This window comes from Lathyrus oleraceus, chromosome 5 (genome assembly GCF_024323335.1).
Source record: "Lathyrus oleraceus cultivar Zhongwan6 chromosome 5, CAAS_Psat_ZW6_1.0, whole genome shotgun sequence".
Classification (NCBI taxonomy): domain Eukaryota; kingdom Viridiplantae; phylum Streptophyta; class Magnoliopsida; order Fabales; family Fabaceae; genus Lathyrus; species Lathyrus oleraceus.
Window position 1 is genome coordinate 454,859,612 of NC_066583.1, and position 144,179 is coordinate 455,003,790.

The following is a 144,179-nucleotide window of genomic DNA, read 5'->3' on the forward strand; positions in this document are numbered from 1 at the left end:
ACAAGATGTAGAGGAGTTGGAAGACGTACTCTCCAAGATGAAGCAAGAGAAAGATATGTGGGAAGAGTGTTTCCATGCTTTGAGCAGAAAGCATGAGGAGTTGTAGCTTGAGTCTAAGGGCAAAAATGCACTTATTGAGCTTCTTGAAGACCGAGTAGTGAAGAGACCGAGAGAACCACAGGTTTCGTCTTCGTTTGGTATGCCTCAGCCTTCTGTTGCTTGGAAGAAGATTGTTGATCAACTTGTCCTCGAGAAGACTCAGATGAAGACTTCTTTTGAGTGCGATATCCGACGCATCCAAAGGAAATACGCACCTGCAGCTAGATCTTCTAACATTGTTGTTAGGGATTCCTAGGATGATTAGTCTCCTTTTCTCTTGTATTTTATATTTTGGTTTCTGAAATTGTACTCAGTGTAATCCTTCCAATTATATAAATAAAAGAGATTTTATGGTCAAACAAAATTGTGCAATTGTTATTATTATATATTTGCAAATAAAATAGTATATTCCTTGAAAATAAAAATAATCAAGCATTTCATTTCATGCATCATTTGCATACATGTTTCTCTTCCGCCATATGTCTTATCAGTTGTTCTTCTATGCTTCAGCCAAGCTGACTCATCGATACAATACCTGCGCCAATCATCCATGAATCATGGAACATCTAGAGCAAGAGGACAGAGACTTGAAGGACGAGATTGCCCGCCTGACTGCCATCATGGAGTCAGTCCTAGCTGCTCAAAGTCAATCTTCTCCAACACCTGCAACTCCTCCTCCTCAGAGGACGGTCATATCAGAGGTTGTTACTTCAACTGTGCCTGTTACTCATTTGGCTCCTACCATGCCTGCCGGATTCCCATGGTGAATGCCGCCCAACTTTGTGTCCGAAGGTTTCACGCCTACTTTTGCTTCCATGCCGACATCTAGCCCGATCATGTCTGTTCCACCACCGATTGTTCACACTATGCCTCGTGTTGAGGACACCATCTATCATTCTAAACCTTCTGAGGGTTCAGATGTTTATGAGAAGATGGACGAGATGACAGACCAATTCCTTGAGCTGCGAAAGGAGTTGAAGACCTTGAGGGGAAAATATTTGTTCGGTAAGAGTGTTGCGGAACTTTGTTTTGTTCCCAATGTTAAGATCCCGATGAAGTTCAAAGTCCCTGACTTTGAAAAGTATAAGGGGAATACTTATCCACTCAATCATCTTGTCATGTATGCTAGAAAGATGTCAACGCAAACTGATAATGATCAGTTACTGATTCATTATTTCCAAGACAGTCTGACGGGTGCCGCTCTGAGGTGGTACATGGGTTTGGATAGTGTGAGTGTCCGCACGTTTAATGATTTGGGTGAGGCTTTCGTGAAGCAGTACAAGTATAATATGGATATGGTGCCAGATAGGGACCAGTTGAGGGAATTGTCTCAAAAGGACAAAGAAAAGTTTAAGGAATACGCTCAACAATGGAGAGATCTTGCCGCTCACATTACCCCTTCTTTGGAAGAAAAGGAGATGACCAGGATTTTTCTCAAGACCCTGAGCTCATTTTACTATGAGCGCATGATTTCCAGTGCCTCTAGTGATTTTACTGAAATGGTAAACATGGGGATTAGACTAGAAGAAGGTGTTTGAGAGGGATGGTTGTCTAAAGAGGAGGTTTCGTCTAGCAAGAAGTATGGAAATGGGTTTGCCAGAAAGAAAGAAGGCGAGACTAATGCAGTATCCGTTGGGAGGCAGAGGAGGCCTCATGTTAGAAGAAGTCCACAACCCCGTCAACACCACCATCAATTATCATTTGTTATTCCTGTATTTTCAAATAATCAATCAATGCTCTTTCAACAACAACGTCAACAACAGCCACCGTAAAGGACAAAAAACTACAACAACAACAATAACAACAATCATCAACAACAACAAAACTTCGAGAGAAAGAAGGTCTCTTTTGACCCGATTCCTATGTCTTATGCTGAATTGTATCCATCATTAGTTCTCAAGAACCTTTTGCAACTAAGAAATCCTCCACAGATTCCTGAACCACTTCCATGGTGGTACAAGCCAGAGCTTCATTGTGCCTTTCACCATGGGGCTCCTGGCCATGATATTGAGAACTGTTACCCCCTGAAGTACGAAATCCAGAAGTTGGTCAAAAGTGGGATGGTGTCCTTTGAGGACCGTGCTCCTAATGTCAAAGTTAACCCACTACCTGCTCATGGTAATCCTTCTGTCAATATGGTAGATGGTTGTCCTAGGGAGTTCAAGGTATATGATGTATGTTTCATTAGAAGATCTTTGGTGACAATGCACAAGGATATCTGTTTGGTAAGTGATTGTGAGCATGACCATGATGGTTGTGCAATCTGCAGTGTCAACCCCTGACGTTGTATGGTTGTGATGAGAGACATCTAGAGGTTGATGGATGAAGGTAGGATCCAGCTCTTTAGTCCTGTCATTTGGGTGACAATGTGAATGTAATAGTTCATGTGTTCAAGACACCCGAGAGAGTGGTAATCCAATTTGACAGTAACAACAGTAATAGTGTCAGCAATAGATCGGTATCGTTGTTGGTTATGCGGTTAGCGGGTCCAGTCCCGTATGCATCCGATAAGGTTGTTCCATACCAGTATAATGTGACTATGTTAGAGAATGGTCAAGAGGTTCCATTTCCTATGACCAGTTCTGTTGTAAGCATTGTTGATGTTACAAAGGTGACCCTTAACGGTCGTGTTTTGGGGCTGGTGCTCCCAAAGATTGTAGAAGATGTATCTGTCAGTAAGAGTGTTGAAGTGCGTGCAGTTAATCCGTTTAGAACTCCAAAGTGTCAATCTGGTGAGTCCAGCGGTTTGAAGCCTAGTGATGATGATGAGATACTCCGGTTGATTAAGAAAAGTGAATTTAATATGGTGGAGCAGTTGCTCCAAAACCCTTCCAAGATTTCAATGATGTCTCTGCTTATGAACTCTAAAGCGCACAGAGAGGCATTGCAAAAAGTATTGGAGCAAGCTTATGTAGAGCATTATGTAACGGTTGATCAGTTTGATCATGTTGTGGCTAACATCACCTCCTGTAACAATTTGAGCTTTTGTGATGAGGAACTTCCTGAGGAGGGTAGAAATCACAATTTTGCATTACACATTTCAATGAATTGCAAGGAGGATGCTCTATCGAACGTATTGGTTGATATCGGTTCTTCATTGAATGTTCTTCCCAAATCAACTCTTTCCAGATTGTCATATCAAGGAGCTCCAATGAGATATAGTGATGTGATCGTCAAAGCATTTGACAGTTCACGCAAGAGTGTTATTGGTGAGGTGGACCTTCCTGTGAAGATAGGTCTGAGTGATTTCCAAATTACTTTCCAAGAAATGGATATCCACCCGGCCTATAGCTGTTTGTTAGGAAGGCCATGGATACATTAGGCAGGAGCCGTTACGTTAACTTTGCACCAGAAATTGAAGTTTGTCAAGAATGGAAACTTGTTATTGTTGGTGGGGTGAAGGCTTTGTTGTTAAGCCACATGTCGTCTTTCTCTTATGTAGAAGCTAAGGATAAGGTTGGAACTCCATTCCAAGCTCTATCTATTTATGAGGAAAAGAGACTTGGGGCACCCATGTCCTCCTTCAAAGACGCTCAGAAGATTTTTGAAGACGATTTTTTTTATCTGTGGGGCCGGATGGTAGAGGTCACCAAGAACCAGAGCAGAGCTGGTTTAGGATTCCAATGAGGTTCATCTAAGAATATAGCTGAAGATGTGCAACCCAGTTTCCGTAGAGGAGAGTTCATTCATGGTAATGAACAACACTTAGCTGATGTTATCGAGGGTGATGAAGATGAAGACTGCACCAATTATGTGACGCATGGAAAAGCTTGCAACAATTGGACTGTTGTTGATGTTCTTGTTATTATGCATCGTTCTAAGTAATCGCTTTTATTATTTTTGAAAATCCTTCTCCTATGCCTAAGGGAAAAGTGGACATTGTTGGCATTTTCAAATTTGATCATTAATAAAATTCAATTCTATTCATCCATATTTACAATGTTTTATTTTTACTTTTTACTTTTTTCTGGAAAATGGTAATCAGAAAAAACATGAATAAATAAATATAATTGTCCATCTGCATAATATTTGGTCACCAAATCACTTTTCTAAAATCAAAATATCAAATCATTATGCAGGTTGGTTTCTAAAACCCATTGAATATAATAATCCTACTCCTTCGCCAAATTTTGAATTCCCTGTGTTTGAGGCTGAGGAAGGAAGTGATAAAGAAGTATATGATGAATTATCTCATCTCCTTGACAATGAGGAAGAAGCCATTTAGTCGTTGAAAAGCAGATTGAGTTAGTCAACTTGGGTTCCGAGGATGATGTGAAGGAAGTCTAGGTTGGGTCTGGACTGTGTCCAGAAGTGAATAAGGGGTTGATTGATCTTCTCCGAGAGTATTCAGATGTGTTTGCCTGGTCTTATCAAGACATGCCTGGGTTAGATTTTGAGATTGTGGAGCATAGATTGTCGTTGAAGCCAGAATGCCCGCTAATCAAGCAGAAGTTGAGGAGGACTCATCCTGATATGGCAGTAAAGATCAAAGAAGAGGTGCAAAATCAGATTGACGATGGTTTCCTTGTTACTGTTGAATCTCCGCAATGGGTGGCCAATATTGTGCCTGTTCCGAAGAAAGATGGAAAAGTCTGCATGTGTGTTGATTATAGAGATTTGAATAAAGCCAGTCCGAAAGATGATTTCCCTCTGCCACACATTGACTTTTTGGTAGACAACACAGCTAAATTCAAAGTCTTTTCGTTTATGGACGAATTTTCCAGATATAATCAGATAAAGATGGCACCCGAGGATATGGAGAAGACCACATTCATTACACCCTAGGGAACATTCTGTTATAGAGTGATGCCTTTCGGTTTAAAGAATGCTGGTGAAACTTACCAGAGAGCAATGACTACTATTTTTCATGATATGATGCATAAAAAGATCGAAGTCTATGTTGATGATATGATTGCCAAATCCATTGATGAAGAGGCACATGTTGAGCATTTTTTGAAGCAATTCCAACGTTTTAGGAAATACAAACTCCACTTGAACCCCCATAAGTGTACTTTTAGTGTTCGTTCTGGTAAGTTGTTGGGATTTATTGTCAGTGAGAAGGGTATTGAAGTTGATCCCGACAAGGTCAAAGCAATACAAGAGATGCATGCGTCCAAAACTGAGATGCAAGTCATAGGTTTTCTCAGCCACTTTAATTATATCTCAAGATTCATTTCACACATGACTACCACATGTGCGCCTATATTCAAGCTTCTTCAGAAACACCAGTCTTGTGATTGGACTGAAGACTGCCAGAAAGCTTTTGATAGTATCAAAGAGTATCTGCTTGAGCCTCTGATTCTGTCTCCGCCTATTGATGGAAGACCGTTGATCATGTACTTGACTGTGCTTGATCAGATTATGGGTTGTGTTCTTGGTCAGCAAAATGAGCCTGAAAAGAAAGAATTTGCTATTTACTACCTCAGTAAGAAGTTCACCAATTGTAAGACTCAGTGTTCTATGCTTGAGAAGACTTGTTGCGCATTGGCTTGGGTTGCTAAGCGTCTGCGTCGATATATGTTGAATCATACCACTTGGTTGATATACAAAATGGATCCAATCAAGTATATTTTTGAGAAGCCTGGTCTAACTAGGAGGATTTCCCGTTGGCATATGTTATTATCTGAGTATGATATTGAATACCGATCTCAGAAAAGCGATCAAAGGTAGTGTCTTGGATGACCATCTGGCTCACCAACCGATTGAAGATTATCAATCAGTGCAATATGATTTTCCCGATGAAGAGATTTTGTACTTGAAAATGAAAGATTGTGATGAACCATTGTTTGAAGAAGGTCCGGAACCTGGTTCACGTTGGGTCATGGTATTTGATGGAGCTGTTAATCAATATGGTAATGGCATTGGGGCAATAATCATTACTCCTCAAGGCATGCCTTTTCCATTTACAGCTAGATCGACTTTCAAGTGTACAAATAATATGGTTGAGTGTGAAGCTTGCATTATGGGGCTTGAAGAGGCCATTGATCTCCGAATCAAGTATTTGGACGTCTATGGAGATTCAGTTTTGGTTGTGAATTAGATCAAAGGTGAATGGGAGACGAATTAACCCGGTTTGATACCATATAGAGATTATGCGAGGAGGATTTCAACTTTCTTTACAAAGGTTGAGTTTCATCATATCCCTCGAGAAGAAAACCGGATGGCAGATGCTCTTGCAACATTGACTTCAATGATTGTGGTGAAGTATTGGAATGAAGTTCCTAATTTGACTGTGATGCATCTTGATAGGCTAGCTCATGTGTTTGTTGTTGAAGAAGCCAAAGATGAAAAGCCGTGGTATTTTGATATCAAGTGTTTCCTCCAAAGTAAGATTTACGCTCCTGGGGCATCTTTGAAAGATAAGAAGACTTTGAGAAGATTAGCCGGCAATTTCTACCTGAATGGTGATGTATTGTACAAGAGAAACTTCGATATGGTTCTGCTCAGATGCATAGATAGACCCGAAGCAGACCTATTGATGAATGAGGTCCATGAAGGTTCCTTTGGTACTCATTCCAATGGACATGTTATGGCAAAGAAGATGTTGCGAGCAAGTTACTATTGGCTGACAATGGAATCTAACTGTCGCAAGTTTGTGAAAAAATGCCATAAGTGTCAAATTTATGCAGATAAGATTCACGTTCCTCCAACACTGTTGAACGTCATTTCCTCCCCATGGCCCTTCTCCATGTGGGGAATTAATATGATTGGTATGATTGAGCCTAAATCTTCAAATGGAAATCGTTTCATTTTTGTGGCAGTTGACTACTTCACAAAGTGGGTTGAAGCGGCATCGTATGCGAATGTAACCAAGCAAGTTATTGTAAGGTTTATCAAGAATCAGATTATATGTCGGTATAGTGTGCCAAGTAAGATCATTACTGATAATGGATCGAACTTGAACAATAATATGGTGGAAGCTCTTTGCAAAGACTTCAAGATTGCACATCATAATTCTTCTCCCTACAGACCTGAGATGAATGGGGTTGTTGAAGCTGCAAAGAAGAACATTAAGAAGATTATCTAGAAGATGGTTGTGACGTATAAGGATTGGCATGAGATGCTCCCATTTGCTTTGCATGGGTATCGTACATCCATCCGCACTTCAATAGGGGAAACCCCTTTCTTACTTGTTTGTGGCATGGAAGTTGTGCTCCCAGTAGAGGTGGAAATCCCATCATTGTGTGTCTTTATGGAAGCCAAGTTGACTAAGGTTGAATGGTTTCAGACCAAATTTGACCAGCTAAATTTGATAGAAGAGAAGAGATCGACTGCCATGTGCCATGGTCAGTTATATCAGCAAAGAATGAAGAAAGCTTTTGACAAGAAGGTCAGACATCGTGTGTTCAGAGAAGGTGACCTTGTGCTCAAGAAGATTCTATCTTTCAAGCCAGATTCTAGTGGAAAATGGACTCCTAATTATGAAGGCCCATATGTTGTTAAGAGAGCCTTTTCAGGCGGTGCTTTGATTCTTATAACTATGGATGTTGAAGAGTTCACTCGTCCTGTGAACGCAGATGCAGTCAAGAAATACTTCGCCTAAAAAAAAGAACAACTCGCTAAGTTGAAAACCTGAAAGGGCGGCTTAGGCAAGAATGAGCGTCTCGGTGGATTAAAACCCGAAAGGGCAATCCAGGCAAAAATTAGAGACATAAAAACAAAAAGAATTATCCCGATAAATTAAGTACCCCACCTTGGGGCAATTTATGCAAAAATGAGGGATTATGGCAAGTAACTGCAGGCTGCTAATCTTCAGTTTTGAAGACTTTCTTGAGCAAATCGGTCAATTCTGATTCATCATCTCCAACCGACACCAAGAACGCAGTGAACATCAAAAGTTGGATAGAAGGATTAGTGATCATTGTATTCAATGTAGCCCTTTTCCATGTAAATTACCATTTTTCAACTTTCGTAAAGATCTATGGAGTTTTGTCATTTACAGACTACCATCCTATTAAATAAATTTGAGCTTTTTATCCAATTGTTTCTACTCTTGTTTAATTCAGCCAAATAGATTTAAATTTTATTGTGATCGTTTTTGAAATTAAATTTTTAAAATCCAAATCATGGAGCATTTGAAAAGCGGTAAGCCCTAAATATGGAGCATTATTGGTTCTCCCCAAGTAGTGGGCGTAATCCCCATTTTACCCCCTGGCAGCGTTTCAGTAGCCGAGTTCTGTTGGTCTCCCCAGTCGAGTTTGTTGGCCTCCCTTGAGTTGTAGGCGTGTTGTTTCGGAAGTTTGCATGGTTTCGGCAAATTTCGTTTCTCCGCAAGTCGCCAGAGTTACTCCTGATTTTGAACAACTATTATGTTAATCCCATGCAGGGTTGCCTCCCATTTGATATGGTGTTGACCTAAAATTCCCCGCAGAGTTTGTAGCAGTTTCCTCATCAGATCCTCTCATAGTGCTTTATCCAGCTAGAATTAAGCCTTTGAGACGTTTGTCCGTTTCTCTCCAACAGTTGTTTCCCTCCTGTGAGGATTGGCTAAGGGTTGTATCGATGATTCAAATCAGTGATATTTGTATCCTTTGTGATGGTTTTGTCAGCATAATCATCATATATACATAAACATATACATACACACTCATATAATTTCATTATTTCATTATTGCACTTTGTGATTCTTTCTGATCCTCTATTATGGCGGTATACTTTTTCCCCATGCAAATTTGGTTTGTATGTCCTCTTGCAATTGTAGAGTGTCATCCCATTAAGCAGGAAGACTTTAACTTTTCTCTTTCCCCACTGAGTTATTTCCTCGTGGATGGCCATTATTTCAGCTTCCTCCCCAGTTGATTATCTGGACGGAACCATTCCCCTTGAGTTATATCCTCATTGGGTTGAGTCCTTTAATTGACATTTTCCTTCTAGATCTTACCTAGATAGATGCTTTTGGTCCCCTGAGAGCCTATTACCCAGTAACCGGTAATATTCTTCTCATGTTTGTCACTTTTGCCCAATACCCGACAAAGGTAACCTTGTTTCTCCAGCGGATTCATTTCCACATCTCCCAGGAAGTGTATCCTTGATATGTTCATCCTAACCGTTGACGGATATTTTCTTCCCTTGTTTGAGTCTATCCTTGATATGTTCATCCTAATCGGTGACATATATTCTCTCCTTACGGTCTTCTGCCCAGTAGCTGGTAGTTGTAATCCCTATTTTGTTCCCTAGAGAGTTAATCCTTGATATGTTCATCCTAATCAGTGACATATTTCCTTCTCTTTGCGGTCTTCTTCCCAATAACCGGTAGTTATACATCCTGCTTTTTCCCCTTTGTAGAGTCTATCCTTGATATGTTCATCCTAACCAGTGACGGATATTCTCTTTTTGGTATTCTATCCAGTAACCGATAGATGTAATTCCTATTTCTCCCCTCTGAGTCTATCCTTGATATGTTCATCCTAACCGATGACAGATATTCTCTTTTCGATGTTATATCCAACATTCGATAGATGTAATCCCCACTTTTTCCGGCAGTTTATCCCTGATATGTTCATCCTAACCGATGACGGATACCCTTCCTAAATTCCCTAGGAAAGTTTATCCTTTATATGTTCATCCTAACTGATGACAAATTTTCTTTCCTTTGAGTCTATCCTTGATATGTTCACTTTAACCAGTGACTTAAATTCTCTCTCTTTGGTCTTCTACTTAGTAGCCGGTAGTTATAAATCCTATTTTGTGGCTTTTCCCCAGCAGTTTATTCTTACCCAATAACTAGTAACGAATACACCTCTTGGTTGCCCTCAGCGAGTCATGCTTGATATGTTTACCCTAATCGGTAACGGATGTCCTCCCTGTCAGACCTTGTTATTCCCTTACCCAATAACCGGTAATAGATAATACATTTCTGCTCCTCCTGTGTTGAAGATCGTTTCTTTCCCAGTTGAGTTTGAGTGCGCATTTCCTTAGTGAAATCGTTGTTTCCTGTTTGGTTTGAGTATTTCAGCTTTGTTTTGATCTACCCGCAAATGTTCCTCTTGTTCCCCGGTTGAGTCGTTTCATTGATTTATTTTCATGGAATCCCTCGAGTCCCCCAGTTGTTTTAAGTCGTAGCCTGGCCTATGCACAACCCTTTTTCCCCAGAGTCTCTGTCTCCCCAATGAGTTTTCGTTATGGAATGTATTACACTCCTGTGGACTTTCGGTCTCTCTAGATTATTTTCCTTTGTGGCAACATTTCCCCACATATATTATTTCAAAATTTCATATCATATGCATCATGCGGTCTCTTAGGGACCAAAATTTGTTTCTATATGTTGTTATTTAAGCTCATTCTACTAAGTCGATGCAAAGATTTTAACCTTCATATCTTCAGCTAGAACGTCCTTAAATAGGGGAAGCTGTAAGACCATAATTTTGACCCTAAGATCCCTCATGCTATCTCATCATATGCATTAGCATGGGGATCACATCTTGGCATCCTCCTTACCCCTCATTCATTGGGTTTGCATTGGAAGAGATCACCAAGCACCATTTGATTGTGTCATACTTTGTATTTTATCATTTTTACTAATTAAAATACCAAAAATATATCTTTGTATAATCTAACTCTTTTGTAGGTAGAGCACATGCTCACCTTTGATCTATCAAGCTCACATCTAGGGTTTAAGACCCTCAATGTAAGGAGTTCAATCAAGAATTAGTTTACTATGGCTCTAAGAATCATATATGAATCCCCATGGTCTTTATATGTTATTTTGATCAAGAATTCATCAAGAGTTTGGAGTTGGTTTTCCTTCGAAACCCTATTTCATTTGGGTATCTTGTGTAACTTCTTCAACAAGCTTCTTCACCAATTGATCAAATATTTTAAGGGATACTTCAAATTTCATCATATTATGCATATATGATCCTCCATGAGTCCCAAAAGTCAATATAACATCAAGCTAGCGAGTTGGTTCATGGTGGTTGACCAGAGGAATTCATCTGATCAAAACCGGGGTTCCCTAGACCCTAACTCCTACAATTTTTGTCATATGAAAATGATTCCAAGAGAAACGTTACTCTAAATGACATTCCAAACAACTTTCATGTTAAGGTCAAGAGCTAGTTTTTCTTGGAAAGTCATTTTTTATGGTGAAAGATTATAGGTCATTTTGTCTAAACCCTAATTAAGAGGTCAACTTCCCAAGGCCATAACTTGCTCATTTTTTATGATATGAAAGCTATTAAAGTTGAACAATCCATTTCAAGATGTCTACTTCAATTTTATGTTTGGAGAAAGAGAAAATTCAACTTTTATATGCATGTGATATGAGGAGACATTATTGGTCCTTTTGGACCAATGCCATTGAACAAGTGATTTTCCTCAACTTCAAAAATGCATAACTCCTTCATGCTAAATCTAAATGAGGTCATATTTGTGACTATTTTGAAGGAATTTGAGAGAGCTACAACTTTTATGAATTAATTATTCTCATTTGAAGCTCACATAAAAAGTTAGCCAAGATGGAATAAATAAACATATGGCTTGACACTTAGAAATTTTTTTGACATGTTTGATTTTCCCAACTTCCACCTCAAAATTCATCATGATCCAAGCTTCAAATGAACAAGTGTTCAACATGAATGTTGTTCCTCCTAGACATAATTGAACTTGCACATCGCTTGAACTTGGATCACCATTTGGCATAATTGAAGTTGCATTCCTCATAGACAATTGCATGGCTTACCAATGTGACTTCAGCAATGTTTGGAAGCAAGATCGGGTCCAGAGCGAGATCAATAGCAATTGGAAGCAAGATCGGGTTCATACAGACCTGCATTTAAGGTAATTTTCAGAATTTTTCATCTCTTCGATTCTCACTTAATTCTCCATAATTCCTTTTGATCTTTGGTTATCTGAAGTACTACCAATGTAGGCAACAAGATTGAGTTGCTTTGAGGTCAAATTGAAGCAACTCAGATCATGATCCTCAATTTTGAACTCCCTGTATCTTTCAATATACTTAGAGTTAGGAGAAATTGAGGCCAGATTCGAGCTCCTGAGCATTTTTACTTTTAAATCATGCCCTTCTTTTTTATTTTGGTGATGGTTGAGAGTGAACCAGTTCGATTAGGCTCACCGGAGAAGGAGACCGGAGCTTTGGCTCGATGGTGTGCTAGCGTTCGTCTGAGCCATAGGATCCTTTTAAATGTTCTAATCTCACGTGTTGGTTCTGATTAACTTTCCTACTACATATTGACTAAAGTATATTGTGGAACGCATGCTAGGATCCACTTGATCTGCCACCTCAATTAATGAGGGAGATCAAGTGGTCCACGTTTTTTACTATTTTCTTATTTTCATTTTATTTGGTTTATTTTCATTAATTCATATTAATTTTAATATTGATCCAAAAAATATGAGAGTTTCACCAAACATATTTAAATAAATTCATCTTCCATTTTCTGAATTAAAATTATTTTTGGATCATTATTAATATTTTGCATGATTTAATTTTTTTGGTGTATATTTTTAATTGCTTAAAAATAGTTTTAAGTTTCCAAAATTAATGAAATTTTTTCTCGAAGGTCCTTTGAAGTTGTTTGACCTATGATAAATCTCATGGTCATTTATTTGGTGTTTTGATGAGGTTTTAGGATTTTGATCAACCATAATTTAATTTTATGCATTTTTTAATTGATTTTAATTGTTTAATTGCAAAATAAATTGTGTTGAGCTTTTGGTATTGACTTGTTGAGTTTGACTTGTGTTGTTGGGCATTGGACAAGGTTGATTTCACATTGTTGACATAAAATCATTGGATTTAGGGGATTGATGAAATGTACATTTCATCTCCCAAAATGAATGAATGATTTTAATTTGATAAAAGTCCTCCCTTGACCAATTTGTGTTGATTCCAGTTCCCCTCCCTCTTCATCCCAAACCCATTGTCTTCTCATTAATTTCATGGACCTATGATATCTTTATATCCTAAGGCTAGTTGATTGCAAAATCAACATAAGTGTGGATAAGATTAGGTCCACCCCTTTGCAGATTCTTTTAAGTGTGGTATGTTTTAGAAGTATGGTTCATAATACCATATCTCTATCATGCATTAATACTAAAAAATTTATTGTCTGGCCTCAAATAGTTGTGACTTCTACATAAGTCCAATTACAATTGCTTAATATAGCGCTAAATTTTTGACACAAAAGGCATAGCATTCTAGTAAGTGAGATTGTAAATCTCCCCTCTTTCATGGTATTGTGTGGAAACTTGGCCTTTTTTCCTTCCTTTGTAAGATGTCTTGGTTCAAGGATCCATGCTTGTGAATAGTGGGTTGAGTGTTCTCCAAAGAATGGCTTAAACAAAACAAAAGAAAAAGCAATACTAACTTCTAATCAGCTAACAACTAACATTTAATTTCAGGGGCCATTTACTTTTATGCACTTTAATTTTTTAGTCTTTATTCATTTGCCATTATTCATACCATTTAACTTGTTTACCTTAATGCCATTTGCACTTTGCTCATTTGAGCCTTATCTTGTGATTATATTGTGATTGTATATACTTTCTTCTGTTTATGGTCTTTTGACCTTAATGTACATAATATTAACAAAAAACCCAAAAGACATTTGTGTGTACTGTTGAATTGGATCTGAGACATTGGACTTAGAATTAGGCAACACTCCCTATTCAAAAGGACTTGGCTGATGCCAACTTTCATGAAACCAAGTGCTTGTGAATTGAAACTTCATCTGAAGCAAGTATTGAAGATCCATTTGAGCTCATCTGCTACATGGTCTTATTGAAGCTATTACTTTGAACATGTGTCTAGTGCCTATCTTTGAGTTCATCTGATACATGGGAGATTATGAAGAAGATCATGGAGTTTCTAAGCTTGGATGTGGGTATCTTTTTTTTATGCCTTTCTCTTCATCTTGCTATTTGTGTATTGATATTGCTTGATTCTAAAGTCCAAGGGAAATCTGGGTTTCTATATGACATTCTTGTCTATTGGATTGCAGCCCATTGGTTAGATCTTTTCAACTCTTAACTTTTAATTTTTGTTTAGGATTAGTCTCTTCATCTCTACCCCACTTATTTAATTTTAAATCTCCCCCTCCTTTTAAAAATATTCTTTGCTTGTGTTTTTTATCTTAGACCATATTGCAAATTAGAAACTTTGGCCTTATGCCATTGCATTTTTAAACTCTTTTCTTAATCAAACTTGTAAATGAACCTAACTATATTTGACTTAAAATTTCAAAAGACAAAAAGAACTAACACTCATTCAAACCTTTTTAGGTCTTTTATGCCTTTGTTAAACTTTAATTTTAGTTTAAAGCAATACACCCATTTTGAAATTGTTACCACGAACTACGAGGTTTTGATCCCTCATTTTATGGTGGCACGTAGGCACAAGTTCGAAGGTCTTGTAAAACACAAAAATATAATTAATAAATTATTTTCTCATCTCCCCACTCTATTTATTGCAAACATATTTTTTGCCAAAACACATACACACAAAAAAGGGCTCCCTAGGAGTACCTAGGACACTTTGGGTGATAATACCTTCCCTCTGTGTAACTAACCCCCTTACTTGTAATCTCTGGCATTTTATTAGTTTTGATTTGAAAACTTCTTATCTTTTGAGTTTCATTCGTACTTTTCCCTTTTCCCTTGGAAACAATAAAAGCGTGGGGGCGACTCTGGTTTAATTGACGTCTAGCTTATCCACAGCTTGATGGTCATGAATTAACCGCTACAGAATGCCTTGTAACCAATCAATTTCTCACGTACCCTTGACATATGAGTTCTTATTTCATCTACTACCTAGATTACAATGTTGTCCTCTAGTCCCTCCACCGTATTGATGGTTGGACCAACATGTCGTGTCATTGGATTTCCCTTCACATTTGGGCCTTCTGGAGCGAGAGAGATAACCTTATGATCCAACAAGTCTTGTACTTTGAATTTGAGGGTCAGGAATTTCTCAGTAGTATGCCCAAGTGATCCTGCATGGAAGTCACACCTAACATTTTCATCGTAACCATGAGGAGGAGAATTTGGTGGAGGTGCTAGAGGTTTAGTCTCTACCAATCCCTTCGGAATCAAGTAGGGTAGGACTTGAGTATATGTTGTAGGTATGGGGTCAAAGTTCTTCCATGGTGTTTTGCTGATTTTGTTGAGGCGGTGCCCTATCCTGTTGTACTTGAGGCCTAGAGTATGCCTATTATGGATATTGATTAGAGACTATTGTAGCTACGTAAGGATTGTAGGGTACCTGAGGATGCCCCTCGATTATAACCGCGTTGGTTTCTCCTTTATTTGCATTACTATTACCGAAGTATCTCTTGGTATTGTTCTAATTAGAGTATGGTTTTCCAATGTTTCCACTCTTTAAGCCATTCTCAATCCTCTCCCCAATTATTACCAGGTCAGCAAATTTAGTAGACACCAAACCGATCATCTTTTTATAGTAAGGGCCTTACAGGGTGCCCATAAATATGTCAACTAACTCATTTTCCAAGAGTGGAGGTTGTACGTGAGAAGCTAGTTCCCTCCATCTTTGAGCATACTCTTTAAAGGATTCATTGCCTTTTTGAGATAGATTTTGGAGTTGCATGCGGTTAGGAGCCATATCCAATTTATACTTGTATTTATTTAGGAAGGTGTTGGCCAGGTCTTCCAAGGTCTTGATATGGATTATATCCAGTTGCATATACCAATCTAAGGATGCCCCACTTAAACTCTCTTGGAAATTGTGCATAACTAATTTCTCATTGTCCGTGTATGTGGCCATTTTCCTGACAAACATTTGGAGATGACCCCTAAGGCTACTAACACCTTTGTATTTTTCAAACTCCAGTGTTTTGAATTTCAGTGGTATAACCATGTTAGATACCAAGCACATTCCTACAACATAGACTCCAAAGATATTGAAGCCCTCAACAACCCTTAGCATTTCCTCCAAGATTTTATATTTGTCTTCATCTCTTGTTTCCCTAGTAGTGAAATCACGGTGGGAAGTTGGTTTACTTTCCTGGGCCATAAGCCTATGATCCTCATCCACGTACTGTTGGCTTAGATTCACATAGTTCTCTTGCAGAACGGGTATTTATTTAAGGTAGAGAAAAACAAGGAAGGGGGGTTTGAATTGTTTTGGAAAATAAAAACTTTTTAAGAACTTAGACACACGCAGAATAAAAAGAATTCAACATAAAATTTTATACTGGTTCGCTTGAAATTCAAAGCTACTCCATTCCACCTGGCCAAGGTGATTTCGCCTTCAAAAAGGACTTAATCCACTAATCTTGAAAGATTACACAAACAACCGTCTAAGAGAAATAATACCTTAACCCTCTCAAGTATTCAGACTTCACAGAGTCACTTGAGGAAATATCTTATCAATGATATGATTAGTAATGAACAGTGCTTCTAACAATAAGCAAATATTATAGAATATAAGAGCAAGAGATGTTCTCACATTAGAGCAGTAGCTCGTGAGAGAGTGAAAGAAAGTAATGGAAGAAGTGTATCTCAGGTCACTTTCTTGTGAAGTGATCCATCTTTTTTATAGGAGAATGAGAGGATCTTTGGGTGATGTTAATGACAAAATCTTGGTCATGGGAGAATGATTAATGTCATTACTCTCCTTGTTCTTTCCAAAGCAGTATGGAGCACAATAACTTTTTTCTAAAAATAGTTTCTTTCCATAAGCAATTTTCTTCAATGTTAAGTTTTTCTTGAGTCAGCGAATCCTATAGTCAGAGTCTTTATTTAGCAATGTTCGCCTTGTATCGGACTTTATCAGAGTTTCTCTTTATTTAACTTCTTCATAGTGTGCGTCTTCAGAGTCTGGATTCATTCTTCTCTATCAGAGTTTCTGACTTTAGTTTTGCTAGCGCTTGTGTTGGATCAGAGTCAGAGCCTTCTGGTTACTTATCTTCTGAGTAGTATCTTAGTGCTCAATTCTGTATCTGATGATTGTCTATCTGATTATTTTGATCAGAGTCCTGCACACTTAGAAAAATTTCGTTAGGGTACCATTTTTGTTTCATCCTTTGTTATCATCAAAATCTTAGTAATACATTGTAGAACTAAATTTGTTCTTACAATCTCCCCCTTTTTTATTATGACAAAACAAGTCAGAATAATGATGAAACAGTACTTAATATCTCAGAAACAGATAAAGGGAATGAACTCCCCCTTAGTTAGATCATCAGATTTAACAGAAGTTCTTACCGGACCTTCCTTGTGTGGAGTTGGTTTTGTACCTTAGCTCTTTTCCTGCATAACTTTAGTTGTCATAAGTCATTTAGGATTTATTAATATTCGCAGTGCCTTTAGAGGTTTTAGATATGTTTTCATCAGAGATGTTTTAGTTCTCCCCCTTTTTGTCAGAATCAAAAAGACTTAGAAAAAAATAGGCAAGAAATGGATATTCATATAACAGAGAAAAAACAGGTACAGATAGGCAGCAACCAAAGCATATATCAGAAGGGAGAAAGAAACATCAGAAGAAAAAGCAACAAACAAAGAGCCTAAGTTCCTAAGGGTTTGGGGGCGGAGGCATCCTTTGGAGCAGTTGAGTCAGCAGGTTCTGAATGTTGGTGTTGACAGAATCCTGGTGATCCAACCTAGCTCATACCACTTGTTGTTCCTTTTGCAATTCCTCCAGAGTCTTCAAGACCATAGGGGAAAAACCAGAGGTAGATTGCTCCCCCTAAGTCAAAGCATCAGCCCTGGTCTTGGCAGCTTCCTCTGCAGTAATATGTATTGCTTCTTCAGCGTCAGCTTTTTCTTTTACCTCGGCCTCAGTAGCAGCCGCAGCAACAGTAGCAGCAGCTTCGGTAGTAGCCTTTTCTTCAGCTTCTCTGATCCTTTCCTCTTCTTCCAGGTGAGCTTTCTCTTCTTCTTCCTTCCTGACCTTTTCCTCAGCCTCTCTGGCCAAGCGAGCTTGGAGCCTTATACCAGCATCTCTGATGAAGTCATTGCGGACTTGTTCAGAGAGGCCTTTCAGTTTGAAGGCTTCAGAGGTAATCCATCTGATCACTCTGTTCCAGTGGATCCTTACTGCAGAGGGATCATCACTGATGCCAGAGTTGATAGACAGAGACTTGATCTTCTCCACCAAAGACTCTGCAAAAACAGTTATTGCTTCTTCTAAGGTGGGGAAGGCAGTTTCTTGTTCAAAGTTAGAGGCTGGGGAGGATGGTGGAGTTTGGTTGGTGTCATCTGGATTTAACATAGGAGTGATGACTGCAACAGAGATTTGTGGTGGGGGAATATCAGAGGGAGATGGTGTTGTTTTTTCGGGTTGAAGATTTGGTTGAGGTTCAGATGGTGAGGGTATTGGTTGTTCAGGAGGTGGATTAGGTTGTGCAGGTAGTGGTGTTTAACGTTGATCAGATGAAGGTGGATTTTGTTATGCAGGGGGTGGGGAAGTGACTCCGGGTTCAGGTTCAGTTTGTGATGGCTGTTGAGAGGCCAGAGCAAGAGCTTGAAGCTGAGCTAGAGTGGGGGATTGGGAGTCAGAAGGTTTGTTGTCAGATGAGAGAATATAGTATGGTGGGGATGAAGGGGAGGATGATGATGGTGAGGATGATGATGGTGAGGTAGTTTCATTTAGCATTTCTGCTTCAAAAACGGGTAATGTAGTGGTTGCAAGGTTAAATTTGAGAGATGGTGGGTTAGAGGTTTTGGTGGTTAAGGGGGGTGTTTCGGATGAGGTGTAGATGGGAGTGGTTTGGGGAAGAGAAGAAGGAATAGGCTTAAGTTTTACAGAGCGGGAAGGAGGTATAGACTTACTTGGAGAGTCATCCAGAGGGACTGGAGGGCTTGACCCAGAAGTTTCTCCCAGCTTTGACTTCTTCGCCTTCTTGAACTTCCTAGAGGGCTCTCGCATCCTCTTCATGAATTTTGGTGGATGCTCAGGTAGCCAGTCCACTGAGAACTCAGAAATGTCCACCCCTTGGTTTGCAAGATCTTGTAGATAGTAAGTTACTACTTCAGAAGGGTCAATCTTGGAGAACAAATAGAGACCGTTGGGAATCTTCCTCTGATCCTTGAGTGCTTCCCAGGAAGTGTCTAGAGTTGGTTTAGCTCTGACTTTCTCAATTATCCCCGTACTCTTCAGATTCCGAGCATTCAGAGGTCTCTTAGTGTCAACAGTGACATCCACCATTAGATTGTGATGGATCAAATAATCCACTAAGCCACTCTTGATTAGAACATCCGAGATAAGTCTTCCTAGAGGAATGTAGTTTCTGGTCTTCATGTTATTTCTAGTATCTTTGACAGAGTCTCTGAGATAGTAGGGTTTATTTCCTAGGACAAGTATTTTGCCCTAGGGTTGATGTTGTAGATTCTTCTTCCTCCTGTATTTTTCATATTCAGAAGGGAGACAGTTGATTTCTCAATGATGACTATTTTGACTCCCAGAACATGAGAAACAATGTAGTGATCATCTGAGTCTGTGAAACGCCGGAATTCCTTCACCAGATATGTGTACACAGGTCCGTAGAGTCTTTGAAGATAGGTTTCCCACCCTTGTATTCTTAACTCTTCAGTTAGGTCTACACCATTTCTCTTCATATTTTCAAAATCCCCCAGCGATTCACACAGTACCTCAAGCTTCTCAAATGGTGTTGCTAGGTAGATGTGAGGTTCACGGTCAAGAATGTGGGGTTCCCTGTAGATGGGGGTTGAGACAATGTTAGTAGTTGCAGTTGATTGTTGAGTAGAAATGGGTGTTTGATTCGTTGAATCCATTTGTTGTGAGTACATATAGACATATTTTTATTGAGAATCCATGTAGAGCAATGTTGAAGATGAAGGATTGAACGACGAACTTGTTGAAGATGAAGAACCCTTGATGAAGATGATGAAGAACTGAGAGAGAGAGAGAGAGGGTTTGTGTAGGGCGTAAGTGTAAAGTGTGAACTTGTGATATGTAAAATGTATACATACATAGATATATGCATGCAAAACGACAGCAATAGAAGTAGTTTAGATGTAAAAAAAAATGAAGCATGTTATCCAAGTTTACACGCTTGGAGGAGAAATGCTTACAGCCCATGATGGAGGTCTAATACCTAAATCAACACACTGCTCGAGGAGATTTCAAGAGTCTGTCTCTTGATTTCTACTACACAGCTGTCTAGATGATTCAAAGTCAGCCGCATGATGCTCCACTTGTTGATTTATCTGATCTTCAGGAATACAAAAGGGTTGGGTCCTGAGGATTCTAATTCAGATGACTTCTAACTGTTAGAAGCATCAAAGTCAGATTCAGATACCAGATCTTTAATTCAGAGTCTTAGTTTGCTATTTCAGAGAAGCACAATTATTCTGGACAGATTTGAATGTTCAAATTTTTCAAAATAAAAGAGAATCTGTCTTGAGCGAGGGGTTTAGTAAAGTTGTCAGCCCACTGATGGTCTGTATCAATGAATTTTAAAGATATTATCCCTTTCTGAACATAGTCTCTAATGAACTAATGTTTGATTTCTATGTGCTTAGCTCTAGAATGCTATATAGGATTCTTACTTAAACAAAAGGCAAAAGTATTATCACAGAAGATAGGAACGTTACTCTCAAAGATCAGAAGGTCTTCAAGTTGATTTTTGATCTAGAGCATCTGAGTAGTGCAGAGTGAGGCTGATATATATTCTGCTTCTTCAGTGGATAGGGCTATGGTTGATTGTATTTTGTTTGCCCATGATATAAGATTATTTCCCAAGAACTGACAGTTCCCAGATATACTTTTATATTCCATTATGTCCCCTGCATAATCTACATCACAACAACCATAGAGCATATACTCTGATGTTTTCTCGAACATCGGGACAAGGTTAGGGGTTCCTTTCAGATACCTGAGGATTCTTTTAACAGCTGTTAAATGAGATTCCCTGGGATCTGATTGGAATCTGGAACAAAGACATACACTAAACAAAATATCAGAGCGTGTAGCCATCAGATAGAGAAGAGAGCCTATCATACCACGATAGAGCTTCTGACAAACCTTCTGGCTAGTCTCTTCCTTCTCTAGAATGCAGGTTGGATGCATTGGTGTCTTAGAAGGTTGGATTCATCCATTTCGAATTTCTTCAGAATTTCTTTTATGTACTTACATTGGTATACGTAGGTAGCTTCTGAAGCTTGATTGATTTGAATTCCCAGAAAGAATTTTAGTTCTTGCATTAAGCTCATTTCAAACTCTGTCTACATTAGCTCAGAGAATTCTTGACATACATAGGGGTTAGCTGAACCAAAAATAATGTCATCAACATATATCTGGTATATCATGAGATCATTTCTAATGTTTTTACAGAAGAGTGTAGAGTCAACCTTTCCTCCAATAAAATCATGTTCCAGAAGAAAATTACTTAATCTTTCATACCAAGCTCTAGGAGCTTGTTTTAGTCCATACATAGATTTCTTAAGTTTAAAAACGTGTTTTGGACATTTCGAGTTTTCAAAACCTGGAGGTTGATTGACATGACTTCTTCTGATATATAACCATTAAGGAATGCACTCTTGACGTCCATCTGATATAGTTTGATGGAATGATTTATAGCAAATGAAACAAGTAAACGAATAGATTCTAACCTGGCGACTGGGACAAAGGTTTCATTATAGTCAATGCCTTCTTGTTGACTGTAACCTTGTGCCACCAGTCATGCTTTGTTTCTGACTATTTCTCCCTTTTCGTTCAGTTTGTTTCCGAACACCCATCTAGTTCCAATAATGTGAGTTCCTTTAGGCTTTGGGACGAGATCCCAGACGTCATTCTTTGAGAATTGATATAGCTCTTCTTTCATAGCCAGAACCCAGTCATTGTCTTGAAGTGCCTCATCACAGAAAGTAGGTTCGATTAGAGATACTAATCCCAGAGGAGTTTCCTCAAATACTTTGAATGTTGACCTAGTTCTGACAGATTCATCCTTGTTTCCCAGAATCAAATCTTCAGAGATGTTGGGGTGACTTTTTGATCTTTTCTGGATAGTTGAGGCTTCAGTTGCATCTGGACTTTGTTTTTCAGATACTTCTGGTGCTTTAGTCTTTTCGTCAGAGCCTGCAAGAGTGGGCTCCAAATCTGCAAGTTTCTCAACTAGCTTTGACTTTTCAGGGTCAAGCTTATCATCAAATCTATCATGTATTGATTCTTCCACAATTTTGGTTTATGTGTTGTATACTCTGTAGCCTTTAGAGCGTTCTGAGTATCCTAACATAATACCTTTTTCTGCTTTTGAATCAAACTTGTTCAGATGTTCTTTAGTATTGAGAATAAAATAAGAGCATACAAAAGGATGGAAATAAAAAATGTTGGGTTTTCTTCCCTTACACAGTTCATAGGGAGTCTTTTCCAGAATGGATCTAATAGAGATTCTGTTCTGAATATAACACGTTGTATTTACTGCTTCATCCCAAAAGTGCTTAGCCATAGTTGTTTCATTGATCATGGTCATAGCCATCTCTCGGAGTGTCCAATTCTTCCTCTCTACAACTCCATTTTGTTGTGGAGTTCTAGGGCAAGAGAAATCATGGGATATTCCATTAGAATCAAATAGTTCCTCAAAAAATTTATTCTCGAATTCGCCACCATGATCACTTTTGACTCTGATGATTTTAGAGTCAAATTCATTTTGCACTTTGGAACAGAAGATAGTGAACACAGAGTGAGACTCACTCTTGTGCTTTAGGTATTTTACCCATGTCCATTGACAAAAATCATCAACAATAACTAGTCCATACTTCTTTCCATTGACTGACGCTGTCTTAATAGGCCCAAACAGGTTAATGTGAAGAAGTTCCAGAGGCTTAGAGGTGGAAACAATATTTTTGTTTTTAAAAGATGTTTTCGAAAATTTTCCTTTTTGGCATGCCTCACACAGAGCTTCTGAAGAATACTTCAGTTTAGGTAGGCCTCTGACTAACTCAAGTTTATTTAGCTGAGAGAGTTTTGTCATGCTAATGTGGCCCAAGCGTCTATGTCATACCCATTGATCTTCATGAACAGACATTTTACATTTTGATATTTTAGATCTGACAGATTTATTTTGTAAATATTGTTTTTCTTCTTGCCAGTGAATAAAATTGTTCCATTGTTCTGATTAATTGCTTTACATGTTTTTTTATTAAAGATTACATCATAACTATTATCACTTAATTGACTTATTGATAACAGGTTATGCATTAATCCTTTTACATAGAGAACATCAGATATAGAGGGAAGAGTTCCATTACCAATAGTTTTGGAGCCTCTGATTCTTCCTTTCTGATTTCCTTTAAAACCTACGAAGCCAGCATCTTTAAGTTCCAGGCTTTGGAACATATAATTTCTTCCCGTTATGTGTCGCGAGAATCCAGAGTCCAGGTACCATGATTGGTGTCTTAACTCTGCTGCATAAGATATCTGTAACATAAACAATCTTATCCTTTGGTACCCAGAATCTTTTGGGTCCTTTGTGATTAGTTTTCCTAGAGTTTCTTAGAACTTCGGGTTTTCTAGCATTATCAAAATTTTGTGCTTGTGTATGTGTGTAGTGATAAGAAAAAGGAGATTTTTGTTTGTCATATGTAGGAGATTTATCTTCACTGGGGACATACCTTATCCCTCTTTTATGATTCTGACTAACACCATAAATCACGGATGCCATTCTTCTTCTTTCTATCCCATTTTCAGAAACTTTTGAAAATATTTTTCATATTCATATATTATTGTGTTAGAAGTTTGTGGGGCTTGAGATAACGCTTATTCATGTTTTAAACATTGTTTATTTGTGGAGTCTCTTTCTTTTGTCAGAGTTAGGTTTTCATCTTTCAGTTCTGAAACTGTTATCTCAAGCTTATCACATTCTTCGATGGTTCCTTCAAGAACCCTTTTTAGTGATTTAAATTTTTGTTTAAGTTTCTGATATGAGTTTAAAGATTCAGAAAGGCATGATTCAAGGTCAGAGCGAGAAAGATCAGAAAATACCTCTTCAGGATCAGATTCTACATCTGATGTGTTTCCAGAGGTGGTAGCCATGAAAGCAACATTTGCCTATTCTTCAGAGTCTGATTCAGAGGAATCAGATCCACTGTCGTCCCAGGTGGCCATCAGTCCCTTCTTGTTCTTGAAGGAGTTTTTCTTGAAACTTTCTCTTCTAGAGCTTTCATTCTTCAGCTTTGGACATTCGTTTCTGTAATGACCTTTTCCTTACATTCATATCATGTTATTTCTTTGTTAGATTTACCGCTGGAAGTTGATTCTGAGCGATATCCCTTGGGTCTTGGTCTTCTGAAGTTGTTATTCCTTTTTTTCTAGAGTTGTTTTACCCTTCTGGTCAAAAGGGATATCTCTTCTTCATCGTCAGAGTCTTCATTTTCAGAGTCATCATTTTCTTCCTCTTCAGCTTGGAAGGCTTTGTTCCTTTCTGGTTTGTGTCTTTCTGATCTGGACTTCAGTGCTACAGAGTTTATCGTCTTTTGACGCTCATCTTCCTCAAGTTCTATCTCATGACTTCTGAGTGAACTGACGAGTTCCTCAAGGCTGATATTATTCATATATTTTGATAACTTTAATGTTGTGACCATTGGTCTCCACTTCTTTGGCACGCTTCTGACTCTCTTTTTGACATGATCTGCAGTTGTGTTGCCCTTGTTCATAACTTTGAGTCCTGCAATTAATGTTTGAAATCTAGAAAACATTAATTTCCTGGCCCATAACCCTATGATCCTCATCCTCGTACTGTTGGCTTAGATTCACATAGTTCTCTTGCGGAACGGGTCTTTATTGAAGGTAGAGAAAAACAAGGAAGGGGGGTTTGAATTGTTTTGGAAAATAAAAACCTTTTAAGAACTTAGACACACGCAGAATAAAAAGAAATCAACACAGAATTTTATACTGGTTCGCTTGAAATTCAAAGCTACTCCAGTCCACCCGGCCAAGGTGATTTCACCTTCAAAAAGGACTTAATCCACTAATCTTGAAAGATTACACAAACAACTGTCTAAGAGAAATAACCCCTTAACCCTCTCAAGTATTCAGACTTCACATAGTCACTTGAGGAAATATCTTATCAATGATATGATTAGTAATGAACACTGCTTCTAACAATAGGCAAATATTACAGAATATAAGAGCAAGAGATGTTCTCACATTAGAGCAGCAACTCGTGAGAGAGTGAAACAAAGTAATGGCAGAAATGTATTCTCGTGTATCTCAGGTCACTTTCTTGTGAAGCGTTCCATCCTATTTATAGGAGAATGAGAGGATCGTTGGGTGATGTTAATGACAGAATCTTGGTCATTGAAGAATGATTTATGTGATTACTCTCCTTATTCTTTCCATAGCAGTATGGAGCATAATAACTTCTTTCCAAAAATTGTTTCTTTCCATAAACAATTTTCTTCAACGTTAAGTTTTTCTTGAGTCAGCTAATCCTGTAGTCAGAGTCTTTATTTAGCAATGTTCTCCTTGTATTTGACTTTATCAGAGTTTCTCTTTATTTGACTTCTTCAGAGTGTGCGTCTTCAGAGTTTGGATTCATTCTTGTGTATCAGAGTTTCTAACTTCTTTAGTTTTGCTAGCGCTTGTGTTGGATAAGAGTCAGAGGGTTCTGGTTACGTATCTTCTGAGTAGTATCTTAGCGCTTGATTATGTATCTGATGATTGCCTATCTGATTGTTTTGATCAGAGTCCTGCACACTTAGAAAAATGTCGTTAGGGTACAAATTTTGTTTCATCCTTTGTTATCATTAAAATCTTAGAGATGCAATGTAGAACTAAATTTGTTCTTACATTTATATGGGATGACCATGAGTAATGGTTAGGATATACTTTTCAGGATGAAGGGTACTATTATTAGCTTCTCCCCTGGGATGTTAGAGATGAATCCTTGCAAAGGGTTACCATCCATGGATTGAGGGGTAGATATGGAAGCAACCTTTTCTTCTGTCAGCCTCAACCTCTTTTGCCATCATGTTGGTAATGACTCTCATGAGTTGATCAATCTTTTCTTTCATTTCATTCATGTTCCCTTTAACCGAGTCCACATTTTCTCTAAGTGCAACCTGATTTTGTTTAAATTAGGCAATGTCCTTCTTGTACTGAGCTCGAGTTTGGAGAGTCAGGTTGTCACGTTCGATGATACTGAGGAATTATGGGGGGGGGGGAAATGATTTTGTTTTATTTTTCATGTATGCAAGTGAAGTATGTATGAATGTATTAGGATGTATGTAAACATATTTTGTTTTTAAATTCCTTGGGGGAATTTTCAAAATCCGTTGTTGCACCATTAAGAATCTGAACAAAATAATAAAACCATACAATCGATATGACGAAAGAAAATACAACTTTTATTAATTCAAGATGAAAGGTTCAGGCAGGAACACATCTGTAATGGTAGAGTACTGAAATAAGAAAAAACTTAGAACATAACATAAACTTAAAGTGGTTCCTCCATAACTACTTTTAAGTGGGCCCTAAACTCCTTTATCATAACATCACATAGCCTAATAAACTCGAGGAATTCTTGAGGAGTATTATGGAAGTTGTCCATATTGTCATCTCTTATGAACATCCTTGGAACATCTCAGACCATCTTGTTGGTGAACTCAGCAAGGTTGGAATGTTCCATCCTCCATGCTTCAGCCTTATCACCTTGTTCTTGAACTATAATTTGAGCAGCATCAGTAAGATCCCTCGAGTATTAGACTTCTCTCTCCAATTGTGAAACTTGGGCTCTCAAGGCTTCATGGTCTTAATGTTAGAAATGCACTCGTTCATTGAGTTTTGGGATTTCTTTGTAAGTCCTCCCATAATTATTTGGTAATATTTTCTCAGCTTTGATCCTAAGTTGTTGTTGTCTAGCAACAACAGCCTTAGATTCCACAAGTGTCCTTTTGAGTCCATGAGTTTGAGTTGCTAAAGCATTCTCCCTTTCTTGTTGTTCCCACATAGACAACTCCCATGGTCTTTTCCACCTTTGACTTTCTGCTTGGGCTTCCTTTAACTTCTTGTTTAGTGTTTCAAGGTTAAACCAGCCGCCTAATAACCCTCCCAATGTTTTTTGTCTTTTACTTCTTTTAGTTTTAATCTCTTTTTCACTTTCAAAAAGTTGTTTCTCCTTATGTTCAAGGTCATAGCTCATCATATTCTTTTCATAAGTCATGTCATAAAGACTATACTTCAAGCTCTCTTTGTCTCACTCATGTTTTGCAATAGTCGCTTTAAGGCGGTCGACCTCTTAAATGGATATTGGTCTGAGACAGGGTCATCTTGAAGGTTGGTTGGATCAATCTTAAAGGGAAGCTTAATCAACTTTACTCTTTATTTGACCCATTAGGTGTAGGACTCCTTGACTTGAGGATCATTCCTTTTTCGCTTATTTTCTCTTACGTGCACTTTTTCGCATACACGCGTGATTTTTCCAAACAAGCTCTGGGGTATGGTATCCTCATTATGCAAGAGGAAGCCTTCTAAGTCACCTTCCCTAGGTTATTTCCACATACGGTGATCCAATTTCCTCATAGCCAGTATGAGGATATAGTTAATACACCCCTTGGAGCCAGTGAGGGGTACATTAGGAAAACATCTACAATTGACAATTATACCCTTAACATCTATCTTCTTAGGGTACCATAGGATTGATTTCTCATTGAGGGGCTATGTTTTTGCACCCATGCATGATTTCCTTTGGTCTCTACCATATAGATATCCTTGTAAAGGTGTGAGGAAAACCATTGGTATAACAACGGAATGCAACAGCGTATTGATCCTCTCTCTTTTCTATGGAAAACGGTCATGGTGTAGTATATGTCAGCTAGCAGAAAAGGTATTGGATCTACCTTCTGATTCTTTACAACCCAGAATACGCTAATAGCAGCGGCATCTACAAAGTCATACACATTTTGGAAAAGGACTATCCCAAAAATTAACAAAGTCAAGATATCAACAAAGGGTCTCCATCTTTATGCCCAAGTAATTGTTCGGGCTATTCCCTCCAAGTAACTTCTTTTGAGACCTTGGATGTCTCTGTCTTCCTTATAGTGTGGTGAAGCGGGGTATTCGTTACCCTTAGATTTATTGACTAAATCAAAAGTAAGCATACAATTTGAGTCGCCACCGCACTTTTATTTGTCCAAAGGAATAGCTAAAAAGCGAACAAAATCCAAGTAAGAAGTTTTATCAAATCAAAAACTAATAAAAATGTCAGAGATCTAGGTAAGGTGGTTGGTTATGAGATGGGAAGGTTATAAGCACCCAAAACATCCTTAGTACTCTAAGGGAACCACTTTTTGCAAATGTGTATTGTAGGTTGGTATTTGTGAAAATATGTGCAAAAGATTGGGGGGATGAGAAGAGAATATAGATTATATTTAAAATTTGTTGTTTGAATGGATGAACCCATTTCCTACGTACTATCACAAAGGTAGGATCAAAACCTCGTAGTTCGGGGTAAAAATCTCAAAATATTGGTGAATTGATTTGATCAAAAACCTTAAGGTCTTTTGTTATCAAAGGGAGAAAACTCAACCTAAACCAGCAATCCACCATGTGAGGAGAGCTTCAACATACTAGTGAGGCGTTAATCCTATAATAAGTATGGAAGACTTATAGTCCAATCACTAAGGATAAGGTGAGTTTTACATCAACCACTATGATAACTCAAACTTACGACTAGTGTTTATGAAAAAGGGTTTTAACAAAGGTGGGCATTGGAACCACAAAAACAACTTGAAGTAAGTTGTATTTACAATTTAGAAGTATTTACAAAAATGAAGTCAAAGTATGATTAAGATTCTTTCACAATGAGTATTAATGAAAAGATTTTTGAAAACTCAAAGGCCTAAGGCCTAGGTTTCTAGTTTGAAAGCAATGTCAAAGTTTGCACAAAATGAGTTTGGCTTGGGTTAGAGTGGAGAGAATAAGAGAAGGGTTAGTCCTCAAGCATACAGAGATAAGAGAAGAGATAAAACCCTTGGAGTTCCTTTTCTTGAGATCATAAAGATGATTCAAGATGCTCCTTTCCATTGGACTTAACAATCACTCAAGTAATCAATCAAATATTTAGATTCAAGCTCCTAGGATCTCCATTTGGCTTTGTCTCTCTTAACTTGGCTACTGATGATAATGGTCCTTCTTACTATCTCAAAATGGAATCCCTATCACACAAGAGCAAACATCAAAAAGTTCACAACACAATAAGAGGAATGAACAAAGAATGAGTTTAGATTAGAGGTCCTTTGAAGTCAACTTTAAGATTTAGCATTCTAAACGCATGAGGCCTAGTTGCTCTTCAACCAATTTAGCATTCTAAAGGCATGAGGCCTAGTTGCTCTTGAACTCCTTTAAGCATAGGTAAGGTCCTAATTCTAAGTCATTTCTCCTTTTTGCATTGGGTTCACACAAAACAAAGACAAAACAAACACAAAGCAATAATATATTTATATACAATAATGAGCTCAAATGAGCAAAAGGAAAATGGCATAAACATAAAATATGTGCTCAAGTGAGTAAAGGGAAAAACAATATGAATAAATGAGGAAGAAAAGTAAATTGCATTAAAGTAAATTATAAGAAATTAAATGCTCAAATTAAAGTTAGTAGTTAGTATGGTTAATATTAGTGTGTCATAATACAATTTAGCGCTATGTTAAGCAATCGTAAGTGGACTAATGTAGTAGTCACACCTATCTGAGGTCGGTCAATAAAACTATAGGAAGATAAACACAAGTTAGAGATCATGACTAGTAAGCCAAACTCCTACAACTTGCCATGCCAAAAGAAAAGAAGGAAAGCCTTGTATGGACTTTAGGTTTTTTGCTTGACCAAGAAGTAACCTATCTTGGACACAAAGCAACTCACTTGATCATGGATCAAGTTGAGTTTGATTTGGATTAAACAAGGTTAAGTCTGCCATATGTCAAGACTAACCACAAGACATTAACTCATTGGCCAAAATAAAAATAAATAAGATTCAAATTCTAGTTAACAGACTTTCGATGTCACACGGGTTGTTAGGACATCCAATTCTGCGCAGACAAGAATTATGCAGAACCTAAAAAGTAAGTGCAGTAAATAACACGAGGAATTGTTTACCCAGTTCAGTCCAACATGACCTACGTCTGGGGGCTTCCAAGCCAGGGAGAAAATCCACTATTAGTAGTATTAATTCAGACCTTAAACCAACTGTTTAACCCTATCACTTAATACCTACCCAATGCAATTTCAATCTTACACTAAGATCAGAGTTCCTACTCACTCCCCCTCAATCACCTCAGTGATTACAACCTTTAATAAAGATTAAAAACAATTTTGAAGTCACACTTCAAACAACTCTTGATTGTGCTTAATAGCTTTAATCAAGATACACAACAGTCACGCTTAAAAGCTTAGAGTGACACAACACTTACAACTCAATGAACACCCTATACCAATGCAATCATCTCAGTGACAATAGCTTGGCTTACAAGATACATCTAATACAAGACACACAAAAATACAGCAGTGAAGTATAATGGACAAATAAAATCTTCACGCCTAAAAAACCATAGTTCTGAATGAAGGATTGCCATCCTTTTATATTGCAGCACTTGGGCCTTGTACTTGTATTTTCCTGAAATTAAGGTCACGCGAGTTCCCCTAAATTCCACATCTAGGTTACTAACAAATAGGCTATTTGTTAGGTTCATTAATTGTAGCTTAGTTGTTGGTTTCCTGGATTTTAGCTCAGCTGTTGAATTCCTGAAGAATAGCCTGAGAAAAATGTTGAAACAGAAAAACTAAACAACCTACAATTTAGCATACACTGTCAGGAATGAATGTCACAACATTCAGTTTGACGTCCAAACCATAGACCATATGCTAAGTCTATTTTTCCTGAAAACAGACTGTACAAATTTGTTGTACTGTACAGAACCCATCTGTCCATACTTCAGTATCAGCGATCATTAATAAATGTCAAAACATCCAATTTGACATTTACACAATGAGCCTTACATCAGGTCTGTTATCCTCTTGATAAGCAGACTGAGCTGCATACTGAAATGTAGCAGAAAACCAATCTGCCTATTGTTCAGTATATGCTGTCAATGATGAATGTCATAACATCCAGTTTGACATTCAGACAATAGGCCTTATGCCAGGTCTGTTATCCCCTTGATAAACAGACTGGAAATAAATACTGAGTTATTACAGAACACTTACTGTTCTATTCCTCAGTATCTACTGACAGGAATGAATGTCATAACATCTGGTTTGACATTCAGTAGATCCTGTATTAGCTAAACCTGCAGCATACAACTCAAGTATGTCATTACATCAGTCAAAACATCAGAGTACAGTTAGATATTCTAACTTACAATGCAGTCAAACAATCATGTCCACAGCATGTCATGACATCAGTCAAGACATTCGGATCCAGCTAGTGTTTTACCATATAATGCAGCCAATCAAACATCTACAAACTCCCCCTTTGGCAAATTTTTGGCTAAAACACTTTGGTCTCACAACAGAGTCCATAGCAGCGGAAAACACACATCTAGCAGGAAATTAACCTAGCTAATACACTCAGAGTAGCAGCACACTCACAGATGGAAGTTAAATAAAAACTTCACATATCAGCACACATACAGAAGTTAAATAAAAACTTCTAATTGCAGCACACATACACACTCACACTCATAGAAGTGGAACATCAGCTGCAGCACAACCTCTGGATTAGAGGATCTTCAATATCTGTTTAGCAAAACAATCTGTTGTCCTGGGGCATCACAGGTGTTACTCCCCCTTTTTGTCAAAAATGTTGCCAAAGCAACACTTTAATTCCAGACCAACATAACATAAACAGAATTACACAAATGACAGAATTACAGTCTTGATTTTACTTCACAGTTTCAATCAAGAATGTCCCCTCTTGATCTTTCTTTACAGCTTTGATCAAGACAACACCCACTTGATCTTGCTTCACAGCTTTGATCAAGTAGTCACACACTCTTGCTTTATAGCAAGTACACCCATATCAGATGCCATGACTTTCAGTCTGACATCTTGAACCACTCCAGCATGAACACTTTCTGGAAGTCTAGCAGACACCTAGGCCGACCTATGTTAAGATATCCCCTTAACATCCTATTACTATACTTACAGTAAGTAACATAGCTGTGAACTGTTGTCCAGTCATAACACACTTTCAATTGTTTAATAGGTTGAGATATTAAACAATACATCCCAAACATCATTGGTTGCTATAAGTCCTCAAAGAGGAATATTCCCAGTTTGCCTCTTAAATTTTCAAACCGAGTAGCATCCAGAGCCTTTGTAAATATGTCAGCCAGTTGTAGTTCAGTGGCTACATGTTCCAAGGTAATCACTTTATCTTCCACCCGATCTCTGATGAAGTGATGTCTAATGTCAATATGTTTGGTCCTGCTGTGTTGAATGGGATTCTTGGAGATATTGATGGCACTGAGATTATCACAGAACAATGTCATGACATTTTGAGAGACATTGTACTCAGTAAGCATCTGTTTCAGCCACACCAGTTGGGAACAACTGCTTCCATCCGCTATGTATTCAGCCTCTGCTGTGGACAGAGATACACAGTTCTGCTTCTTGTTGAACCATGATATGAGATTGTTTCCCAAGAAGAAACATCCTTCTGATGTGCTTTTTCTGTCATCAACACTCCCAGCCGAATCAGCATCACAATACCCAGATAGGACAGGCTCAGAGCCATGAGTGTATAGCATACCATAGTCACACACTCCAACTGCATAGGGAATATCAAGTCTACTTGCAGTTAGATATAATAGACTACCTATCATGCTTCTATACAAGCATTGATCAATACTGGGACCTCCATCATCTTTGGTTAACTTTAAATGTGTAGGTGCAAGAGTTCTTTTGTGCCTAGCATTATCCATACCAAACTTCTTAACTATGTTTTTGGCATATTTGCTTTGGGAGAGAAACATAGAATCTTCCATTTGGTTAACTTGCATTCCAAGAAAATAAGTCAGTTCCCCAACCAAACTCATTTCAAACTCAGATTGCATCTAGTGAACAAAATGCTTCACCATTTGCTCTGACATTCCACCAAAGACAATGTCATCCACATAAATTTGGGCAATCATGATTTTGCCATCTTTCTCCTTCACAAACAAGGTCTTATCTATCCCACCCTTTATGGTACCCATGAGAGGTCAGAAATTCAGTCAACCTTTCATACCAAGCTCTAGGTGCTTGCTTCAACCCATACAAGGCTTTCCTTAACTTGTAGACATGTTTAGGTTGGTTAGGATCACAGAACCCTTTAGGTTGTTCCACATAGACTTCTTCATTTAAGTAGCCATTCAAAAATGCACTCTTCACATCCATTTGGAACAATTTGAACTTCAGAATGCAGGCCACACCTAACAGCAATCTGATTGACTCAAGTCTAGCAACAGGTGCAAACGTCTCATCAAAATCAACCCCTTCAACTTGAGTATATCCTTGAGCCACTAGTCTTGCTTTATTCCTAGTTATTACTCCTTTCTCATCAGACTTGTTCTTGTAAATCCACTTGGTACCAATGATGTTAGTCCCTTCAGGTCGTGGAACTAGCTCCCATACTTCATTCCTTTTAAACTGCTCCAGTTCATCTTGCATGGGATTGATCCAATATTCATCAGTCAGGGCTTCTTTCACATTTTTCGGTTCAACCTTGGATACAAAACAGGAATTTGAGCTAATTTCCCTTGACCTGGTAGTCACCCCACTATTGGGATCCTCTATGATAAGATCCTTATGATGGTCTTTCTGAATTCTGATAGATGGCATTTTGGTGGGTGCATCTACCTCACATTCAAGAGGAGTCTCCTGTACTTCTTCAGACTTGACTGGTATGTCTGTTGAAGTATCAAGGAATGTTCCAACATCCTCTATGACATCGATTCCTTCCTCTTTATCATCCATAATAACATTTATGGATTCCATCAGGACATTGGTCCTGTAGTTGAACACTCTGTAAGCTCTGCTGTTAGTTGAGTATCCTAGGAATATACCCTCATCACTTTTGGGATCCATTTTCCTTCTCTGTTCACGATCTGTGAGAATGTAACATTTACTTCCAAAGATGTGAAAGTACTTCACAGTGGGCTTTCTGCCTTTCCATATTTCATACAGAGTGGAGGAGGTTCCTTTTCTCAAGGTAACTCTATTGTGAACATAGCAAGCTGTATTCATCGCTTCGGCCCAAAAGTGCATAGGAAGCTTCTTTGCATGAATCATTGCCCTGGCAGATTCTTGAATAGTTCTGTTTTTCCTTTCAACTATCCCATTTTGCTGAGGAGTTATAGGAGAGGAAAACTCATGGCTTATTCGTTCAGACGAGCAAAACTCATCAAACTTGGAATTCTTAAACTTCGTCCCATGGTCACTCCTAATTCGGACAACACAACTGTCCTTTTCCCTTTGAAGTCTGATGCACAGTTCTTTGAAGACATCAAATGCATTTGAATTTTCTCTGATGAAACTTATCCAAGTGTATCTGGAATGGTCATCAACAACCACATAGGCATACCTCTTTCCACCCAGACTCTCAACCTGCATGGGTCCCATTAAGTCCATGTGCAGAAGTTCCAGAGTTTTGGAGGTTGTAGGATGTCCCAGCTTTGGGTGTGACATCTTGGTTTGCTTGCCGACCTGGCATTCTCCATAGACTCTTCCTTCATCAATAAGCAGCTTTGGGATTCCTCTGACTGCTTCCTTGGATATGATCTTCTTCATTCCCCGTAAGTGGAGATGAGCAAGGCGTCTATGCCACAGCTTCACCTCCTGTTCTTCCTTGGCTGAGGAGCAAATTGTGGATAAGTTTGAGACTTTAGGTTCCCACAGATAACAGTTATCTTTGGATCTGGATCTCTCATAACTTCCTGATTGTCTCCATTTGTCACAACACATAGCTCCTTAGTAAACTGAACATAGAACCCTTGATCACACAGCTGGCTTATGCTGATGAGGTTTGCAGTTAATCCTTTTACTAATAGCACATTATTCAAATCTGGAACTCCAGAGCAGTCCATCTTACCCACACCCTTTATTTTTCCTTTAGCACCATCTCCAAAGGTCACATAACTGGTAGTGTGAGGTTGTATATCCACCAATAAATTCTCCATACCAGTCATATGTCTTGAGCAGCCACTGTCAAAGTACCAGTCTTCTCTGGTAGATGCCCTTAGGGCTGTGTGAGCTAACCTAGCATACCATTATCGTTTCTTGATGGGGGCATTATGCCTATATGCCTTATGCTTAGGTCTGCCATGAGGGGCTTGGTTAGGATAGCCATGAAGCCTGTAGCAGAAGGCTTTTATATGGCCAAACCTACCACAGTGGTGACATCTCCATCGCTGAAATTTCTTCTTCTGATGATTACTCATCATGGTTCCCTGATGTTGAGACATTGGGTGTGACCTCCTCTTGAATTTCTGAACTTTAGCCTTTGAGCGTTTGAGTTCAGCTGAGGATTTTTTCACAAAGCCTAAACCAGACATGGTTCCAGACTTCTGTCCCACCTTTAGGATCTCTTCCAAGGAGTTTGTTCCTTTATTTAGCATTCTGATGGATTTCGTCATTTGATCCAGCTTGGAGGTCAGCAAGGTTATCTCACCATTTAGACCATCTATGACTTTCAGATGCTTCTGTTTCTCATCCTCCAGCTCTTTGATGAGCTTCTTCGTCTTTTCTCCTTGTACACGCACTTCTGCACTGGTGACACATAGCTCCTTATATGATGCAACAAGTTCATCAAAGGTCAGTTCATCTGCACTTGAGTCATCATCAGTGGCACAAACACTATTTAGTGCAGTGACATGTTTAGCAGATTCTCCTTCAGATTCACTCTCAGAATCTCCCTCAGACCATGTGACAGCAAGCCCCTTCTTTTGCATCTTGAGGTAAGTAGGGCATTCCGCTCTAATGTGTCCATAACCTTCACATCCATGACACTGGATTCCCTTTACTTGGTTGAACTTTTCTTCAGAGGTTGATCTTTTCCTGATGTCAGACGAGATGTTCTTGACATTTGGTCTACCTTTTTGATCAATCTTCTTCACGAACTTGTTGAACTGTCTCCCAAGCATGGCTATGGCTTCTGATATGCTTTCATCACCTCTAGTATATCCTGCTTCTGACTCCTCTTCAGTATTTGATACAAAAGCTATGTTTTGTTCTTCTTTTCAACATTCTCACACAAGCCTATTTCAAAGGTTTGGAGAGAACCAATGAGCTCATCCACCTTCATATTGCAGATCTCTTGAGCCTCTTCTATAGCAGTGACCTTCATAGCAAATCTCTTAGGTAAAGACCTGAGAATCTTTCTTACAAGTTTCTCTTCAGCCATTTTCTCACCTAAGCCACCAGAGGTGTTGGCAATTTCAAGAATATTCATGTGAAAGTCATGAATAGTCTCATCCTCTTTCATCCTCAGATTTTCAAACTTGGTGGTCAGCATATGAAGTTTAGACATCTTCACCTTGGAGGTACCTTCATGACTTATCTTGAGGGTATCCCAAACTTCCTTGGCTACCTCACAGTGGTGCACCAGTCTGAAGATGTTCTTACTTATTCCATTGAATAATGCATTCAAGGCCTTAGAATTTCCAAGGGCTAATGCCTCTTGCTCCTTATCCCACTCTTCTTCAGGAATTTGCATGCTGACTCCATCGTTACCTGTCTTCGTTGGATGTTCCCATCGTTTGTTGACAGCTCTCCAGACTTTTCTATCTAGAGACCTTAAGAAGGCTATCATACGAGGCTTCCAGTCATCATAGTTAGAACCATCCAGCATGGGTGGTCTATTTGAGTGTCATATATCCTTGTCCAGGGTACTAGAAAGTAACTTCCCTAGATCTCACCCAGAAATTAACAGGCAGGGTACCTGCTCTGATGCCATTAAAATTCTAGTTAACAGACTTTCGATGTCACACGGGTTGTTATGACATCCAATTCTGCGCAGATAAGAATTATGCCAAACTTAAAAAGTAAGTGCAGTAAATAACACGAGGAATTGTTTACCCAGTTCGGTCCAACATGACCTACGTCTGGGGGCTGCCAAGCCAGGGAGGAAATCCACTATTAGTAGTATTAATTCAGACCTTAAACCAACTGTTTGACCCTATCACTTAATACCTACCCAATGCAATTTCAATCTTACACTAAGATCAGAGTTCCTACACACTCCCCCTCAATCACCTCAGTGATTACAACCTTTAATAAAGATTAAAAACAATTTCGAAGTCACACTTCAAACAACTCTTGATTGTGCTTAACAACTTTAATCAAGATACACAGCACTCACGCTTAAAAGCTTAGAGTGACACAACACTTACATCTCAATGAACACCCTATACCAATGCAATCATCTCAGTGATAATAGCTTGGCTTACAAGATACGTCTAATACAAGACACACAAAAATACAACAGTGAAGTATAATGGACAAATAAAACACCTAAAAAACCCTAGTTCTGAATGAAGGATTGCAATCCTTTTATATTGCAACACTTGGGCCTTGTACTTGTATTTTCCTGAAATTAAGGTCACGCGAGTTCCCATAAATTCCACATCTAGGTTACTAACAAATAGGCTATTTGTTAGGTTCACTAATTGTAGTTTAGTTGTTGGTTTCCTGGATTTTAGCTCAGCTGTTGAATTCCTGAAGAATAGCCTGAGAAAAATGTTGAAACAGAAAAACTAAACAACCTACAATTTAGCATACGCTGTCAGGAATGAATGTCACAACATTCAGTTTGACGTCCAAACCATAGACCATATGCTAAGTGTGTTTTTCCTGAAAACAGACTGTACAAATTTGTTGTACTGTACATAACCAATTTGTCCATACTTCAGTATCAACGAACATTAATAAATGTCAAAACATCCAATTTGACATTTACACAATGAGCCTTACATCAGGTCTGTTATCCTCTTGATAAGCAGACTGAGCTGCATACTGAAATGTAGCAGAAAACCAATCTCCCTATTGTTCAGTATATGCTGTCAATGATGAATGTCATAACATCCAGTTTGACATTCAGACAGTAGGCCTTATGCCAGGTCTGTTATCCCCTTGATAAACAGACTGGAAATAAATATGGAGTTATTACAAAACACCTAATGTTCTATTCCTCAGTATCTACTGACAGGAATGAATGTCATAACATCTGGTTTGACATTCAGTAGATCCTGTATTAGCTAAACCTGCAGCATACAACTCAAGTATGTCATGACATCAGTCAAGACATCAGAGTACAGTTAGATATTCTAACTTACAATGCAGTCAAACAATCATGTCCATAGCATGTCATGACATCAGTCAAGACATTCGGATCCAGCTAGTGTTTTACCATATAATGCAGCCAATCAAACATCTACAAAGATGAAGATGAAATGAAATGGAAAGAACATTCAAATGTCAAACACAATTGGTCAAAAGTCAATCAAATCAACATCAACCAATGTAAAACAAAAGAGAAATGAAGATTAGAAGTCAACAAGTCAAACATATTTTTTTGGTATTTTTGGAATTAAATAAAATTCAAAATAAAAATGGACAAAATATAGTCAAACCTCAAATTCAATTCAAATCAACTTAGACAAGTCCAATTAAATTCTCATAGGTCTAACATGGTCAAACAAGGTTTGACAAAAAAACTCAATAATTTTTTAGATCAGAAACTATTTTAAATCAATTAAAAACAATAAAAAAATAACACAAATGAATTAAAATCTCAAATCAATTAAGAAATTGATGAGACTATTTTTCATTGACTTATCATGATCAATATGTGTTGAGAAAATATTTTTGGATTTTTCAAATATCAAAAAGTATTTTAAATGAATTTGACACCATCATCTTATCCGGCCAGAGAACAAACTCCGGCCACCATGCGTAGGGTTTTCAAACTTAACCAAAATCAACAAGCCAGGTACCAAAATGAAGTTGGGGTGATGTACATCACCCATGTAACCTTGGATCTTCCTCAATGTTTCTATTTAATGAGAAATCAGAGCTTGAATATCAAGGTGCACAAACTGAAATGTCTCAAATCATGAAATTAAGACCACCACTGGCCTGCCTCTTGCATTGAGTGATATACCTCTGAAATGTAGCATTGAACATCACGATCTCTTCAAGCTTTTGATTCCAATTTGATCTAGAGATGTGATGAGGATGCAAGGCTAAGGAATTAAGAGTTGAATATCAACTAAGGATGTTGAAATTCAAGCTTAAAATTGAGAAATGAAAATTGAAATTCCTTTGAGTGAGATTAGGTTTTGAATTCTGCAGAGCTTCAGATCACCTTGAGGTTGAAATTTGAAAGAGCAAGCACATGTATTTATAGCTGAGCTTGATGCAAGGTAGTGAAATGCTCGTGTGCATGAACTTTGGGTCCTCCATGCATGGGCTTGTACAGGCTCATGTGAGGCCCAAAAGTGAATGGAATTGTAAGCTGAGATCATTTTGGAGTGAATTGGACGTGCACAAGGCCTGACATTTACTTGCATATGAAGTTTCAATGTGAATTGCATAATTGATCATAAATATTAAGCCCTTCGAAAATCACACATGAAAAATTCAAACATGGTCATGTGAGTATTGGTTGGAAAGCTCTTGACATAAGGAACAAAAGCTATGTTGGGCAAAAATCCGTTTGGAGTTTGGAAATTTATGAAAACTGGCTTTGAAGTTTGAGGTACAAAACATGTCTAGGTTCCCTTTGAAATTTTTTGCCAAAACCAAGCAACTTCAGGCCCTTCTATTTCAATGATGCAAGCCTCAAATGTAAAAACCTAAAACATCCAAGTTGTAGATCTATTCAAGATGATCAATTGGGACTTAAATTTTGCATCATTTGGATTTTTGACGAGAAAGTTATGGGCACTTGAAGTTGGACATTTTTTAAATTCAATGGTTTTGGTCCAAAGTAACCTATAATGTTTTGTATTATCACATGTGTTTCTTTTAGGGTTATGAAATTTTGTCCAACATAACATTTGAAGTATATATCTTAAGCTTTCCAATGCAATTGGTCTCACCTCAAAAGCATAAACAATAAGGAAGTTAGGTCCTTGGGAAGTTAACCCAAAATTAGGGTTTCGGTCAAAATGACCTATAATGTTTTCAAATGAATGATGACCTTCCAAGTTTCAAATGGATTTTTATGAACATTAAAGTTGTTCACATGGTTCTTAAGAACATGTTTTATCTTGGGGTCATCTTCATTTGACAAACACGTCACAAGTTGTGTCTCAGTGATCTTCAAATTAGTTAGATGACTTAACTGGTCAACTTCTCAAGGCCAAACTTCAAATCTTGATGAATGAATGATTGAGGATACTCACTGTCGCAACCTGGAAAATGGAATGCGAAAAAAAACAACCGGTGAAGAAAGACAGGAGAGTCGCCACCGTGCGTTATTTATCCCAAAGAAAGGAAAGGAAACGCTCGAAGTAAACCTGAAAAAAGGAAAGGACAAGACAGGGTCTCGCAACCAAATCTTGGGTTCGGGAGTCGATTATGCAAAGGGAAGGTATTAGCACCCCTACGCATCCGTAGTACTCTACGGGATCCACTTTTGTAGTTCTTGTCTAGAGGGTGTGGGTTTATCTTGTGCTGTTTACTGAAAGAAGGGTCAAAAGAAAATGACTCGCACGGATGTCGCATCCACTGCATACGTATCTCATCTGAATATGAGAATCAGAGTCTTCGTAGCTCGGATGACCTAGGGGTTAGGGGTAATTATGCTCGCTAAGACATCACGTCTTATGCCTACGTATCTCATCTGGAATGAGAATCAGAGCAAGCCGTAGTTCGGCTAACTACGGGGTTATGGATTGGGTTTTAGAAGAACGACGTTACTACGCAATCTATCGGATGCTCGACCTTTGGAGACTTACTCGCCTGTAGTAGAAGGAGTTAACGTGTTCTTAGGAGAAGAAAAATCAATGAGTTGGTAGGGTTAAGGATGCTCATGCAAAAAGGGAGTCCTTGACGAAGGAACCGCGCTACCAGCGGGGATGCGAACATATACAAAACAAACATGTATAAAGTAAATGTGCCAACAAGGCAATCAGAATAAATCTCCCAAATGGTATCCCACAAGAAAAGTGGAATATCCAGCGAGCTATCCCTGCAAAAGTCATTTGAGCCTTCACAAAAACTCAACAAAAGGGTTAGAGTAACAAGATAGGGTAATCAAGGGTTACCCCCAAATCAAAATGTAACCACATGAATCATGCCTTCGCAAAAAGCTCACAAAAAGCAACCAATGGTAGGAGGCCTAAACCTCTTGTCAAACACATGCATCAAAAGGGTATCAAATTCACCCATAATACCTCATACATTTAGAGCTTTCAAATTAAAGGCATAAAGATGATGGATATAGGGGAAACCTGATTGGAGAGATCGAATGAAATTGAATTGCCCGGTTGGGTTTGCAGAACAATCTTAGGGTTTATATGAGAGGGAATTGGTTCTTTGCAGATGAGTTCCCTTCAGTCTCTGGAGGTTGCTCTGAACTCTGTTAGGTATTCTCTCACTATCTTTTTCCTCCAGCCAGGGTAATAGGGATAGAATGAAATTTTGTTTCACTGAAACTCTGAATTTATAACCTGATTTTTGTTGACCTGTGTGCTCAAATGAGAGAGGTCCAAGTCCAAGATTTTATTTATTTATTTATTTACTTATTTATTTTATTTTATTTTATTTTATTTTATTTTTTTTGTTTTCCATTTTTTTTTCCGAAACACGTGGGCTTCGCCTAGCGAGCATGACAGCTCATGAACAAACCTTTACTCCTTCAAGATTAACGTTTTGACTGACGAATAGACCCATATTGGAAGTAAGTCAAGTCTTTCCCTTGTGTTGACCGATCATCTAAATAGAACCCACAAAGTGTCCTGGATGATGTTCAAGCTTCTTGGAGCTAATCCCGATTTACATGATGAAATGCAATGTATCTAATGTTAAATGACCTAAAAATGAATGCGTGAATAAGGAGGGCAAATTTTGGGGTGTTACAGCTGCCCCTATTCAATCATCAGCTAACCCGAGCAGGATGAAAGCGAACAGCTTATCAGACAAACAGGGTGAGCTGTGATTGAATACCAAAGACAGACCGAAAATTTGCACTCCGAGAACACCACAAAAATGCTAAAATACACCGCGTTGTTTATTTCTCTTCCGATCCTGTGGCTGAATCTGAATCAGTCTTCTGACTTAATCTGGAGTTTCGATCTTCTGGCTGAATCTATACTCAATTTAGTCATCTGGTTGGATGTTAATTTTGATCCTCGGGCTGGATACGATTTTGTTTCGATTCTCTGGCTGAATCCATGATTTTGATCCTCGGGCTGGATACGATTCGATCTTCTGGCTAGATCTGATTTCTTCGATTCTCTGGCTGAATCTATTTCCGGTCTTTGGGATAGACCTGACTTTGATCTTCTGGCTAGATCGGGATTGTTTTGATGATAAATTCCCTTCATCAGGATCTCGCATCTGGGGCATGCGCTGGTTGACCCTCTTTCGAAATCTACAGTTTTCATGTTAGATATGCAGCTTCGAGAATATCCCACTTTTGGGCTTCGTACATATTCTTCAGGCTAGAACATGTTATAACGACTCTTCGATTAGACTTTGTTTTTTTAATGCGATCCGCGGGCTGGATCCTCTTGTAGGTTGATTTTCTGTTTAGCTGTCAATCTATTCCTCCAGCTAGCTTGCTGGGGAAATAACGCTCGTAGTCGAGTCTCTCGCTGAATCTTCAAATTGAACCTCAGGCTGGCTCATTGGAAAACGATTCTCAGGCTGAATCTTCGAATTGAACCTCAGGCTGGTTCATTGGAAAATGATTCTCAGGCTGAATCTTCAAAATGACCCTCAGGCTGGATCACTCACGCTTGATCCTCTGGCTGGATCTCATGACTTTGGTTGTAAAGTAATTCTTCAGTCTGATTGGAAGAACCTGTTTATCAGCTTATGTGTATGCTTCATATGATATGCATGCAAATGCAAATGTTATGCATGGTGTAAAAAGAAATCTGCTTGGGGAAGCAAACTCTGGTAGGGAATGAATTGATGTATCAATCCTTGAATGCTTTGTGGGGAACGATCCGTCTGCCGGGACCGGGTAGCCACCGAAAATAAATCGGCCTTTTTTGAAAAGTTGACCTTGCTGGGGAAGTATCAACTATGGAAACATCGCTTGGCGAGGCTCTGTGAGGAAAGCACTTCCTGGGGAAATGTCGTAGGAATCGACCATTGCTGGGGATATGAACTTGCTAATCGTCCTCAGGCTGGGGATTAAAACAAATCTATTAGAAAATAATCTGCTGGGGGAATGAGATGAACACTGGGAAAACCACCCTCTTGTCTGTTGGGTATCCGACTACTCCGATGTTGCTGGGACGATACAGTCTAGCACTGTCGACTCCCCTGGGGATATACAGTCTGGATACTGTCAACTCTACTGGGGAACCTGCTCTGCAGAGGAGAGGCTTTGTCAACCGCTTGGGGTGAGGATTCATGACTTGGCATCCGGTTCCTGTGACTTGTAACCAAAAAATACATGTATGCCCCGGGGAATTACTCAGTTTGAATTCACCGTCCGGGATTAAGCACATTCAAAGCAATTTTAAATGTTTTCCTGTGCAAATCATCTGCAAAAGCCACCGTTATATTCAGATGCAATATGTTTCATTAAGAATTCAGACATCTTTTTGCAAACAAACTGATAAATGAAAAATAAAGAGGCTTTTTAACTGAATATTCGACTTTTGTTGGTTGAAAAATTTGTGTCGGGAATAGGCGAGCACATCAGGAAGCTGGTCCCTGAAAAGAGGTGATCGCTATAAATTGAACAAAAGAAACTATCCTAATGGAAATATGGATACAGGGTCCCACTGAGTTTCGACTCTGCTAAGCTCGTATGTCCTCACGACGCTCTGCTCATCTTGCTTTCTGAAGTGGATGATTAGTCGATCTTTAACCTTCGAAGATTTCCGGATTGAATGAAACGGTGATATAACACGGATGAACTCAGATCACAGTCATTCGCTTATTCCCTAACTTTTACGTGGACCGCCCTTTTGGGTTTTCAATCCACCGGGATACCCTTTTTTGCCTGAGCCGCCCTTTCGGGTTTTCGACTCACCGGGTGTACATGGTTTATTTTATATCCCTAATTTTTGCCCGAACCTCTTTATTTTTTTTTTGGTTCGTCGGGATGCCCTTTTTTTGCCTGGACTATTCTTTTTATTGTCCAGCGGGTCTATTATGCGAAGTATTTTTTAACTACGTCTGAGTTGACAGGGGACGGGAAGTCTTAGCCATCCATGGTTGTTAGCATCAGAGCTCCGCCAGAGAAAACCCTTTTAACCACGTGTGGACTCTCATAGCTCAGTGTCCATTTGCCCCTGTGATCTGTGTTGGGAGGAAGAATTCTTTTGAGTACCAATTCACAAACTTGATACTCCCGAGGGCGCACTTTCTGATCAAATGCTCTCTTCATCCGTCTCCGATATAGTTGGCCATGGCATATAGCTGCTAGTCTCTTTTCCTCAACTAGGCTCAACTGATTGTATCGAGAACGGACCCATTTTGCTTCGTCCGGCTTCATTGTTGGTGCAGGGAAAAGTTATTCTGGCACAAAATGGCATATGAACCCCCTCCGGCGTGATCAACACTGCACCAACTCCACGACCATTGACGTTGACCGTCCCATCAAACATCATAATCCATTTGGATTCAGGGTCAGGCCCCTCCTCCGGGAGTGGTTCCTCGCAATCTTTCGATTTGAGAAACATGATGTCCTCATCAGGAAAGTCGAACCTCATAGGTTGGTAATCATCAATCAGTTGCTCGGCAAGATAGTCTGACAAGACACTTCCTTTGATGGCTTTTTGTGAAGTGTATTGGATGTCATACTCTGTCAGTATCATTTGCCACCTAGTAACCCTTCCGGTAAGCGCTGGCTTTTCAAAAATATACTTGACTTGATCCATCTTTGATATCAATAGAGTCGTGTGAGTCAACATATACTGTCTTAGTCGGCGAGCAGCCCATGCCCAAGCGCAACCAGTTTTCTCGAGCAGTGAGTATCTTTGTTCACAGTCGGTAAGCTTTTTGCTAAGGTAGTATATTGCATGCTCTTTTCGACCTGACTCGTCATGATGACCGAGCACACAACCCATGGACCTTTCTAACACAGTCAAGTACATGATCAACGGTCTTCTCACTTTGGCCTGCAGACTGGCCCTGATCTTGATCTCTTTCTTGTCGTCCTCGGTACCAATGTTGACGGTCTCAATCACCTCCTGATAAGGTGTAATAGCTCGGTCCTCCTGTTTCAACAACCTGGCTAACTCCTCAGGAAATTCACAATCTTCCGCAACCCCTTCTTCGGCTTGATAGATAGGATTGTCGAAGTCATACTTGGCCATAGCAGTGTCGTTAGTAGTGAGATCCGAGTGATCAGTTTTACGAGGTGTTTTTTGGAAAGAAAAACGAAAAAGAAACATGAAAAAGAAACATTGCCATTTTTGTAAAAGTAAAAATAATTGAAAGAAAGAGAACATAAAATTGTTTGCAAAAGCTGTCCTTTATTGATGATAAAAATAATTGCGAAATGTAACTAAATGGGTGGCCCTACAGATGAGTCATTACACCTTGGTCAAAGTGTAAGACTTTATTATGCATGTGATAAAAGGAAAACAATAAAAATTACTCCTTCAGTAGAGTAAACCGGATGACTTTTTCAGACGACCAATTGTCGAGCTTTTCTCCTGGGACACACGGGCGAATCCAGCTATCTAAGTCATAGTCGTTGTCAGCCTTGTCTTCATCTGCAGCATTGACGGTGTGGGGAGAAACCAAGCCCCCGCTGGAGAAAGTACTGGCTTCATTCTTTTGAGACCCCGGAGTATACCCCAATCCGAACTTGTCTTCTTTGATGATTGGCTCCACAAATTTTCCCCAGCCTTGGGCATTACCAGCCTTAACCACTTCAACAGCTTGCTTGTATGAAGAGATAGAAGTCGCCGACCTTCTCAGACTCAGGTGAAAAGACAGTTTCGGGCGCGACCTCACTGATGTTTATGGCTTCGAAGCCCTGACACAGCATCTCATGCATCTCGCCATCTATCTCCACATACTTAAACGTAGACAGGTGGCTAACAAAAATATCCTCTTCACCACAGACAGTGACGATCTGACCTTCTAGTCCATACTTGAGCTTCTGGTGGAGAGTAGAAGTAACAGCACCGGCAGCATGAATCCAGGACCGACCTAGCAGACAGCTGTAGGCAGGCTGGATATCCATCACATAAAAGGTACTTTTGAATACCTGCGGTCCAATCTTAACTGGCAACTCAACTTCGCCACAGACAGCTCGCTTAGAGCCATCAAAAGCCCTCACAACTAAATTACTTGGCTTCAGGACGATGTCATCGCAATCCAACTTCGTTAAGGCTTTCTTTGGAAGAACATTCAGAGAAGAGCCTGTATCAACCAAAACATGGGAAAGCACCGTCCCTTTGCATTCCATTGTGATATGCAAGGCTTTGTTGTGATTCCTGCCCTCAGATGTTAGGTCATAATCGGTGAAACCTAGCGCATGGCTAGCGTTTACATTTGAAACTACCGACTCCAGCTGGTTAACAGTTATCTCTGGTGGAACATAGGCCATATTCAGTACTTTCAACAAGGTTGTTCTGTGTGCCTCAAAGCACATCAATAGTGAGAGAATGGAGATCTGTTGAGGGTGTCTGATTTAGCTGGTCAACTACCTTGTAGTCACTTTTCTTGATAATCCTCATAAACTCATCCACTTCCTTTTCGAATGCGGTCTTAGGAGGAGCTTCCTCGGTAGTAACCTCTTCAGTGGATACCTGTTTTCCTTTAGCCTTGGCAGCTGCCTCAGCTTCATCATTCGTGCGCAATGTTGATGGTGCAAATAGGCGTCCACTGCGAGTGAAGCCACCAATTCCTCCAACAATGTCTACAGCGGAGCTACCAATGTCAATGTCTTCTTCGTTCACTTTCTGCCCCTAGCAGTAGATATCAGCCCCATAGTGTCACGGGATAGCACTGTCTTTCTCATACGGAACAGGTCCTAGTACCATGATGGTGACCAGACCAATCAAAGTCGGTTGAGGGTTGTCAGAGTAAATTGGTGCTGGACTTTCTGGGAAATATATTGTCATCGGAGCGGGTCTCTCGGGAACATATATTTCTTCAGGAGTGAAATAAAATGTTACCGTCGACACATCATTCTTCACTGGACGAGTCTGATCGAACTGAAGACAACCTTCATCTATCAGTTGCTGAATACCCTTTCTCAAACTATCACATTCGTTCTCGGTAGCTTGATAATTTCCGCACTCTTCCCCACAGCCCGGGAAAATCTATCCTTTCAAAAGTCGATCTTTAACTACCGATAGCGAAGTCTTCACTTTAGCCACATCAGAAATCAAATTCAAAGTTTCCCCACTATCAACGGCATTATTCCTCTGCCCTCCGTGACCTGGCATCGGGTTTTGGATAACATTAGGCACCGAAGAAAAATTGATGGCCTGGGCATCTCTTAAAGCTTGTACCTTTAGTTGGAGAGCTTTGCAATTATCTGTAGTATGGCCAGGTGCGTTGGAATGGAAAGCATATATGGCGGTGACATCATAACCTCTAGGCAGATTGTTGGGATCGACTGGTGGGGCCAGAGTTCTCAACGTAACCAGATTCATGTCAATCAGCTTGGGAAGTAATATAGAATAAGGCATTGGGATTGGCTCAATGACCCAGTCCGCCTTCCTTGGCTCAATGACCCGGATTACCTCCTTGTTGTTGATTGTTGTACCTGGGTTGTTGTTGCGGATGATACTGCGGTTGAGGAACAGGTGTTGGAATAGTGACTGCGGCCACTTGATCTTGATAATAATTAGGGCGTCCTCTGCCCCTGCCTCTGCCGGCATATACAACGCTCGTCTCAGCTTCTCTTCTTCGCTGACCGTTACCAGCAAACGGTTTCTTGGGAACTGATGAGTTGGAAGCACTGTTGTCTTGAATTCGGCCCATCTTCAATAGACTCTCGATCCTTTCTCCAGCAATCACTATCTCTGCAAAGCTGATTGACGGACAAGCAGCCAATCTCTCTATATAATTGCCTTGAAGAGTGTTCATGAACATGTCCGCCATCTCCCTTTCAGACATAGGAGGTTGGACGGATGCAGCAATCTGTCTCCAACGCTGAGCATATTCTCTAAAGGTTTCCTTGGCAGTCTGAGACATTCCTTGCAACAAGGTCCGATTTGGAGCCATGTCCAAGTTGTATTGATATTGCTTGATAAAAGCTTCTTCCAAGTCTTTCCAGCTCTTGATAGTAGTGCGAGACAAATGAGAATACCATTCACGAGAAGCTCCAGTTAAACTGTCTTCAAAATAGTACATCCACATCTTTTCATCTTCAGTGTGAGCTCCCAACCTTCCCAGATAAGATTGGAGATAAGTGCGTGGGCAAGAAGCCCCGTTGTATTTCTCAAAAGTAGGGGGTTAGAACTTGTGAGGGATCCTTACTCCCTGAACCAGACCAAGATTGGTGACATCAAAACCTAAGGAATTTTGAGACTCCAAAGATTTGAGCTTCTCAGCAAGCTCATCCATACGGCGAGTGGTCTCGAGGGCCTCGTCGTGCAATGAAAATTGATCATACTGACAATCTTCAGTAACGGGGCGCCCGTTAATCCGAATCCCTTGATTCACATTGTACCTTCCGCCAATACCATTTCCAACATTTCACGTGTTGCCAACATTACCCGGGTTTCCATCAACATTTGCGTTACCCGCGTTTCCAGTGTTCACAGGGTTATCAGCGTTCCCAGGGTTACCAGAGTTCCCCTCAGCACTTGGTATTTCCACCTCTGGATCGGGCCTCGGTTGCTCAACCAATTCCTTCAGCTTCGCTTGGCCTTCTACCATACCAGTCATCAATGTCATGAACTGATCCATCCTTTCACGCATATCAGCCAGCTCTTTCTGTATCTGGTCCATTGCTAGTCGGGGACGGTTTTCCTTTGTCGGGTACCGGTGAACTCGCTTGGGACCAATAACTTCCGAAACAGGGAACAAACGTTAGACACTGCGGTGACACCTGCAAAACAAACAAGGGTTAGTATGCATGGTATGCGATGCACTGCTTATTCGATTTTAAGGCCCCCCCTTAAAAAGGGAATACCTTGCAAATGAATAAGCATGAGATGTTGGATGCAAATATGCAGATGATGTTATGCAATGCAATGGCATGTCAATCAGAATTGTTGGGTCCGCTTGAACATTTGTCAGGTTGCACTGCCTGGAGAGAAATTAAGAGGATCAAGCAAAGCACACCAAACAAAGGTCATGGGATGGATCATGTTATCCTTAATATCAACCATCCATTTTTTGTGGATTATGGTTTACACCTTATCAACACCCAAGGTTCATTGATATTAAGGATACCTGAACGGATCAACCATGAATCAAGGGTTTGTTGCAAGTCACGAGCATGGAGTTTAGGTTAAGAACCACCCAAGGGGAGTGTACTAAGGTTTAAACCTGCCAAACATGATCTACAAAAAGGTTCCCATAGTCATAATCCCATCTTTCGGATATTATCGGAGGAACGACTACTCGTATTCCAAAAATATTCTCAAGAGAGACTCTTATGAGTGTAGTATCGCGTAACAATCGTATCAAATCTTACACTTGAACGACTTTCGCACTACATCCTACGAATAGGCCAAGATGGGTTTGGTAAACTAAGGTCCTTGGCTTCTAAGGTCTATATTGGAAAAAGTAATGTCTAACCACAACATACTTGTGTGACATTATTGATCTCAACATGACCTCCACCAAGTGAATGGGCTTGCAAGTCAACTTGCTAAGGAATAACTCCACACAAGTCAACAAGACTATGTCATTCTCCTATCTTAATTGCACTCGAGTCCGGGTATAGAACTCATCTCACAAACAGAACCAGCAGATACGGCAGTCATATGTACACAATGCAATAAAGCAGGTAAATGCTGAAAGATAAATAACTGTACAAAAGAATAAACACCCAATAAACAAACAACCTACAAAAGCTAGGAGGGACTCGCTTAGGGAAACCGGGTCCCCAGCAGAGTCGCCAGCTGTCGCAACCTGAAAAATGGAATGCAAAAAAAAACAACCGGCGAAGAAAGACAGGAGAGTCGCCACCGTGCGTTATTTATCCCAAAGGAGGGAAAGGAAACGCTCGAAGTAAACCTGGAAAAAGGAAAGGACAAGACAGGGTCTCGCAACCAAATCTTGGGTTCGGGAGTCGATTATGCAAAGGGAAGGTATTAGCACCCCTACGCATCCGTAGTACTCTACGGGATCCACTTTTGTAGTTCTTGTCTAGAGGGTGTCGGTTTATCTTGTGCTGTTTACTGAAAGAAGGGTCAAAAGAAAATGACTCGCACAGATGTCGCATCCACTGCATACGTATCTCATCTGAATATGAGAATCAGAGTCTTCGTAGCTCGGCTGACCTAGGGGTTAGGGGTAATTGTGCTCGCTAAGACATCACGTCTTATGCCTACGTATCTCATCTGGAATGAGAATCAGAGCAAGCCGTAGTTCGGCTAACTACGGGGTTATGGATTGGGTTTTGGACGAACGACGTTACTACGCAATCTACCGGATGCTCGACCTTTGGAGACTTACTCGCCTGTAGTAGAAGGAGTTAACGTGTTCTTAGGAGAAGAAAAATCAATGAGTTGGTAGGGTTAGGGATGCTCATGCAAAAAGGCAGTCCTTGACGAAGGAACCGCGCTACCTGCGGGGATACGAACACATACAAAACAAACATGTATAAAGTAAATGTGCCAACAAGGCAATCAGAATAAATCTCCCAAATGGTATCCCACAAGCAAAGTGGAATATCCAGCGAGCTATCCCTGCAAAAGTCATGTGAGCCTTCAGAAAAACTCAACGAAAGGGTTAGAGTAACAAGATAGGGTAATCAAGGGTTACCCCCAAATCAAAATGTAACCACATGAATCATGCCTTCACAAAAAGCTCACAAAAAGTAACCAATGGTAGGAGACCTAAACCTCTTGTCAAACACATGCATCAAAAGGGTATCAAATTTACCCATAATACCTCATACATTTAGAGCATTCAATTTAAAGGCATAAAGATGATGGATATAAAGCAAACCTGATTGGAGAGATCGAATGAAATTGAATTGCCCGGTTGGGTTTCCAGAACAATCTTAGGGTTTATATGAGAGGGAATTGGTTCTTTGCAGATGAGTTCCCTTCAGTCTCTGGAGGTTGCTCTGAACTCTGTTAGCTCTTCGCTCACTATGTTTTTCCTCCAGCAAGGGTAATAGGAATAGAATGAAATTTTGTTTCACTGAAACTCTGAATTTATAACCTGATTTTTGTGGACCTGTGGCCTCAAATGAGAGAGGTCCAAGTCCATGATTTATTTATTTATTTATTTATTTATTTATTTTCGTTTTCGGTTTTTTTTTTTCGTTTTCCATTTTTTTTTCGAAACACGTGGGCTTCACCTAGCGAGCATGACAGCTCATGAACAAAACTTTGCTCCTTCAAGATTAACGTTTTGACTGACGAATAGACCCCTGTTGGAAGTAACTCAAGTCTTTCCCTTGTGTTGACTGATCATCTAAATAGAACCCACAAAGTGTCCTGGATGATGTTCAAGCTTCTTGGAGCTAATCCCGATTGACATGATGAAATGCAATGTATCTAATGTTAAATGACCTAAAAATGAATGCGTGATTAAGGAGGGCAAATTTTAGGGTGTTACACTCACATAAGCTCATATATGCATAAAATAATGAATGAAAGAACTTACCTTAATTGAATGCATGCAAAAGTTAATACTCCGTGGGAAAATATGGACACAAACGAAAGAGAAACCAGAGAAATACCTAAAGTCCATAGGAGTAACACACTCACTAAGGAGACAGAGACTCTAGGGAAAATAGGGTAAAATGCGTGAGAAGGTCACGACTTAAAACTTGTTGGGAGACCCGAAGGGATTCCACGAAATTAAATCGATGGAAAGACTCGAGCTGACGCAAAGATGCATGTCTTGGGGAATATGCCAATACAGCGAAACTATCCGCGAAGGATACTTTGGATAAAAATCCGGACTCAGGCGGGGATGTCCACAAAGGACCCAAGTCGAGGAAGAAACAACGAGATATTACCGGTTACTGGGTAATAAACTCAAAGAGAGAGACATGTTATCAAAACACCATTATAAGGGTGAGAGAACAACACGCTCAGGGAGAAAGAATATCTAAGACCAGTATAAGGGTGAGAGATATGAGCCGTCCGCAACATCTGAGGAGGACCCAAAAGGCACATCTCATCTCAGGAAAATCTGACTCCACAAGGGAAAAAGAGTCATAATATGGAGCAGAAGGAAGGAACACCAGGGATACCGGTTACTGGGCATATAATAGGTGACCAACCAGGCGTGAATTGGGAATATATGAAAGACACTCATCATCCGAAAGGAGGGCTGGAAAAGCAAACTCAACATACAGGATGGACATTGGATTCCATAAGGAAATACGAATCTTAATCAACTGGGGAAGAAAAAGACTTCGACTAAAGAGCGCATGAGATATATTATCTATTACCGTCAGAACGTAGATAACATACTCGCATGGAAGATTACGCACAACCGGTTACTGGGTTAACAAAGGATAAATCGACCAAAAAGAGAGGACATCGGGATACAGGTTACTGGGTATAAAATGATGACCAATCAGAAGGAGAAACAATCATTACCGAACAAAGGCAAATGAAAGATGACTCGCTGGGGATAAATTGCTTGACAAGAGCAAATATCCATGAGATATATCACCGGATACTGGGTGGTATACTCAAAAATGAAGGAATATCAATACTGAATATTGGATATTGATAACCAACAAAGACGGAATTACATCTACTGGTTATTGGGTAGAAAACCACAGAAATAGGACTTACATCTACAGGTTACTGGGTAGAAGGCCACAAAGTTCCACTGGGGAAAAGAACGAACAATTACTGGTTACTGAGCAATTGAACGACTAAACCACAGGAAACTGCAGGGGAAAAACAAGAAAGGAGTCAATCTAGGAACAAACTAGAGAGAGACAATGAAACAAGATTCAACCCAATGATGATATAACTTAGGGGAGTAATTCCATCCCAATACATAATTAGGGAGGAAACTGAACCAATAATCATCCACGAGGACATATCTCAATGGGGAACATAGAAGGAAAGATAGACACTTTACGCCTATGGGGGCTGACTCTAGATGGAGAGATCAGACACAAACATTTTCTTGGGGAAGAACATTTCACCAATAGCAGGAGATAACAAGCGAAGATATATGGCAACGAATGCAACATGAATATCTGAATGCTATGATTATGCATGTATATACGTAGTTTATGTATGATTAATGCTGACAGACAAACATATCTAACACAAACAGGTCCGAGAATCAATAGACAGACATCCGATATAACATCTCAAAAGAGAAAGGCCAGGTCCACAGGAGAAATCAAATCTGGTGGGGAGAATCAAATACCAGGAGCCACAGATCATCGTTGAGGATAGGAAAAGTCTCAGCTGGGGAACATACAGAGTCACCACCAGGGATTTGCTGTTGAACAGACATAAGATCCATCGTAGAGGAAACTCTACTGGGGAGCTCAACACGGATAAGATCCGTCGTAGAAGAAACTCTACTGGGGAACTTAACAAGGAATGATATGAAACTCTATGGGGAACAACCGCCGAACAGAAGTTCCAACAATCAAAACACTTCCTCTTATCTGCTGGAGAGACATCTCTGCTAAGGGGAGAGAGAACCACTTGCTCCGCTGGGCAAGGACACAACATCTTCACCACCAGCTCAACTTAGTGAAAACTTTCCAATACGGAGGGGAAAATAAATTACTAGACTTTGATCAGGAAACTCCACTGGGGATAGACTATAGGTGACCATACTGGGGATAGTCTGCTGTGAGCAAACCTACTGGGGATGAGTTATAAGCCAACCTGCTGGGGATAACTACAAGTACCTCTGGAGGAACTATCCTGGCTAAGGGGAACAGAAACGAATCCTTCGTCAACACGTGCTATGCTAGGGATAAAAAGGGGAACAAACCCTTCACCAACTGCTCTAAGCAACTACTACTGAGGAGATATCTGAAAGATAGCTTTTCAGGGAACACATGCTTTCTCCTGCTGAGGACTTCTACTCATGCTGGGAATTTCTGCTCACTAGGGAAAGACAAAATTCCTCATGAATAGATAGCATATCAACCTTTATCAATCTATAAGGGATTTTAGGTCAGTCCACACACGGGATAACAACCATATAATTGATAAAACACCAATGATAGGGCTTGATATAGAGGTATACACATCTCTTAAAGATCGAGGCCAATACTCCAGACTCTCTGGGGAGCTGATAATGTTTAATTCTTTATGCCCTCGCTGGCGAGTCAACCTGAAAGATGATGAAGAGGATACAAACACGCTAGAACATGAACAAATGTCTTACCCTTTTGGAGATCGTACTATCCTTGGGAGAGCACTAAAGACATTCCATTTATCCTTTTAGTCATTGTGAATGTTCACTTTGTTTAAAAACAATTTATAAAAACTTTATTTGTTTAAAACAATGATATTTATCAGTTAAATCATGCAAACATTTGTTAAGCAGAAACAAATAAGAGTGCAAAGAATTGGATAAAGGCTCAAATTTATTTGATAGAATGGTAGTCCGCAAATGGCGAGACTCCATGGATCTTTAAAAATTTGAAATTGGTGATATATATTGGAAAAGGGCTACATTGAACATAATGACCATCTCTCCATCAACTTTGAATCCAATGTATTTGAAGCTTTAGTTGATGATGACTGAGCGAGAATCTTTGACAGAAGACAGCTTGTAGAACAAAGTCTTGTCAGGATGCAGTTACCTGCCAAATCCCTAATTTTTGCCTAGATTTCCCCAGGGTGAGGTACTCAATCTAGCGGGATATATATTCATTTTTTTTATGTCTCTAACTTTTGCCTGAACCGCCCTTTCGGGTTTTCAATCCACCGAGACGTCCTTTTTTCCTAAGTCGCCCTTTTGGGTTTTCAACTTAGCGAGCTATTATGTTTTTATTTTAGGCGAAGTATTTCTTGACTGCATCTGAATTCACAGAATGAGTGAAATCCTCCCCATCCATAGTTGTGAGCAACAAAGCACCGCCTGAAAAGGCTCTCTTAACAACATATGGACCTTCATAGTTTGGAGTCCATTTGCCTCTGGAATCGGGCGCGAAAGACAAAACTTTCTTGAGAACGAGGTCACCTTATCGGAACACACGAGGCTTGACCTTTTTATCAAAGGCTTTCTTCATCCTCTGCTGATATAACTGACCATGGCACATGGCAGTTAATCTCTTCTCTTCCATCAACTTCAGTTGGTCATAACGACTCTGAACCCATTCAGCCTCAGTCAACTTGGCCTCCATCAAGAGTCTCATTGACGGGATCTCAACCTCCACGGGGAGCACAACTTCCATGCCATATATAAGAGAGAAAGGGGTTGCCCCTGTTGAAGTGCAGACAGATGTACGATAGCCATGCAAGGCAAATGGCAGCATCTCATGCCAATCTTTGTACGTAACAACCATCTTCTGAATAATCTTCTTGATGTTCTTGTTAGCATCTTCAACAACCCCATTCTTCTTGGGTCAATAGGGAGAAGAATTATCATGTGCAATCTTGAACTCGCTACACAACTCTTTCATCATCTTGTTGTTCAAGTTAGATCCATTATCAGTAATGATCTTGTCTAGCATACCATATTGGCATATAAGCTGGTTCTTGATAAACTTCACAACCACTTGTCTGGTCACATTCGCATATGATGCCGCTTCAACCCACTTGGTGAAGTAATCAATTGCTACGAGAATAAAACGGTGACCGTTTGATGCCTTTCGCTCTATCATGCCAATCATGTCAATCCCCCAGATGGAGAAAGGCCATGGTGAGGAAATAACATTCAAAAGTGTCAGGGGAATATGAATCTTATCCGCATAAATCTGACACTTGTGGCATTTCTTCACGTATTTGCAGCAGTCAGACTCCATTGTCAGCCAATAGTAGCCTGCTCTCAACATCTTATTTTCCATGGCATGTCCATTGGAATAAGTACCAAATGAACCCTCATGGACTTCAGTCATCAACAGGTCTACTTCGTGTCTATCCATGCATCTTAGCAGAACCATGTCAAAATTCCTCTTATAAAGCACATCACCATTGAGGTAGAAACTACCAGATAATCTTCTCAAAGTCTTTTTAACTTTAACAGATGCCCCAGGCGGGTAAATCTGACTTTGGAGAAAGCACTTGATATCATAATACCATGTCTTATCATCTTTCACTTCTTCAACTGCAAATACATGAGTTGGTCTATCCAAGCGCATCTCAGTGATATTGGGGACTTCATTCCAATATTTCACCACAATCATTAAAGCAAGTGTAGCAAGAGCATCTGCCATCTGATTCTCGTCTCGAGGAATATGATGGAAGTCAACCTTAGTAAAGAAAGTTGAAATCCTCCTCACATAATCTCTATATGGGATGAGGCTAGGCTGATTCGTCTCCCATTCACCCTTAATCTGATTAACAACAAGGGCCGAATCACCATAAACATCGAGATGTTTGATCCTAAGATCAACACACTCTTCCAAACCCATGATACAGGCCTCATACTCCGCCATATTATTCGTGCATTTGAAAGTTAGCCTTGTTGTAAAAGGAAAATGTGTGCCCTGAGGAGTAATAATCACTGCCCCAATACCATTTCCATACTGATTAACAGCACCATCGAACACCATACCCCATCGGGAACCAGGCTCTGGCCCTTCATCAAGCGTAGGCTCATCGCAATCTTTCATCTTCAAATACAAAATCTCCTCATCAGGGAAGTCGTACTAAATAGACTGATAATCTTCAATTGGTTGATGTGCCAAGTGGTCAGCCAAGATACTACCCTTAATAGCTTTTTGAGCTCGATACTCAATATCATACTCAGATAACAACATCTGCCAACGGGCAATCCTCCCAGTTAAAGCAGGCTTCTCAAAGATATACTTGATTGGATCCATTTTGGATATCAACCAAGTTGTATGATTCAACATATACTGGCGTAAATGCTTAGCAGCCAAAGCCAAAGCACAACATGTCATCTCAAGTAGTATATTGCATATTCTTTCTTCCCTGATTCATCTTGCTGACCCAATACACAACCCATGGAATCATCAAGCACGGTCAAGTACATAATCAATGGTCTCCCTTCAACAGGCGGAGACAGAATCCGAGGCTCGGACAGATACTCTTTGATACTGTCAAAGGCCTTTTGGCAATCCTTGGTCCAATCATGACGCTGATCTTTCTGGAGGAGCTTGAATATAGGAACACATGTGGCACTCATGTGGGATATAAATCTGGAAATGTAATTCAAGCGACCAAGAAAACCTCGGACTTGCTTCTTAGTTTTGGGCGCAGGCATCTCTTATATTGCTTTGACCTTGGCAGGATCAACTTCAATACCTCTTTCACTGACGATAAATCCCAATAACTTTCCGGAACGGACTCCAAATGTAGATTTGTTCGGATTCACGCGGAGTTTGTACTTCCTCAAACGCTGGAAAAGCTTCAACAAGTGTTCTACATGTTCAACTTCCGTTTTCGACTTTGCAATCATATCATCAACATACACCTCGATCTCCTTGTGCATCATATCATGAAACAAGGTAGTCATAGCTCGCTGATACGTCGCTCTGGCGTTCTTCAAACCGAAGGGCATCACTCGATAACAGAATGTTCCCCAAGGTGTGATGAATGTTGTCTTCTCCATATCCTCGGGTGCCATTTTAATCTGGTTATAACTGGAAAATCCGTCCATAAATGAGAAGACATTGAATTTAGTTGTATTATCTACCAACATATCAATGTGTGGTAGAGGAAAATCATCTTTCGGATTAGCTTTATTCAAGTCTCGGTAGTCCACACACATTCGGACTTTTCCGTCTTTCTTAGGCACAGGCACAATATTGGCCACCCATTCAAGATATGTAGAAGTCACCAGAAACCCCGTATCAATTTGCCTTTGAACTTCTTCTTTAATCTTCACTGCCATATCAGGATGAGTTCTTCTGAGCTTCTGCTTCACAGGCACATACTTAGGCTTCAACGGCAAAAAATGTTGAACAATATCAGTATCTAGACCAGGCATGTCTTTATAAGACCAGGCAAAGACGTCGACATATTCTCTTAGCAACTCAATCAACCCTTTCTTAACAGACTCTTCAAGGAGTGCCCCAATCTTCACTTCACGAACGCAGTCTTCAGGCCCCAAGTTGACTGTTTCTAGATTCTCAAGATGCGGCTGAAGGATCTTCGCCTCGTGCTTAAGAAGACGGGTAATCTCATCAGGAATCTCTACAACATCATCTTCTTCTGCCTCAAATACAGGGAACTCAAAGTTGGGAGATGGTGTTGGATCATTATGTTCAATGGGTTTGATCAACCTGCATAATAATTTTGAGTATAAAAGAGATTTTAGAATTCAAGCAAGGCAAATCATTATGCAGATGAAAAGATTGATTTTATTCTCTTTTTTAGGGTTTTATGGTGATCACCAATTTCAGGCAAAAAGAAAAAAGGAAAAATAATTTGGAAAAAAAAACATTTAACATGTGATTGTTGAATGAATATCATTGTATTAATCAAAATGTGTCAACAATGTCATCACTTCTCCTTTTGGCATGGGAGAAGGGTTTTTAAACAAAATGAACACATTACGTGGACTTGTGGATAACTGTTGGAACATCAACAGCGACCCAATTATTGCAGATTCCACCAGGTATGACGAAGTTGCCAAGATCTTCCTCTTCATCATCTTCCACTATGGCAGCAGCTTCCTGATCTTCAACAGTATGGATGAAACCTCCACTTTGGAACAGTCCACGCTCATTGGAAATACCAGAAGAATACCATATCCCAACTCGGGATTTATTATCTTCCAATTTGATCATTTGCCCCAAACCAGTAGTTGTGCCATGCTCAATGGCCAACTTAGCATCATTGTAGGAAGCAAATGAAGAAGGTCCTTTCCTTGAAGGCTCAACAATAGACAAAGCTTGGAACGGAGTCCCAACCTCATCCTCGACATCAATATAGGAAAAGGAAGATAAATGGCTAACCAAGAGAGCCTTCTCTCCCCCTATCACCACCAACTTCAACTTCTGGTGTAGGGTGGATGTCACGGCGCCTGCCTCGTGAATCCATGGTCTGCCAAGCAAACAGTTGTAAGATGGATGGATGTCCATAACTTGGAAAGTGATATGGAAATCACTAGGTCTAATCTTGATCGGGAGGTCTAATTCACCGTTCACAGTCTTGCGTGATCCATCAAAAGCTTTAACAATCACTCCACTCTGCCTCATGGGAGGCCCCTGGTAAGAAAGTTTAGCCAAAGTGGATTTTGGCAACACATTAAGAGATGATCATGTGTCCACCAACACATTGGACAAGGCATCATCTCTACAATTCATAGAAATGTGTAGGGCCAAATTGTGGTCTTTTCCCTCCTCGGGAAGATCAGCATCACAGAAGCTCAAATTGTTGCAAGCGGTTATGTTTGCAACAATGTTATCAAACTGCTCGATAGTGACATCGTGATCCACGTATGCCACGTCCAACACCCTCTGCAAAGATTCGTGGTATGGCTCAGAATTCATCAACAAAGATAACACAGATATCTTTGATGGAGTTTGTAGCAGTTGATCAACAACATTGTATTCGCTCCTTTTGATGAGCCACAGTATCTCATCACCATCCTCTTTCAAAATGCCATGATGGCCAACCAGGACAGGATTTTTAACAATTCTATCAACAATAGGGTCAGCACCCTTCACAACAGGATTATCAGAAGAAGAAGTCCCCACGGGACCGGTAGAATTAACCACAATTCTCTTCAGAACGTCTTCGTGGGGTTTCGGCGGCACCGAGAAAACACGACCACTACGGGTCACACCACTAACGTTTGAGATGCTCACAACAGAGGTTGAGGGAAATGGCACCTCCTTCCCATCTTCTAGCATCACATCATTGTATCTGTAGTGAACTGCTTTATCAGATACATACGGGATAGGGCCCGCTGGCTTTATCACAAGAGATGGTCACACTTTTTTCTTGCTGCCATCCTATTTGACGACAACAGGTTCAGGAAATTAAACACAGGGGTTATAACATCAACTTCGTCCTCTTTACGATTCTGAAGTATCTCGATCATATCCTGATCCAGCATCTCTTGGATGTCCTTTCTAACTTGTCGGCATCCTCTTTCATTGATAGTGCACACCTGGCACCTATCATGGTCATGCTTATAGTGACTGTTGATCGCAACTTTATGAGTCGAATTTGGGGTACAAACTGCAAGTGCACAGTTCTATCGCGTAGTTTTAAAAGATATCGATCCCACAGGGACTTATGAATCGATATGCTGTTTTCTAAGGTTACTTCGTAAAGCTAAGGCGGATGATACTTTGATTGTTCGGGGGAAAAGTTAAAACTAAAAAAAAAAATAGGATCTAAATTAAATATCAACTAAACGGATATCGGTATGTAGTTCGTCGTAATTAGGGAATCAATTCTTCATTGGTTTCTTGGTTTTAAAATAAATCTTTTCAGTTGACACTATTGATTAAAAGTCTTATCTCAAACTCTCGCTCTGTTGAATAAACTATGATTTTATATTAACGTAGCTGTCACTTATTAGTTAAGTCAAAAACCACTTTTTGAAAACAATAGAATCCGTAGAAACTCTTTTTAAGAAAACACTAATCGTTTAAACACCCTTGTCTCAAACTCTCGCTCTGTTGACTTAGGTTATATAATTAAATTCAAATGCTTAACTCTCGTCCACACATTCAACCTTTAAAAATACTTTTTGAAAAAGATTAGAATTTAATTAACTCTAAAAATTGCTCTCGCCCTGATCTAGAATTAATGTCCAATTAACACTGTCCAGTCAAAAACTCAAACTCTCGTTCTATTGATTTTAACTTCTTTATGTCTTTTACTTTCGTACAAAAACCTTGTTATTAAACCTGTAAATTGAGACCGTGAAAAGAGTGATTTTAATTTTAAACTTAATTAAACTAACTTAGTTTTGATTCCTTCATTCCGCTTACTTTACATACCGATACCTAAATAAATTAGCCAGACATACTAAACAGATCTAAATAATCAGCATGCATAAATAATTCCATCTCAGGAAAATAATATAAATAAACAGTAAAACAAAGCATATATAAATTCAAACAATAATTAAAAAACCTGAGTAATTAACAGCAGTCTTGAACATCCACCACAGACCGGTTGGATTTGTTCTTGAATTCTTCAATCAGACAGAAAATAAAAGTGAAGGAATAAAAAAAATCTAGGGTCCAACGTAAGGTTAGATCTAGTAAAAGATACACAATAGTTTCCGGTGTAGAAACTATTGTGCGAAAAACAATTAATTAAGTGCTGAAAGCTTAACTGGAAAAGAAAATAAAAATAAAAATAAAAACTGCAATTAAAAGCAAAAACAGTAAAGAAAAATAATGGTATGCTTGCACGGCTGGAAGAAGAAAATTGAACGAAGTCGGAGAGCTTCTACAGGGTTTGCAAAGCCAATATTTATACTGGTCACTTTGTTGTAACGTTTTCCAAAATTCTTCCGTTCACGTTCCAATGGTCAAGCGTAACAATAGGCCTCAACGTCTTTGTTGCGCTTCTGAAGCCAAAAATATAGGAGAATGGTGTGACGTCCGTCACACCATGTGTTACGCTCGTAACACGAGTGGGTAAAGCGTGACGCTCGTCACAGCCTGTGTGACGCTCGTCACAGGCACAACGCCTATGCTTTTGGGCTGGGCTTTGGCTTTTGATATTTGCTTCTTTTCATTCCTTTTTCACCTCCTTTTCTTCCTTTTTCACATGTGCTTCAAATAAACTACCTGAGATAAATAGAAAGAAAATACCGAGTAATATCGCGTAAAATGAAATAAATTGAAGTAAATAATAATATAATTTAATTAAATCGAGTGCTAGAATGTGATACTATTTCATGTTATCAAACTCCCCCATACTTAGACCTTTGCTTGTCCTCAAGCAAAATACAGTATAGAACTCGTTTTAAAAATTTAGCCAAATGAAATTTCCAAACACACATCAATTAGTACTAGGTTGCAAGTAGATTTTGTTTAGAAACAGCTTGAATTTATTTCGACATCTAGAACTACCGTTACCACATCTGATAATCTTACCTCACGCAAACCAGTTCGAGTCATGCTATTATAGCTAGCCTGGTTCTTTTACTCTTATTTCACCCGTTTTCATTCTGGCGAAATCACATTAAGCCCTTTATCGTTTCGCGCACATAGTGGAGTGACCGGTTAGTGATTCTGATCCCCTTTTTAGCTCGAAGCTCTGGTACATGAGTCGGATAACTTCGTTATTTAGTCCATTGCGAATTGCGGGGGATCGGACAGTAGTCCTCCCTACCAAGTTCAGTACCAGATACCTGCTGACCCAACTCATAATGGATCTTTCGTATTATGTTTTTGTATGATCTACAACCTTTAGATTAAATGATCTTTGTATGATATATATATATTTATATATAATTTTTTTTTTATTTTGGGAATCATTCACTTATATTCATCGTCCCTCCACGTAGTTTGCTATTAAGATGGTGCTGACTTCTTGTATAAACTACTCGGGGTTACTATAAAGTTAAAATCCAGGGACTTGTATAACAGGTGCCTTTCTGATCTAACATGTTGAGGTTTGTTTAGAGTGTTTGGCGGTAATAGTTTTTGTCTTAATTTGTCTCAAGTTCGATAAAATGAGCAACCTTTATACTTACTGAGTGTGTTGAATTTTTGTTATGGCTCATGGAAATTTTGAGGGAATAGATAATAGAAATTTTTCACACTTGGGACTTAACTTCAAATAAATCTATATTATAATTATATATATATATATATATATATATATATATATATATATATATATATATATATATATATATATATATATATATATATATATATTTTCAAGGGAATTAACAATGAAAAGAAAGGTACATACGTGAAAAAGGGAAGATAGAAAGGACACGGTTTTCCCCCCCATACTTAAATGAAACATTGTCCCCAATGTTTCAAAGAAAACAAAAGATAAATAAAAAAAAAGGAAAAAGAAACTAAAGTTAATGCTGCCTGCCGCCTCTTGTTCTTGGACCTGGTGATCGTTGATGTACTTCTAAGTTGTCAAACCTGCTAAGCAAATCAGTGAACCGCTGGTCGGTTATGGCATTCCTCGCTTCCTGTTGTTGTTGCATTTGGCGCATCATTTGGAGCATTTCGAGATTTTGCGCTTGCATACCATCAATAACATCCATGATGTCGTCGTTGGTTGCAGGTCTTCTTCGTCGACGACGTCGTGAGGATGAGCCAGCTGCATTATCGGAAGGGTTGAGCGGGACTGATTGTTGTGCAGGAGCATGATCACCTTGCTCCATTTCTTCGAACTCGTCTGTAGGCGGGTTTGCATGTGAAGGCTCGGTAGCTTCGGGAGCATTCAGATCATAGAGGTGGCGGTTGGGGTTGGTGACATCTGTTAGGGCAATGTTGGGTAGAACAACGCTTGGGACTGCCTGGTTATTCACCATAAGGTAATATTTTCCGCCTACTATGTTCTTAATTAGGCGGCTGGACCGACAGTAGCTTATATCCATAAATAGGAGGGGTAAAGATTCTAAAGTTTGGAGTCGGTCCCCTAGGTTTAAGCCAAGTGCTATGGTGGTGATTAATCCACCAATTACAAAAGGTTGACGGCCTCTAGCACATAAGGTGCGGATATGATGAAATAGGAAGGAGGCGGCGTTGACCTTAGTATCCGGTTCGAAGACGCATTCGAGGAAGAATAATTCCTTTGCGTTGACCTTGTTGTTGTTCGATCTTCCAAAAACTGTGTTTTGCAGGATGCGGATAAAGTACCGGATAGTTGGGTTATGTATATGGGAAACAAGGAGCTCTTCCCAGTTGTTGGCATCTACACCGGATATTTTCCTAAAGAGGTCGAAGACGGCAACTGTGTTCTAGTTTGAGTTTGGAGGGATTCTGGGGTAGACTTGACCTTCTATGGGGAACTGTAGCATGGTACTCAATTGGTTTTGGGATAGGGAGTATTCGGTGTTGAACATACGGAAGGTTGCGGTACCGGTTAAGAATTCGTCTTCACCGGTGGGAGTGTTGTACGAATAGGAACTTAAAAATTCTAAGGTTAGGGATGGGTAGGTAGGTTGATTATGCGTGCATAGAAAGGTTAAATCAGCAAGACGGAGCATCCATTCTTTACCTTGAAGTAATCCTAATTCTTGTAAACAAGTTAAATCAGGATACCTGGTAGAGGTGACACCTCGTTATTGGAAACGCTCGAACTGCTCCCTTTGATAATTATCATCTTCGAATCGGAAGATGATATTTCCGAAAGCTTGGTTGCCCGCCATATCGATAAGTGGTTTGAAGAAGTAATTAGGGGAGAAGGGAAACGAAATTGATTTTAGAGAATGGTTTGTGGTGTATGAAGAAAGGTATGGTGGGTATTTATAGGAAATATTTGGAAGTTGGAAAGGAAGTGGTTGAAAAGTAAATAAATGTGGGTTAATGTGAATAAATGGGGAAGGTAAAAAGGTGAAGTGGTGTAACGGTCGTCTCCCAACGGCTAGTAACGTTAACATGGTTAGACGGTGTCACGCTCGTGACAGGGGCGTTACGGGCGTCACAGGCACTTGGCGTGACGTCCGTGATAGATTGTGTGACGCTCGTCACACAGTCATTCTGGCATGGTTGCTGCCTGTGTTCTTCATAATAATTATAGTAATTTATTATTATATTTTGTCTTGCTGCAGTTTATTTTATTTGGCTATTGTGATACTTTAAATTTCCTTGCATGCTATTCTACTTTCCATAATATATATATATATCTTTAATACGTTAGGTAGGTAGCATACAGTAGAGAGCATTATTGATAGGTGTTGCATAATTCATAATAAAGTAAAATAAATCAATAGCTTCATAAAATAATCATAATGTAACATTGGAGGAAAAAACAACAAAACAAAAAAATGCGAAAGAGAAACAAATACGAACATAATTTGAAATAACATTAAATAATAAAACTAAATAACTAAGAAAAACAACTTCTATCCATCTGCACGATCTCTGGCCGGAGGAGCAAAGGAGTTAACACGGTATAGCAACTCGTGAAACTGATTTGTCATACTGTTCATGTATCCCAGAAATTCGTGTCTCATGTTAGCGAACTCTTCTCTGAGGGCGTCTTGTTCTGACATCAAAGCTTCAATGGCAGTGTTATAATCAGTTCCGGGCATATGATGTCTAAGGTCGGGTATTGCCGATTCTTCGGTCGGGGCAGGTTGAGGAGGAGGGTCAATATCATAATAACCAGATGGTGTCTGAGGGTCAGATTCAGCATAAGGGATCTGGTCATCACAAATCTCATAGTCCTGGATGGATTCAGTAGATCTAGCTGGAGAGGGTGTTGCGTTCAGATTGTAGAGCCAGTTATTGCGGTTATGGACACTAGTCCTAGGACTAGGCAAGGTGAAAAGGCAAAGAACTTGGTTATTAATTATAAGCTCAAACTCTTCAGATCCTAGGTTTGCTATAAACATAGTGTTGAAGAGGAAGGGTATACTCATAATCGTAATGCCACAAAAAGGGCTTAAGTCAAGCATAGGCTGACGTAATCCGATAGCATTACCAATCATGGTTATCAAACCGCCTATTCGAATTGGTGCTCGTTCATCTTGGATAAGGTGGTCTAAATTTGCCAACATAAAAGTGGCACCATTTACTGGACGGTTCTGGGAAGCACAAAATATGATGAAGAGTTCATCACGTGAAACTGTGGTACTGTTTGGCTTCTTCCCAAATAAGATGTGGGTCAGGATCTTATGGAAATAACGGAAGGCCGGGTTATGTATGTTTCCAGAGAGAAACTCATGTTCCTCGGGATCGTCATTTCCAGTCAAGCTTCCCCAAAAGTGTTCAAGTTCTCTATATTCAAAAAGTTCTTCTTGGCTCACTGTGAATGTATCAAGGGAGGTAGGGAAACCTAAAAGGTTGGTAAAGTCTTGAATATTAAACTGGTACTCCATGTTAAACATTCTGAACTGGATGAAACCTCCGCTTATTCCTTTCCCATGGCTGGGTAGATAGATCAGGGAGCTAAGGAATTCTAGTGTTAGTCTTCGGTAAGTGACGAAATGTCTACGGATAGGAGAGGTTTCCCACCCTATCTGACTCAGCAAATACAGGACACTTTCTCTTAGTCCAAGGGCAGTCATTGCCCAGTCATCAGCATACAGACTAGATAGCATCTCTCTCGTGGCTAGTTCCTCAAACTTTTGTTTCTGAGCTTTCCCTCTGAATTTGATACCCATACGATCGATTTGTCCCATCAGGTTAATGTTAGCTAGAGAAAAGAAAAGAACATGAGTTTTAGTCAGGATTTGGCCAAATGCCGAAAGAAGAAGAGAAAAGTTTTTAATAAATAAATTAAGAATGAATACTAAACAAAATTTAAAAGAATAATTAAGGGAGAAATAAAAAAATATAAATATTTGTGGGTTGTCTCCCACTAAGCGCTTTGTTTAATGTTGCAAGCTCGACATAAAAACTATCAAATATAATCTATAAATTCTGGAGGCATTTCGTTTAAGTGCAAGACTTGCGAATCTTCATTGTTTTCTGCATAGTGATAATGTTTTAGACGTTGCCCGTTTACGGTAAATGGTTCCACAGATTTGCTTTTAATTTCTACTGCTCCACTGGGAAAAACATTGGTGATTTGGAAAGGACCTGACCATCTAGATCGTAGTTTTCCCGGGAATAACTTTAGCCTAGAGTTAAATAAAAGGACTGTATCGCCTTGTTTGAAGATTTTCCTTGATATGCGCTTTTCATGCCATTGTTTTGTTCTTTCCTTGTAGATTCTGGCATTTTCGTAAGCGTCTCTTATGAGTTCCTCTAATTCGCTTATGTCAAGGATTCTCTTTTCACCGGCGGCTTTATAGTTTAAATTTAAATTTTTAATAGCCCAATAGGCTTTATGTTCTAATTCTACCGGGAGGTGGCAGGATTTTCCATAAATGAGCTTAAATGGGGTTGTCCCTATGGGAGTTTTGTAAGCAGTTCGGTAAGGCCATAAAGCTTCTGGTAATTTCAATGACCAGTCTTTCCTTGAGGTGGCGACTGTTTTCTCTAATATTTGTTTAATCTATCTGTTAGACACTTCCACTTGCCCACTGGTTTGAGGGTGGTAAGGTGTCGCTACTCTATGTCTTACGCCATACTTAAGCAGTAGTTTTTCGAGTACCTTGGATATGAAATGCGATCCACCATCACTGACTACTATTCTTGGGACACCAAACCTTGGAAATATTATATTCTTAAAGAGTCTAGTTACTACTCGTGTGTCGTTTGTTGGAGAAGCTATAGCTTCAATCCATTTCGATACGTAGTCAACTGCCACGAGTATGTATTTGTTACCGAAAGAGGATGGAAAAGGTCCCATGAAGTCTATTCCCCACACGTCGAAAATCTCTACTTCCAAAACGCCTTTTTGTGGCATCTCGTCACGTCTAGATATGTTTCCTGTGCGTTGACATATGTCACATTTCTTAATAGCTGCATGTATATCCTTCCATATATTTGGCCAATAAAAACCGGCTTGTAGGATTTTAGAGCAGGTCTTGGATGTACTTGCGTGTCCACCATAAGGAGCGGAGTCACAATGTTGGATTATATTTTCTACCTCTTCTTCGGGTATACACCGACGAAAAATACCATCGGGGCCTCTTTTAAAAAGTAAGGGGTCATCCCAGTAATAGTGTTTTATGTCATAGAAGAATCGTTTCTTCTGCTGGTAGGATAAAGTAGGTGGAACTATTCCGGCAGCTAAATAATTGACGAGGTCAGCGTACCACGGTGTAACAGATATAGCTAAGGTGGTTCCTACCTGTTTATCAGCGTTATTTCCTTCCAAAGTAGCTATAAGCTTATCGTACGAGAAATCATCGTTAATTAATGTTCTTTCCGGTTTAAGGTTCTCAAGTCTAGAGAGGTGATCTGCTACTACGCTTTCAGTTCCTTTCTTGTCTTTGATTTCCAAATCGAACTCTTGTAGCAACAGGATCCACCTTAGGAGTCTAGGTTTAGCATCTTTTTTTGTTAAGAGGTATTTGATAGCAGCGTGGTCAGTGTAGATGATTATTTTGGCTCCGACCAAGTAAGAACAAAATTTATCTAGCGCAAATACTACTGCTAGAAGTTCTTTCTCGGTTGTGGCGTAATTCATTTGTGCTTCATCTAGAGTTCTACTTGCGTAATATATAACGTGAAGCTTTTTATCCTTTCGTTGCCCTAAAACAGCACCTACAGCGTAATCACTGGCATCACACATTATTTCGAATGGTTCATTCCAATCTGGTGTCTGCATTATGGGTGCGGAGATCAATGCTTGTTTAAGCGTTTGAAATGCTTCTAAACATTTATTTTCGAATATGAATTCAGCATCCTTCATTAATAGCCCGGTTAAAGGTTTAGTTATTTTAGAGAAGTCTTTAATGAATCGTCGGTAAAAACCGGCATGTCCTAAGAAGCTTCGTACTTCTCTCACAGTTTTCGGGGGTTGAAGGTTTTCGATTACCTCTATTTTGGCTTTGTCTACTTCAATTCCTCTGTTCGAGATGATGTGTCCTAAAACAATTCCTTCTTGTACCATAAAGTGGCATTTTTCCCAATTAAGTACTAGGTTTACTTTTACACATCGCTCTAGAACTCTTTCTAGGTTTTCAAGCCATTCTTCAAAGCTTTGTCCGCATACGGAAAAGTCATCCATAAATACTTCCATGATGTTTTCGAGAAAATCGGCAAATATTGCCATCATGCACCTTTGGAAGGTTGCAGGAGCATTACACAAGCCAAACGACATTCGTCTATAAGCGAAGGTACCAAAAGGACACGTGAACGTTGTCTTTTCTTGGTCATCAGGGTGAATTGGTATTTGAAAGAAGCCTGAGTAACCGTCTAGATAGCAGAAATGCGAATGTTTTGCTAATCGTTCTAACATCTGGTCAATGAATGGTAAAGGGAAATGATCTTTTCGGGTTGCTTTGTTTAGTTTCCTGTAGTCAATGCACATTCTTCATCCCGATTCGATTCGTTTGGTTATAGTTTCTCCTTTTTCATTTTCAATGACTGTTACACCTCCTTTCTTCGGTACTACGTGTACAGGACTAACCCATTTGCTATCAGATATAGGATATATGATACTTGCCTCTAATAACTTGGTTATTTCCTTCTTCACTACCTCACTCAGGATCGGGTTTAGTCTCCTCTGGTGTTCCCTAGAAGTTTTACAGTCTTCTTCTAGCATGATGCGGTGCATACAAATAGAAGGACTTATTCCTTTAAGATCGGTGATGTTGTATCCTAGTGCGGTTGGATATTTTCTTAAGATATGCAAGAGTTTTTCTGTTTCGAGTCTTCCTAGGTCAGCATTAACTATCACTGGTCGTTCAAGCTCTAAATCTAGGAATTCATATCTCAGATTTTTGGGAAGTGTTTTCAGGTCTAGGGTTGGTTTCTTAAGGCATTGCGTAGGGTCCGGTGTTATTGCTAAACATTGGTTAAGTTTGTCTTCTACAAGATAGTCGGATGATTTGTCTTTTTCTAACTCTGTTTCTTTTATGCATTCATCGATGATATCCATGAAGTAACATGTATCTTCTATTGCAGGTGCTTTCAAAAATTGGGAAAGAATGAACTCAATTTTCTCTTCTCCTACTTCGAAAGTGAGTCGTCCTCGTTTTACGTCTATGATCGCACTGGCAGTTGCTAAGAACGGTCTTCCCAGTATAATGGGTGTAACTTCATCTTCTCTAATATCCATAATTATAAAATCGGTTGGAATGTAGAATTGACCTATGTGCACTGGAACGTTTTCAAGAATTCCTATAGGATATCTAACGGAATGATCTGCTAATTGCACAAACATTTTAGTTGGTCTTAATTCTCCCATTTCCAGTTTCTTGCATATGGATAAAGGCATAACACTAATACCGGCTCCTAAATCGCATAAGGCTTTGTCAATGACAAATTTTCCTATGTGACAGGGTATAGAGAAACTACCTGGGTCTTTAAGTTTAGGAGGCATATTCTGGATTATAGCGCTACATTCAGCAGTGAGTGTAACGGTTTCGCTATCTTCAAGTTTCCTTTTATTAGAAAGAATTTCTTTTAAGGACTTAGCATATGAGGGCATCTACGTAATAGCTTCTGTAAACGGGATTGTGACGTTTAATTGTTTCAGTAGGTCAACAAATTTTTTAAATTGGCCCGCATCTTTGGTTTTAATAAGCCTTTGAGGGTAAGGGATAGGTGGTTTATAAGGTGGTGGAGGTACATAAGGTTCCTTTTTTTCTATGGTTTCCTTATTACTCTCTTCCTTTTCCTTAGGTTCACTTTCCTCCTCAGTTGACTTTTTAGAGTTTTGGTTTTCTATCCTTGGGTCAGACGGTCCTTCCACTTCCGTTCCACTTCTCAGTATAATTGCATGAGCGTGGCTTCTCGGGTTAGGTTGGGGTTGGCCAGGAAATGTACCAGTTGGGGCAGCAGTAGGCGCTTGTTGTTGAGCTACTTGTGATATTTGCGTTTCCAGCATTTTGTTATGGGTAGCCAGGGCATCTACTTTACTTGCTAGTTGTTTAATTTGTTCTCCTGTGTGTTCATTCTGGTTTAAGAAATCTTTAATGGTTTGCTGTTGAGAGGCTATAAAGTTTTCCATCATGATTTCCAAGTTGGATTTCCTAGGGGCGTTATTGTTAGGTGTAGATGGGATCGGCTTTTGATATCCCGGAGGTATAGCTGGGGCTTGATTTGGAGATTGTCCAGGTGCGTATAGAGCGTTATTACTCTTATATGAAAAATTGGGATGAATCTTCCAATTCGAGTTATAGGTATGCGAGTAGGGGCTTCCTTGAGCATAGTTTACTTGCTCCGCTTGGATTCCTGTTAGGAGTTGACAATCTGCAGGAGTGTGACCTTGGATTCCACAGACTTCGCAATTCTGAGTTATGGCTACCACGGTGGCTGGAGGTGATACATTTAAACTTTCAATTTTCTGGACCAGAGTATCCACTTTTGCGTTAACATGATCAAGGTTACTTATCTCGTACATGCCAGTTTTCGTTTGAGGTTTTTCTACCATTGTTCGTTCGCTTCCCCACTGATAGTGGTTTTGAGCCATGCTTTCGATAAGTTGGTAAGCATCAGCATAAGGTTTGTTCATTTGTGCCCCACCTGCGGCGGCGTCTATTGTTAACCTCGTGTTGTACAGGAGACCATTATAGAAGGTATGAATTACTAACCAGTCTTCTAAACCATGGTGTGGACAAAGTCTCATCATGTCTTTGTATCTTTCCCATGCTTCGAAGAGAGACTCGTTATCTTTCTGTTTAAATCCATTTATCTGGGCTCTTAACATAGCTGTTTTGCTCGGCGGAAAATATCGGGCAAGAAAAACATTCTTTAACTCGTTCCATGTGGTGACTGAGTTGGAAGGAAGAGACTGGAGCCATCTTCTAGCGCTATCTCTTAACGAGAAAGGAAAAAGACGAAGTCGAATTGCCTCTGAAGTGACACCATTAGCTTTAACAGTATCAGCGTATTGGACAAATACGGATAAACGAAGGTTTGGATCCTCGGTAGGATTTCCAGAGAATTGGTTCTGTTGCACTTCCTGCAACAGTGAAGGTTTAAGTTCAAAGTTGTTTGCTTCGATTGCGGGTGGAGCAATACTCGAATGCGGCTCATCTTGCGATGGAGCGGCGTAATCTCGAAGAGCACGAGCTGGTTCTGCCATCTCGGGTATCGACGAAGGAAGAAGATTTTTGAGATCAGGAAGTTCGACAGGAGGGAGATTGTTTGCAGCACGATATTCCCGAATTCGTCGTAAGACTCGGAGATATAGTTCGATATCGTTGATTCGTAAGTAGAACGACTCGCCTTGTGAGCGAGTGTGTGGCATACAAATCAACGAAAGAAAGAAAAGAAAAGGAAAATAAGCCTTAGTCTCTACAGCGTAACAGAAGAGTTACGATAACGACTAAATAAAAGTCCCCAGCAACGGCGGCAAAAACTTGATCGTGACTTTATGAGTCGAATTTGGGGTACAAACTGCAAGTGCACAGTTCTATCGCGTAGTTTTAAAAGATATCGATCCCACAGGGACTTATGAATCGATATACCGTTTTCTAAGGTTACTTCGTAAAGCTAAGGCGGATGATACTTTGATTGTTCGGGGGAAAAGTTAAAACTAAAAAAAAATAGGATCTAAATTAAATATCAACTAAACGGATATCGGTATGTAGTTCGTCGTAATTAGGGAATCAATTCTTCGTTGGTTTCTTGGTTTTAAAATAAATCTTTTCAGTTGACACTATTGATTAAAAGTCTTATCTCAAACTCTCGCTCTGTTGAATAAACTATGATTTTATATTAACGTAGCTGTCACTTATTAGTTAAGTCAAAAACCACTTTTTGAAAACAATAGAATCCGTAGAAACTCTTTTTAAGAAAACACTAATCGTTTAAACACCCTTGTCTCAAACTCTCACTCTGTTGACTTAGGTTATATAATTAAATTCAAATGCTTAACTCTCGTCCTCACATTCAACCTTTAAAAATACTTTTTGAAAAAGATTAGAATTTAATTAACTCTAAAAATTGCTCTCGCCCTGATCTAGAATTAATGTCCAATTAACACTGTCCAGTCAAAAACTCAAACTCTCGTTCTATTGATTTAAACTTCTTTATGTCTTTTACTTTCGTATAAAAACATTGTTATTAAACCTGTAAATTGAGACCGTGAAAAGAGTGATTTTAATTTTAAACTAACTTAGTTTTGATTCCTTCATTCCGCTTACTTTACATACCGATACCTAAATAAATTAGCCAGACATACTAAACAGATCTAAATAATCAGCATGCATAAATAATTCCATCTCAGGAAAATAATATAAATAAACTGTAAAACAAAGCATATATAAATTCAAACAATAATTAAAGAACCTGAGTAATTAACAGCAGTCTTGAACATCCACCACAGACCGGTTGGATTTGTTCTTGAATTCTTCAATCAGACAGAAAATAAAAGTGAAGGAATAAAAAAAATCTAGGGTCCAACGTAAGGTTAGATCTAGTAAAAGATACACAATAGTTTCCGGTGTAGAAACTATTGTGCGAAAAAGAATTAATTAAGTGCTGAAAGCTTAACTGGAAAAGAAAATAAAAATAAAAATAAAAACTGCAATTAAAAGCAAAAACAATAAAGAAAAATAATGGTATGCTTGCACGGCTGGAAGAAGAAAATTGAACGAAGTCGGAGAGCTTCTGCAGGGTTTGCAAAGCCAATATTTATACTGGTCACTTTGTTGTAACGGTTTCCAAAATTCTTCCGTTCACGTTCCAATGGTCAAGCGTAACAATAGGCCTCAACGTCTTTGTTGCGCTTCTGAAGCCAAAAATATAGGAGAATGGTGTGACGTCCGTCACACCATGTGTTACGCTCGTAACACAAGTGGGTAAAGCGTGACGCTCGTCACAGCCTGTGTGACGCTCGTCACAGGCACAGTGCCTGTGCTTTTGGGTTGGGCTTTGACTTTTGATATTTGCTTCTTTTCATTGCTTTTTCACCTCCTTTTCTTCCTTTTTCACTTGTGCTTCAAATAAACTACCTGAGATAAATAGAAAGAAAATACCGAGTAATATCGCGTAAAATGAAATAAATTGAAGTAAATAATAATATAATTTAATTAAATCGAGTCCTAGAATGTGATACTATTTCATGTTATCAACTGTATCCACATAACAGTTTATGCATCTCGACCAAAGATTGCCTGATATCATTAACATACAAGACTTTATATTTGCCAGGGCATCCCTGGACCATATTTACAGCTGCTTTCCCATGCTCGGGTAATGGGTTCTTCTTGACATTAGGACCTACGTCCTCTAAAAACAAAATACCGCTTCTCACAAGGTCTTGCACCTTGGTCTACAACAGATAGCAATTTTCCACGTCATGTCCGGGGACACCGGAATGTTATACACAGTGTAGTTCTGGCTTGTACCACCATTGAGGGTAGGTTGGTACAGCAGGAGGGTCTCGTGGAGTAATCAACTTTCTATCGATCAGAGAAGGATAGAGTTCAGCATATGTCATTGGAACTGGGTCAAAAGTTACCCTCTTCCTCTCGTCGTTTTTAGTGGTGGTGTTATTGTTGTTTCGAGGCCGGTAGGCTTATTGGTGTGGACGATGTTGTTGTTGATATTGTTGTTGTTGTTGAACTTCTCGAAAGGCAGGTGCTATATGAGCCACCTGGTGTTGGCTAACGGCAAGACGCACGTTCTTCCTCTTTACAGAGGGCCTTCTTTTGATATGGGGGGATACATCATGTGCCTCCCCCTCCTTCTTCATTGCAAAGCTCCCATATCTCTTTGCTGAAGACCTGTCATCCCTAGACAAACGTCCTTCTCGGACACCTTCTTCCAACCTCATCCCCATATTCACCATTTCGGTGAAGTCTGAGGGAGCACTGGTTATCATCCTTTCATAATAGAAATAGCCCAAAGTCTTCAAAAATATCTTCGTCATCTCTTTCTCCTCTAGGGGTGGCACTATCTGAGTTGCCAACTCGCGCCATCTCTGGGTGTACTCTTTGAAGGTCTCCTTCTCTTTCTGCGACATTGCCCTCAACTGGTCCCTATCGGGAGCCATATCCACATTATATTTGTATTGCTTGACGATGGCCTCGCCAAGATCGTTGAAGGAGCATATGTTCGAACTCTCCAAACCCATGTACCATCGGAGAGCAGCACCAGATAAGCTATCTTGGAAGTAGTGGATAAGAAGTTGATCGTTGTCCGTTTATGTTGACATCGTGGGAGCATACATCACAAGATGGCTGAGCGGGCATGTGTTTCCCTTATATTTCTCAAAGTCAGGCACTTTGAATTTAATAGGAATCTTAACGTTGGGCACAAGGCACAACTCAGCAGCACTTTTACCAAAGAGGTCCTTACCCCTCAGAGTCTTCAGTTCCTTGCGCAGCTCAAGGAATTGGTCTTTCATCTCGTCCATCTTTTCATAGACGTCTGGGCCCTCAGATGGCTCAGAATGATAGATGGTGTCTTCAACTCTTGGTAAGGTGTGCACAACGGGAGGTAGCACAGAAAGGACCGAACTAGATGCCGACAGAGAAGCAAGAGTTGGAGCAAAACCCTCGGGCACAAAGTTGGCAGGCATTCCCCAAGGGAACCCGGCTGGCATAGAAGGAGAAAAGTGGGCCGTTGCAGCAGGCACAATTGAGGTAGCTATCTCTGAAATAACCGTCCTCACGGGAGGAGTTGCAGGAGTTTGCGATGATTGGCCCTGGGCAGCCAATACTGACTCCATCATCGCAGTCAACCTAGCTATCTCATCCTTCAGTTCCCGGTTCTCTTGCTCTAAATGCTCCATTAGTCTTGGAAGATTAGCTCTCGTGTTATACTGGTGCGTCAGCTTGTCTTCAAAATAAATGAAGAGCAAAGAGTTAGACCACTGAGCTGAACAAAACCTACTTATGCATATGATGCATGCAATGCTTGTGCATATGGTTTATTTTTATTTTAGGAACTTTATAGAGATCTATTTGCAAATATTTGGAAATATTAAATTTTTTAAGACATATATGGAATACTCATAGCAATAATATTTGGAAAAACTTTTACACCAAAGAAGTAGTACAGTCTTGGTAACCAAATACAATACAAGAGGAAAGGAGAATAAACATCCTATGGAGCCCTAGAAACAATCTTCCAAGGCTCTCGAGACCGGAAGATAAGCTGCACGAAGCCTCTTCACCTCTTTCTCATAGGTTGCTTCCATATCTGCCTTCTACTTGGCGAGCCGATCATACTTCCTCTTCCAAAACCTGGATAACTGAGGAAGAAGAGAAGTAACCACATCATCAAGCTCATCAATAACCTGATGCTCCAGAAATTCTATCACTGCATCCTTATCTCTGAGTTGCTGATGTAGTTCTTCTCGCTCACGAACCCAAGCACGCGAACGGTCTTCATCTCTCAACTCCTCTACTCCTTGGTTAGGGAGGGTTGAAGGGCCAACCTTAACCATAGGGGTAGGTCTCGGATAATCATATGGCATGCGGTACTCAAGCGCTCTCTTCCACACCCAAGCGGTGTAGGGTTCCAAAGCAATACAATTCTTCGGACCAAGCTCTTTCCTTCCCTTCCTATGAACTTTGCGCCAGGCACAAACCATCCTCTCCTTCAAGTTATGGGGATCTTTACCCTCTTGAAAGAACACACCTTCTAACAAAATGTTATTAGGTTTATCCTTTAAGGGGAACCCAAACTGACGACGAGCTAAAACAGGGTTGTAGTTAATTCCACCACATGTACCAAGAAGAGGCACATTGGAGAATTCACCACAAGAATCAATAATTTGAATGCCATCATACACACGGTTGTACCAAAAGATATCGTCATTAATGAGAGACATAAGTCTCGTGGACCACCGTAGACATGCCTTGTTCTCCTTGAAGGCAAGCGTCTGAGGCAAGTGCGAAATAAACCACTTGTACAACAGAGGCAAATAGCATACAATGATCCACCGCCATTTGCATTCCTCATGGGCAAAGAGAAATAAGTGTCACCCAACAGAGTCGGAACGGGATTAAGAGTAGAGAAAATCCTAATAGCGTTCACATCCACAAAATTATCAATGTTGGGGAATAACACTAGCCCATAGATGAGAAGCACGAAGATGGCTTCAAAGGCGTCCTCACTCATGGCCTTCCAAAACAAAGTAGCTTGGGCAATGGGAAAATCAGATGGGAGACCTTGAATTCCACCTTTGGTAGTCATATGAGCAACAATCTCAGATACATCTATATAAATCATGTCAGCAATCTCTTGGGAAGAAGGAACCCTCTCCAAGCCACTAAACGACAACTGATCCAGAATAGGTATACCCACAAGATAGGCATACTCCTCAAGTGTAGGCAACAGCTGGAAATCCGGAAAAGTGAAGCACCGATACAGAGGATCGTAGAACTGTTCTAACACACTCATCAGACCTTCATCCACCTGAGTAGAAAGAATAGACAGAAGCTTCCCATGGCGAGCTTTGAACTCTAAGGGATCTAATACATAAGATATAAAACTCCTTAACTCTTTCAAGTCGGGTTGTCTGAAATTGTGCTTCTTCGTATTCCTTCTTTGCTTATTCATGTCTGAAAATTTGCAAATAGACCTCTTAAGTTCCTTGAAAATTTTCTTATTATTGATGATATGGATGCAAATGAATGCATGGATGCATGGATGCAACAATCACACTCAAGGATCAAGCAAGTCACACCATGCAAAGGTAACGGGATGGATCAAGTCATCCTCAATACCAATCATCCATTTTGGTGGATTATGGTTTACACCTTATCAACACCCAAGTTCCATTGATATTGAGGATATACGAGAACGGATCAACCGCGAATCAAGGGTTTGTTGTAAGTCACGAGCATGGAGTCTCAGTTAAGAACCACCCAAAGGGAATGTACTATGGTTAAACCTGACAATCATGTTCTAAAAAGGTCCCCATAGTCATCATCTCATCTTTCGGATATTATCGGATAAAACGACTACTCGTATTCCAAAAATATTCTAAAGAGAGACTTTTATAAGTATAGTATCCCGTAACAATCGTATCAAATCTTACACTTGAACGATCTTCGCACTATGTCCTAAAATAGGCCAATATGGGCTAGGTAATCTAAGGTCCTTGGCTTCTAAGGCTTATATTGGAAAGAGTAATGCCTAACCACGACTACTCGTGTGACATTGTTGACCCCAATATGACCTCCACCAAGTGAATGGGCTTGCAAGTCAACTTGCTAAGGAATAACTCCACACAAGTCAACAAGACTATGCCATTCTCCTATCATAAGTGCACTCGAGTTCGAGTATAGAACTCACCTCACAAGAGACCACCAAGCATACAAGCAATTGATATATCATGCAATTCATACATTACAAACAATACAGTCATCCCAAATTTGTGCAAAAATATGTCACAAATAAATGTAAACGTACAACACATACAAGCAAAAAGTAGGCTAAACCCACTAGGAAAGTTCTGATCCCTAGCAGAGTCGCCACTTTTCTGTAGCAGGGTATTCGTTACCTTTAGATTTATTGACTAAATCAAAAGTAAACATACAATTCAAGTCGCCACCGCAGTTTTATTTGTCCAAAGGAAAGGCTAAAAAGCGAACAAAAGCCAAGTAAGAAGTTTTATTAAATCAAAAACTAATAAAAATGTCAGAGATCTAGGTAAGGGGGTTGGTTATGAAATGGGAAGGTTTTAAGCATCCAAAACATCCTTAGTACTCTAAGGAACCTCTTTTTACAGATGTGTATTGTAGGTTGGTATTTGTGAAAATATGTGCAAAAGATTGGGAATATGAGAAGAGAATATACATTATATTTACAATTTGTTGTTTGAATGGATGAACCCATTGCCTACGTACCATCACAAAGGTAGGATCAAAACCTCGTAGTTCGGGGTAAAAATCTCAAAAGATTGGTGAATTGATTTATTCAAAAGCCTTAAGGTCTTTTGTTATCAAAGGGAGAAAACTCAACCTAAACCAACAATCCACCATGTGAGGAGAGCTTCAACATACTAGTGAGGGGTTAACCCTATAATAAGTATGGAAGACTTATAGTGCAATCACTAAGGATAAGGTGAGGTTTACATCAACCACTATGATAACTCAAACCTATGCCTAGTGTTTATGAAAAAGGGTTTTAACAAAGGTGGCCATTGGAACCACAAAAACAACTTGAAGTGAGTTGTATTTACAAGTTAGAAGTATTTACAAAAATGAAGTCAAAGTATGATTAAGATTCATTCACAATGAGTATTAATGAAAAGATTTTTGAAAAGTCAAAGGCCTAAGGCCTAGGTTTCTAGTTTGAAAGCAATGTCAAAGTTTGCACAAAATGAGTTTGGCTTGGGTTAGAGTGGAGAAAAGAAGATTAGAGATAGTCTTAAAGCATACAAACATAAGAGAAGAGATAAAAACCCTTGGAGTTCCTTTTCTTAAGATCATAAAGATGATTCAAGATGCTCATTTCCTCAAGTAATCAATCAAATATTTAGATTCAAGCTCCTAGGATCTCCATTTGGCTTGACTCTCTTAACTTGGCTACTCATGACAATGGTCCTTCTTACTATCTCAAAATGGAATCTCTATCACATAAGAGCAAACATCAAAAAGTTCACAACACAATAAGAGGAATGAGCAAAGAATGAGTTTAGATTAGAGGTCCTTTGAAGTCAACTTTAAGATTTAGCATTCTAAAGGCATGAGGTCAAGTTGCTCTTCAACCAATTTATCATTCTAAAAGCATGAGGCCTAGTTGCTCTTGAACTCCTTTGAGCATAGGTAAGGTCCTAATTCTAAGTCCTTTCTCCTTTTTGCATTGGGTTCACACAAAACAAAGACAAAACAAACACAAAGCAACAATATATTTATATACAATAATGAGCTCAAATGAGCAAAAGGAAAATGGCATAAACATAAAATATGTGCTCAAGTGAGCAAAGGGAAAAGTAATATGAATAAATGAGCAAGAAAAGTAAATTGCATTAAGGTAAACTGCAAGAAATTAAATGCTCAAATTAAAGTTAGTAGTTAGTATGGTTATTGTTAGTGTGTCATATGACAATTTAGCGCTATGTTAAGCAATCGTAAGTGGACTAATGTAGTAGTCACACCTATCTGAGGTCGGTCAATAAAAGTATAGGCAGATATACACAAGTTCGAGATCATGACTAGTAAGCCAAACTCCTACAACTTGCCATGCCAAAAGAAAAGAAGGAAAGCCTTGTATGGACTTTAGGTTTTTTGCTTGACAAAGAAGCAACCTATCTTGGACACAAAGCAACTCACTTGATCATGGATCAAGGTGAGTTTGATTTGAATCAAAGAAGGTTAAACCTCCCATATGTCAAGACTAACCACAAGACATTAACTCACTGGCCAAAATAAAAAGAAATAAGATGAAGATGAAATGAAATGGGAAGAACATTCAAATGTCAAACACAATTGGTCAAAAGTGAATCAAATCAACATCAACAAATGTAAAACAGAAGAGAAATGAATATTAGAAGTCAACAAGTCAAACATATTTTTTTGGTATTTTTGGAATTAAAATAAATGCAAAATAAAAATGGACAAAATATGGTCAAACCTCAAATTCAATTCAAATCAACTTAAACAAATCCAATAAATTCTCATAGGTCTAACATGGTCAAACAAGGTTTGACAAAAAATTTCAATAATTTTTTAGATCAGAAACTATTTTAAATAAATAAAAACAATAAAAAAATAACACAAATGAATTAAAATCTCAAATCAATTAAGAAATTGATGAGACTATTTTTCATTGACTTATCATGATCAATATGTGTTGAGAAAATATTTTTGGATTTTTCAAATATCAAAAAGTATTTAAAATGAATTAAAAACCATTAAAAAAAATAATTCACTAAAAATATTAAATGAAGTCACAGAAATAATTAAAAATCAAAATATGAAACTAGATTTTTCAAGAAATTTTTTGCCATTGGTCTCATATTTTTATGACTTCAAATAAAACATTTATGAATTTTTGAAAATAAAAGGAATTAAAAGAAATTAAAACAGAAAATAGAAAATAGGAAAAATGCTCTGCCATAGGTATAGTTTCATTCATTGACGTCGCACCATCACACGGTCCAGAAGCGTTGATGCACCATGTTCCAAAGTCAAGCGCGCAACAAACATATTTAAAACAAGTCAATAAAAGCAAAGGCCACAATTAGATCGTTTGAGCATCATCCAAGGGCTCAGAGGCTCCCACGTGGGGATGGTGGTGGAAACCACCATCTTCTCCGGCCAGAGAACAAACTTCGGCCACCACGCGCAGGGTTTTCAACCTTAACCAAAATAAACAAGCCATGTACCAAAATGAAGCTGGGGTGATGTACATCACCCCTGTAACCTTGGATCTTCCTCAATGTTTCTATTTAATGAGAAATCAGAGCTTGAAGATTAAGGTGCACAAACTGAAATGTCTCAAATAATGAAATTAAGACCACCACTGGCCTGCCTCTTGCTCGAGGACTTCAGTAAACAGTTCAAACTCAAGCAACTCACATGGTATAACAAGATCCAGATCAAAACAGTTGAGTGATATACCTTTGAAATGTAGCTTTGAATAGCACGATATCTTCAAGCTTTTGATTCCAATTTGATCTAGAGATGTGATGAGGATGCAATGCTAAGGAATTAAGACTTGAAGATCAACTAAGGATGTTGAAATTCAAGCTTGAAATTGAGAAATGAAAATTGAAAGCTACATTTATTTATAGCTTGAGGTTTTGAATTCTGCAGAGTTTCAGATCACCTTGAGGTTGAAATTTGAATGAGCAAGCACATGTATTTATAGCCGAGCTTGATGCAAGGTAGTGAAATGCTCATGTGCATGAACTTTGGGTCCTCCATGCATGGGCCTGTACAGGTGCATGTGAGGCCCAAAAGTGAATGGAATTGCAAGCTGAGATCATTTTGGAGTGAATTGGACGTGCACAAGGCCTGACATTTGCTTGCATATGAAGTTTCAATGTGAATTGCATAATTGATCATAAACATTAAGCCCTTCGAAAATCACACATGGAAAATCCAAACATGGTCATGTTAGTAATGGTTGGAAAGCTCTTGACATAAGGAACAAAAGCTATGTTGGGAAAAACTCCATTTGGAATTTGGAAATTTATGAAACCTTAAGGTGAGAAAAACAAGAAAGGGGGGTTTGAATTGTTTTGGAAAATAAACGCTTTTTCAAAAGAAGAACACGCAAAATTTTATATTGGTTCACTTATAACACAAAGCTACTCCAGTCCACCCGGCCAAGGCGATTTCGCCTTCAAAAAGGACTTAATCCACTAATCTTGAAAGATTAATACAACCAAACGTCTAAGAGAGTGATCTCTTAGTCCTCCCAAGTATACAGACTACGTAGAGTCACTTGAGGAATAAAAGCAATTTAGCTTAAAGAATTGTAATCGAAAGTGCTTCTAAGAGTAAGCAAATATTACAGCAAATGGATCAAGCAAGTGTTTTCACGTATGAGCAACAACTCGTGAAAGACTAAGAGAGAGAGTAAAGAATTTTCTGTGTGTTTTTCGTGTCTCTCACTGAAGTATGTTGTCCTTTATATAGTGGTGAAAGGACCGTTGGAGTTATGACAGAATATTGGTCTTCGATGAGTATTCAATGCCATTACTTCTGTGTTTCTTGCCATAACCAAAATGTCTCCCTGAATAACTTCTTTCCAAATATACTTTCTGTCTATTTGAAGTTGTTTCCATTACTCTTTCTGGATTTTGGAGAATCTTCATCAGAGTCTTTGTTATCTCGGGGATTGCGTTGAGGTTACATCAGAGCTTCTAAGAGTACTGGTCTTTTAGATCATCAGAGTTGAGTCCAGTGGAGGTTTAGAGCTTCTGGTATTCTGCTGTCCTATTTTGCTCAGAGTCATAACTTCTAGAGCGCACTTCTTCTTTAGATGCTTCTGATCTTCTAGTTATTTGTATCTGATCAGAGTTTGTATCTGATAAAGCGATCAGATTTCTTTGTTCTTGTTCAGAGTCCTGCACACTTAGAGAAATTTCGTTAGGGTGCCATTTTTGGTTTCATCCTTTGTTATCATCAAAGTCCTGGAATCTATTGTAGAACTGATTTTGTTCTTACAATCTCCCCCTTTTTGATGATGACAAAAAAATCTTAATTTATAGATGAAACAATTAGAGATAAGGATTTATCAGATCAGATAGAAGTGAGCTCCCCCTGAGATAAGTCTGGGAGTTCAGAAGTTCTTACCGGAGCTTCCATGATATGATGTTTCTAGATACTCTTCTGCAGATATCTGAGTCAAAAAGGATTAGAACCATTTTATAGAATAACATGTTCGTAGAGTACTAAAGGATTTAGATATGTTTTCATCAGAGTTATTTTTATTTCTCCCCCTTTTTGTCAGAATCAAAAAGACTTAGCAAAATAAAGGAAAGGGAAATATATATATATATATTCAGATATTAAGCACAAACAACAGAAAGCGAAAACAAACAGAAACAGATAGCAACAAGCAAAACAGCAAAGGAAAAATCCTAGATGCCTAAGGGTTGGGAGGTGGAGGCATCCTCTGAAGAAGTTGGGTCAGCAGATTCTAAATGTTGACGTTGACTGAATCTTGTTGATCCAATCTAGCTCGGACTTCCTTCTGCTCCTTCTGAAGATCTTCAAGAGTCTTGAGAACCATAGGGACAAAGGTGGAAGATTCCCCCTGAGTCAAAGCATTCGGTTCTACCCAGTTGGCAGATTCTTCAGCACGACGAGCTTCAACTTCAGCAGCGGCTTTAGCTTCAGCTTCAGCAGTATCTTTTGCTTTAGCTTCAGCAGCAGCAGCGTCAGCTAGAGCTTTGGCTTCAGCTTCCTTAAGTCTTTGAATTTCCTCTTGCCTAACTTTTTCTTCTGCTTCCTTTCTGGCTTGCTCCTCAGCTTCTCTGGCTAAGCGCTCCTGTAGTCTTACTTCAGCATCTCTGATGAAGTCGTTTTTGACTTGCTCAGAGAGGCCCTTCAGCTTGAAGGCTTCAGAGGTCATCTAGCCAATAACTCTGTTCCAGTGTGTCATAACAGCTGAAAGACCATCACAGATGCCAGAGTTGATGGTCAGAGACTTGACCTTGTCAACTGAGGCTCCTGCAAATAACACTATTGCTTCCTCTAGGGTTGGCAGGGTGTTGTGTGGTTTAGATGGTGGAGGTGGAGAAGTAGGAGGGCTTAGGTTGAGAGTTTGTGGTTCATCGGAAGTGTTTGGTGGGGGTGTGTCAGAGGTATTTGGTTCAGAAGTTTAAAGGTCAGATGGTGTTGGGTTTGGTTATTCTGCGGGTGGTGAGGTGACTTCAGGTTCAGGTGGGGTTTGTTGTGGCTGTTGTGAGGCCAGAGTCTGAGCGTGAAGTTGGGCCAGAGTGGGAGAAGGGGGTCAGAGTGTTCTGTGTCTGATGAGATGGTGAAATAGGGGGGTGATTTTGGAGAAGAGGATGAAGATGGTGAGGAGGTTTCATTCAGCATTTCTGCTTCAGAACGAGGTAAGGTGGTGGTGGCAAGGTTAAATTTTTGAGATGTTTTGGTGGTTGAAGGCGGAGTGTGTGAGTGAGTGTAGATAGGAGTTGGTTGAGGGAGAGAAGAAGCAATTTGTTGTGTTTGTGCAGAAGGAGAAAGAGAGGCAGACTTACCAGAAGGCTCATGCAGAGGTGCTAGAGGTCTTGATTCGGAGGATTCTCCTAGTCTTGCTTTCTTCGCTTGCCTTGCCTTCTTAGAGGGTCCTCGTGGATGCTTCATGAAGTTTGGAGCAATTTCTGGTAGCTCGCTTAGGTTGAATTCTGAGATATCCACTCCTTCTTTCATTAGATTATCCAGATAGAAGAGGATTACATCTCGAGGGTCTTCCTTTGAGAACAGATAGAGTCGATGGGGGATCTCCCTCTGATCTTTTAAAGCATCCCAAGAAGTGTCCAGAGTAGGTTTGACTTTGACCTGATCTAGAATCCCCATGCTCTTCAGATTCTTGGCGTTGAGAGGTTTTCCAACGTCGATCATTACGTCTTCCATGAGTCTAAGCTTTAACAGGTGGTCCACCAGGCGACTTTCAATCAGAAAGTCAGAGATTAGCCTTCCTAGAGGAATGTAGTTTCGGGGCTTCATGTTGTTTCTTGTATCTCGTACAGAGTCTCTGAGATATTTGAATAGAAGTGCTAGGAGGCAGAGCTTCAGACCCTTGTGGATGCAGTACATAATGCACTTCTGGTCTGTGTTGATGTAGTCTGAGGAGTTTGACGCTGGGTGATGATGGATGGTACCCAGAATGATCTTCAGCCAAACACGAAGGTTCTGAAGTAGCTCCTTGTTTTTGGAGGGGTTGCCTTCTGCGTTATGTTTGAAGATTGTTAGGTTAATCTCTTGGGACATGTATTTTGCCCTAGGATTGATGTTGTAGATTCTTCTGCCTCCATCCTTTTCCATGCCCAGAAGAGCAGCAATAGACTTCTCAGTTATCACTATCTTGACTCCCAGAACATAGGAGACGATGAAGTGATCATGAGCATCAGCGAATCTCCAGAATTCCTTCACAAGATTTGTGTAAACATGACCATATAGACATTTGAAGTAGTTTCCCCAACCTTGATTGTTGAGTTCTTCAGTGAGGTCGATGCCATTCCTTTTAATGTTGTCAAAATCCACCAATGATTCACATAATACTTCCAGTTTCTCAAATGGCGTAGCAAGATGAATGTGAGGCTCACGATCGAGAATGTGGGGCTCCTTGTAGATTGGAGTTGTGACTACACCAGTAACCGCTGGGTTTGGGTTGCTTGAGCTTTGAACTTGTTCGCTTGAACCCATTTGTTGAGAGAAGTTGTAAACTGCTTGTTGTTGAGCATCCATGATGTTGTTGAAAACTGAGATGAAGATGGAGAATGCTTGCAGGAATGCCTAGAGAGAGTTGAGGTTTTTAAGGGTGCGTGAGAGTGAAAAGTGTGCAATGTGTGAAATGAATGTGTTTAAATACCCAAATTAGGGCGCATGCAAAACGACACACAAAATAGAGTTTAGCACAAAAACCAAGTCAGCACATTTAGAGGGAAAAATGATTACAGCTCATAAATGATGTCCAATCCCAACAGCTAGTACACTGCTCGAGGAGATCTCAAGAGACTGTTCCTTGATTACTGCTAGACAGCTGTCTAGAAGTTCCAAGGTCAGACGCAAGGTACTCCACGTGTTTGCTTTATCTGATCTTCAGGAATACCAAAGGATTGGTTCCTGGAGAATTCTAACTCAGATAGTTTCTAACTTGGTAGGAGTCAGAGTCAGAGGCAGAATCCATTGTGTTTACATTAGAGTCTCATTTTACAACTTCAGAGGCACATACTATTCAGGGCAATTTTGAATGTTCAGATTCCTTAGGATGAAGAGGAATCTATCTTCAGCTAAAGGTTTAGTAAATATGTCAGCCCATTCATGATCAGTATCAATGAATTTCAATGTTACTACCCCTTTCTGAACATAGTCTCTGATAAAATGATGTTTTATTTCTATGTGCTTAGCTCTGGAGTGTAAGATGGGATTCTTACTTAAACAAATGGAAGCTGTATTATCACAAAAAATAGGAATGTTACTTTCGAAGATTTGCAGATCCTCTAACTGATTCTTCATCCAGAGCATCTGAGTAGTGCATAGTGATGCTGAGATGTATTCTGCTTCTACAGTGGACAGGGCTATGGTTGATTGTCTTTTGCTGGCCCAGGATATCAGATTGTTTCCCAAGAGCTGACAATTTCCAGATGTACTTTTTCGTTCCATTCTGTCTCCTGCGTAATCTGCATCACAAAAACCGGATAGTCTATACTCTGATGTTTTCTCATACATCAGGCCCAGGTTAGGAGTTCCTATCAGATATTTGAGAATTCTCTTAACTACTGTTAAGTGAGTTTCTCTGGGATCTGATTGAAATCTGGCACAGAGACAAACACTAAATAGAATATCAGGGCGAGTAGCAGTCAGATAGAGAAGGGAGCCTATCACACCACGATAGAGCTTTTGATAAACCTTTTTGCTGACTTCTTCTTTTTCAAGAATGCAGGTTGGATGCATGGGAGTCTTTGCAGAGTTGCATCCAGCCATATCAAATTTCTTCAGAATGTCTTTTTTGTATTTGCTTTGATGAACGTACGTGACATCTGAAGTTTGGTTTATTTGAATTCCTAGAAAGAACTTTAGTTCTTGCATTAAGCTCATTTCAAATTTTGCCTGCATTAGCTTAGAGAATTCTTGACATACAGAGGCGTTGGCTGAACAAAAAATGATATCATCAATGTATATCTGGCATATCATGAGATCATTATTAAGGTTTTTACAGAAGAGTGTGGAGTAAACTTTCCCTCTGATAAAATTATGTTCCAGAAGAAAATTACTTAATCGTTCATACCAAGCTCTAGGAGCTTGTTTAAGTCCATATAAAGATTTCTTAAGTTTAAAAACATGTTCTGGATAATTTGGATTTTCAAAACCTGGAGGTTGGTTGACATACACTTCTTCTGATATGTAACCATTAAGGAATACGCTCTTGACATCCATTTGATACAATTTGATAGAATGATTTATAGCGAATGATACAAGTAAGCGAATAGATTCTAACCTGGCGAATGGAGCAAAGGTTTCATTGTAGTCAATACCTTCTTGTTGACTGTAACCTTGAGCCACAAGTCGAGCTTTGTTTCTGACAACTTCTCCTTTCTCATTCAGCTTGTTTCTGAACACCCATCTGGTTCCGATAACGTGAGTGTCTCTGGGCCTAGGAACAAGATCCCAGACGTCGTTCTTTGTGAATTGATCTAGCTCTTCTTGCATGGCTAGAACCCAGACGCTATCTTGAAGTGCCTCATCACAGGAAGTAGGCTCGATCACAGATACTAGTCCCAGAGGAGTTTCTTCAGAGGTCTTGAAGGTAGACCTAGTTCGGACAGGTTCGTCCTTATTTCCCATAATCAACTCTTTAGATATGTTGAGGCGACTTTTAGCTTTCTTTGGGATTACTAGGAAGTTAGTTTCTTCTGAGGTTTGAGTGTCAGTTGCTTCTGGAGCTTCAATCTTCTCGTCAGATCCTGCAAGAGTGATCTCCAAATCTGCAAATTTCTCAACTAGCTTTGACTTTTCAGGGTCAAGCTTATCATCAAATCTGACATGAATTGATTCTTCCACAATTTTGGTTTCTGTATTGTATACTCTGTAGCCTTTAAAGCGTTCTGAGTATCCTAACATAATACCTTTTTGTGCTTTGGAATCAAACTTGTTCAGATGTTCCTTAGTATTTAAGATAAAACAAGAACATAGGGAGTCTTTTCCAGAATAGGTCTTCTGGAGATTCTATTCTGAATGTAACACGCTGTATTTACAGCTTCGGCCCAAAAGTGCTTAGCCACATTTGTTTCATTGATCATGGTTCTGGCCATCTCTTGGAGTGTCCTATTCTTCCTCTCTATAACTCCATTTTGTTGTGGAGTTCTAGGGCAGGAGAAATCATGGGATATTCCATTAGAGTCAAATAATTCCTCAAAAAATTTGTTTTCAAATTCCCCATCATGATCACTTCTGACTCTTACAATTTTAGAGTCAAATTCTTTTTGCACTTTGGAACAGAAGCTAGTGAATACAGAGTGAGACTCACTCTTGTGCTTTAGGAATTTTACCCATGTCCAACGACTGAAATCGTCAATAATGACTAGTCCATACTTCTTTCCATTGACTGATGTTGTTTTCACATAACCAAATAAATCAATGTGAAGAAGTTCCAGAGGCTTAGAGGTAGAAACAATATTTTTCTTTTTGAAAGATGTTTTTGAAAATTTTCCTATCTGACATGCTTCACACAGAGCATCTGAAGAGAACTTCAGCTTAGGTAGGCCTCTTACTAACTCGAGTTTATTTAGCTGAGATAGTTTTCTCATGCTAATGTGGCCTAAGCGTCTATGCCATACCCATTGCTCTTCGTGAACAGACATCAGACATTTCACATTTTGTTCTTTTAAATCAGAAAGATTTATTTTATAAATATTGTTTTTCCTATTGCCTGTGAATAGGACAGAACCATTGTTTTGATTTATGGCTTTACATGTTTTTTGATTAAAGATTACATCATAACCATTATCACTTAATTGACTTATTGATAACAGGTTATGCATTAATCCTTCTACATATAACACATCAGATATAGAGGGAAGAGTACCATTACCAATAGTTCCGGAGCCTCTGATCCTTCCTTTTTGATCTCCTCCGAAGCCTACGAATCCAGATCTTTAAGTTCCAGACTTTGGAACATAGACTTTCTTCCCGTCATGTGTCGCGAGCATCCAGAGTCCAGGTACCACGACTGGTGTTTTAACTCTACTGCATAGGATATCTGCAACATAAACAATCTTATCCTTTGGTACCCAGATTCTTTTGGGTCCTTTGTGATTAGTTTTCCCAGAGCATCTTAACACTTTGGGTTTTCTAGCATTATTAAACTTTTTATCTTGTGCGTGTATGTAGTGATATGAAAATGGAGATTTAGGTTGTTCATCAGTAGAAGTTTTATCTTCATTAGGATCATACCCAATTCCTCTTTTATTGTTCTGACTGACTCCATAAATCATGGATGCCATAATACTCCTCCTTATCCCATTTTTCAGAAACTTTTGAAAAGCTTTTTCATATTTATAAATTATTGTGTTTGATGTTTGTGGAGCTTGAGATAACGCTTCTTCAAGTTTTGAGCAGTTTTTCTTTGTTGCATCTCTTTCTAATGTCAAAGATCTGTTTTCATCTTTTAATTCTAAGATTGTTATCTCAAGTTTTCCACATTCTTCTAATGTTTCTTCAAGAACGTCTTTTACAGCTTTAAATTTTTGTTTTAGTTTCTGATATGAGCTGAGAGTTTCAGACAGACATGATTCTAGGTCAGATCGAGAGAGTTCAGAAAATACCTCTTCTGATTCAGATTCTTCATCTGAGGTGTTCTTGGATGTGGTAGCCATCAGTGCTACATTAGCCTGTTCATCAGAGTCTGATTCTGATGAGTCAGATTCGCTGTCATCCCAGGTAGCCATCAGTCCCTTTTTGGTTCTGAGGGTATTTTTCTTGAGGTTCTCTTTTCTAAAATTGTCTTTCTTTAACTTGGGACATTCGTTCCTGTAGTAACCTGTTTCTTTACATTCATAACAAGTAACATCTTTGTTAGTTTTACCTTTTGAGGTTGATTCTGATCGATCCCCTCTAGGTCTTGGTCTCCTGAAGTTATTATTACTCTTTCTCCAGAGTTGTTTTACTCTTCTGGTCAGGAGGGATGATTCTTCTTCATCATCAGAATCTTCCTGTTCAGAGTCATCAGCATCTTCTGTTTCGGCCTGGAAGGCTTTCTTTCTGTCAGACTTGCGCCTTTCAGATCTGGACTTTAATGCTACAGACTTGTTCTTCTTCTGAGGCTCATCTTCCTCCAGTTCTATCTCATGACTTCTGAGTGAACTGACAAGCTCTTCAAGGCTGATGTTGTTCAGATCCTTTGAAAGCTTTAAGGCTGTGACCATGGGTCTCCACTTCTTTGGCAAGCTTCTGACTATCTTTTTGACATGGTCTGCAGTTGTGTATCCTTTGTCTAGTACTTTGAGTCCTGTAATAAGAGTTTGGAATCTAGAGAACATTACCTCTACAGCTTCATCATCCTCCATTTTGAAGGCTTCATATTTCTGGATTAGAGCCAGAGCCTTTGTTTCTTTGACCTGAGAGTTTCCTTCATGAGTCATCCTCAGGGAGTCGAGTATATCTTTAGTTGTTTCCCTGTTGGTGATTTTTTCATACTCATTATAAGATATGGCATTGAGAAGTATCGTTCTGGCTTTGTGATGATACTTGAATTCGCGCTTCTGATCATCTGTCATTTTACTTCTGGAAACGGCAACTCCAGCATCTGTTACAAGAGGTTTGTATCCATCTGTGACAATGTCCCAGAGATCAGCGTCATAGCCCAGAAAGAAACTTTCAATTCTATCTTTCCAGTAATCGAATTTCTCTCCATCAAAGACTGGAGGCTTGGCATTGTAAATGTCTCTTTCATTGGTGTTGGCCATAGTTTTTCTCGTTCTGGATCTATCTACACCGTTAAGTGTTTGATTAGAAAATCAATAACAGAGCCGAAGCTCTGATACCAATTGAAGGTGAGAAAAACAAGAAAGAGGGGTTTGAATTGTTTTGGAAAATAAACGCTTTTTCAAAAGAAGAACACACAGAATTTTATACTGGTTCGCTTATAACACAAAGCTACTCCAGTCCACCCGGCCAAGGCGATTTCACCTTCAAAAAGGACTTAATCCACTAATCTTGAAAGATTAATACAACCAAACGTCGAAGAGAGTGATCTCTTAGTCCTCCCAAGTATACAGACTACGCAGAGTCACTTGAGGAATAAAAGCAATTTAGCAAAAAGAATTGTAACCGAAAGTGCTTCTAAAAGTAAGCAAATATTACAGCAAATGGATCAAGTAAGTGTTTTCACGTATGAGCAACAGCTCGTGAAAGACTAAGAGAGAGAGTAAAGAATTTTTTGTGCGTTTTTCGTATCTCTCACTGAAGTATGATGTCCTTTATATAGTGGTGAAAGGACCGTTAGAGTGATGACAGAATATTGGTCTTCCATGAGTATTCAATTGCATTACTTCTGTGTTTCTTGCCATAACCAAAATGTCACCCTGAATAACTTCTTTCCAAGTATACTTTCTTTCTATTTGAAGTTGTTTCCGTTACTCTTTTTGGATTTTGGAGAATCTTCATCAGAGTCTTTGTTATCTCGGGGATTGCGTTGAGGTTACATCAGAGCTTCTAAGAGTACTGGTCTTTTAGATCATCATAGTTGAGTCTAGTTGAGCTTTAGAGCTTCTGGTATTCTCCTATCCTATTTTGCTCAGAGTCAGAACTTCTAGAGCGCACTTCTTCTTCAGATGCTTCTGATCTTCTAGTTCTTTGTATCTGATCAGAGTTTGTATCTGATAAAGCGATCAGATTTCTTTGTTCTTGTTCAGAGTCCTGCACACTTAGAGAAATTTCGTTAGGGTGCCATTTTGGGTTTCATCCTTTGTTATCATCAAAATCCTGGAATCTATTGTAGAACTGATTTTGTTCTTACAAAACCTGGCTTTGAAGTTTGAGGTACAAAACATGTCTAGGTTCCCTTTGAATTTTTTTGCCAAAACCAAGCAAATTCAGGCCCTTCGATTTCAATGATGCAAGCCTAAAATGTAAAAACCTCCAACGTCAACGTTGTAGATCTTTTCAAGATGAACAATTTGAACTTAAATTTTGCATCATTTGGATTTTTGATGAGAAAGTTATGGGCATATGAAGTTGGACATTTTTCAAATTCAATGGTTTTGGTCAAAAGTGACCTATAATGTTTTGTATTATCACATGTGTTTATTTTAGGATTATGAAATTTTGTCCAACATAACATTTGAATTAGACACTTTAATATTTCCAATTCAATTGGTCTCACCTCAAAATCATAAAAAATAAGGAATTTAGGTCATTGGGAAGTTGACCCAAAATTAAGGTTTCAGTCAAAATGACCTATAACGTTTTGAAATGAATGATGACCTTCCAAGTTTCAAATGGATTTTTGATGAACATGAAAGTTGTTCAGATGGTTCTTAAGAACATTTTTTATCTTAGGGTCATCTTAATTTGACAAACATATCACATGTTGTGTCTCAGTGATCTTCAGATTAGTTAGATGACTTGACTGGTCAACTTCTCAAGGCCAAACTTCAAATCTTGATGAATGAATGATTGAGGATACTCACATAAGCTCATATATGCATAAAATGATGAATGGAAGAACTTCCCTTGATTGAATTTGATCAAAGGTTGAGGTTGCTTCATGAGCAAGGCATAGTCAATGCATAGTTGAATTAGGGTTTCCTTGGGAAGCAATCCTCAAGCCCTTTGGTTTATCTTGATCAAATTGGCAAATTGAGATACTTGGAATACATATATTATGATTAAGAACTTTGTGTACCATTGTCATGCTTGTTTCCATTTTCATCTAGCCACTTCATTGAGCTTAGGAGCCTCCTAGGAGCAGGGGATCACATGATAACTACAAAACAAAAGAGGTTAGTGACATATTTTTGTGCTTTTGGTTAGTTAAACAAATAAGAAAAGCAATAATATAAAATACAAGCATGATTGGTGGTCTCAAACCAACTCACACAAGTCTCACCCTAGGGTTTAGGAGCCAAACATGCTATGATCCTTAAGGCAATGCAATGAGCAAATGATATGATGCCACGAGGGATCTTAGGGTCAAAGTTAGGGTCTTACATGTGGCAACAGATATTCGGTAGGTATCCCTAAGGTCACAACCAATTCTTGAAGGTCCAAACACAACCCAAATTCTTCTAGCATGGGGGCTAGTAGAAAATATTGAAATAAGAAACATCGTAGGAGTGGATTATGAAACTGAGCCAAAGCAGTGACAACCTCTACTTTTACATGGACTCTTAAAAGATCAAGAATCCTCCCATACATAAGTGTGAACTTCCTTTGAATAAATCTAGGCATCCGACCTTGAAGAAACTTTAGGTTTTGCAAATTTGGCATCGGTCCCTTAATACGAAGGGTTGTCCTTTTATTCGAGTTCATTTTCGCAAAGCACCTACAACAAATTTCGAAATTCCCCAAAAAAATGGTAAATATATGCAAAAGGACCATTTTAATTCAAGTGGAATGATGATATGAATGTCTTATTATTTTAAAGTCTTTAAGGTTGAAATAACATGCAATCATGACCTAGTTAGGGTAGGCTTCTTATGGTAGGTTAGATCTAAGTTTTGACTATCAAATCCCCTCACTTTTAGGATATAAAGTTTTTGTAGGATGATAATCCTATAGTCATGGATTATACCCTTGTTTTACCATGAGAAGGAGCATGCCTTCCTACGGTAATCCTTTGAGATAAATCTCATCTATGCAAGACCTTAGTAACGACCCTTGCGAGTTGATAACATAGGGTCACCCTAAGTTAAAGGTATTATAGAAGAGGTCCCTAGAGAAATGGACCAAATTCAAAGTTTCATCATGAAGAAATGACAACCTTCTTATGACAAACCCTTTGAATTCATCTATCATGAAGAAGTGACAACCTTTTTATGACAAGCCCTTTGAATTGGTCTACTCTAGGCAGAACCGTCATCAAAGACCCCACGAGATGGGAACCTCAGTGGCCAAGACAGGATGACCCCTTACTTAAACTTATTACTTTTTCCTCAAACCTGTCTTTTGGCTTCACACATAACAATTTTCCCAACCAACCATGATATATGAATAATAATATAATATTGAAATATGAAATAAAAATACAATAAATGAATAATAAAACACATAAAATAAATAATTACAAAGAAAACAAAAATGAAACAATCAAACAAGGAAACCCACAAAAACCCTAAAACTAAGGGATATGATGGACTCTCTTTTGGGAAAGTATAAGAACTTCCCAGCAGAGTCGCCGGTTGTCACGGCTGGAAAACTTCAAAGTCGCCACCATCCTTTATTCGTTCTCAAGGAACAGGAAAATAATGATAAAACTAATAAATTAAGGGTGAGATGCTTGGTTCTGGAGTCGGTTGAGTAAGGGGAAGGTACAAGGCACCCCTTACCTCCATTGTACTCAATAGGGTCCTACTTCGATTCTAGGGTTAGCGTGAGCTTATAGATGTTTTCTTGATTACTAATTAATTATTAATTATTTATCATATTTACAGAGAAAATATTTTATTGAAACAGGCAGGAGACCAAAAACATTTGTTATTGTCATACTCGCTAGAGTTTATAACTCTATGCCTACGTACCTTCGCACTAGGCGAGGCATTAGAGTACCGTAGTTTTTGTATAAAAAAGTTGTTTGTTGATTATTTTTATCCTTTGAAAATTCTCACGCATGGGGGCGAAGAAGTGTTTGATTTTTAAAATATCTCAATACACTAAGGTAGAGGACTTACAGTTTAAAGTGTGTTGACTTTGATTTTATCCTTTAATCGTTTTGCAAAAATATAGTATTTAATTTATTTTACAAAATAAATTAGTGATTCTACTTGAATATTAGACATAACTCTTATCCCCGATTTTATCCCTTGAAAACCCTATAATTTTATCCCTTGAATTATTCCTAATTTTTATCCCTCTGATTATTATCCCATTTAATTTCAAAAATATACCTTAATTTGATTAAGAAGATAAATTAAATAAGATGCAATATTGTAGCGGGGTATTTGTTACCATTAGAGATATTGACTAAATCCAAGGTAAATCATACAATTCGAGTCGCCACCGCACTTCTATTTATCCAAAGGAATGGTTAGAAAGCGAACAAAAACCTAAAAGTTTTATCGAATCAAAAACTAGTAAAAGAGAGTCAGAGATCTGGGTAAGGGGGTTGGTTATGTAATGGGAAGGTGTTAGGCACTTAAAACATCCTAGGTACTCCTAGGGAACCCTTTTCACACTTGTTGTAAGGTTGTTGTTTTTGTGAAAATTTATTTGTGCAAACATGATTGAAGGGATGAGAAGGGAATATACAAGTTTATTTACATTTTGTGTTTGGATGGATAAACCCATTGCCTACATACCATCTTAAAAAAGATTAGGATCAAAACCTCGTAGTTCGGGGTAAAAATCTCAAAATGAGTTGGTGAATTGATTGGTCCAAAAGCCTTAAGGTCTTTTGTTATCCAAGGGAGAAAACTCAACCTAAAACCACAAATCCACCATGTGAGGAAAGCTTCAACATGCTAGTGAGGGGTTAACCCTATAATAAGCATGGAAGACTCATTGTCCATCACTAAGGATATAGGTGAGTATTACATCTACCTCACGGATAACTCAAACCTAATAGCTAAAGGTTATGGAAAATTTGATTAAGAAAGTGGCCATTGAAACTACAAAAAGAAATTTGAATGGGTTATATTTACCAATTAGAAGTATATACAAATATGGTCAAAGTTGACTTAAAGATTCAATTCAAAATAAGTGTTATGAAAAAGGTTTGAAAATCAAAAGCCTAAGGCTTAGGTTTCTAATGTTTGAAAACAAATGTTAAATGTTTGCACAAAAGGTTTGGCTTGGGTTAGAGTGGAGAGAAGAAGAAGAATGGCTAAGTCCTAAGTAAAGCAAAAGGTGAGGGATAAAGAAAACAAAACCATAATGGAGTTCCTCTCTTGAGATCATATGGATGATCCAAGTAGCTCCCATCCTTTGGAATAAGCAATCACACAAAGCATAAACTCAAGCAATCATCAATCAAAGTGAATTCTTGGGAGGACTCCTCAATGCATCTTGGATCTCTCTCTCTTAGAAGCTCATGGTAATGGTTCTTCAATTAAGCTCATGTTGGAACTCCTAGCACAAGAACACACACATCAAAGAGTTTTATGAAGCAAATCAAGAATGGACAAGAGTGAGTTTAGAGGCTTGGTCCTTTTAATCCATCTTCATCATTAAGGTCCTTTTTTACTCCAATTTTGCATAGGGAATATCCTCGAAACTAAGTCCATTTCTCCATTTTGGTTCACAACAATCAAAACAAAAACACAAGCACAATAGTATATACACAATTATGTGCTCAAGTGAGCAAAAGGAAAATGGCATTAACATAAACATGTGCTCAAGTGAGCAAAGGGAAAAGCAAATGGATAATATGTGCAAGAATAGTAAATTGCATAAAAGTAAAGAGCAAAAAGTAAATGTTAATTGTTAATAGTTAATGTTAGTAGTTAGTATGCCATAAGGCAAAATTTAGCGCTATGTTAAGCAATCGTAATTGGACTTATGTAGAAGTCACAACTATCTGAGGTCGGTCAATAATAATGTAGGCAACAACACAAGTTAAAAGTCTTGATTAGTGAACCAAGTTCCAACAACTTGCCATGCCAAAAAGGAAAAGAAAATTGATCTTGTATTGGTTTAAGCCTTTTGCATGATTTAGAAGACAACATATCCTTAATGCAAAGCCATTCACTTGATCAATTGATCAAGATGAATTAGGTTTGAATCAAGGAAGATTAAGTCTCTCTAATCAATGTTAACTTATCAACCTTCAACTCATTGATAAAAAAGAAAGAAGAAGAAGAAGAAGGAGATGAAGAATGGATAAGGAAATGGAAAGATCAAAATGCATAAGGTGAAATAAGATGTACCATTCCATATGTATTGACCAAATGACATTGAACTCAAAGTCAAACAATAACAAATCAGAAATGGGATGAAGATTGGAGATCAAACAATAAACATAATATTTTTGGCATTTTTAATATTAAAATAAACTTGAATTAAAAATAAAAGAAAGGTCAAACTTCAAAATCATTTCAAATCAACCTTGAAAGGTCCAAGTGATTTATCCCAAGTTCAACAAGGTCAAACAAGGTTTGACAAAAAATTTCAGCATTTTTAAAAGTCAGAAACTATTTTTAATCAATTAAAAATGAATAAAAATAACCTAATTGAACTAAAATCTCAAATAAATCTCAAATCAATTATAAAATTGATGAGAATATTTTTCATAGATTCATCATCATCCAAATAGGTTAAGAAAATATTTTTGTATTTTTTTGAATATTAAAAACTATTTAAAATGAATTAAAAATAACCAGAAAAGAGAAAATTCACAAAAAATATCAAATTATGAAATAAAAAATATGAAAAATCAAAATCAAAAACTAGAATTTATTTGGAGAAGAATGCAATTGGTCCAATAATTTTTGGACCAATAATAAAAGAGATATGAATTTTTTAAATAAATGGAAATAAAGAAAATAAAATCAGAAAATAGAAAATAAGAAAAAACAAGGAGCGTTGGATTGGATATCATTAATTGACGTGGCCAATCCTGAGGTTCAGAAGCGTGCGCTCATGGTAAGTCCAAGTCAATGAGAAACATCCAACATTAAAATAAGTCATAACAATGGAAGGATACGATTAGATCTGGAAAATGAATCCAACGATCCAGATTGGATCTGGCAATGGGACGGCCACCGGAGCCACCTTCTTCTCCGGTGAGCATGAAGATTCCGGCCAATATTGCAGACAACCAAATCTTAACCAAAATACACGATCTATACATCTTTGGAAAGCTGGGATGATGTACATCATCCATGTGCCACTCAATTCCACTCTAGATCTCTATATTGAGAGAAATCAGAGATGGAAGTTCTGTGGTGTTCATCATGAACTTAATGGATTTCAAAAATTAAATGCACAATCATGATGCCTCTATTGAGAGGACTTCAGCCAACACAAGATCCAAGCAAATAGGTCAATATATAATGAGTTTCGAAGAAAATACCAGTTGAATAGCAAACTTGATTTCTGGAAACTTGAGCTCGATTCCTTGCTTTCTTTGCCAAAATAGAAGATCAGTGAGCTGAAGGATGAAGGTTTAGAAGCTTTAGATCCAAGGATTCAACCAGATGTAGTTGAATTTCGGATCTGAAAAATTTGAAGAAAAATTGAAATAGCTTCTTTGGTGAGGTTGGGGAATCACTTCAGCAGGGTTTCAGGCGCCTTTAGGTTAGTTTTGGATGAAGGTATGCACCTCTATTTATAGTAAATCCTGATGCAAGCAAGGTGAATTTCGTGTGCATGAAAGTTGAAGGCCTCCATGCATGGGCCTGTACAGGCGCATGGAGGGCCCAAAAGCCAATGCAAATGGATGCTGAAATGATTTGGAGAAGGTTTGGACATGTGGTTTGCACTCCAATTGCTTGCATATGAAGTTTCACCATGTTATGCATAATTGAACCAAAAACTTCCCTTCTTCGAAACTAACACTTGCCAAACCCAAACATGATCATGTGAGTAATGGTTGGAAAGGTTTTGATGTAAGGAACATTTGTTATGTTGGGAAAAAATCCATTTCAATGCATTTGGCCCAAAATGACCTATAATGTATTGCATTATCACATGTATTTCCTTTGAGATTTTTAAATTTTGTCCAACATAAAATTTGAAGTAGACATCTTACGCTTTCCAATGCATTTAATCCCACCTCAAAATCATAAAAAATGAATTAGTTATGTCCTTGGGAAGTTGACCCAAAATTAGGGTTTCAGTCAAAATGACCTATAATGTATTGGAATGGGAGATGGCCTTCCAAGATTCAAATCAATTTTTGATGAACATGAAAGTTGTCCATATTGTCCTTAAGAACATTTTTTCTTTTGGGATCATCTCCATTTGACCAACACATAAAACGTTAGGTCTTAGTGTATTTCAAAATAGTGAGATGAATTGACTGATCAACTTCTCAAGTCCATGACTCATATCTTGATGAATTGATGATTGAGGACACTCAAATAAGTTCAAATATGCATGAAATTAAGAATTAAAGAACTTCCCTTGATTTTATTTGATCATGGGTTGAGGTTGCTTCATGAGCAAGGCATTATGGATGATCAGATGAACTAGGGTTTCCTTAGGAAACAAACCCCAAACCCTTTGACTTTCTTTGATCAAAATGATGAATTGAGATGCTAGGGAGGCATATTTGATGGATGAGAGCTTTGGGAACCATTACCATGCTTGCTATCATCTCCTCTTGACCATATCTTTGTACCAATGATCTCCTTGAAGCTCTTGACCTAGGGATTGCTCAAGCTACAAACAAAAGATGTTAGTGACATATTTTTGTGCTTTTGGTTAGTAAACAAAAATAAGAAAGGCAATAATATACAATTCAAGCATGCTTGGTGATCTCAAACCAAATCTCAAGGGATCCCACCCAAAGGCAAAGGGAACCAAGATGCTAATGATCCTTGAGGCAATGCAAATACAATGTTATGATGCCATGAGGGATCTTAGGATCAAAATTGGGGTCTTACAAATATGATATATCCCTTATCCCGGTTCTATCCCTAATTTCTATCCCTTAAACCCCTAGAAGTTATCCCTAATTCTATCTCATGTTTCTTGATTTAATTAATCCGAATTTTATCCCTAATTAATTAAATATGACTATTATAAATAATTAATTGTAACAATCCCAATTTAAATAACCAAACCACAAATAAATAAATTGAATCATGACATAAGTTAAATCATTAATAATTAAAATTTAGAAAACCATAATTATTAATTTAAATGAATTAATCCTAAACATTAAATAAATAAATCCCCAAATTATTGTTAATTAAGTAATTAATTAAATAAAATAATTAAAAACAGGGGGTGTAATTTGAACTAAGTTAGTAATTTGGCTTAAAACAGGGGGTGGGATTAGCAATGGAAGGAGGCCCATTTACCTCCTCAGGCCCACGTATGAAGGAGGGTCTACAGAGGGAGTGCGTCAATGGTTGACTCTCGTTGATCCTCTAGATCAAGATCAGAAAGATCTGATTTCGTCTAATCTAAACCTTTGATCTATATGACTAGTCAAAGTATGGGGAATGGATGCTTATGATTGAGAGTCAACGTAGGGAGTACCATGTGCATGGGGTATGCTGACTGGCTTGATTCAACAAAATAATTGGTTGGAAATTGGCCACGCAAGCGTGAGGTGGACCAGTTTGGAGGGAGTATATAACTCGCTTTTCTTCAGAGTTTTCTCATTTTTTCCTTTTCACTCTCTCTCTTACTCCCCTTTCTCTCTCTACTCCTCTCTCAACTCACTCTTTTAACCATCACATAAACAACCTTTGGTCGTTCCCGTTCTTCCCCCACCACCACTAAAACCACTTTTATTTCTAGTTTTTGGTTGAAGTTCAACAAGAAACTTCAAACGTTCAGCCTACATACCTAAAAACTCTTCAACCTTATGAACCTTAAGCCCACCCTATGATCATAACCCAGGATGATGAACCCTAATTGGGTTCAGATGAACCCTAACCCTAAATCTCCTTGAACATTACCCAGATGATGAACCCTATCTTGAAGAAGATGAAGACTCATATTCTACCTCCTAACCGTAACCCTGATCTAACCCAGATTCACTCATAACCTGCGCAAACCTAATAAAAACTTTGGCTGATCCATAGATCGGCCCTCTCTGAGCCTTAATCCACCCTTCAAACCCTTAAATCCAAAAAAATATTACTAAAGTCGAACCCCACCATTTTTTGATAACCCTAACCCTTCTACCCTAATTTACGAAGAATAACATCAATAAACAGCAAACAAGCATGCCAATAAACTCAAAATTAAAAAAATATCAATGATTCAAATTATTCAAGGATACACCTACAAGAGCTTGGCTTCCCCCGGTCAACTAAAGGTAAAACTTCCTTTGACTATCTTCTCTCCTTTCTTCTTTTATTCTCTTTCTCGTTCTGAATCCTCCTTGTTTTTATTCTTTGGCTGTAAGGTACTCTGGAAATAGTGTCTGGAGATGAGCTCGAGTGAGTTAGGGTTTCAATGTGAAACTCTAAACACTTTTGGATCAGAGCTTTGAGTATTTGGTCAGGGATTGTAATGGAAATTACTTAGGATTTTTTCTGCCTTTTTTTCATCTCAATGCATCTTGTATTTATAGATTAGATTTTAGGTTTAGAATTTAATTAGATTGATTAGTTTAGGAAATTTTGATTTGATTGGAGATTTGATTCATAATTAGAATTAGGGTTTTCAGATTTATGATGTATTTGGTCAGTTCTTAATTGTAATTTGTAATTCGAAATGTATATTGATTCTTAAATAAAAAGTTTGGATTGAATCAAAATAACCAAGCTTTTGGATTTTTGTTTGATTTTGATTTTGCGTGCCTTAGGGTTTTGGGATTGGGGAAGAAGATGGTGAGCTTAGGTCCTATTTGACCCGGTTCAGGGGTGGGTTCTCGGTTTGACTCAGTTGACCCTTAGACAAAAAACAACAAAAACGATAATAACAATTTAATTAATTTCAACTTAATTCTAATAATAATATTAATAATAATAATCCAATAATAATAATAATAATATTGATATTCTAATAAAATTTGACCTTAATAATATTAATAAATAATAGTAATAATAATAAATAATAATGATATTAATAAATAATAATAGTAATTAATAAATAATAATAATATTAATAAATGATAATAGTGTTTTGACCTTACTAATATTAATAATAATTCACCATTAATAATATTAATACTCTAATAAGTCAAATTACGTTATTAATTAAAAAATCCTATTACTATTTCCCTCAATATAATAATTTGATAAAAAACATTAATTTAACCATAATTTATCTCAATATTAATATATTGCTAGTTAATAGTGTTTTGACCTTACTAATATTAATAATAATTCACCATTAATAATATTAATACTCTAATAAGTCCAATTACGTCATTAATTAAAAAGTCCTATTACTATTTCCCTCAATATAATAATGTGATAAAAAACATTAATTTAACCCTAATTTATCCCAATATTAATATATTGCTAGTTAAAAATTACAACCTAACAAATACTAATATTATCCGTGATTCCTAATGATAATGTTATAAACCACTCCTATTAACCTCTAGCACGATGATATTTCAAATTATACCCCTAAATTGGAATCCAATCCCTATGAGGGATTAAGAGTCAAAATGGCCCTCCTTTGACTTTTCATGTCATTGGAGTTGAACAGATGACCCGTATGGGAATCTGAATGCGTTACTGGCCTACATCCTAAATTAGTAGCAAGGACAAAGAGGATGGTCAAAATTTGGGGTACGACACATTGAATGTGTAAAAAAATAAATTGGATTAATGGTTCATGTGGTCCAATTGTTGGTCTGTTCTGTGGTCTGACCAAGTCAAGGACCTGGTTTCTTGGTCTAAAAGGTGGTCAGACCTAGAAATTGGCCAAATCCCTTAATCATGAAGAACACCAATGAAACAAGGATTTGGTAATGAAACATGGCAAGAGGGATAGAAACATTGCAAGAGGGATAGAAACATGTCTTAGGGGGTCAAGGGAGGGTTAGTTGACTTTGATCAACTGGTTGACCAAAAAGTCAAATGTTGACCAAAAGTCAATTGTAGCAAATTTTGGGCAATCTTGTGATTTTTATATGTACATGGATATTTTGTAATGAAATGAATAATATGTGAGTGAAAGTGAAATTTGGATGGATTTGTATGAATTGCATTGAATGTTATTGTATCAAAATGACTATGGACAATGAACCAAATACAAGAACTAAAACCTAGAAAACTATGAATATGCCATGAATGAGGACTTGATTGAATGAACTAGAATGGACCAAACATTAAAAGGAAACCCATCAAGACAATGAAAACTATGAAGTACTTGCATGACCAAAGACCAAAGACTAATGACCCAAGAACCAAATACCAAGGATTAATGATCTTGACAACCCTATATGGATGGAAAAATGACCAAGAATAAAACTTAATAGCTTGAAAACAACATAATAATGGATGCAAACAAATACCTTAATCCAGATGAAATATCAAATAAGTGGCCATGTATGTTAGGTGAATGAATCTCATGCACAATGGCAAGTTTAATGGTTGATGATGCATGACAAGATGTATGACAATATGGCCAAGAGCCTCTCCCTAATGAGCTAGGGTTTCAGTTAATTCCATGATTAAATGTCAACCTCAAAAGGGAACCCTCGATTAGGGTTTCATGATGCACACCTTCTAGTCAAGGCTTTCAAACCAAGGATGAAGCTCCACAGACAAGCTCCCAACACATGAGCCCACAATTAGGGTTTAAATGATCAAACCAATGCCCAAGAGTCAATCACAAGATCCCAGAAGCACCAAACTAAAAATTAGGATTTTGATGCATATATGGATACCAAGATGTGACCTCCTTTTAATCCATGGCCCAAAGATCAAGAAATTAGGGTTTCACCCCAAGGATTCCACATGAAGAGCCATACAACCTCTCTAGGGCCTGGACCACAAGCAAGCCCAACTTTTGCAGTCCATAAGCTTGGAATCTATGATGATTATGAGAAGGTATTGATCACGAGTGCCTGATGTACATGAATGGGGCTTGGATGAGTGCAGATGAATTTCAAGTCATAGTTTGGATGAAAAAAGTGAAAAGGGGAGGGAAAATTTTAGGGTATAACACATACAAATTTACACAAACACCCTAAAGTTCTATCATTCATAAAGGAAACCCCGAATCTTTGTTTCAAAATAAATCATATAGGGAAATTTCCATAGGAATTAAAATGAATTTGGGGTTCAAGGGAAACCCCATAACCCTAAAAGTTAAAATACCAACGTTATAGAATAATCTCCCCCTTACCTTGTTATTGCATAAATTTCCCCACAAAGCTTTCAACAATGGAAAAAAATCTCCCTTACACAATCTATACTATGATATCCTTGGTAAATCGGGGCTTTCTCTTAGGTTTTTGGAGAAGAATGTTTTCTTTTAGGAAGAGAGTGGCTAGGGTTTTTTCAGTTTTTCTTAGAAAAATATGTGTTTTCTTTTTAACTCCTCTCTCTCTCTCTCTGCTATATATTTATCTCTCTCTCTCTACTCTCTCTCTCTCTCTCTCCATAAAATCCACGAATCATCGAGAGTCTAAACAACCTTAAATCTTCCAATGGAATGGAGACAAACTAAACCTTGAAATTTGTAAATCTCAATAGATATGGAACCAAATACAAAGTCAATGGTAGATTGGTCAAACCTCACCCATACCAGAGAAGATGAGGCTTTAAGTATGAAAGTTATTGGAGAACAATAACGAGAGTGAAAAATAGAACTTTAACAATAACCGGTGTCAAAAAAGTCCCAAAACCACACCAAATTGAAACCTCCAAAACTTAACAAAATGAAGGAAAAACAACTAGAGGAAGGGACGACATAATAAAATGAGAAAACCAAACCCGAAAGAAAATAATTATTGTCAAGGAAGAAGACCAGTTGAGCTAAAGAAGAAAAACAGTGGCGCCATAAAACCGTGTACGATGTAGTGGGATTAGCTAAGAACGACCATCGCACTTGCCATTGTTTTAAATTGTAGTCGGAAACTAGAATTACAACAGTAATATTATTGATAAGGTAGCTTTCACAATTGCATCAAACTACAATTATGGTGTGAATTAAAACCATGTGTTTGTCTGCCATTAGAAATCACCTATGAATATTTTGCTAAGATTTCTACAAATATTTCAAAAATTAAAAATTTCATAACCCTAGAATTTATTTTACTACATATCTAATAAAAAAATTTAACATAAAGTGTTTTTTGATGCTATATTTCAATCCATTTAAAATTCATGCTAGAGCAACAATACGCAGAGCAACAACCGCAATGTGCATCATAATAACTACAATAAACATAATTGTAGTTCTAGATTTCGAGGACTAGAAACCTCCTAAGAATTAAACAATTGAGGGAAGAGATTGATAAATATTGTCCTTCGTTTCTTCATTAGATTTTGTAATTATATATAACATTACAATAACAAAATTATACTACTAAGAATCAAGTAAATATCCTGCAAGGTTCAGCTCCTCTTAAGAGAATTTGTTGTGATGTAATCTTCTAGATATTTTAGTATGGTGTTCACCATTTTGGTTCTTCCTTTTTTCTTCTTATCCCCAACTTTTTTTATGTTATCATTCTTGACATGATAAAAAGATCACCTTTTCCTCAAGGTAGTAGGTTGACTTGAGGTTGTCTCCATTTTTCCAAGATGTGTCATCAGCTTGTAATTCGGTCCACTGAACAAACACTTCTCTAAGAGGGACAATAGTTTAGCTCTAACGAGTAACAAGAATTACCAAAGGAGAAATGAGCTTTATCGGGGCTATTGTAATAGAATCTTTGTAAAACAATTTCGGCATAGAGCATTGAAAAATAGGATGAATTTTGAACTCGGGTTGCAATGACAATTTATTCACCAATGTACCTAATTTTCCCAGAATTTGAAATGGCCTATAAAAATGTTTGTGTAGTTTGGAATAAGGAGAAGTGGTGACGCAGGTTTACTAGTGTGGGCGATGTTTAACAAGCACCAAATCACTAATGGTGTATTGTAAGTCGTGCCCATGGTTATCTGCATTGCGCTTTATAATATCTTGAGTTTTGATAAGATTATGCATAAAGCTTCAATCATTTGTTGCACGAGTGAAGCAAATTTGAACTCAGATTCTTCAGTGGAACCCATTGTGATAGCCTGAAATTTCTCTTGAAATTTTGCAAGTCGTGTTAATTCTTTCTTCAAGGATTTGGGGAAGGAAAACTAGGAATTATGAGCACGAGATATTCAGCGTGTATTGCCTCAAGTATGCATGATAACACATCTGATACCATGTTTGATTTTCCAGCATGATACTCAATGGAATAACCATACCCAATCAAGCGTAAAAGATACATTCGTTGCTTAGGAGTTTGAATAATTTGTGACATTTATGAGATATTGGATTAAACTCTAGTATGGTCGAAGGGTAGCTTCTTGGTTCGATAATCCGACAGGATCATTTACATGTCGTCAATGTTTTTTCACATGTTGTAGTCAAAGTATGCTAGGACTGTTAGCAAGTCGAATTAGGCCTATTTGTTATGTCTAATTATTTAAGTTAGCTTGTTCTCTAAGTTAACTTGTGCAATGGGCATGTGTGTAAAAGTCCATTAGTTTAGTGTGTTAGTTTTCTTATAAATAGCATACTAGTATCTCATTATTATATAAGGCAAATCCTAATTAGGGTGAGAGAGAGGTTATGTAATTCTTGTAATCTTGTTTCAAAGAGAAAGTAAAGAATAACATTTTATAACCAACTTGTTGTGTTCTTCTTGCTTCACTTTTTCTACCCTTGTGGGTTTCTTGCCAATCAAGTAACCGATTATAGTTTGTTAGTTCGACATCGTTTTCACAACAAATTGGTGCGGTGAACATGGAGAAGACGTCGTCGATAAAGTATGAGATTGAAAAGTTCACCGGAGTGAACGATTTCGGTCTATGGCACTTGAAGATCAAAACCCTACAAGTTTAGAAGGATTGTTTAGAAGCGTTGAAGGGAGATGAAGCCATGGACGCTGCGTTAACGGACAAAGAAAAAACGACTATGGTAGGGAAATCCCACATCGCCATCTTATTGAGCCTTGGTGATAAGGTTCTTCGACAGGTTTCGAAGGAGACGATGACGTTGGGGTTATGGGTGAAAGTTGAAAGTTTGTACATGACCAACTCATTGGTCAATCGCGTCTACCTGAAACAAGCTTTGTATTCATTCAAGATGAGTGAAGACAAATTTTTGGTTGAGTAGTTGGATATGTTCAACAAGCTGATTCTTGATATTGAAAATATCCATGTCAAGACCAAGGATGAAGATCAAGCAATGTTGTTGTGTGCTTTTCTCGGATCACATGCTCACTTCAAAGAAAATACTTTTTATGGAAGAGAGTCTCTGACCTTTGAAGAAGTTCAATCATCCTTGTATTCTAAGTATTTGAATGAACGAAAGGAGGGCAAACTATCTCTGACTGGTGAAGGCATATCGATTAAGGAGAAATTCACAAAGAGAGATGACAAGTTTGACAAGAAGAAGGGTAAAAGTAAGCAGAAGTCTTATAGTGGTGATCATCTTGTATTTGGTGTTATCATTGTATGAAGGAGGGTCATACAAGAAAAGTGTTCCATGAACGCCTAAAAGATTATGGAGGTAAGGATAATGGTAATGCAACCATTGTTCAAGATGATTTTGACTCATCTGATGTTCTTGTGGTTTCAATCAGCGACTCAAGTAAAGAGTGGATTATGGATTCAGGTTGCACTTGGCACATGATTTCAAACAAAGACTTGTTCGAGGAACTATGTGATCAATATGGTGGATCTATATTGCTTGGAAACAATAAAGCTTGCAAGATTGCAGGTGTTGGATATGTGAGATTCAAGCTCCATGATGAGTCAATCAGGTTGTTGACTAAAGTCGGGTATGTACCTGATTTGAAGAGAAATTTGATTTCTCTTGGTGAATTCGATAAGAAAGGATATGTTTTCCAAGGAGAGAAAAATATTCTAAAAGTCATTAAAGGGTCGATGGAAGTCTTAAGAGACGTGAAGAAACAATGCTTGTATACCCTTGAGGCTAAAGTTGTTAGCGGATCTGCATATGTGACATCCACGAAACCATTGTCGAAGACAAAAAGCTGACACATGAGATTAGGCCATGTCAATGAAAGGGGTCTGGTCGAATTGGGGAAACAAAACCTACTTGGTGGAGACAAAGTTGAAAAGATGAATTTTTGTGAACCATGTATTCTTGGAAAATCCTACAGAGTGAAGTTCAATAAAGGCAAACAAAGAACACATGGATCCCTTGATTACATCCATGTTGATCTTTGGGGGCCTGCAAGGTGTCCATCACATTCAGGATCAAGGTATTTTCTATCCATAGTTGATGATTATTCCATAAAGTTATAGGTATTCATTCAGAAGAATAAGGATGAAACTTTTGAGAACTTCAAAAGTTGAAAGACTCTTTCGAAAATCCTACTGGAAAAAAGATCAAGAGGTTGAGGTTTGATAATGGCCTTAAATTTTGCAATGCGTTGTTCGATAGATTTTGTGCAGCCTCTGGCATTGCAAGACACAAAACTACTGCAGGTACTCCCCAACAAAATGGTTTGGCTGAAAGGTTTAATCAAACCAATTTGGAAAGAGTTAGATGCATGTTGACTAGTGTTGGGTTAAAGAAGGTGTTTTAGGAAGAGGTTGTTTCAACAACAACATATATGATAAATAGATGTCCTTCGACTATGTTAGATATGAAAACACTTGAAGGAGTTTGGTTGGGATACCCAGCAGATCTCGACAAACTTCGATTATTTGGCTGCATAGCCTATGCTCGCATTAGGTAAGACAGGGTCGAACCTAGAGCTGTGAGATGCATGTTCATGGGATACCCTAGAGGAGTCAAATCTTATACGATATGGTGCCTAGAGCCAGGGCACAAAAGGTATATCACCAGTCGAGATGTAGTTTTCAATGAAGCTGAGATGGCTTTCAAGAAAACAGATGATGTTATTCGAAGTGCACATATATTTGAATAAGAGCTAGAACATGAAGAGATTCCTATTAAGGTGGAGGAGAAACAACATGAAGGATGTATGGATTCTATAAAATTAATTTATGGATATGTGTTCACTATGTTTGGCACAATAATAATTTGGAAAGCAACACCTCAGAAGGTTGTTGCCTTATCAACCACTGAAGCGGAATATATCGCCTTCACTGAAGTTGTGAAAGAAGCATTGTAGCTTGAAGGTTTTGCTAAGGAGATGAAACTTCAAGGTCCAGTTATTCTTGTTATATGTGATAGTCAAGATGATATGCACCTGTCAAAGAATTCAGTCTATCATGAGTGAACCAAGCACATCGATGTGAGGATGTATTTGGTCATATGGGTAATCAAGCATGGAGAATTCCAGGTGTGGAAGGTTTCAACAGATCACAATGAAGCTGATATAATAACCAAGACATTACCAAGTTGCAAGTTTTTCCACTGTATGTTGTTGATAAAGTTGCATGAAGAAAGATAGTATGTTCCCTTGATGTTATAGAGTTTGTTGCAAGGTGGAGATTTGTGAGATATTGGATCGAATTCTAGTATGGTCGAAGGGTAGCTTCTTGGTTCGACAATATGACAGGATCATTAGCATGTCACCGAAGTCTGTTCACATGATGTAGTTGAAGTGTGCTAGGATTTTTATCTTATCGAATTGGGTCTGTTTGTTATGCCCAATTGTTTAAGTTAGCTTGTTATATAAGTTAGCTTATGTAATGGGCATGTGTGTAAAAGCCTATTAGTTTAGTGTATTAGTTTTCTTATAAATATCATACTAGTCTCTCATTATTTCATAACACAAATCCTAATTAGGGTGAGAGAGGTTATTTTCTATTTTGTAACACTTATAATCAACTTGTTATGTTCTTTTTGCTTCCCTTTTTCTACCCTTGTGGATTTCTTGCCGATCAAGAAACCGACTATACTTTGTTATTTCGGTATCATTTTCATAACAACACCAGTTCCTTCAAACTAAAATGATATATAAGGATAACAAAAGTGTGGACAAGCAAGTATTGTCACCATTTTCTAATTGCATCGGTGATGGAAAAAAGCTCACGTACGTAAGTAGATGTTGACATTAATTTTGCACAAAAGGTCTTGCTAAAGAAATCAATAGGGTGATCCTGTTGGGATAAAACGGACCCTATTCCTACCCTAGTTGTATCAGTTTCAATAGTAAATGGCATGGAAAGGTCAGGGAGAATGAATACAAGTGCATGGCTTACCATAATTTTTACTGCATGAAACATTTCTTGTGTAGCAAGTGCCAACCAAATTGATCCTTTTTAATTAAGTATGTGTCGCAACCTGAAAAATACAGTGCGCGAAAAAACAACCGGTGAAAGAAAATGACAGAAGAGTCGCCACCGTGCGTTATTCATCCCAAAGGAGGGAAAGGAAACGCTCGAAGTAAACCTGAAAAAGGAAAGGACAAGACGGGGTCTTGCAACCAAATCTTGGGTTCGGGAGTCGGTTATGCGAAGGGAAGGTATTAGCACCCCTACGCATCCGTAGTACTCTAGGGATCCACTTTTGTAGTTCTTGTCTAAAGGGTGTGAGTTTATCTTGTGCTGTTTACCAAAAAAAGGGTTAAATGAGAATGACTCGTGCGGATGTCGCATCCACTACATACATATCTCATCTGAATATGAGAATCAGAGTCTTCGTAGCTCGGCTGACCTATGGGTTGGGGGATTGTGCTCGCTAAGACATCGCGTCTTATGCCTACGTATCTCATCTGGAATGAGAATCAGAGCAAGCCGTAGTTCGGCTAACTATGGGGTTATGGATTGGGTTTTGGACGAACGACGTCACTACGCAATCTACCGGATGCTCGACCTTTGGAGACTTATTCGCCTATAGTAGAAGAGGTTAACGTGTTGCTTTGGGTTTTAGGGTTTTGGATGCTCAAGGGCAAAAAGGCAGTCCTTGACGAAGGAACCGCGCTACCTGCAGGGATACAAACACATACAAAACAAACATGTATAGAGTAAATGTGCCAACAAGGGGCTCAAAAGTAAATAAACAAAAGAAAACAAATGCCTCATATCGAGGTCTTCCAGCTAAGAAAGCGATAAAATGCGGAAAAGAGGTAAAAGTACCACACGGATAAAGATCCGAAGTAACACCAATTAAAGGAGTAAGAAACCCAGGGATCTCCCAAGCTAATGCCATCAAAGAAAGGTGAGTCAGTACAGGTAATCGGAATGAACCTCCAGAGGGTATCCCACAAATAAAGTGGGAAAACCATGCAAACCATCTCTGCAAGAGTCTGTGAGTCCTCACAAAAACTCAACAAAAGGGTTAGTGAAACACGATAAGCATTTTTTTCATGGATAACAGTATGGTTTCAGAAACCTCAAACCCTGTGGCATACATTTCAGAAATCATGTGATTAAACATTCAAGGCATAGGTTTCACCCATTCATGCATAATTAAACCCGTGGGCAAAAGCATAATGAAATTCATCCATCATACCTCATACATTCAGATGATCCAAATTAAGAGCATAAAATCATGGGAATGAGGCAAACCTGATGGGAGAGACCGGTTGAAATCAAATGGCACGGCTGGGTTTGCAAGGCAATGTTAGGGTTTGCGTGAGATGAAAGTGTGTGAGACAGATTGAATTTTTCAGAGCTGCCTGGGGGTTGCTCTGAGTTCTCTGTCAGGTTTCTCTTCAGGTTTTGTCCAGGGTTTTGTTCCAAGGAAACCTCAGAGTATTTTGCTTCTCTTCCTTTTTCTGTCTGATCTCCCTCTTTTATAACCTGATTTTCATGGCTTTGTGGGCTCAAATGAGAGAGGTCCAAGTCCAAGTTTTTCTATTATATTTTATTTATTTATTTATTATTATTTTTATTTATTTTTTTTTTTTTTTTTTTTTTTTTTTTTTTTTTTTCTTTTTTCGTTTTTTTTTTTTTTTTAATTTCTTGGATCTAATTCTAATTGACATGATGAAATGCAATATGAAATGCTAAATGAATGCATGAATGAAGAGGGTAAATTTTGGGGTGTTACAACTGCCCTTATTCAATCATCAGCTAACCCGAGTAGGATGAAAGCGAACAACTTATCAGACAAACGGGGTGAGCTGTGATTGAATACCAAAGACAGACCGAAAATTTGCGCTCCGAGAACACCACAAAAACGCGGAAATACACCGCGCTGTTTATTTTTCTTCCGATCCTCTGGCTGGATCTGAATCAGTCTTCTGGCTTAATTTGGAGTTTCGATCCTCTGGCTGAACCTATACTCAATTTAGTCCTCTGGTTGGATATTAATTTTGATCCTCGGGCTGGATACGATTTTGATCTTCTGGCTAGATCTTCTTCGATCTTCTGGCTAGATCTCCTTCGTTTCGATTCTCTGGCTGAATCTATTTCCTTTGATTCTCTGGCTGAATCTACTTCGATCTTCTGGCTAGATCTGAATTGTTGCGATTTTGGATCTTCTGGCTAGATCTTCTTTGTTTCGATTCTCTGGCTGAATCTACTTCGATCTTCTGGCTAGATCTGGATTGTTTTGATGATAAATTCCCATCATTAGGATCCCGCATCTGAGGCATGCGCTGGTTGACCCTCTTTTGAAATCTACACCCAACCTTCATATTAGATATGCAGCTTCGAGAATATTCCACTTTTGGGCTTCGTACATATTCTTCGGGCTAGAACATGTTGTAACGACTCCTCAATTAGACTTGGGCTTGCTGGGGAAATAAAGCTTGTAGGCGACTTCACAGGGGAATCTTCAAATTGAGCCTTAGGCTAGCTTACTGGAACACGATTTTCAGGCTGAATCTTCGAAATGACCCTCAGGCTGGATCACTGGAACACGATTCTCAGGCTGAATCTTCAAAATGAACCTCAGGCCGGATCACTGGAAAACGATTCTCAGGCTGAATCTTCGAAATGACCCTCAGGCTGGATCACTGGAAAACGATTCTCAGGCTGAATCTTCAAAACGACCCTCAGGCTGGATCACTCACGCTTGATCCTCTGGCTGGATCTCATGACCTTGGTTGTAATGTAATTCTTCAGTCTGCTTGGAAGAACCTGCTTATCAGCTTATGTGTATGCTTGATATGATATGCATGCAAATGCAAATGTTATGCATGGTGTAAAAAGAAATCTGCTTGGGGAAGCAAACTCTGGTAGGGAACAAATCGCTGTATCAATCCTTGAATGCTCTGTGGGGAATGATCCGTCTGCCGGGACCAATGAGCCACCAAAAATAAATTGGCTGCTTGAAAAGTTGACCTTGCGGGGGGAGTATCAACTATGGAAACTTTGTTCGGCGAGGCTCTGTGAGGAGAGTCTATGGGGAAAACACTTCCTGGGGAAATGTCGTAGGAAACGACCTTTGTTGGGGATATGAACTTGCTAATCGCCCTCAAGCTGGGGATTAACAAATCTGTTAAAAATAATCTGCTGGGGAATGAGATGAACACTGGGAACACCACCCTCTCATCTATTGGTTATGCAACCACTCCGTTGTTGCTAGGAAGATACAGTCTGACACTGTCAACCCCGTTGGGGATATATGCTCTGCTGAGGAGAGACTTTATCAATCGCTTGGGGATGAGGATTCATGACTTGGCATCCGGTTCCTGTGACCTGCAACCAAAAATACACGTATGCCTCGGGGGAATTACTCGGTTTGAATTCACCGTCCGGGATTAAGCACATTCAAAGCAATTTTAAATGTTTTCCTGTGCAAAGCATCTGCAAAAGCCACCATTATGTTCATATGCAATATGTTTTATCAAAAATTCGGACATTTTTGCAAACAAACTGATAAATGAAAAATAAAGAGGCTCTTTAACTGAATTATTCGACTCTTACTGGGGAGAAAATTTGTGCCAGGAATAGGCGAGGGTATCAGGAAGTTGATCCCTGAAAAGAGGTGATCGCTATAAAAAGAGAACTATCCTAATGGCAATGGGGATACGGGGTCCCACCGAGTTTCGACTCTGCTATGGCTCGTATGTCCTCAAGACCCTCTGCTCATCTTGCTTTCTGAAGTGGATGATTAGTCGATCTTTAACCTTCGAAGATTGCCGGATTGAATGAAATGGTGATGTAACACTAATGAACTCAGATCACAGTCATTCGCTTATTCCCTAACTTTTGCCTGGATCGCCCCCTTTTCGGGTTTTCAATCCACCGGGATACCCATTTTTGCCTGAGCCGCCCTTTTGGGTTTTCGACTCACTGGGTGTACTCTTTTTTTATATCCCTAATTTTTGCCCGAACCTCTTTATTCTTTTTTTTTTGGTTCGTCGGGATGCCCTTTTTTTGCCTGGACTATTCTTTTTATCGTCCAGCGGGTCTATTTTATGCGAAGTATTTTTTTAACTGCGTCTGAGTTAATAGGGGACGGGAATCCTTCGCCATCCATGGTTGTTAGCATCAAAGCTCCGCCATAGAAAATCCTTTTAACCACGTACGGACCCTCATAGTTTGGTGTCCATTTGCCCCTGTGATCTGTGTTGGGAGGAAGAAATCTTTTGAGTACCAATTCACCGACTTGATACCCCCGAGGGCGCACTTTCTGACCAAATGCTTTCTTCATTCGTCTCTGACCGAGATACGTCAATTCTGGGTACGTAGTTCCAGCATAGCACCTTAATCATCGAAGACAAGGTAAACAAAGCATCAGCAAATTGGTTTTCTTCAAAAGAAAGTCAACAATCTTCTCGTGTAGTCTCCGTAAGGAGCCAGATGAGGCTGATGTGTATACCATTTCCCGTTGGTTTGATTGATGACCAAAGCTGAATCCCCGTATACATCCAGGGTTTTAATCTGTATATTGACGGCTTCCTCAAGTCTTAGGATACAAGCTTCGTATTCGGCTTCATTGTTGGTGCAGGGAAAAGTTATTCTGGCACCAAATGGCATATGAACCCCCTTCCGGTGTGATCAACACTACACCAACTCCGCGACCATTGACGTGGACCGCTGTAATACCCCAAAATTTACCCTTCATTTTTCCTTAAAAAAAAAAAAAACGAAAAAAAAAAAATTTAATTAATTAATTAATTAATTAAATAAATAAATAAAATATAACAAATTATTTTGGACTTGGGTCTCCCTCATTTGAGCCCACTACCCACGAAAATCAGTCTATAAATACTGAAGTTTCAGTAGAGGAGTGACACTTGGAGTTACACTGGGAGATTCACTTGAGAAAAAGGGAGAGAAGCAAAATACTCTGAGGTTTCCTTGGAACAAAACCCTGAGGAAAAAGATAGTGAGAGAAGACCTGACAGAGAACTCACAGCAGCCTCCAAACCCTGAAGGGAACTCAACTTGTAAACCTCACGGGTGCAACTCAATTTCAATCAAGCTCTCCAATCAGGTTTGCCCTATATCCATCGTCTTTATGCCTTTTATTTGAATGCTCTAAATGTATGAGGTATTATGAGTGAATTTGATACCTTTTTTGTGAGCCTTTTGTGAATTTTGATGGAATTATTCATGTGGTTACATTTTGATTTAGGGGCAACTCTGGGTTACCCTATTTTGTTTATTCTATCCTGTCTTGTGTTTCCATGACATTGTTTTCCCTTGATTTCATCCTGATGCTCTAACCCTTTGTCGAGTTTTGGGAGGGCTCACATGGCTTTCGCAGATACACTCACGTGGTTTCCCACTTTATTTGTGGGATACCCCCTGGAGTTTTATTCTGATTATTCGTGTTGACTGATTTCCTTTGACGGTCCAGCTGGAGACATTTCAGGGTTTCTTGCCCCTTTAACTGCTATAGCTTCGGATCTTTATCCGTGTGGTAATTTTTTCCTTTTCTCATACTTTATCGCTTTCTTAGCTGGAAGACCTCGATAGGAGGCAATGTTTGAGCCCCTTGGTGGCATTTTACTTTGAGATACATGTTTTGTGTTTTGTATTCATATCCCTGCAGGTAGCGCGGTTCCTTCGTCAAGGACTGCCTTTTTGCCCTCGAGCACCCCAAACCCTAAAACCCAAAGCAACGGATGCGTAGGGGTGCTAATACCTTCCCTTCGCATAACCGACTCCCGAACCCAAGATTTGGTTGCGAGACCCCATCTTGTCCTTTCCTTTTTCAGGTTTACTTCGAGCGTTTCCTTTCCCTCCCTTGGGATAAATAACGCACGGTGGCGACTCTCCTGTCTTTTTCTTTCGCCGGTTGTTTTTTTTCGCACTGTATTTTTCAGGTTGCGACAGTGGGTATCTGAACCAAAACCATTTGGGAGTTCAATGGTACTAATTATTGGATTAAAGTCACTTTACATAAGTGGAAGTGTGACCTTTATGCCAAAAATGGAATGATTCAATGTATAATGAATTAATTGCTTGGATAATGGCCCAAAAGTTTATGTAATCTTATGATTAGAGTGAGGTCTATAAGCAATAAGGACATGTACTTAGAGATGTTGCAGATTTACTTGAGTTTGCAATGTAACTTTAACTTGTAACTTGACTTATGAACCACTTCACGATGCTATCTTCCCAAATTCGATTATCTTAGCTCAAGCATGGGAAATTGTTTCTCTTGGACACTTTGGAAATATAAAATCATGATCTAAAACTTTCATGTTGAGCATTTTTCTGGAATCAATTGGGATCTTGTTGAAAAATTGACTTAAAGTTTATCACTTTAAAAGCAAATAAATCCTCCACTTCATGGCCCCATATCTTCTCATCCATGCACTTTTTTGGGTTTCATCACTTAGGACCAAGTTTAAGTATGAAGCAAGACCTTTAATTTGATCATTGGAGCAAAGAAAATGGTGGCTTGGATCACAAGTTATGGCCTTGGAAAGTTGGGTACTAGACACGATTTTTAGGGACTTAGTAAAAATTTCAAATTCTCCATCTCTGTCTCTTTTGCAAGTAATCTTGATTTTCTTGATTAAACATGATCAAAGTAATTGATCATATTTTCATGATCCTTAAATTGAAAAGTCCATAGATGACCAAAAATCTTAAAAGTCAAACATTGACTTTAGGCATTTGTTGACTTTTCATCAGTTGTGTTCAAAACTTTCATCTGCTCATGAAACTAACTTCTTGAGACATTTGAATTATATGATTGGGTTATGAGGATAAATTTGAGGACCTTATATAATTCCTCAAGCCATAGGATAATTTTATGGTCAAAGAGGCGACATTAAGCTGACTTTGACCAAAAACCCTAATTGGGAGTGCTAGATGAATTGTGGCTTGATGAACTTGAATTAAGGTGAGTACAAACTTTGATTGTTGATAGAGGGAGACTCTTGATCATGTTGAGATATTTATGATCACACTAAGTCTTAATTGATCCATCTCTTGAACTTCTTGATGCCAAAACCCTAACTTGCAAACAAAGTAAAACAAGACATATATTTTTTTTGTATTTTTGTGAGGTTAGCAAAGCATAAGGGTATACACAAAAGAATTTGATGACCTTGATGTTATGCAAATGATACAAATGATAATGGAACTTAGGGGGTGAAAATTAGGGTATTATAGCTGCCCCTATTTAAGTTTCCTCCATCCGAAGATATGAAGGTTTAAATCTTCGGATGGACGAGATTAGAGAGACTTAAATATTAAAATGCACAATTTTTGACCCTAAGATACCACAATGATGGTTATGATATGATGTGAATGCAAGACTCTGAATTCCATGGGTAATGATACCATAAGAGACACACTACTGCTGGAGAAACCAAGTAGAGAGAATAGGGTCTAACACCGGGGAATAACACCAAAGGATAACAAACGGGGGAAAATGTTTAAATTATTGGGGGTAAAATTAACACTCCACCGGGAAACGATAACGTAAGTTCTGATAATAAAATGAGAACCAACTTCCAATATTGGAAAAAGGATCTAGTTTCTTCTTTAATAGACTTTCATTTGAGAAAAGGGTGATCACTAAATGGGAGATGGGAACCAATGACTCCATCGGGGATCTTCAAAACAAATACCTCGAGTAAAGAGAAAATAACATCATCTGAAAGGAATCTCGTTAAACTTATCTAGCGGGAATTTTCCGGAGAGATAGCCATTTGATGAGAGGATGATTTTTGATAACGGACTTACTACGGAAATTGACATTATCCGTAGTTAACTTCACCCTGGGGAAGTTAAAAAAAATCTCTTAACAAATTTTCTCAAATAAGGAGAAAAACAAAAGTGATAATTTTTGACAAACTTCTCTGACAGAATTTTTCCGGAGAGATAACCATTTGACGAAAGAGTAATTGATATGTTGACAAATTTCCACTCGGGAATGGACAAACTTCTTAGAGAAGAGACCGCCATTTGTCATTCAGAACGAAACAAGCTTCTTAAGTAAGAGACCGCCACTTGTCGTCGGATAATAAACTTCAACCATGATTCGGGTTGTATGCCACAAATGGGTTTCCATTTCTTCTTTAATAAAGTATTCCACTTGAAAAGGGTAAATAAACTTCAACAAACTATTCGGGTTGTATGCCACAAACGAGTCTCTGTCTCTTCTTTAATCAAGTATTCCACTTTAAAAGTGTAAAAGAGCTCCAACAAACTTCTATGACGGGAATTTTCCGGAGAGATAACCATTTGGTGAAAGGAGCTCACTGGGGATAGACAAACTTCTCAGAAAAGACTTCCATTTGTCATCCAAAACGAAAAAAGCTTCTCAAATAAAGAGACCGCCACTTGCTTCGAATAAATTTCCACACGATTTAAATTGTATTCCACGAATGGGTTTCAATTTCTTCTTTAATCAAGTCTTCCACTTGAAAAGGGTAAATAAACTTCAATAAACGATTCGGTTGTATGCCACGAACGGGTCTCGGTTTCTTCTTTAATCAAGACTTCCTCTTGAAAACGGAAAATGAAGTCTAACAAACTTCTATGACGGGAGTTTTCCGGAGAGATAAGCATATGTTGATAACCTCAATGGGGAAATGCATAATTGTCTTCCAAAAATTTCTATGACAGGATTTTCCCGGAGAGATAGTGTTTTAAGTAAATACCATACTGGTGGTAGACAAACTTCTTGAAAAAGAGACTGCCATTTATCATCCAAAACGAAACAAGCTTCTCAAATAAAGAGATTTCCACTTGTTGGAGAGTAATAAACTTCAAAGCAAAATTCTATGACGGGAATTTTCCAGAGAGATAACCATTTTTTGGAAGAATAAGGAAATTGATATGTGTGCTAACTTTATTGGGAAGAGACAAACTTCTCGAAAAAGAGTCTTCCATTTGTCATTCGAAACAAAATCCGGGAACAAAACAAGCTTCTTAAATAAAGAGACTGCCACTTATTGTTAGGTAGGGATTTCAAAGGAAGTGTTACAAGAACACTGATGGGAAACAAAATTCGTCTTTGATAGGGAACCATAAACAAGTTTTTCACGGGGGATCGAGGTATTTTGAGGTACAAAATAAATGTACCATCAATCTAGGTTTTTATAGCCTAGAGAGATTCAATATCATACCTGTCAGAGATCAGGTTCAATTCAGGAATAAACTGGAGAGGCATAGTCAAACAAGACTCTTCTCAGTGAGGAATGATCTCAAACTGGGGATTTATCATATCCAAGTATGGAAAGGAGATCTAAAGCAAAATCTTCCACGAGGAATAAACTCAGTGGGGATTTAGAAAGAGTATACACTTTCTGATTAAGGTCGACGACTCTACTATAGAGAGGAAATATATATCACTTAGGAGATAAAGGCAACCAAGTTAAGTAAATCAACACAGGTGATGCAATACGAATATGAATTCTGAATTTAATTACACATGATGTATATGCATGCGTGAATGTGTGTCATGTTTATGCTGACAAAATAGGAAATAGTAGATGAACTGGAGATGAAATAAACATCTTAGTACAAATGAACACTCAGCTAATATCAACAGGATGGAAACCTCACTGGAGATAAAACAAGAAGTCATCAATGGAGTAAAGTTTGCCTTTAAGCCCAATCTTCTCTGGGGATACTAACATAATGGGGCCAAATGGAGGGAACGTCTCCTAAAGAAGTAAGAATCATCCACTGCTACAATTCCATTAGGGATAATAAAGACATTATTTTAAGAAAGCACTGAGTTCCGTACATTAGGATCCAACCTTTTATGGGATTACTGTTGACATTCCTTATTGGGTTCATAAATTAAAATAAACACACTCACACTTCTTAAAAGCAAGAACAAAATATTTTAAACTTTTTGTTTCATGAATTTCCCAGCAAAAGTAAAAAAAGTCATTTTGCAAGAATAACGTAAAATAAGAGTTGCAAACAAATGGATAAATTCTCGAATTTTATTGAAGGAATGGTAGTTTGCAAGTGGCGGGACTCCATTGATCATTTACAAAGATGAAAAATGGTAAATATAAGAAAATGCTACATTAAAATACAATGGCCACTATTCTCCCTATCAACTTTGAAATCCATTGTATTCGAGCTTCTAGAGAGAGTAATTTGATTGGGAAAATTTTGATGGGTGAGGTCTCTTTAATTCGATCAAGTCTGGCCTGATGTAGTTACTTGCCATAATCCCTAAATTTTTCCTAGATTTCCCCTCGCGGGTGTCAATCTACCGGGATAATAATTTTTTGTTTATGTCTCTAACTTTTGTCTGGACCGCCCTTTCGGGTTTTCGACCCACCGAGACACTCCTTTTTTTGCCTAAGCTGCCCTTTCGGGTTTTCAACTTAGCGAGTTGTTCTTTTATTTTTTTAGGCGAAGTAGTTTTTGACTGCATCGGCATTCACAGGACGAATGAGATCTTCACCATCCATGGTCGTAAGGATTAAAGCACTACCAGAGAAGCCTCTCTTAACAACATATGATCCTTCATAATTAGGAGTCCATTTACCCCTAGAATCAGTAATGAAAGACAAGATCTTATTGAGTACGAGGTCTCCTTCTCTGAACACACGAGTTCTAACCTTCTTTTCAAAAGATTTCTTCATCCTTTGTTGATACAATTGACCATGGCATAAAGCCTTCATCCTCTTTTTTTCAATTAAATTCAACTAGTCAAATCTACTCTGACACCATTTAGCCTTAGACAATTCTGCTTCCATCAAGACTCTCTTTTACAGGATCTCAACTTCCACGGGGAGCACTGCTTCCATGTCATATACAAAAGAGAAAGGGGTTGCCCAAGTTGAAGTACGGACGAATGTACGATACCCATGTAAAGCAAAAGGGAGCATCTCATGCCAGTCCTTGTAAGTCACAACCATTTTCTGGATAATCTTCTTTATATTCTTATTTGCAGCTTCAACGACCCCATTCATCTTGGATCTATAAGGAGATAAGTTATGGTGTTCAATCTTGAATTCTGCACACATTTCTTTCATCATCTTGTTGTTCAAGTTTGATCCATTATCAATAATGATCTTACTCGGAACACTATAATGGAAAATTAGTGGATTCTTGATAAATCAGACCACCGCTTGCTTGGTTACGTTGGCGTACGGTGCAGCTTCGACCCACTTGTAAAGTAATTAATGGCTACTAGAATGAAATGATGTTCGCTCGAAGCTTTAGGTTATATCATACCAATCATGTCAATTCCCCATATAGAGAAAGGCCAAGGAGAGGAGATAACGTTGAGAGGAGTTGGAGGCACATTAATCTTATCAGCATAAACCTGATATTTATGGCACTTCTTCACATGTTTGCATCATTGAGATTCCATTATTAGCCAATAGTAACCTACTCTTAACATTCTTTTAGCCATTGCATGTCCATTGGCATGGGTACCACAGGATCCTTCATGAATTTTCGTCATCACTATGTCTGTTTCGTGTCTATCCACGCATCTAAGTAAGACCATGTCAAAGTTTCTCTTGTATAACACGTCTTCATTAAGAAAGAAGGTACCAACCATCCTTCTAAGAGTCTTCTTATATTTCTTTGATGCCCTAAGTGGGTATTCTTGTCTTTGAATAAAGCATTTAATATCATGATACCATGGTTTGTCATCAATGACCTCTTCTACAGCAAACACATGAGCAGGTCTGTCAAGGCGCATACCATTTTATTATGGGCACATCATTCCACCGGTTCACAATAATCATGGAGAATAAAGTTGCCAGAGCATCTGCCATTTGATTCTCCTAATGAGGTATATGATGAAATTCAATTTAGTTGAAGAAAGTTGACAATCTCCTCGAATAATATTTGTAAGGAATCAAACTAGGCTGACGGGGTTCCCATTCTCTTTTGATCTAATTAATCACCAAAGCTGAATCTCCATATACATCCAAATTTTTGATTCTCAAGTCGATAGTCTCTTTAAGACCCATTATGCACACTTCATACTCTGCCATGTTGTTTGTACAAGTGAATGGCAATATTTCGGTAAATGGAATATGAGAACCTTGAGGAGTAACAATGACTTCCCCAATTCCATTTCCATAAGCATTAACATCTTCATCAAATATCCATCCCCAACGAGATTCTGGATTTAGCCCTTCACTTGGAAACAGTTCATCACAGTCTTTCACTTTTAAGTACATTGCATCCTCATCGGGGAAATCAAATTGAATGGATTGATAGTCATCAATTGGTTGGTGAGCTAAATTGCCAGCCAAGATACTTCCTTTTATTGCTTTCTGAGTATGGTACTCAATATCATATTCTAACAACAACATCTTCCAACAAGCAATTCTTCGAGTTAAAGCAGGCTTTTCAAAGATGTAATTGATTGGATCCATTTTGAAGATAAACCAAATAGTATGATTGAGCATATATTGGCGGAGACGATGGGCAACCAAATCTAAAGCGCAACATGTCTTTTCGAGCATAGAGTATCGAGACTCATAATTTGTGAATTTCTTACTCAAATAGTAAATGGCATGCTCATTTCTTCTAGTGTCATCTTGTTGACCGAGCACACAACCCATGGAATCTTCTAATATGGTCAAATATAAAATCAAAGGTCTTCCTTCCACTAGAGGAATCATAATAGGAGGCTCCAACAGGTACTCCTTGATACTATCAAAACAAAACCTTTTTTGTAGTCTCTAATCCATACAGAACCTTGATCTTTGTGAAGAAGCTTGAAAATTGGCCCGCATGTAGCAGTCATGTGAGATATAATTCGGGATATATAATTCAAACATCCGAGGAATCCTCTGACTTTTTTCTTTGTTTTAGGTGCGGGCATTTCTTTAATGGCCCTGACTTTATTAGGGTCCAACTGAATACCTTGTTGACTGATGATGAAGCTTGGCAGCTTTCCTGAACAGATACCAAAAGCACATTTGTTGGGATTTAGATGGAGTTTGTACTTCCTCAGACATTGAAACAACTTTAATAAATACTCAACATGCGCTTCTTCAGTCTTGGACTTAGCAATCATGTCGTCCATATAGACATCAATTTCCTTGTGCATCAGGTCATAAAAGAGCATTGTCATGGCTCGTTGATAGGTTGCACCGACATTCTTCAAACCGAAAGGCATCTCTCTATAGCAGAATGTTCTCCAAGTAGTAATAAGTGATGTTTTCTCCCTATCTTTGGGCTCCATTCTAATCTGATTGTAGCTAGAGAATCCATCCATGAAAGAAAAGACCTTGAATTTGGTAGTGTTGTCGACTAACATAACAATATGAGGCAAAGGAAAATCATCCTTTGTATTGGCCTTGTTCAAATCTCTGTAGTCGACACACATTCGAACTTTACCATATTTCTTTGGAACGGGCACAATGTTGGCCAACCATTGAGGATACTCAGATGTAACAAGAAAACCGACATCAATATGCTTCTCAACCTCTTCTTTGATCTTGAGAACCATGTCTGGGTGTGTTCTTCTTAATTTTAGTTTGACTGGTGGACATTCTGAATTAAATGGTAAATGATGCTCCACAATATCAGTATCAAGACCTGACATATCCTAATAAGACCAAGCAAACACATATGTATATTCTTTGAGAAGATCTATCATTCTCTCCTTGACATCGGGGACAAGTGATGCCCCAATCTTGACCCCCTTTCTATCTTCTTCGGAACCCAAGTTGATAGCTTCTATTAGCTCTCTGTAAGGCTGAATGGCCTTTTCTTCTTGCTTAATTAACCGAGAGATCTCATCTGGAATCTCTTCATCACTTTCTTCTTCGGCCTCAAATACGGGGAAATCAAAGTTGGGAGAGGGCATATGGTCATTATTTTCAATGGGTGTGACATTAATTAATCTGCACACATGATTTATGCTTGTTTTTTAGGATAAAATAAAAAATGGAATTTGCATACAGATATTGGAAGTGATTTTGTTTTATTTTAGGTTACCATTTTCGAAAGGAAAAAAGTAAAACAAAATGGAATAGAAAATGAACATTTTTATTAATGATAATGGGAACTTGAAACAAAACCCAACAAAATACTCTTTCGTCTTGGGTAGAACGAAATAATATTTTTTGAAATAACAATAAAATATTACTTGGAAACATGAACAATTGTAGGAACATCAAACGACTATCCAATATTGGCAAACCATCCCGTGCGTTACGAAGCTTTTTGAATCCTATTCGGGATTCCCTTCAATGACATCATTTGTTTCAGGTTAAGTAGGGTCGATGAATCCTCCACTTTAGAAAGTCTCTTGAATAGGACGGAGAACCGTGTCTGCTTGAGCAACATTTGAAGATGTAGGTGAGAAGCCAAGGCCTTCATGAATTTTTTTCAGGGAGACTCACAACTTGTCCCTATCCTCCTACTGAACCATCTTTGACTAACTATCATGCATCGTTGAAGTAACGAATGGAAGCTCCATTCTCTTGTACGTTTTTGTCAGTAATAGACAGAGTCTGAAATTAGGTTCCAACCTCGTCCTCGGCATCGACGAAAGAAAATAGCGATAGGTGACTCACCATTAAAGCTTCTTCTCTGCATACTTTGACCAACTTCCCCTTCCTTACAAACTTGAGCCTCTGGTGAAGAGTTGAAGTGACAGCCATTGCCTCATGGATCCACGGGCGACCCAACAAACAATTATAAGAAGCATGGATGTCCATCACCTGAAAGGTGACTTGAAAGGTATGTGGGCCAATGGTCATGGGGAGATCCACCTCGCCGATGACAGTCTTTCTGGAGCCGTCAAAAGCTTTAACAATAACTCGACTAGGTCTCATAGGAGCTCCTAGAAAAGTCAATCTAGACAAGGTTGATTTTGGCATGAAATTGAGTGAAGAACTCGTGTCCACCAACACACTGGATAGAGAATCAGTAAGGTAATTCATGGAAATATGTAAATCCATGTCGTGATTATTGCCTTCTACTGGGAGTTTTTCATGAATGGAACTCAAATTGTTGCAGATAGTTATGTTGGCGACGATGCTGTCAAATTGGTCAATCATTACATCATGATCGATATAAGCTTGATCAAGAACCTTTTGTAGAGCCTCCATATGAACCTCAGAACTCATCAACAGGGATAAAACAAATATCTTGGAAGGGATTTGTAGGAGCTGATCTACAATTTTGTATTCTCTCTTCTTCATCAATCTCAAAACCTCATCAAATTCTGAGTTGATATTAGCCCTACTGGACTCTCCCACAACATCAGGTTTATTGTTCACAACCGGCGCCTTAACTTGCATTTTCTTCCCAACTGAAGCTTCAACATTGATTGGCGGTACCGTAGCAAATACACGCCCGCTTCTCGTGACCCCACTTACATTGGAAATGTCAAGGACGGAAGGCATAGAGGGTAGAGGAACCTCCTTTCATCTTTGATCATGGTAGCTTGGTACTTGTAGGGTAAGGTTGTGTCATATTGGTATGGAGCTGGACTTGGTAAATAGATAACCAAAGGGGAAATTATAGAGTTGCAACTATCAAATGTAATCTCCAAGGGTTCGGGAATGTTGAACTGCGGGATTATAACATTGACATCATTCTCGAGATTTCTGGGATAGGAAACAATGATAGTTCTTGCGTCCATTTTTTTTGGATATCCTGTCGTACAAGGGGACATGCGCGTGGGTTTATTGAACAAACTTCACAGGCAGTATAATCATGTGATAGAACAAAAGAAAGCCGAAACAAACTTTTGTGCATCCTAACCAAAGATCCCCTCACGAATCTCATATTGTAGACTTGGTAATTACCCTGACAGACTTCAACCATATTGATAGGAGCTTTCTCATGTTGGGGTAAAAGGTCAGCTTGTACCATGTTGACTTGATTGAAGTTCAGGTCCCTATCAACTTGGATAATCCCATTGTCTATTTCTCTTTGTAAATCTTCCCTTACAATACGACAACCATGAAGCGTACGTCATACACCCTTGGGGGGAATTGAGAACCTTCCACCATGTTGATAGAAGCTCCTCCGTGTTGAGCTAGGGGATTGACTTGTTCATTTGGGTTGACATCTCTGAAAGACAAAATGCTGCTTTTGATCAATCTCTGGACATCAGACTTCAAGCCATAATAGTCTTCTAAATTGTGTCTAGGTGCCCCTTGGTGGTAGGCACAAAACTGGTCAGCTTTGTACCAATATGAAAGTTTCTATGGAACATGGGGAGGAGGTCTGGTTTGAATGTGCTTCTTATCGACCAAAGATGGGAATAGTTTTGTGTAAGTCATAGGTATCAGATCAAATTGTGGCCTTATTTGAACTTAATTATTGTTATACTGTGGACGAGCCTGTTGTTGAGGCCGTTGTTGCGGTTGTGGGATATTATGCTGAATGTATTGAGGTTATTATTGTGTAAACTATGGTTATTGTCGTTATTGTTGAACTTGTGGTTGAGATTTTTGTAAGAACTGTGGCTGGTAGGCTGGAGCTACCGCTGTTGAGTTGAGAACTTGAGTAATTGTTGCAATATGTTTTTGTTGATATCTCTGCCTTGGTCGTCTGTGTACCACCGCACTAACATCTTGCTCTTTCTGCTTAGGGAACCCAACTCCTAACATTTTGACTCTGCTGGATGAACCACCTTCCTTAACCAATCGTCCCTCACGGACACCTTCCTCGAGACGCATCCCCATATTCACCAAGTCGGTGAAATCACTTGGTGCACTCACTATCATTCGTTCATAGTAGAAAGAACTTATAGTTTTCAAGTAGATCTTAGTCATTTCACTTTCTTCGAGAGGAGGACAAATCTAGGAGGAAACCTCGCGCCATCTTTGTGCATATTCCTTGAAAGTTTCCTTGCCTCTTTGGGACATAGCCTGGAGTTGATATCTGTGCGGCGCCATGTCGACATTGTACTTGTACTGCCTGATGAAAGCTTCACCCAGATAATTGAATGTGCGGATATGGGCACTATCCAAGTTCATGTACCACTTGAGAGTGGCACCAGTCAGACTATCTTGAAAATAGTGAATTAGTAACTGGTGTTTGTTAGTTTGAATGGACATTTTTCGGGCATACATAGTTAAGTGGATCCTCAGACAAGAATCCCCCTTGTACTTTTCAAAGTCAGGTGCTTTGAATTTGGCAGGTATTTTGATATTTGGCACAAGGAAGAGATCATGGGCATTCTTCCCAAATAGATCTTTTCCTCTAAGGGATTAAACGTTTTTTTGCATCTTAGGGAATTGATCTTGGAATTATTCCATTTTCTCATATGCTTCTGTACTCTCACTTGGAGTGGAGTGAAAGATGGGCTCTTCGTGGTATGGAGTATAGTGTATAACAAGAGGTGGCATCGACATGACAACAGGAATTACGAGAGATTCAGGAACTTGTGGGCGGTAACCTTCTGGTACATAATTTGGTGCATTCCCTAAGGAAAATTGGGGTGCATCTGATACTGAGGAGAGTTCACAAGTGCAACAGAACTGGGCGTAGACACGACCTCTGAAATTACCGTTCTTTAAATAGGCTCTAGGGGTGGCTGATTCTGAGCAGCCACCATCATTTCCATCATTGTTGTGAGTCTCTCCAAACTAGCTTTGAGTGAAGTAACTTCTTCCCTGAGTTCATGGTTTTCCTGCTCAAGTTGTTCCATCCTTTTCTGATGACTAGCTCGAGTGCTATATCGGTGAAACAACTTGTCTATTGGAGTGAAAGACAGGGATAAGTCTTGTGAATGCAAAAAAATGTAATATTTAGAATGATGCATGATATGCAATGAAAATGAATTTCAAGTAACTTTAATAAACATAATTGTTGCAAACATCATGGAGAGAAGTGTGACTCTTTTGATAGCTAAAAAAACCTCATTTCATTAATATTGGAAAGATTACAATTTTTTTTAAGTACACTTTAAAAAGATACAAGGAAAATAGCTAATATCCTAACGAAGTTACTGAGAAGAAGATCCAATCTCTCTTTGTAGCTTCCTATTAAGCTCCTTGATTCGGTCCTTCATTTGAGTCTTTTCAACCACCAGCTTGTCGATAATCATCTTCCAAGCGCCTGAAGTGGGAGGATCATTTAAACCAGGAACTTTCCTAATGCTAGAGGAAAGTAAATCCTCTTGAACCTTTCTTTTATTGTTAGCAAGCTCTTCATCATTCCTTTGCTTCAAGTGTCTTTGAAGCTCTTTATTCTCTGCGTGGACGATTTGATACTTGTTCTTCCAATCATCCTTTTCTCGTTGCATCCTAGTCAAAGAAACCTTGAGTTTCTCTATGTCAGTCATGAAAACTAGAGAAGGTTCTTTAAAAGTTAAAGACAAAGGATCTTGTTGAGGATAATGCATTTTCAAACTGATGGCCCTAGCTTTCACCCATTGGAGCTAAGGCTCCAAAGAGACGCAATCTAGCTTTCCTAGAACTTCTCTTCTTTTCTTATCGACGTGGCGCTAGGAATGCACAGTATTTTCTTTGAACGCTCTATTGTCTTCTCCTTCCTTGAAGAAGAAACTCTCTAAGAAGATGGTGTTAGGCTTGTCCTTCATTGGGTATCCAGACTGACGGCGAGCCAAAATTGGGTTTTAGTTAATGCCTCCTATTGTACCAAGAAGATGTACATTAGGAAACTCATCATAACTATCAATAATTTTCACCCCCTCATAAGCACAATTAAACCAATCAATGTCAGAATTAGTGAGATACATAATATTTAGTGACCACAACAAACCATCCTTGAGGTCCCAAAAGGCAGTAGACGGAGGCAAGTCTGAAATAAACCACTTGTAGAGCAGAGTTGTACAACATATGATCAATACTCCCTTATGAGAATTCTTGAGATGGACTGAATGGTAAACATCTTCAAGCAAGGTAGGAACTAGATTTCCAATTAGGAATATTTTGATAGCATTAATGTCAACAAAGTCGTCAACATTAGATAAGAGGAATATCCATAGATGAGCAAGGCAAGAATAGCCTCAAAAGCATCCATACTCTTCATGCTAGCAAAATGACGATCCTCATCTATCAGGAATTTAGCAGGCAAACCAAGAATTCCTTCTTTTGTAGTCATATTAGCTTTGATCTCAGACATCCTTAAATTAATAGCCTCTGCAATGTCTTGATGCTTTGGAATTTCTTCTAAACTGAAAAAGGGGACTTAATCAGTAATGGGTAGGCCAATCAGGTGAGAAAACTCCTCCAAGGTAGGCATAAGCTGAAAATCCGGAAAGGTAAAGCAACGATATAATGGATCATAGAACTGAACCAATGTAGAAAGAACCCCCTCCACCATGTTGGTCTTCAAAAGAGGTAGAAGTCTCCCATATTTTCCTTTAAAGTCTTCAGGATTAACCACCATAGATCCTATATTTCTTAAATCCTCCAATTTTGGACTCTTGAAAGTGTACTTTTGAGTTCTTCTTTTTCCAAAATCCATAGTGAAAAATACCTATGATATTTGTAACAAATGCTTCAAGTTTCTTGAATACTTTAATTAAGATGATGTTAATAAATGCATGAATGTATGAATGCACAAACACGTCAAGATAAACAAACATATGCGAGATGTCAAATACATGGGGTTCATAGGTTAGACTTCATGAGCATGAGGCCATGGGTCTAACCATCCCAACAAGGTAAGTGTTAAGGGTTTATCATCAATACAGGAACCAAGGTTCTAAAAAATTTCCCAAAATCATAACCCCATCTTTTAGATATTATCGATTTGGACAACTACTTGTCAACTAATAATATTCTTAAGAGAAACTCATCTGAGTGTAGTATTGCGTACCAACTAATTCAGGTTTACACCTTCATAGTCACCACACTACGTCCTAACAAGGCTTAGTATGGTAAAGGGACACTAAAGTCATCATCTTCTCTGGCTCCCAGGTCAAAGATAGCAAATTTCTTCACGATTGCTCGTTCAACAAATACCATCCCCAAAGGGGCCTTCACTGATTGAGGGATTCTCAAGTCAGCTTGTTCGAAATTACTCCATCCAAGCCAACTTGACTATACCACCCTCCTATCTCAATATGCACTCAAGTCCGGGTTAGGACTTATCTTAACCCAAATATCACCCAAGAAAATATAACCCTCTTGGGGAGTAGTCCCTAGTGAGGTCGCCATTTTTGTCGCGGTGAGAATCAGAGACTAAGCTATTGGATTAACTTGACTCGCAAAACATTGATATCACCGCCAAACTTTTATTTTTCCAAGGGAAGGGGAAAAGATTCAAAATAAACCTAAAAAATAAACATGCATAGAAAATAGTAAAACTAGAAGCAAAGCAAGTAGAGATCAAAGGTACAGGGGTTGATTATGCAAAGGGAAGGTATTAACACCCTAAGCATTTGTAGTACTCTACAGGAAACTTTTAAATTTATCTATGTTTTGGTTAAAAAGTTGTTTGCATTTTTGAATGGGGAAATAAAAGGGGTAAAAGATGTTTTGGAAAGTGTTACTTGACTAAAGGTAAGTCAATGTTTGAGTTTGAGATACTTCATGTGTACTAAAGCATTTGAAAGTGTAATTGAAAAATCCATTGACTGAAAGTAAGTCAAAGTTTGTGTTTGGAATTCCTTATGTGTACTAAAGAATTCTTGAAAGTCCATTGACTAAAAGTAAGTCAAGGTTTGTGTTTGAAATTCCTCATGTGTACTAAAGCATTTTTGAAAGTGTAATTGAAAGTCCATTGACTAAAAGTAAGTCAAGGTTTGTGTGGGTATTTTAGCTTAAAAAAGGGGGTAGGGTTTGGTTTAGGATAAATGCATGAATGGACAAACAAAGTCAACAAGAAAACAAACACTACATGACTAGGAAGTCAACATAAGATCCTTTCCCTTGTATTTAGATAAAGATACATAAATTAGTAAGACATGAACAATCTACTTATATGTTTTTGAGGCATGATGAACATAAACAAGACATGACAAAGGTTCAGATAACACAACAAAAGATAGCATATGAACAAGTATGAGATACATGTTCAACATTATGGAATTTTATGAAGGAAATACTTGAATGAAATAATAAACAATTACAAGACATGGATATAACATCACAAATTGAGATAGAATACAAGTGGAGTACCACAAGACATGATCAAACAAGTGTATATTCAAGGTGACTTTGTGAGTAAAGTGTATATTATATGTACAAAGTAGAACCCTAGACGCGGAGGAAACTCAAATGACCAATCATATCATATCATTAAAGGATAAGAAATCATACCATGATCAATACAAAGATAAAATATCATTCAAGTTTCAACAAGGGTATCAAACCACATTAAGCAAACAAGACAAGTATGATAATCAAGATATATAGTTATCAAGTAAAGTTGTGACAAAAGAAAGTTATTCAAAACATGGATCATATGAACATGGTATGGACAAAGTAAAACCCTAAGTGGATAACTATGAATACAAGTCAAACAAGAGGCAAGAACATGTTAAGGACAAGTTTAGACCTAAACCCTAAGCATGGCATGAATAAGAAATAAGCCAGTGGAAACCCTAATGACCTCCTAACCATTCATTCAAACATGTTTTCAATGTGAATTAATTTAGATACAGTGTGAAAATAATCAAGTTTAAACATGATAAGGGTAACAATCAACACTTAAAAGAGTGTGCTATGATAATAAAAGCTTTCAACATCAAGAACAACCAAGAAATAAACCAAAGGAATCAATTAGGAGCCTTAATAACACTTAAAAGTACATGTATTGCATCAAACAAAAAGAGGTGAAATAAATAATATTTTTGGTATTTTTTTGTATCATCATAAAATAGACGTTCTCATGAACACATGGAAAAAGGAAGGGGTCAAAAATGATAAGGGATCATAAAGTTATGGTTTTTTTTTAATTGTGAAAAAAATCAAAGTTAACAAGTGATAAAAAAATATACACATTACCTTGGCTAGGTTCGAACCCACACTCTTGGGGTTCTGGTGAATAAAAATACAAAAAGGTTAGGGCGGGGGGAATCAAACCCCAGACCCTTTGGTAGAAAGTGACTATGGTGCGCGCTTCTACCACTGGGATGGTGATACATCCGTGAATTAAAACACAACCTATGAAATAAATTATAAAAACATGTTTTATTTTGAATTTTCAAAGCCACCTCAGCATCATCATCAACCTCGTGCCTCTCTCTCTCTCTCTCTCTCTCTTATTCTTCTTATTTCATTTTTTTCATATTTTCTATCAATCATCTCTCTCTCTTTTCTCAATCATTTTTCACGAAATAAATACCAAATATGCTCAGAAAAATGCAAGGAACACAAAGATACAATGGGTTTCAGCTACCACTCAAAGATGAGGATGCACGAAGGCCAAACCAGACTTGAAACCCTAGTTTTTGTGCAACATAAACTTACATAAACAACAAGATAAATGACATGTAAGGTAATGATCATTCTTAACACAATAAATGCTACATGTTTGCTTCAGAAATCAAAATGAAATAACGTATGTGTGATGAGTTTCAAAGTGCAAGAATCCTTACCTATTGGAGCAAGGTCTAATGCCTCTTCTCAAACTTCTAGAAGTAAGATACTCTTTATCCTAATGGTTATAAGTTCCTAGAAGATGATTGGAACCCTTGGGTTTGCAAAATGCACGAACAAAATGAGAGGATGAAGGTTAAGGTTGAAAAGCTCTCAAGAATGAAGTTTTTCTTAGAAAGCTTGGTGTGTGAATAACTGAGGCACTACCCTCTATATATAGTGATCCTTGAGGGTTTAAGAAGTATCACATATCATAAAATAATTGTGTACTTTGCTGGCTTTCTTGCTTGGTTGGGTTTTGTACAAAACACCAAGTGTGAAAGGAGTTAAGGTCTAGGGAACCCCAGTTTTGACCAGTTGACTTTCTCTGGCCAACCACCATGAACCAACTTGCTAGCTTGACATTATCTTGATGTTTGGTACTCATGGAGGATTATATATGTGCAAGATGATGTAATATGAAGTATCCATTAAAATATTGGATCAAATGTTGAAGAAACTTATTGAGGAAGTCACACAAGATACCCAGATGAATTAGGGTTTCCAAGTCAAACAAGCTCCAAACTCTTGATGAATTATTAATCAAAATGATATTTGAAGACCATAGGGATCCATATATGATGTCTAGAGTCAATGTTAACCATCTTTTGGTTAGTATCCTTGCATTGAGGGTCTTAAACCGTAGATATGAGCTTGATGAGGCATTGGGGGATGCACACACTACCTACAAAAGCGACAAACTATACATTGATATATTTTTTGTATTTTGGTTAGTAAATAATGAAAAACAAAGTATGGTACAATCAAATGTGCTTGGTGATCTCTCCCAATGCAAACCCAATGAGTGAGGGGTAAGGAGGATGCCAATGTGTGATCCCCAAACCAATGCATATGATGAGAAAGCATGAGGGATCTTAGGGTCAAAATTAAGGTCTTACAGGTGCCCCTATTTAAGGTCATTCTAATTGAGGATGTGAAGGTTAAAAATCTTTGTATCAACTCAGTAGAATGGCCTTAAATAACAATAATAGAAACAAATTTTGGTCCCTAAGAGACCTCATGATGCATATGATATGAAATGTTAAAAATAATCCTTGTAGGGAAATATTGTCACAAAGGAAAAGAATCCAGAGAGACTGGAAGTCCACAGGTGTATAATGCATTCCATAAGGAACACTCACTGGGGAGACAAAGACTTTGGGAAATAAAAGTTGTGCATAGGCCAGACTACGACTTGAAAACTGCTGGAGATACGAGGGGAATTCCATGAAAATAAATCAATGGAAGGACTCGGTCTAGGGATAAGGGAAAATATGCAGGGGAAACGGGTAAATTAGAACTAACCAAAATACTTGAACAAAGCTGGGAATCGGAGACTTCACTGGGAAAATACGCACTCAAACTCAACTGGGGAAGAAAGATCTTCATCCCAGGAGCACAAGAAGTACATTATCTATTACCGGTTACTAGGTAGGAAGATAACATACTCTGACAGAGAGGCATCCGTTACCGATTAAGGTAAACATATCAAGGATGACTCGATGAGGAAGAAAGAGGTCTATTCATTACCGGTGATTGGGTAAGAATAACCTACTAGGTAAAATATCAAATAGGATTCATAACTACGGGTTATTGGGCAGAAGACCGAAGGAAGAGAATATCCGTCACCGGTTAAAGTGAACATATCAAGGATAGACTCGGAGGAAGAATATTCTTCATCGGTTAGGATGAACATATTAAGGATAGACTACCTGGGGGAAATGGGAAGAATATCTGTTACTGGTTAGGGTAAACATATCAAGGATAGACTGACTGGAAGAAGTAGGAATTATATATATCGGTTACTAGATATAATACCAAAGATAGAATATCCGTCACCGGTTAGGGTGAACATATCAAGGATAAACTCAGCAGGGGGAAGCAGGATTTACAACTACCGGTTACGGGGCAAAATACAGCAAAGAGAAGAAAAACCGTCATCAGTTAGGATGAATATATCAAGGATTAACTCTCTGGGGAACGTAAAGTAGGGATTACAACTACGTTTTTACTGGGTAGAAAACCACAAAGGGAGAATATTTGTCATCAGTTAGTGTAGTGGTGTATTCGTCACTTTATGATTTATTGACTAAATCAAAAGCAAAGCATACAAAGATAGAGTCGCCACCGCACTTTTATTTATCCAAAGGAATGGCTAAAAAGCGAACAAAAGCCTAAGAAGTTTTACACATAGAAAACTAATAAAAAAGGTACAGAGATCTAGGTAAGGGGGTAATTATGCAAAGGGAAGGTGTTAGGCACCCAATGCATCCTATGTACTCCTAGGGAACCCTTTTCACAAATTGTTGCAAAAGGTATTATTTATGAAAGATACTTATTGTGCGAATTTTGATTGGGAGGATGAGAGAAGAATATATAAATTTTATTATTTTTGTGTTTGGATGGAAAGATCCATTGCCTACGTACCTTTACAGGATCAAAACCTCGTAGTTCGGCTAAAAGATTTCCAAAACATGAGTGGATTGATTTTAAAACAAAAGCCCTAAGGTCTTTCGTTATCCACGGGATAAAACTCAACCTATACAACCACAAGTCCACCATGTGAGAAAAGCTTCAACTTGCTAGTGAGGGACCATGCCCTATAATAAGCAAGGAAGTCTTACAATTCAATCACTAAGGACAAAAGGTGAGATTCACATCAACCACTAAGATAATTGAGATCTATGGCTAATGTATGAAAGCTTGATTAAAGAATGGACAAAGCCACAAAACAATTGAATGAGTGGAATTAATCAATTAGAATTATTCACAAAAGGTGGTCAAAGTATGAATAGAATTCAATTCAAAAGAAGTATTATGAAAATGAGGTTTGAAAATCAAAGGCTTAAGGTCCAGGTTTCTAGTTTGAAAAAGAAATGAAAATGTTTGCACAATATTTTTCTGGTTTGGGTTAACATGCAAATGGAGGTTTAAAGAACAAAAAGGGTGAAGGTTAGGGGATGTAAAACTTCTTAGATGTTCACCTCTTGAGATCATATGTAGATGATCCAAGTGATTCCTTTGGAAAAGGCAACAAGTAGGTAACAGATAAACAACATAAATGGATACCGGATGCCAATCAATGGACTTACACCAATCTCACAAAACCAAAATGGATACCGGATGCCAATCAATGGACTTACACTAGTCTCACAAAACAAAGAGAACATGGATACTAGATGCCAATCAATGGACTTACACTAGTCTCACAAAGCAAATAAAACAAATGCAATAAGCAAGAGGAAATAAGTTGCCAATAAATGGTCTTACACTTGACTCCAAGGAAATAGGATGCCAATCAATGGTCTTAGTCCCAACTCCTACCAGATCATAGGAAACAACTGCCAATAAATGGACTTACAATTGACTCCTCAATGGACAAAACAAAATGTCACAAAGTATGAACAATGATCATGTTAATGGTATACAATTAATGAAAACAAATGCACAAAGGCACACACAAACCATTATGCACATATGGGCAAACAAACAACAAGCAACCAATTAGCACACACTATACACAATCAATGGGCTCAAGCAAGGTTAGGCTTTAGAAACAAGCCAAATGGAATGGGGTGTTTTGAGCTCTTAACCCTAACATTGAGAGTTGGGTGAAGCAGATGAAATAGAGATGAGGGTTATGCCTCATAGCTCTCATCCCTGGCCTGGGAGAGCTTTATTCGATAGAAAGTGTGGGAGTTCAGAATGAAGGAACTCTTCTCCACAAATGATTGACTCTATAAGATCTTGGGTTCTTATTCACAATGCATTAACACATGGTGTGAGCAAAGTGAATGACACAACTGAATAGCAGGGGATGGATTGCACATCCCTTTTATCTGCCAATTGCCTCTTAAGAGGACTTTACCTGCTTGGCACAAAATTAAACAAACAAAAACATGGCCTCTTAAGGAGGGCTTCAGACAGGTGCCTGCCAAAGTAACATGACAGGTCTTCCAGACTACATGAAGATTAGGGGTTATACCTAAGTGGTATGCCAACCATAAGCAAAAGCAAAGCAAAGTTCAAATGAACTTAAAGCAACTTAGGTACCTGTGGAAACAACTAAGCAAATCAGTATAATACTCAGACAAACAAACAACATTCAATAACAAACAGACAATCCCAATGTTCAACACATAAGCCATAGGGAAAACTCAAGTGACTTATCATCAACCTACAAAACAGCAAATGTTAGCAATCAAAAGCAAATATCAACATTCAAATGATGAAGCAACATTAACCATGGAATTTGGATGCTTGAACCTGAAATTCAAAGCTCACATGTAAGTACAAACCACTAGGTCAAAGCCTAGGGTCAAAGGTGAAGAAAAAATTGAAAATAGGAGTTGAAATTCAACACAGTGCAACTTCAAACACATATTAACATGTCCTAAAAAGGATCACAACAAAATCATCAAGCAAAAGCATTTCATGATCAAAAGAAGTCAAAGGCAATTTCAAAGCTCATATTTGATCATCATGAATGAAAATTCCAAATCAAAACAGAAATGATTCAAATAATTCTGGAAAAAATCATGAGCATTCAACACATCCAATCCAATCATCATACAAAAACTCAGAAGCATCAAAGATCAATTGGCATGGAAATTAAATTGCACAAGTTGATCAATCAAAGGGGTGACACAAATTGTCACACCATGCTAACACATGCATAAAACAGAAATGGTAAACGGGAACAATACCAAACCAAGCCTAAAACATCCATTAACATGTCTAGAATCATCATGTAAAATTTCATGTCCATTAGATTAAAATCCAGCATTTCACAATAGAAAGAGCAAGGCAAAGTCACAAAAGCACATATGATCAAAGATTCTATCCAGCCATGCACAACTTTAAAAATTAACATAAAAGAAAGCTAGACATCCTAAGGATCATGTAGCAAAAAACCAGGCATTTTTTGGATCATTTTTCAATTTGTTATGGTTTTTTGAAGTTGGCATAAAAAATTTGAAACAAAAATGATCATAGCACATGGAAATGGAGGGAAAGCATATAATTGATATAACATATTTGAAAAATGCGCTCGCCAGGGATCGATCCGTGTGGCAATTCAAATGAAGCGCGCCAGTACATATGAAACGCACCGTTTCATTAATGACTGGACTGTACAATCATCAGTCAAGCGCTATGTGGCAATAGTCAAAACACTCTGAGCCAATGGAAATGCTAGCAATGCAAGGCATGGACCAATAGAAACAAAACCCTAAGCCACATGTGTACTAAACCAGATCCGTCGCTAACATCACAAATCCGTCGCTAGGTCGTCTTCTCCACGAAGAAGATGATGAACAGTGAAAAGCTTCAAACAATTTTCCAGAATTTTTCCAAAAATTCAAAACAAGCATATCATTCTAAAGATCTCTCCATGGTGATCACAGATCAAGCAATAGCTAAGCATAATTCATCATAACAAGAGAGAATCGAGCAAAAGAAAATTTGTGCACAAAACTTGAATCACAAATAACTCAGTCAAAAATGCATCAATTCACACGATTTTTCCACCAGAATCATCAGCAAGCTTAGATCTACAAGAATATGTGCATGAATTGCAAAATTAAAAGGTTCGAAAATTGACCTCTTGAAGAGCAGAATCTTTGAAATGCACGATCCACAGCTTTGAAGTATTCAAATCCACTCTACAATGCTTGAACTGATGTTTGATGAAGAGATTGAAGCTTGAAAGGTGCTGGATCTAGCTCAAAACAGAATTTCCATTTTCATCTTCATGAGCTTGCTACACTTGGTTCTTGCTCGAATTTCACAATCTAATGCTTGATCTGCACAGAATCAAAGCCAAGGAACAAGAATATGGAAAGAAATTGCAATGTTATGAAGAGAAAATTTGAATTATGAATGGAAGAAAATTTTGGAGGGAGAGAGAATTTGGATCTTGAAATGTGAAAAAATGATTAACCTCTTCAAATTCTGTTAGATTAGAGTATTTATATGAAGCCCTAATCAACTTTGCTAATCCATAATTAACTTGGTTAATGAAAATAAGGTGTTTTGCAAAAAATCAAAATTGCATGGTGCATGTAGTAAACCCACGTGAACAGTACCACTCCCTTCATCAAAGTCACTTAAAATCATTTTTTAAACACAATGGCAATGGTAGAAAGTCCATACAATGCACCATTTTTGAATTTTGCAATTTCCCTCCAAAAAAGGCATGGATATGCAAATGATCATGTGATAACAATTCATGAAATGTGGTGAATGTTTTGAAAAGCTCATGTCATGAGAAGCAAAATGCAAAAAGAACCACCAAATTTGGAGTTATTGATCAAAAGATATGGCCACTCGAAGTTCCATGCACACTTGGCAATGATTGGATCATATCTCCTCAACCATTCATCAGATGCCCATGATCTTGGACTTTTTGGAAATGGGAGAAAGAGATCTTCAACTTTCATGTTGGACAAAATTTCATTTGAAGCTTCTTTGATGTTGGAAAGTTGAGTTGAAGTTGGATCAAAAACTTGCCATTTTTGGAAAGTTGAAATTATAGGTCACTTTCCATTTTTGGAAACTTTTGACTTGACTTCAAATTCTTCAACCTTGATCTTTGGTATGATGAATAAGCATGATTTGGACATGAATGGGATGAAGAAACTCAATTTCTCAATTCAAAATCCACAGTTGACTTTTCAGTTGACTACTTAGGCCCTTAGATGACCTGAAATTGTTTTGATGAACTGGAGCTTCAACCACTTGGGGAATTGGTCCAAAATGAACCTATAGCTCACATAAGTTCCATAAAGTGGTCAAATGATCCATATCTTAAGAAAATACCATCTGCTCTTTGTACCATGAATTCACCTGATGCCTTGACCTATTGACTGCTTAAGCTGCAAGTAACAAAGGTTAATGACATATTTTTGTACATTTTGGTTAGTGATTAAAACAAAAAAAATGATATACAAATGAAAGCAATGCTCAGTGATCAAGAACCACTCTCAAAGGGTATCCCACCCACAGGGAAGGAAGCAAGGTGTCCAATGATCCTTGAGGCAATGCAATGATATGATATGATGCCATGAGAAATCTTAGGGACAAAATTGGGGTCTTACAGATGCCCCTATTTAAGGTCATTCTAGCCGGAGAAGTGAAGGTTAAAATCTTCATCTCGACGCGGTTGAATGGGCTTAAATAACAGTAATTAGACAAATTTTGGTCCCTAAGAGACCTCATGATGCAAATGTAGGAATGCAAAAGAAACAACCTCTGTGGGGAATATGGGTCCACAAAGAAGAAAAGATAATCCATCGGAGTAATACACTCACCAGGAACAGAGACTCAAACAGGATTCTCATGGGGATAGGAAAAACTGCGTGGGCAGGACACGACTTTGAATTAGGGAAAAACAAGAACTGACATTGCGTGAGCAGGACACGACTGGACTGGGGACTCACTGGGGAGAAGAAGAATTTCCAAAGGGAGCACACCCATTGGAAAGACTCAAGATGACTCAAACTATCCACAAAGGATACTTCGGATGAAAATCCGGACTCGGACTGGGGAAAAATTCACACAGAACCTCCCTGCCGGGAAAAATTGCATGTATTGGGGAAAACGCCAATACAACAAAAGGGTAAAATCACAACAGGAACTCCACTGGGTAATGCCTAACAAAGAGACTCTCCTAGAGAAGATTTGCAGAATGAGGTGTTACCGGTTACTGGGTAACAAGCTCCAAGAGACAAATGATCTAAACACCGGTTACTGGGTGAAAGAACAACAAGCTCAGGAAGAATGAATATCTAAGACCGGTATAAGGGTGAGAGATATCAATCAACCAAAACATATGAGGAAGACCTGAAAAAGGTACATCAACTCAGGAAAATCTGACTCCACAGGGGACCAAGGTCATAATAGGGAGCAGAAAGGAAGGAACACCAGGGATACCGGTTACTGGGTATATAATAGGTGACCGACCAAAGACGTGAATTGGTATATATGCCAAGACACTCATCATCCGAAAGGAGGGCTTGAAAAAGAAAATCGACTTTACAGGATGGATATTCGACTCCGCAACGGGAAAACGAATCTTACTCAAATGGGGGAAGGACAAAAGACTTCAACCAAAGAGCGCATGAGATATAATATCCATTACCGTCAGAACGTGGATAGTATACTCGCCTGAGATACATTATCTATTACCGTCAGAACGTAGATAATATACTCGCATGGAAGGAAACACCAGGGATACCGGTTACTGGGTATATAATAGGTGACCGACCGAAAAGAGAAACAACCGTTACCAACAACAATAGGGTAAACGAAAGATAACTCACAGGGGATAAATTGCAAGCATCCGGCAATTATCCAGGAGACATATCACCGGTTACTGGGAGATACGCTCAAAAAACAGGAGAACAAAGAATATTCGATTCCGCAACAGGAAAACGAATCTTACTCGACTAGGGAAACACGCCAGGTTTCGACTGAAGAGTGCATGAGACATATTATCCATTACCGTCAGAACGTGGATAACACACTCGCATGGAAGATTATCCACAACCAGTTACTGGGTTAATAAAGGATAAATCGACCGAAAAGAAAGGCATCGGGATACCAACACTAGGTATATAAAGATGACCAATCAAAGGGAGCACCAATCATTACCAACAAAAGGATATATGAAAGAGGACTCACCGGGGATGCATTGATACAAAATCAATGATCCGGGGAACGAATCACTGGCAAACGGTGAAAGGACCCACTGAGGATAAAATTGCTAGCATACGGCAATTATCCACAAAAACACTTGCTGGGGATAAAATTGCTAGCATACGGGAATTATCCTCAAAAGAGACCTGCTAGGGATACAAATTGCTTACTCAGAGCAATTACCCAGACAAGGGAATATCAACATCGAATACTGGACAAAGATAACCACAAAGAGGGGATTACTTCTACCGAATACTGGGTAGAAAACCACGGACGAGTAACCGTCATCGGTTAGGATGAACAACACGGTTAACTCTGCAAAAGGGGAGAACAAAGGATTTACAACTACCGAATACTGGGTAGAAGACCGAAGATTCTGGCTGAGGAAACAAGAGGTTTACCACTACCGACTACTGGGTAGAAAACCAAAGACTCAGCTGAGGATAAAATTGCTAGCATACGGCAACTATCCACAAGAAAGCACAGACTCCACTAGGGAGGCAATAACAACATAGGATTTACAACTACCGAATACTGGGTAGAAGACCGCAAAATCCGCCATCAACTAGGATGAACCACAAAGGTTACCTCTGCTAGGGGATGAAAGTAGGATTTATAACTACCGAATACGGGGTAGAAAACCATAGAGATAGGACTTATAACTACCGAATACTGGGTAGAGGCCACAACTCTGATGAGGGTAAAAATGAATTAGGGTTTACAACTACCGAATACTGGGTAGAATACCAAAACCTCTGCGTGGGGAGTGAAAGGATGACAACTCCGCATGGGGAATAACAAATAGGATTTATAATTACCAGCTACTGGGTAGAAAACCACAAACTGCTGGAGAGCAAGAAAAAAAATAGGATTTACAACTACCGGATACTGGGTAGAAAACCACCGACTCTTGCTGAGGAACAAAAAGTTCACAAGTACCAATCATTGGGTAAACAACCCCAGAATCCACAAAAGGGAAAAGGTATACATGATTTACAACTACCGGTTACTGGATAGAAAACCACAAAGGATAGGACTTATAACTACCGGTTACTGGGTAGAAGGCCCAAAAAACTCCGTCGGGGATAAGATGAACTATTGCCGGTTATTGGGCAAACATTCATTTATTCCACAGGGAAGCATAATAGACAGTTGCAAAAGGCCAATTCAGGATCAATCCAAAAAGGAAAACTGAATCAAGACTCGTCCTAATGAGGATAGAACTCAAAAGGAAAATCCATCCCAATATATGTGTTGGGAGGAAACAGAAACAACCGTCATCCACGAGGATATATCTCAGTGGGGAACTGCAGAAGGAATGACAGACACTTTCTGCTTATGGGGCTGACTCTATATTGAGAGATTTAACACCCGACATCTGCTTGGGGAGATCTACTAGGGAGATCTATATCACCAATAGCAGGAGACAACAAACAAAAGATATATGGCGAAAAATGCAACATGAATATCTGAATGTTGAAAGTATGCATGAATATGCGTGATTTATGTTTGATGAATGCTGACAAAACAGACATATCTAACACAAACAGGTCCAGGAATCAAACGTCTGGTACTACACTTCCAGAGAACAACCCAAGAAATCCAACTGGAAAGCCAATCTGCTGGAGATCTGAATGCTAAAAAGCAAATAACTGCTGGGAAACATCCAGAGATATCAAGAAATCACAAAATCTCTGAGCGATGGATCATCAATCAACCCAACTAGGGAACAAAAGTTCAAAACAAGCAGAAACTGCCACGAAAGCAACTCTGTTGGGGAAATAGACCACACAAGTAGAATCTGGCCGCACAAGCAACTCTACTGGGGATACTGTCAGCAACTCCATTGGGGATAAATCCACTGAGGGAAAATAGATCACACAAGTAGATTCTGCCATACAAGCAACTCTACTGGGGATCAAAAGCATCAGAAAATCACCCAATCTCTGCAGAAGAGGAAATCATCACAGATACAATCCACCATGCCACAACACTACTGGGGATTTATCTGAGGTAGAGAAGGAGAACTGGGGATCAACCACCAAATGCCAAACCTTCCAAAAGGAAACCACAACTGCTGAGGAGGCAAGAATCACCGCTCTACTGAAGGGAGAAGAGGTGAAAACCTCAACAAACACCCTGAAGGGGAGAGAGCATAGATGAAGTACATCACACTAACAACTCCGCTGGCGACTTCACTGAGAAAAATGACGAAGTACCGGGGTGTCAACCCACCAACTGCCGAATCTTCCGAAAAAGGAAAGCACCCATGCTAGGGAGAGAATGTTGCTGGAGAGGAAAACCGAAGTTTCCAACAAGCACTCTGCTCTGGGAACACAAAAAATATCAACAGAAGCTCTGCTTGGGGAACAACCCCAACAACAATCTGGAGAAAGAGGATACAACCATGCCAGGAATATGAACAAATGTATTACCCTGTTGGAAATCATGCCACCCTTGGGAGAGCACTGAGAAATTCTTAAGTATCCTTTTATCATTGTGAATGTTCACTTTGTTTAAAAACAAATTTTGAAAAAA

At 38.6% G+C, this 144,179-nt stretch overlaps 1 non-coding gene across 1 annotated transcript; it reads left to right on the forward strand.

Moving 5' to 3' along the window:
- Positions 1 to 71,692: 71,692 nt before the first annotated feature.
- Positions 71,693 to 71,799, forward strand: LOC127088569 (small nucleolar RNA R71). Its single transcript, XR_007790400.1, has one exon. It is a non-coding gene; the product is annotated as a small nucleolar RNA R71 (small nucleolar RNA).
- The last annotated feature ends 72,380 nt before the right edge of the window (positions 71,800 to 144,179 follow it).